Raw genomic sequence first — 144,179 nt, 5'->3', positions numbered from 1 at the left:
ATTCAGTTCACAAACACAGTTTTAGGAGAAAGCATCTTGCAGGTTGGGGAGCCCCAAATGTCTCTGTCTTTGTGACTGATACTAAAAATGGCATTTGGGGTTCATCATCTCCAGGAATGTTACTGTGTGTCAGATTTCTCGGGAACTGCTTTTAATGCTGGATAAAAATCAGAAGAAATTAGCACTTTTTATTGTAAATCAACAAGCTAAGAATGATGTTTTAGTCATTGCAATTACAAGCACTGTTGCAGAAGAAAAACATCAAGCAAGGAAATGAATTTACAGACCCTGCTTATCAGCAGGGCTCCTCCTTAGCTGATCTGGGGCTTTATTTACCTTGCAGAGACCAGGATCAAATGTCTCCTTTCTCCTAATATTTCCAGAGCCACTTAGAGCCCCCAGCTTTTTTTGTGCCTGTCTTCCTCTGTTAAAGGTGGAACTGTTCTGCCTCATTTCTTTTTTTCAGCCTTCAAATACTTTCTTGCTTTTAGTTTCTTCCCATCACTGACATCTGGGAAGAGAAGGATTATCCCTCTCACCTTGAGAGCTCCTCTGATTCTGCAATTCCTTTGGATTTTTAATTAGCATGTTTCTGACAGCCTGAGAAGGTCACAAAACCTTCAAAATCATCCTGATATTTTAGAAGTTGTTAGACACTGACAATACTGACGTATTTTAATCTCATGCCTCCCAGTTTGCTGTTAGCTTTACAGCGCCCACATATGACAAGCTAGTAATAAGGACTGCAGATAATAACTCAGTCGCAACTGAGATGGCTTTGAGAACATTTTTTCTAAATTACCTTCTTCACCGTGGGAAAGACATTAAGATACTTTGAGGGACTGGGTAATAACTCACAAATTGGCCTGTACATTGTCAGGAGAAACTTTCAAGACAAAGTCAAGGCATACAAGATAGGAACGGTCTGACTACTTCGAAAAAAAGCAGGGCTGTGTTTGCTAGCAGGTGAAGTGGGAACAGTTTCATGCCATGGAAAATGAGGCCCCAACGCTGCTGTGTTACTGGAGTAAACTGTGCTGTCGATATACTAATAAAAAAAGGGAACATTGGCTGAGTACAAGGAGTGTGCTGACCTCATGAAGTGCAATTCAGCCTGGCTGGGAGAGCTTGAAGAAATGATTAACTAAAACAAGAATGTTTTATTAGACCTTTTCTAACATCATCTGCAAAGACTGGGTGGAGAGGCATGGGGATTTATATTTCTGGGAGGCACCCGTCCTCAGCAAGCCTGGGCTCAGTCTCAGTGCTTGGTAGGTTTTCTGCTTTTTTCTTTCATGTCCCACGTTTTCTATGAAGTTTTGGTTACTGACATCATTTATTATGCTTAGCATAACTCTTTGTTCTCTAAGGAAACTATGAAAATTATCAGAAGCCTGCCTTCAGTGCTCAGAGCTATAGACTATGTATATCGGATTATTTGTGTTCAAAACACAGGCAAACTAAAGAGGCACCAAATGTAAAAGTTCAGAATAATTAAAGATGATGCTGGCAGTAACAAAAAAGTAGTAGCTTGTGGATTAAAGCTACTTTCCTGAGTTGTTTTCATGGGGTTCAGCCCCCAAAATATTACTATTCTGTTTGGAACTATAGAACCACTTGTAAAATGGCCTTAGGGCATTTTCACTGAGAAAAAATCACTACCAATGGACTGAGGTTTTGGGAAGAGGTTGGACACAGAGACCCTCCCAGATGCAGGGGTTTGAATTGCCCCATCGTTCTCTTTTTGGTTTTTAGTCACCAACATGTGGTAATGGAATTATCATATTACAGACAGCCTCAGGCAGATGAACGTTGCTTTCTGGTGGCTGAGCTGCAATCCCTGTCCCACTGACAATGTTAGGCTGTCAGGCTGGCTTGTGTCATGCCCATTACAGATAAACCAAGTTACAATAACGTTTCAGCCCCAAAAGTAATGACGAAGATCACCAAAGAGAACATCTTACAAGACTCACACACAGAAAGACCACTTAAAGTTGATACTCCAAGTTTCAATTTTAAAAGCAAGGGCTGAGGGATGCAAGCATTAGCATTTCCCTGGAGCTAGCCATATGTCTCACTTCAGACCTGCATAGATTGGGGGCTGACAAGACTCACATCTCAGACACAAAATCCTGAAGAGTACAGAAGAGGAGATATGAATATTATACTAATTAATGTTAAAATTAGAGATTTCTAGATCAGCCCAGACATTTTTTGAGGACATGTTGTTTCCCATAAATAGGAGACTGGAATATAAGAGCAGTACCAACTGTTCAGAAGAATCCACTGTAAAGGATTCCCACTGAAAATTGTTTAAACTCAGAGCAGAAGAAAGATTGCAGTCATAACTGTAACAAGTGGGAGTTCAACAACATTTGAGAATACTGTGTAAAACCCAGCTCTGCATCTGTCTTTTCTTTCATATATCTTCAGCTACAGCAAGTAGGGGAGGGTTTTGTAGTGAACCTCTGCCTGCGTGCCATGTCCCCATCTACTTCACTTTCCCCCTATACTCATATCTTCTGCAAGAAAATAGTTAGACAGAGAAGTAAAAGGAAGTGGAAATTAAGAGTGAGACATGTATCTCAACAACACAGCTCTATAAAAGGGAATTACTCAGCAGCATTGGAAATAAATCAGAAAGAAACAAATCCAGGATTTACTGCCCTTGTCAGCTATTTTGGATGAATCAGATCCAAACCCAAATCTGATCTCTCGTGTCTGGAAGAAAGAGTGGTACTTAGTCACGTAGTTAGGCACAGTAATGCTTCAAATTGGTAGTGTGTCTCAACTGTCTCCTCTTTTTGTGATCAACCCCCATGCTGGGTCTGTGTGTACTAGAGAAACACATTATCCCCAGTAATTCGTTTTGCAGGGCCCAATCTGCAGGATTGCTGACCCTGGCTGGCCATCCAGGTTCCTGCAATAGAGAGGCAGCCACGTGGCTCTGCAGGCACTGTCCTCCCTGAACACGAGGCCCTTATGAATCCCTTATGGTTCATGGACCATTTCCTGTGGCCTTGATAATCACCAGTAACCACATCTTTGGGATTTACTGCTGGGGGTGTCTGCATTTTAATACTTATTGACACATCTTCCAGGTGAGTGGCTTGAACATAAGCAGTCAGCAAGCTCATTGTCATGTTCAGCCTTTGTGCCATGCTGCAGAATAGTGATATTTCCATTTAAACGCCAGTCAGGAAAGCAGTGTACTGAGCAGAGTACAGGACACAAGTCAATCTAGTTCAGTTCAATATTCTTATTTGAGAGTTACTGTGGGCTAGGCAGAGAGCAAAATAGCCTGCAGCTTTCAGTACTGTTCTCTTCCTAAATTATCCTGAACAATTTTATTGATGTAAGCCACTCCCTCCATTTAGTTTGAGGTCTGAATTTCTTATGAACCCAGATGAGGTATCATAGTATGCATTCAAAAGTATCATGACATTTTGCAACTGTGTATGATTTGTGAAGATGAACTACTTTAACCAACCAATGTGAGCCCTTGCAGCTGCAAGCTGAGGTCTAGCTGATGCTTTCTCTGTCCTTTCACACACATCAAAGCCCCATTTCTAATTTAATGTAGATTAAATTAATCAATAAATCCATGCATCTATTTTAGGATTTAGGGAGCAAGAACATTTTCAAGATGAGTCAGCAAGGTAAGACCATGAGCAAGCACCAGCCAGGTAAAGAGGGAGGATTTGCAGCCTGGGGAAACCCAAGTGACGGACAGGGATGTTGCACACTGGGTTCTCCACACAGGTAATATGTACAGAAATGGTCACCTCTGGAGAGGAACTGAGCACCAGAGCTTACCCTTGGCATCCTGCATTACCCTCTGCAAATTTCATCTTTCTCTTTTGACTGGTCACCAAGGGGGTTAGTTCCCCCTTAAAACAGCTCTAGTCTTCAGAGGCTTAGCTGGAAATTGAAACACAGGCAGTTTGATTGCCCCTAAAGAGAACAGCAGGATCAACAGAACAGCAGAAACATACACTGATGTGCTGTGCCTGCTGCCAGGTCAGCAGGGCAAAAGGGGACTTTTCAAGGTCAGAGACAGTTCATAGGTATTTTCTGGCTCTTCTGGTTCAACTGAAGGGAAAACAGGATCAGGAAAGGTTCTGGGCAAAAGGGCAAAGGAGTTGTGTGTGGGTGGAAAAACTTGCCTCTGGTTTATAGCTTCTGATCCTGGATTCAGTGGCTTGTTGTATGTGAAAGCACCATTTTTCAAATGTGCTTTGTCATGAAAATGTTGTTAGAGGAAGCTGGGAGAAAAAAGCCCTGCAGTGAGTGGGATGCTGACTCCAGCCCAAAGATGGTCACACAGTCCCTCAGGTGCACGTGTACAAATGACCTTGTTCTGAACAGGGAGAGACAGTGGATGTGCAGCTGCCAGCGTTCCCCGCCTCCAGCTCTGCACATCCCGGGCTCCTGTTAACCACTGTTTTGGAACAGTTGCTTAGATACCACAAGAGCCTGGCTTCAACTTCAGGCAAGTTAATTTGACATTAAAACTTGACAATACCAAATGTATTCCAGGGTTGGGACACACTTACGGATGAAAACCACAACACTGGTAGACATCAGTACTAAATCTAACTGGAATGAACAAACCTCCTGTGAGAGATCTGGTTGAGTTGCCCCCTTTCTTCTCCTTAGGCTCTCAAGGATCATAGCAATAAGACCCACATCTAAAATTTCATGTGCCCTTGGCTTTCTGGAGCTGCGCATCAGTTCAGTCCATCCCAGGCCTCAGGTCCCTGAAGGTGCCCCAGGGCCAACTTTACATTTTCCAGTCCTTGTAGTGTCTAGGCCCTACAATTTAAAGGTCATGGCTGCAGACCTAAAGCCACAGCTAGAGCTTGCATATTCTTTCAGGAACCACCTGAAGTGAAAGCTTTCTGGCTCATTGTTTATTTCTGCAAGGACTTATGTTAATGAAGATACGACTTTAGACAAACACCACTTCAAGATGTTATGACTTAATTACCTAAGGAAAAACCCCCAACATACAAAAAATGGGATTGCAAGAGTAACCCTCCCTGCCACACTCTCTTCCATCCCATTTGGTGTCTGCTTGTCTCCAAGTAGTCAAGGTCCCTTGAATCTGCAGGTAGTGACCCTCTTGGCCTCAAGCAGTAAAAATGGCTGAAAGACCAAGAATTAAGTATTTCTTATTCTTTTGTAGCTTTTAGGGTTTGGTTGGTTGGGGTTTTTTGTTTGTTAGGGTTTTTTGTTTGCTTTTGTGGGTTTTTTTTTCTGACAAATTATCAACAATAATACAGACAATCACAGACCCCAATTATCCTGGATAAAAGGTCATTTATTTCCCATACTTTTTCTCTTGCATCCAGAAACACATATTCTTGCTTAGGAACTAATGGGATTTGGTTACTGCATTGTTATGAAGTGCTTTTGTGACTGATATCTCAAAAATTCTGTGATTTTTCCTTCATTACTAATACACTGCTGGTTGTGTAGGACTTTGCTGCAGCAGCATTTCCTGTTGTACCTGGTGACTTAGTGACTGTCTGAGGCAAGCACATCTGATCTTTGTAGATTCCTCTCAGAGCAGCCACATAGTACTGGGCTATTCCTCCCACAAACCGGTTACATCCATGATTTTGTACAGTCCAAAACACATTTGAGTAGATTTCACTTTCTGCAAGAGCATTCATTAAATAGAAGTTCACTGGATCAAGTCTTTCAGTCTTTATCAAATATTATTCCCAAGAAGAACAATGGAAAGGAGTCTTACATTAGTGAGCATCAGAGCACTCTTCCATCGTTTTCTTGTTAATATATCTCCATTTGGAATGTCTCTTAACTCATTGCCACAGCTGAGTAATGTGGCCCTTATTTCCCTTGGGAATAATTTTAAATGGTAACATGCCGCTCAGAACAAATAACCTACGAAAAGTGCTGTAGATAACATTTAAATAAGCTTTATCAGATGATGAAAAACATAATGTTTTCCTCTGCAGCCATGGGGGAAACCATAAATCTTGATCTTGGCGTGGTTTTTCAAGAGAATGAAGCAAAAACTGAGAAAGGATATGGGCCTTTAGTGACAGTTTTAACCTTCAAAAACCAGAATTGCTCTCCCATTTGGTCTGCACAAAAACTTTGTCTACAGATATTTCTCATACTCTTCCTTGTAATATCTAATTCCATAAGAAATTGTTTTGAGCCATACTGACAGATTGAAACAACTGTATCACAACAAGGGTTTTTATTTTTGCTACCATAAGCTCCAGAAGAAAAACACTTATAATGAAATCTTGGCCAAAAAGATCTCCTAAAAACAATTGTGAAAACAAGCAAAAAACAAAAAACCAAAACCTTGGCTATTTAAACAAAAAGGTACTTTCTCAGTTAGGCATACTCAGTTTTCTTAATCAAAAGTATGAAGGACTGAAAGGGAGATCTTAAAATGCAACTGAGAGTATTTATCACTTTTTATATCTAGGCAAAGGGCAGATCACTAAATAAGCTGGAATTAGGATGGGTTGGATCTCAGGAGGCTGCCTCAGGAGGTTCTTTGCATTTTTGGAGTTTCAGTGGCTCCAAGGAGGTGTTTTGTCCCTGTTGCAAAGGCTTTCCCTGTGTGTTTATGCTTGCTCAGTTTTACTGCCCACTAATTTTTCAAGCTACCTCTTGTGCCACTGTGAATATTGCAGTTTATGAATTCTGGAAAAACATTTACAAGATAAATTAGGTAAAGCAAATTCAGAGTTGTTATGGTTAATTAACATAATATAAAGACAAAACAAGCAAATGTCTTTCTAGATGAAAACCATATGGAAATGAAAATGAGATTTAGTGCCATTTTATCATAGAATCATAGAATGGTTTGGGTTGGAAGGGACCTTAAAGATCACCCAATTCCAAACCCCCTGCCATGTACAGGGGCACTTTCCACTAGACCAGGCTGCTTAGAATCCCATCCAGCCTGGCCTTGAACACTTCCTTGAACACAAATTCTCTGGCCAACCTACTCCAGTATGTCACCACCGAGTTAAGAATTCCTTCCTAACATCTAATCTAAACCTGCACTCATTCAGTTTAAAGCCATCTCCCCTTGTCCTGTCACTATCAGCCCATATAAAAAGTCCATCTCCCTCCTTTTTATAAGCCCCCTTTAGGTACTGGAAGGTGCTGTAAGGTCTTCCTTCTCTTCTCCAGACTGAACCACTCCAACTCTCTCAGGTGTGAGGTGTCCACCTTGCACAAGATGTGTCTCTTAACCTGTTTTCATAAGAAAAAGCACAAAGTAGTTACTGTAAAAAGAATGTAAATCACTTTAAATGGACAGCAGATTTCTCTGCTGGTAATTCCCACGTGGAATAAAGTTGTCAACAATGTTGACAGTCCTGTGGTGTTGAGGGGAAGGGAAGGGAAGGGAAGGGAAGGGAAGGGAAGGGAAGGGAAGGGAAGGGAAGGGAAGGGAAGGGAAGGGAAGGGAAGGGAAGGGAAGGGAAGGGAAGGGAAGGGAAGGGAAGGGAAGGGAAGGGAAGGGAAGGGAAGGGAAGGGAAGGGAAGGGAAGGCATACTGCTTTAATGAAATTTTTTTTCTGAAGATGTATGTTAGAGTGCCCTCAGTAAGGTAATAAAAATCAATATGCTACAAGGCAAAATAAACAGAAGTGATCATTTCTTATCTAACAACAGAACAATGGACCTCAGATAGAGGTGAAAAAAACAGGCCATTTATAAGTTACTGTAAGATTTAGAAAGACAAACTAATTTTTTATTAACTAGTAACAGTAAAGTCTGCATCTATCAGGATATCTGCTGACAGATTTATTTTTGAGTTTAATGGGAGAATATATTTTTAGAAAAGGGCAATATATTTTTCTTGTAATTTGAAAGTTCAGCAGGAAGAAATAACTCAGTCTTGCAAAAAATTCCTACTGCAGTGCTTAGTTTTATGAGCACAAGATTTTACCAAGATTAGTGCTCAGCAAATGTTAAAAAAAGAGGGGTTTTCTTTATAAAGAAAGGAATTGCTTAATAAAATTGTGATTCTATTAAAGTCCCTGCAATCAGACTAGCAAAACAAAAGGTCTTGAGGCATAATGGGAAAGGGGGTTCCCAAAATAGAGAAATTTCTTATTATCATTCAGACATTTACATTCTTCCATGATATAAAGATCCTTTATCAAAAACATGCTTCAGTTTTGTGTGATGCTTAGAAAATACGGAAGGGTCCAGAATTAAACTTTCAATCTAAAATTCTTTTTTATAGTGAGGAAATACGAATTTGACCCACGGGTACACACAGGGGCTGATTGGCTGATATCTCCACAGAAGAGTAAAGGTTGAGTGTGTTATGCCCATGGTCTACTCCATCACAGTATTTGTGCTGAGTGAATGTGGCTGGAAAAAAACAGTGGGAATATGGCAGCCTTCATTCAATCTGGGAATTAAATTTAAAATTTGAAGGCCAAATACCTCATCCTTAAATTTAACAAAGAGGACAAATGCAGTCCATAGTAAACAAATACAGCGTGGTTTGGAATTGGTCTCTCATCTTCAAAAAATTACTGACAATATTAGGGTTTTGAGTAAACAAATTTCATCACAAAGAAATAGGTGGCCACCATGGAAAATGTTCATGCCATTGAACAAGCAACAAAAACACATTTTGACCATAAATATTTTCTATTTTGAAATATCGTTACATTATTCCATTAGTTGCAGGAGCTGAAATTCAGCTGTTTTCCATCCAAGCTCCTCTGTGGTCTGGACTTCTTCATCACAGAACATCACACTAAATGCATGTGGAGCTCAGTGAAGGGAGAGGTACCACATCATGCAAGACAGGATGTGGCAAGAGATTCTGCCCAGAGGAATGGGATGGGGATGCAAGGATCCTGCTCTGCCACTGGGCTTTAAATAAAGGCAATCAAGAACTTAATATCTGGCTGAAGAGATTATGATTGACTAGTTAAGTTTTTGACACATCCCCAAGATCTCCTTCTCTTTAACAGAGTTGGTGTATACAGCCTCAAAACAAAACAGGTTTTTTCTGCTGAGACTGCACATCCTTTGGGACTTTGGGGCAAGATAGGGCTGTGCATCTGGAAAAGCACCCTGAATAACCTTCACTTTCTCTAGTGGTCTGTGTCTTGAAACAGAGCCGAGAACGAGGTCCAGAAGACAGGAAAGCTGGGACACCTGCAATATCAGGGCCTTGTGCTGCTGTTCTCAACAGAGGTTACATGTGCCATAAGATGCTTTGAAAGCTAGCAAGGATCAGGCAAAAGTGCTATTTCCTTACATTGTTGGATTCTTACTTTGTACTTCAGGCAGAGAACAGATGGAGGCAGCTGGAATTAGGAGTGGCATTACAATATTCTTTGTGTTTATGTTATGATTCAATTTTTCAACTATTTAACAAGAGGAATCATGCTTTAATCCTAAAAGCAAAGAACAAAAGTTTGTTTTGAATATTTTTATATTTTCACGTACAGTAACAAACATTTTTTTTTTTAAATTAAGACATTAAACTGTGAGGGAGGAAAGGCCTAAGTTTAGATCTAGATATAGCTAATTATTGCATAATCCTTCTCCACTTAGGCACTGTAATGCATCTCCTACCTATCCGGAACATAAACCCTATGAACTTAAAGCTATCCTGAAATAAACTTACTTCTCAGGATATTTTCATGTATATTTCTTACATGTTATAGTTTGACTGGTTTTAATTACTACCCAGTGGAAAATTCTACATTAGGAAGAAGTTCTTCACAGAAAGAGTGATTAGACACTGGAATGGGCTGCCCAGGGAAGTGGTGGAGTCACCGTCCCTAGAGATGTTAAAGAAAAGACTGGATGTGACACTTAGTGCCATGGTCTAGCTGACAAGGGGGTGTTAGGTCATAGACTGCACTTGACGATCTCAAAGACCTTTTCCAATATAGTTAATTCTGTGATTCAGTGTGAAATAACATTTTTGAGTTTTAAAAAACTGCACTCACACTCTAGTAAAAAACTTTACTCTAGCAAAAAACTCAATGTACCTGCCCAATGACATGAGATACCCAACTGCACAAAGGTCACTGATGTTGCAGAAAAGCTTACTTGTTCCTGTTCTCTTTCCCTCCATCTCCTCATTACCAGTCTTCTCCTATGTCACATTTTGATCTCCAAGCAGTGAAGGAGGTGTTCAAGGCCAGGCTGGATGGGGCTCTGAGCAACCTGTTCTAGTGAAAGGTGTCCCTGCCCACAGCAGGGGGATTGGAACGAGATGATCATTAAGGTTCTTTCCAACCCAAACCATTCTATGATTCTATGAATCTGTATTTCAGTTCTTTGAGAGCAGATTTTCTTCTTGTGCAGAGCCCATAGTTATCCGAGATTTCTGCTCAGTTTCTGAAGTTCAAAAGGCCATATATGCTTGAGAAAGGCCATTTTAAACATAACCTTTGGTTCAGTTTGATTCAGGAGCTGCAAATTTACTACAAATTAATGCTATCCCTAAAACTATGTTTTTGGTTTCTTTGTTTGGAAAAATACTCACCAAATGTCCTACTTTATACTGGTTGCCTGTGTGTGTACAATGTGTTTACACCTTACTTGTCCTGATTATGGAAATCTTCATGTTTACCACAACCAAACCATCTCTCTCACCTTCAAACAGAACTGGGAGGAAGACAGAGGGGTTGATTTGCTGAAGGGATTGCTGGTTGTACTTAGTCCTTGGAAAGACAGAAAAAATAAAAGGGGAAAGAGAGAGTGGAGCAGAAGCAGAATAAAGTGAAGGAAAATAAATGAAAGAGAAGGAAAATATCCACCCCCAGTGCTGCAGCTCTATAATCTGGCCTAAGTGCCAGCCTTTGGAGCAGCATTTGAGGATTATTTGTCCCTACTGAGAGCAGGGAGGATGATAAAACAATAGGAAAATAACAAGCAGACACTCACCAGAGAAATGTTTTCCATTTGTAGTGAGGTTAGAAACAAATAATCAAAACAAGATCCAGTGTAACTTTTGCTTTTTCCACAAAGTTTTCCCTGCCAAAAGATGTAATGTCACATGGATCTGGTAAATCTGCCAGCCTGGAGCCTCCACCAGGCTGCTGTGACAGCTCCCACCAAGGACCTGTGTTGTGAGCACACGGAGGCTGCAGCATGATGTCCTCTCCTTGGCTTTCTGCTGCTCCCCACATCTGCTGCAAAGCCACTGTCTCTGTTTATTGAGAGACCTTGCTGTCACCGCCTGCCAATGCTGTCATCGTCCCCAGGCCTTGGACCTAGGCTGTGTTCATTCCTGCACCAACCCACTGAGAGTCAGCCCACCCACAGCAACTCCCTAACACCTTCATTAAGGAACTTTACAAACCCTTGAGCTAGCACAAGACAAGCACAGACCTAGAGACTCCCTGGAGCATAGCAGGTGCCCTATCTACCTGCCACAATCTCCACATCCTCCTGAACAGAGATGGGTGTGCTCCCAACAGATAAGAGTTATCCCCAAAACTTCTGTGTAACCGCCAGATTAAAAAGCAAATATAGAACGTAACCTTTAAAACCACAGAATTTACTTTGTAAAATCATTTGTATATGTCACAAGACAAACATCTCAGAGCAAAGGCATGATCCTGATTGCAGAGTAAAAACTAAAACAGACCACAGCTCAGCTCTGGGCATCTTACAGGCTGCAGACTCCATTGTGCTTCATTGTGGAGGCAGCAAAACTTTGCAAAAGGCATAGTCTGTGACAGTCTGAATGTGGAGGTGATCATATAGTAGATCAGGGTATTTAACCACAAGAAGGACACAGCTATGGCTTAGGTTGTGCAAGGCAACCACTCCATGACAGTGGTGCTTAGAGAACACAGTATACAAAACTGCAGCCCTGATCCTACAATGCATTAAGCGCAAATCCAGGTGTTCCCAAATTTTGTGTTTCCACAATTCAGTTGCACTGTCAGAGATAAGGAGGGGGGGCAGAGAGAGAGAGAGAGAGCAAGAGAGAGAGAGGCACAGGGCACAATTACACGGTCTCTATTAGAGATTGGAGACATCTTCATCAGAAACATTATGGCAAAAAAGCTAATTATCACAATAGGATTTTTTTTAACAAGTGAGGTCAACATTTAGGGTATTTAGGTAAGCTCAGATGCTCAAAAGCTATGGTAAATGAAATGAAATGATTGCAAATGTGGTTCAATCCTATTTCAAATCAGATGAATATGCTTGCAGTGTTTTCTTGCTCAATTACTATTCTAGAAAAAAGGCAGAGATAAGCCTTCAAAAAGTGTGTGTGTATAAAGCATTTATTTTGCTATAGTTCCCCATGAAACTCCTGCAATATGAAATTATTATGAATAATCTTCAAACTTGCAGCTCTCTTAGCCTTATTAATGCCTGTCCTGAACACAAATACAAACAACCAGTTTTCAGAAGACTTTCCCATGGGGGAATATGAAAAAAGGTAGGTTGATTTGACTGATTGCTCTTGTCATTGTTCTTAAAGATGTGGAACTGAGCTTATGTATCAAATTTGATACACAAGATTTATCACAGAAAGTTTTTCTCCTTCATAACTGGTATGAACTGAGAGAGACAACAAAGATATTAATAAAATATGCAACATAATCCACACAACATTCTTTTTTGGGCTCCTGCAGGAGAGCATGGTGTGTCTCCAGCCTAGGTGTTTCTGTAAATCAAAGGATCCTTGTGACTCTGAGCAATCCTTTTGCTTAAACTGCTGTCAATGTGATGGGTAAGGTGTAGGATAGAAAGCAGAAATGTAGCTGTGCTGTATTTGCATTGCACTCCAAATTGAGAGAGAATGGAAAAATTAAGAGCAGACTGGAAAAATAGAATCCCTGTTTCTAAACAATAAGGGCTGTGAGATATCCACTGTTTTGGTTAATATTTTTTCCATGTTAAAAAAAAAAAAAAAAGCCTCTTTGTTTTAAGGTATATTTATAGAAGGAATTCTCCTATTTTGCATTTTACTATGCCTCTAAATTTAATAAGTGCACTTCTGTGGCTGCAAGCAGGGAGAAGTGGCAGTTCAGAGAGGAATTAGGGCTGAAGGGCTTCGGGTAGGTGACCAGCCTACTTCCCACACAGACGTCCAAGCCATGGCAAGACTGGAGACAAACTGTGCCTGGGTGTCTCCAGCTGTTCTGTCCTGGCACCACAGACCACTTTTCTCCCAGAAATCTGTACATTAAGGGCTGAGCTGTCAATAAGCAGGAATAGCCCCCAGCTATAGACTGAGAGAGTCTCTTGACTTTGTGAAATGTCACACATTCATTGCCTCAAGAATTTGCACCAACAGATGGAAAATGTGGGAAATCTTCCTAACCTAATGAGACTTGTCTTACTTCTTGTCCAGGAAAACTGGCTATTTCCTTGCAGGGAGGACTGAGAGTATAACACTCCAGTTATAAAAGACCATCTTTTTCCATCTTCAGAATTATTGAACTCCCATGAGGCCTCAAGATGTTTTCATAATTATTTCCAGTTTCTAAAATTTCTTGTAAATACAGTCTCCTCAGTCCCACCAGGGACTAACCAGGGCTAGCACATTGACACACCTCTGTTCCCCCTCCCCAGCTTGGCAGTCTGGCCATTTCAGCCCCAGCCATCAGATCCCCTCACGGACAGTGCCCAGGTACTTTTGTGGGATGATTCCCAGGATAACACGCATGGATAACACTGCTTCGCCTGGGGGGACACTCTGGCTGTGCCTGCCCTGCTGTGCAGCCTGCCCAGGGGCTGGAAGGACAATGCCTGTGGCTCTCACTTATCAACACAGATTCCATCGAGCCCATGTGCTTCCCAGTTACTAATTTAGCTTTTATGGACCTTTTCATTTCAGTTTAAAATGTCCAAACCCCCTCTGCTGCCGGTGGTTCAGCCCAGCACTCTGCGGAGTGTTTTTAGGGCTTCTAAAGAAGGGTAGATGCTGCATGTCCTGGGCTGCACGGGAGAGCAAGTGAGGCTGGTTGAGGGTGCAGAGGCTGCCAGGACACTGCCAGGACACTGCCAGCGGGCTATGAAAGGGGAGGTGGTCAAATTTATCCTCTGGGAGGGTCTCAGGAGGGAGGAGACACCTCCAGAACCACACGCACACTGGGTTTCATGTGGAACCAGTTTGTCCAAAAGAGGGGCTAGGGGCAAACTGGTGCCATGTGGGCAGCCAGGAAGCAGGGAGATAGATAAGAACTGCAGAGCTAAGCTCTCTGAAGTGTAGATGCCATCCTAAAGTGCAAGAAGCCACACTGCTGACTGATATTAGGAATGTTATTTAATCCACTGAATAAAATATTTAATAAAAGTGCTGAATTCATACTGATTAATTGAATGGCCTTTATAAAACTGCCTACTTACACAGCCTCTCACAACCTCTCTTTCACAACTCCATTTAAAGACAAGAAATGCTTCAATATTATTGTGTGGCAGGGAATGAATGTGATAAAAATACCTGTGTGATTGCACTATAAAAATTAGGAAAAAAGATCCAGGGAGAACTAGACATTGAGTAAGGAGGTTTCAAATAAAGGGGAAGCAATCTGAAAAAAAAACCCTAGTAAAAACCCGAGAAGCTGAGGCAAATCCGTTCTGCACAAAGCTGACCATCTGGAATGCGTTACTGAACAAGAGATGTGGGATCACATAGATTGTTTCTGGAAAGGGAGGGGCTTGAGGGGCATGGAAAGAAACCCAACATGGTTGAATTAAGAGCCAGCCACAAACACTGAGCCAGATGGCTTTTTCTCTTCTTAAAATGATGTATGTTCCCATCATTCTATATCTCTGCTAATCGCTTTAGCATAGGAGAACTACATGGAGCAAGATGTTAAGGGGGAAGCAGAGGCACCTGGGTAAGATGAAAAGAACTTTACTTCTCTTGTATGCCTCTCTGTCCTATAAACTGAAATTCAAAACAGGGATGTCTCTCTTATGCAATAGTACATCTGTTGCTGTTCTAAACTCTTTGGGCACAGAAACTCTTTCCAGACAATGCAGAACAATCATTTGGGTGTTTTGACAGGTTTCCAGCTGTAAGCCATATATTTGTTTTATAGCAAATTTTAGGTTAGTTCCTAGAACTTAAAACATATTCGGTCTGCTTTTGTTTTACAATCTGTAAACACTTTTAGAGCTCTATTCTTTATTTAATAACAGATAGGCACAACACAGCTGTTCTCCAGTGGCCTGTATTTTCAGCATAACCTTATTCTTTCCTACATCATTCAGAGTTTCAAATATGTTAGAATATGGGGCAAAATATGAGGAGACCAGAAGTGTCTGAAGTAGAGAAGATGAATGATTTTTCTTTTATATCTGTAGGACTTTACACTGACTGTCTTTCACAGTACCCAGGGCCATAGAGGATGGCTTGGATACAGCTAGTACATGAATTTGTTTCTATGGCTCAGCAGAAGATATTCAACGTAGTGCAAGGGTACAAACAAAACAGGGATGTCAACACAGAGCATCTTGAACAACTGCATGTGGTTTCTCAGAAAAGTCAAGTGTTGCATCAGCACGATTATAAATGCTCCTGGTAGACAAGGCAGCTCATTCAGGACTGGTGTCTCAGCATGGCACTGCCCCGTGCAACATAATCCCACTGTGAGAAGAGACAAGGGCACCAAGAGCCCTGGGAGCACAGTGATTGTATGGAAAACATCAGTGCCATTGCCCAGCTGAAGTTAAATGCTGCTGCCTGCACAGCCGTGTCAGAGGGCTGGACCAGTACCTCTGTTGAAGGATGCCCTCTGCTGTGCCCCATCACTCTTTCAGCAGGGTACATTATGACCTTCCCAGCAGCAATAAAAAAGCTGGTTGTTACTTTGACTTCAGTTTATACTTCAAATGCTGTGATAAAATGATCTCCCAGAAGTAAGGAATGCAATGTGCCATTATAATGAACACAATTGGGTTGGCACCCAAGCTGCATTACAAATGCTTGCATATAATTTTCCTTTTAGAGAAACTACACTGACAAACTGTAACTCTCTGGATGTGCCTGGCTCGTGTTCCCATCTTTCAACACTGCACATTCACAAATCAATCCCATGCTAAAGCAGGATAAGCAATAGCAATGAGCCCAAACTGGATGGAAACACCGTGAATTCTTTCCTTTATACCAAGTGATTCTTCAAGGAACAGAATTTGTTTCTAGAAAATCTTGCCCCCTCACTTACAAAGCTTTAAGATAGGAAATCCTGTCAGCAGGAGGCTTGACAAGCTATTTGTTTTTATACACTCACATTAATAACTCAGTCCTTCCCAGACATCAGTCTTCTGTTGCAAACAAGCTGCCCACATGCACAGGGAACCCTTGGCAGATGCTGGTTGTGGCCTTTTCCTCTGTCCTCTTGGGAATCCTGAATTCCTGTCCCCAGACCTAAATCAGGTGACTCAGCCTTTTGTGAGCTTCAGTTGGGAAAGAAATGGCCAGATACACTATTTTAGGTCATTCCCTTTCCGTTGTCCACTTTCCTTACCCCTTCAGCACCTTCCACTTAACTACTCCTTTGGGATATATGGGGCTGGAAACAACCATCCTAGAAGCTCTTTTGCAGCTGGAAACCTACCTCAGACGGTGTTACCAGAGCAGTACTGGGTGGAGGGAGTGCTGGGCAGAGTTGCAATAAACTGAGAACACCATGTTTTCATTTTTGTTATTATTGTTGTTATCCTCAGGGTGGACCAAGAGACCAGTGATTTATAACAATGGAACAAAAAAATGGTCACTTCCCCCAGAAGCTTGCACTGTAAATATAAATGTATAAAATATAAAATGTATAAAAATAAAAATATAAATATAAATATCCAGTATAAATTTGGTCTGAACAGAGAAATAGTCTCTCATAGGAGGAACAGTGAGTGAGAGTCTAATTTATAATGGAAAATAAAGCAAGCAGACTGCACAAGAGAGTGCTGCATGGTCATACAATAACTGCATTGTGGACAGGCATGAGAGTGCATTTGTTGAAAGATGGAGAGATGATTTTGCAAGAAGGTTTCAGTGCTAGAAGCAAGAGAGTTGTAACCTTCTTGACCCCAGCTGTGCTCTGGGGAATAATAGAGCTATTTACATTCTTCACAAGTAAACAGGACTGCATCAAAGAAAATACTGGCCCTACCACCACTTTCTTCTCTTCACCTCCAAGACCCCAGATTTTAGCTCAACAGGGTGACTTAATTACTCCAAGCAATCCTAGAAGAAATGAAGTAAAAAATGGCTTTGTATCAAAACGTGTCCTAGTAAATTACAAGAACTGAACACTGCTCAAGACAAGCTGGGATTTATAAAATAGCTTCCCACAGGCACTGATCCAAGGCCTGTTAGACTTAACAGGAGCCCTTCCTCTGACTTCAGTGGAATTAAGAGGAGAACTCCCACCCATCCCACTAAGGCTCTGATAAAACTGACAAGAAGTTTAAAGGATCCACCTTGCACAGATTATCAACTTGCACCATGGAGTAGGTGTGCTCATCACAAGCTCCCTTCAAAGGCCTGGAGATAAGGGCTGATGTATTGGATGTGTGGCATATGTGTATGTAAACACAGGAGGTCACCTACTAAATATAAATATAAATATAAATATAAATATAATATAAATATAAATATATTATATATATATATATAAATATAAATATAATATAATATAAATATAAATATATAATATAGATATTATATATATATATAAATATAAAACTTCAGGAGAGAAAGTTTTTAGTGCATCTAACAGAATATTTCTAGCACTCCAAGAGTTAAGTGTTTCTATACATTTGCATGAAACTCACTTTGACTCCTTGACAAAGGGCTCATCCTCATAGAAAAATCAGAAATTATAGAAGCTGCCACTTACTACACTTTTTCCTGTATGTTGCACTCAAGGCATTCACACTAATGAAAGGTGATTTCTCTCACGTTTCCTCCTGCTCCCTGCAGATATCTCTTAGCCACATAGAAATTTTTGCAGACTTTGGCACTGTCTGTGCTCTAGCAAGTCATGCTGGCAAAAAAACCCAAAACAAAACCCAGGCAGAATTAATGACAGGAGTTAATTTGCAAAACAGTACAGTGTGTCAGCAGCAACCAAGGAAGGAGAGCCACCCAGATAGTACTGCACAAGATTAATTTAGAAAAATAAAACTTTTTAGAAAAATAAAACTTTTTAGAAAAATAAAAATTGCTGGTGAAGCAAATTACCATGAAGAGTTTAACTTCTACCATGGTAATAGTCCAATTTGTAAATGAACTGGGAAAAGATCATGGTAGCAAGGAATTATTCTGGAGACTCTTGCACTGATCAATAAAGATCAAGAGCTCAAAGTAGAGGGACACAGGACTGTGCTTTCTCTGGAACATCTTCTGGTACATACTTAGGAAAAAGTGTAAATTCCCTTAAAGAAGATCAAGAAAAGCCATACATAAGTGCCTTAGGCTGGCCATAAAACACTCACATAAGGACTAAAGCAAAAGATAATCTGGCAGCTCACTCCACTGCACAGGTCAGCAAGCACACCGGAGAACATGGTGAACGCAGTCTGTCCCTTCTAAACAGTTTCCAGTCAAACTGACACAGATGCTTTGTTTTGTCTGTTTTAATGTACAACATCATTGTTTATTATATATGTGTGTGACCACTTCAGGAATGTGGATAGACCCATGTTGGGCAATGACTGGTGACATTTCTCTGGGCAGACAGGCATGGGGCAGCAATGGAGCAATGGAGATACCCCCAGAGCTAACTCGGGGTCATCACTTTCATTTTAGCAGCTGCAGGTGGGACGTGCCAGTCCTCTAGCAGGCACTTTCACAGCAGGGGAAGAGTCCTCCATGTCTTTTTTTGTCTAAATCCCCGTGGCGCATCTAAGTAAGAACTTGTAAAGAGAGAGATATCAAATATTTCCACTTCAGTTGTTCACTTACTTACCTATTAGCTGGAAAATTGTCATGCCTGAATAACAGTCACATGTTTGTTTGTTTGTTTTAATAAGTAGCAAAGACAAGTTTTATTTCTGAGAAGTATACTTGTATATTGCTAGTTATCTTTTCCGTGAGCCAGTTAAAGTTTGCATGAAAAAAAAACCAGATAAAAGGATGTCATTAAAATGGGTCCCAAGAACCTTTCAAATGATTCACAGTGGTCTTGTCCTAATTAAAATTGAATGCAAAAACAAACATGCTTGCAGCTTGCTAGGATGATTCCATGTATTTATGAATTTTGTCAGCCTAGCCCATATGTGAAAAAATGAAGCACACACAGTTGAAGTTTAAGATCCTAATCATGCAGAGTAAGCTGTTTGAACTGAATTAACTTTGTAGAGAATGATACGAGTATTTGATCTCACTTACAGCACTTCTAAGTACTGTAGCTTGTTAACTCATTGGAAAAAAAATCAATTTGAGAGTTTCACCATGCCCCCATTACTGGAATAGGAAAGCATCTAATGTACAGAACCTTCAGCCCTGAGTAAGTCATAACAATACTTAAGGGCCCACTCCACCTGCCCTTAGAGCTAGCATGCACATTTCCAAATTTATGCAAGGAAAAGGACTGGAAAGAGATATTTCTTTTTAATGCAATGCATTTTTCTCTATTTGAACATAAGGATGGACTAACTGGAGGACACTAAAAAGCTGGACATAGGTGATGGGCCATCAGGTTGGCTAGAGAAAGTGAGTCACTGCCTTCCTCGTCCAAACCCTTTGGCTTCACTTGGATTAACACTGTAAGATGTTTAGAACAGCTGTAGACTGGATCTAAAACCAACAAACAGTTTAAAATAGACAACCTGGGGAAAAAATGAAACACAAACACCCAAATCCCTGGGAAACCAGTAAAGCATTAAGGCAACACTGAACTTGTTGAGTAGAGCACAGCATTCCCTGTTACAAAATGGACACCCCATGGGATGGGGCCAGGCATCTCCGAGTGGGGGTTTCTGACTATTTCTTTGAAGATATATGACCCCATCCCATGAAACATATGGCCATCTAACTTATTTTTAAATAAAAAACAAGGTGGAGGAATGAAGCTGGATCTGGGGGGGGATTAATTCAGACTGCAGGTGGTTGCTTGCACTCCTGCAGGACCCAAAGCCAGGAATCCTTCAGAAAAACGGTACCTACCTCACTTCTTTCAAACAATGGAACAAGATTAACTGTTTTCATTTGAAGTGGCACCACTTTTGCCTCTTTGACTAGTGATGAGTACTCCTTAGGAAAGCAAGAGACCGGAGCTCAAAATATCTGCAATAACTGCTAGAGCAGGGGAGGGAAGAACAGACAGGAACACAAGCCTGTCTGTAAAAACTGCATGCCATTTCAGGGTCTTATGGGAGAGATGCGGGACTGCAGAGAGAAAGGGACTGTGAAGACTTAGAGAAAGTGCACTGGTTTTGGGTAAGGACATTTGACAAAGATGAGGGAACACTGTGGCTCCCTCTTGTGAGATTATGACTGTAGTTTATATTAAGCAGTCACAAATATGAGGCAGAAACACCTCTGCAGCAGTGAGAAGAAGGTGGTAGCCCTGACAGCATTTTTTGCTGTCATCTACTTTGCCAAAAAGATGTATCCTCTTTGTCTTCTTAGGGAACTCTGCACCACTCTGGCTAATTCCCCTAATCTGACCTGACTGTGAGGGAAACCCTGTACCTGCTGATCTGGACTGAGAATATCTCAGTAGGCAGCATAAGAGCTCAAGGGAAATATCTAGGAAAAGTAAAATTAATTCTGGACTAGAAACATCCAGTCTGTCTGAATTCATTTCTGAATACAGCCCTCAAGGACAAATCTTGCTCCAATTCTAAGGAATGAAAAACCTCCCCTGCACTCCAGTGGGCTGTGGAAGGGATGGTATCTGTTGTTCAACCCTGGCTGAGGAATCAGCTGGGCAGTAATTGTATACTACTTTATGAATCTCAGTGTGCTAACACAGGGAGGATGACTAGTGGGCACAAGGCCATCATATTAAAAAACTGCTGGAGAGCACTGGCATTGTGTTGCTGCAAGCTCATCAACACCAGCTTAGCAGCCTATCCTGGCTTTCCGGGAGTCCTCCGTATTCCTTCTGAAAGTCGCTATGGTGCAAACCAGAACCACACCACACAGCACAAAGAAGGACCTGCAGCTGACCTCTATTTGTTTTGGCACAGTGCAGACCAGTCTGTAAGAAGCACTTGCTTTTATGCTACAGGCAGCGATCTGCCAAGTTTCTCGATGTCTGGCAGTCAGATGATAAAGGTGCATCCAAAGCCCCAGAGGCTGGTGGAGAACTCACCTGGGTTCAAGACTGGGTCTCCAGCCAGTGCTTGGATGCGCCATGGTTCCTCTGCCAGGAAGATGCATGTGTCTGCACTTCTGCAGAGCTAGCATTTAACTTCACCCTGGTAAAAAGGCTGCAGAACACATATCCAGCACCTGAAACTCTACAGTAAAGACAGCTGGGGCCTTAGAGCTGAACCTGCCCAGTGATAGAGAGTGCCATGTCTGGTGAATGGAGGCCATCAAAGCCTGACATTCTCAAGGACCAAACTTCTCACAAACACTTCACTGCTCATACATAGGAATAAGATGAAAGAAAGAACAAACTACATATGACAGGCATGAATTGGTTTGCACAGGCTTAACTCCACAAGGGTTCCTAGAGCTGGTGATACTGACTGTTAGGTGCTCATTTTTACAAACTCATGGTCTAAAAAGGAGCTGTCACTGGTCCCTTTTGTATTGTATCCTTTACAGGAGGCTGAGGAACTGATTCAATTAATTTTGCGATTCATACCCTAATCTGTGGCTTCCAGTGTCAGTTGTGGAAGAAAATAACTGCATAGGTGTTCTGCAATTCAAGTTGTCACCTCAACCTGCAGCTTTTTGTGTCCTTACATAAATAAACCTATCACCTAGAAAAAAAAGGACCTATATATATATATATATATATATATATATATGAGAAGAAGTAACACTTGGATTAGCAGTAAACTGGACTAGTTGTCACTTTTTGATCTGTGTCAGCTGAAATCAGCGCTCTAGATAAAACAAGGTACTACAAAAGTCCACAGTTAGATGTCCCATTTACTGTCCCCACCACTTTTCTTAGCACCCAGTTCTGTAGCCATGAATGCTACACCAATGATGTGGCAGTAGGTTTCCTGCCGCAGAACACTTTGATATCTGAATAAATAACTTCATCAGCAAGGCTGCCGCTACTTTGATCCACCGCTATCACAGAATCTGCAGCAACCCATCAAAGAGATTCAAAACTTCTTTCCCTGTGCCGGCCAAACTTCCCGAGCGGCTGCACCCACTGCGACCACAGCGGGACTGGAGCGGGACCGGAGCGCGGCCGGAGCGGGGCCGGAGCGGGGCCGGAGCGCGGCCGGAGCGCGGCCGGAGCGGGGCCGGAGCGGGGCTCTGGATGATCAGATGCTGCCCCCTGCCTGGCTTCTCGCTTCCCGGCCCCGGCTGAGCTCTCCTCAAGGCAAAGGACACGGCTCGCAGCTTTTGCCTCTCCTGGCACAGAATCATAGAACCATAGAATCGCTAAGGTTGGAAAAGACCGGTAAGATCACCAAGTCCAGCCAGGTCCACCACTACATCATATCTCTAAGCACCATGTCTACGCATTTTTTTGAACTCTTCCAGGGATGGTGATCCCACCACTTCCCCAGGCAGCCTGTTCCAATGCCTAACTACCATTTCAGTGAATAATTTTTTCCTAATATCTAATCTAAACCTCCCCTGGTACAACTTGAAGCTGTTTGCCACTTGTTACCTGGGAGAAGAGACCAACCTTACCTGTCTACAACATCCCTTCAGGTATCTCCAGACTAAACAACCCCAGTTCCCTTGCTCACTCCATGATTACAACTCCAGCCCAAACTGGCAGGTATGCCACAGGAGGAACTCCAACAATAAGCTAGTGGTGAAAGACAGGAAAAAAATAGTTATTTCCTTGGGAAAATAATTTTTGTAGGCACCAGAAAGTCACTTTGACTGAACAGTTGTTCAAATTGCTCAGCATCATTTAAAAGGGAAAGGAAGGACCTAAGTCTATGTCATAAGACAGTGGCAGATTATCTCAGATCTTTTGGGCTGCAATATAGTGACTTTATGATACTTTATTAGGTTTTGGGTTTTTTGCATTTGCTGTTTTGAATGACAACCAAGTCTGTAGCATCCTGTTATAACTGGAGTCTGCAGCTTGTTGGAGAAATTGTACCTAAGTAGATAAGCTGCAATTACAGTCCTTCACTATTTTGCGCCTTCCAGATGTAAAAATCAACACTGCAAATCCCACTGTTTTCCTTCCAGGGTCTGCTATATTTCCAAAAGGAGATTTTTTTTCCAAAAAAACCCAGTCAAAGTCAACCTTAAATGCTGTAGACAGACCTTGGACAGTGTAGCAGCACGTTTCCCCACCCCTCCTTGCACCCATGCTTAAGCCATAACCACCAGTGAGAGTAGTGATGGCTGCATCCAGCTTATTCTGGACTTGGGGGAACAGATGCCAACATGGGAGCCAAGGGCTGTCCGGAAAGGTGACCTAGAAGCCTTGCTGCTATGCAAATGTAAGTGAATCATCTTACTTCATAAATAGTGGGCAGCCTTCTAATCCTGTGTGTGACACTCTGGATCCATTCCAACACATCCATCTTTCTTGTGCTGTGACCCCAGACCTGGATGCAGCACTGCAGGTGGGGTCTCACCAGCACAGAGCAGAGGGCCAGAATCCCCTCCCTCACCCTGCTGCACACACCTCTTTTGATGCAGCCCAGGACACAGCTGGCTTTCTGAACCCCAAGTGCACATTGCCAGGTCATGTCCAGTTTTTCATCCACCAGCACCCCCAGTCCTTCTTGGCAGGGCTTCTTGCAATCTCTTCCTCTCCAGATTGTATTGATACAGAGGGTTGCTCCAACTCAGGTGCAGTACCTTGCACTTGGGCTTGTTGAACATTATGAGATTCCCATGGGCCCACTTCTTGAGCTTCTCCAGATCCCTCTGTATCTCATCCCTCACATGTGTCAATTGCACCACTCAGCTTGGCGTCATTGGCAAACTTGCTGAGGGTGCACTGACCCCACTGTCTATATCACTGATGAAGATATTAAAGACATTGTTCCCAACATGGACTCTTGAGGGACACCACTTGTCACTGATCTCTACTGGAACACTGAGCCATTGACCACTATCCTCTGGATGTGACCATACAATTAACCCCTCATCCACCAAACAGTCCACCCATCAAATCCCTCTCTCTCCAATTTAGAGAGAAGGACATTGTGGGGGACCATGTCAAAGATCTTACAGAAATCCAGACAGATGACATCCATCACCATTCTCTTGTCCACTGATGTAGTCACCCCATCATAGAACACCACTATTCTGGTCAAGCAGGACTTACACGTGGAGAAGCTGTGCTGGTTGTCCCAAATCACCTCCCTGTCCTCCATGGGCCTTAGCACAGCTTTTGGAGGATCTGTTTCATGACATTTCCAGGCACAGAGGTGAGCCTGACTGGTCCGTAGTCCCCAGAACTCTCCTTTCTCCCCTTTTTAAAAATGGGTGCAATGTTTCACTTTTTTCTGTCACCAAGGAATTCACCTGACTGCCATGACTTTCCAATATAACTTAATGTCAAATAAGCATGCAGAATAATTTGACTGCTATCTGCAATGATCAGGAAGAAGCCAATAAGCAGCGCTGCATTGTTGATACATGAACCCACAATGCTGCCAGGTTTTTTCATGCTTACACCATACTGTGGCTTGGAAGTGCTGTTGTCACCTTGCCATGGCAGGGCAAGAATTCTCTCAAACTTATTTTTCTCATTGCACTGACAAAGCAAGAAATATCTCAGAGGAACTGAGAGAACATACATCTGTATATAATTATATATAGGCATAGAAAGATATCTTAATGGTTTAAAAACTGTAGGAAAACATTTTATTTAGAGACAGGGTAAAATTATGACACAATCAAAATGCCAGGCATTTCATCACTGCCTTCACCAACAAGTCAACATTTGATCAGCTATCTTCAGTTGAAAAAATATAATTATCTCAAGTATGCTTAAACAATGAAAACCTGCAAAGGAGTAACTTTAGATTGGACCTATAATATTTTCTTTTGATAATCAAAATACTTGTTTCAATTTGGCTTTAATTTTGCTGAAAATAAATTTAAATTTTAAATTTTTTAAAAAAAAATCTAACTGGAAAGTTGAAGTAGAGTATGTGAACAACTTCTAGGCATTTTTAAAAATGTTTTAAATTTATTGAAATTGTTATTTTACAATACAGAGTTTGATAAATTAGCACTTTCTAGTGGAAAATCATTATGCTGGTCAACTTCTCAGCAACTCTACCACTATCACATCCTGCCTCTCACTATGAGATGTTGCCAATAGGACTTGACATTAATGGTACTGCTGATGGTTTTAGCCTGTTTAGATAAGCGAAATCTCTGCCAAAATGATTGGGTAGGCAGCTTTTTCCAAGACTTATTGGTGACTGGGCAGGACTCTTACCCTACTGCAGCTGACAGGACAGATGAGTCACCTGCTGCACCTCACCGCTCATGCACTCCTGACCCAGGTAAGAACAGAGACTGCCACGTGCACACTTGGACATGCCCATTAGGTTTCATCTGAAGATAAAGAATTGTTTTCCAGTGAGAATAATCATTCACAGAACAATATTCCCAGGGTCGTGGTAGAGTCCCCATAACTGAAGGTTTTGAAGATGTGATTGAACAGGGTGGTTGCTAATCTCATCTACACTTCCTTTCCCATGAAAGGTTGGACTAGATGATCTTCTGATGTCCCTTCCACACTGGACTGTTCTATGATTCTATGATTTATATGACCACATGCCCATTAGGATATGGATAATAAGTACAACTTATTTCAGAAAATGTTGGGTCCCATAATTTTTTGGCACTTTTCTATGAAACAGCTCTTCACACAGGAATGAAGAACGTTGTTCTCCAAGACTTCAGGGATGAGGTGAGTTCCAGGAGAAACCTGGGAATTTTACTGAGTATGGCAGACGAGGGCTGTTCCTTCTGCCGTACCCAGCACAGCTTTCAGATGCTGTCAGGGGATGTGACAAGAGCAGTGTGAAAACCATGTAAAGCCCAGAGTACCCCGAGGCTCACAGAGTCTGCTCAGTACTCCTGTGTGGTGCTGAGAGCCTGTGGGGCAGTAGCTCTGTGAGAAAGGAGATGTGAGAAATGTGAGAAAGGATTCATTCTGACTCTTTAAAACAAGCCATTTCATATTCTGTTGGAAGGATCGGCCCAATTCACTAAAATGTGAATTAATGCAAATTAATGAAATTCAGTACAATAAAGGCTTCAGAAAATGACAAAACCAAACAGTGTCAACACACTGGAATAGGCCAATCCTTGTATTAGCCTTTTAACATTTTAATACTATTATCCTTAAACTTCTGGAAACAAATGCTGCTGGAAATAATAAGAAGAAAATATTCATACTTATTAAATAATGAGGGAATCCTCACTAATAGCATCTGCAGACATCCACTTCAGTAACAATTAATAATGTTTAAGTGTCAAAACAATACCCATGCTACACTGGTGAACTGAGTTCTCTTAGGGTTTGAGCCAAGTTGTGGCACACCAAGGTAGGCTAACAGTAGCTTCAGTGGACAGATATGACTGCAACTTAACATCCATTTCAAATGTATAGTTAAAAACAGAAGAAAAGAGTTCTTGAGAGGACTCTTCCCTGTATGAGAGATAATTTAAGATGATTAAGGCTATATTGGTGCCACACCAAAGGACTCTCAAGCATATTAGTGTACCAAGCAAATGGTTTTTTTTTAAGGTATAAAAATGGCCTGTTTGAAACAGATTTTCTAATTCAAAGCTTGCAGTTTTCATTTTGGCATACCTTTCATTCTTCTCCTACCTTTACTTTTTGTTATAGCTTATGTTATTCTTTTGTTCTTTATTTTATTTTGTCTCACTACATTGTTTTGTCCCTTGGAACTGCTTTAACTATAGAGCAAGAAAACATCCTAGCTGCTATATTTATTAGGATCTCCCTACTATAAATGAAAAATTAATTTAGAATTTGTTTTGAACTTACCATGTACCAAGAAGGATGGAAGAACTAACCAGAGCTATCAGACCTGCCAGCCCCTTGTGAGATCTGCTGCATGCCTAAGCTGCTAGGAGGTAGAAAACGAGAACAAAATTAAGGCCTCACTAATTAAAGACACAAGCCTTGGTCTTGTGTCTTTGCAAAATGGCCATATATACATTCAGTATTGAGTAACAAGGTTTCCAATAATTCCCTCCAAAAAGATGCTTTTAAACATAACAAAGAGTTAATCTTTTAAAGATAGTTTGTCCATTTAAGTAATGAGAGCAAAGGCCAAATAACAGAAGGAGGGACTTGAGAGGACATGGCTGCTCAGTGTGTGCCATGTGAGGAAAGACTCTGGGCACAAAATACGGTATTTGCTCCTTTGCAAAATGGAAATATTTGAGAATTCCAGTTTAAACCAAGGAAAATGCCTGGAGACAAAACCCCAACTATTTTTGCACTCTTTGATGTCAGCTGAAAAGCAAAGGCCAAGCAATCTCAATCTGTAAAGCTGAACTGAATCTGAAGAGAGGCGTTTTTGACTAATGAGTCATTTGGTTTACGCCAGCCAGAGCACATCCACACTCAGGCTTGAAGCAAGAATTATGACAGATGTAGGAAATAACAAGCAGAAATGCTCTTCAGATGGTGCTTTCCAGCATGCAGTCACATGGAGTAAATTTAAACATTGCAGACACTTTTCAAAAATTCAAAGCAGAATGTGAATGCTACAACTCCTCCCTGACTTCAGTAGCTCAGCCCCTTCCTTCCAGGAGCCAGGGACCTGGGCATCATGCAAACATCATGCAGTTTTTGTTTCAGAAAATGATGGGGGGTGTTTTGCTGTCGTTGAGAGGCCAAAGGATGTCCAGAAGGTTCACAGATACAGGACCAAAACAAAGTGCTTCTTACACAGTTGTATCTTTCTGGCCTTACATTTAGTCCCTATCAGTACATTAAACAAATTATTTGGTTTTCTTACAGGTGAACCTGATTCCATAAGGTACCAAGAGGAGGACTGACTTTTGCTAACCATATTTAGCACAATAATTTTTAGATAGCTCAGGTCAGAAGTCCATTTAGTGCAGAACACTAAGATAATGTGATTTACCAGAGGATCAACCCAGTTATAATCATCTCAATAAATTCCCTTTCCAAAGTCAGCTTTATCACAGGGGAGTAGTATTTCTTTCTAGGCTGAGATCTGGGTTACAGAAGCTCAGACAAATTTTAGCACTAACAGTTCTGTCATGTACAGGACAATGATAGAATTAATATCTCATAAATGTCAGCATCAAGTTCTCATAAAATATAGGAGTAATCATAGGGACAAAACTTAAAGAAAAAAAACCACCTTCCCATGAAGTGGCTGTTCATCTTCTACATGATGAGATGGGCAGGCAGATCATAATTCCATGCTTATCCACTCAAATACCAATCTCTCTCCTAAATCAGTTCTGTCAGTTCAAGTATTTTTCAATTATTTATCTTGTTAGTTCTTCTCAAAATGTTCAAGCTAATTTATTCTTCCTTTGAGGAACAGTATGAATATTGAATTTTAAAAGGTATCTTTCTGCCAGTCTTTCAGGAAGATAAATTTGCATTAATTACAATACAGTGACATTAGCTTCTTCAGGAAAGGCTTGTTTGGATTATTTACTGAGCCAGGAATACAACTGCCAATAAATCCATACATCTTATTTATATATTTACTAAACCATTCTTCTCACATTCCATTATCCTCTATCTTCTATACCATCTCCAAACCCAATGTAACAGTTTTTTGAGAAAGTTACAGGAAATCTATAGTTTGCAATCAAAAAGTAACTTATTACTAAAACAATGTACTTCCTAAGGTGCTCAAAATTGCTTTCACCTTAAAAGTATGGAAGTAATCCTAATTTCCAAATGCATTTATAAAATCATGCAAGTACTTCAGCTGTTTATATCATTATCTCTGTGACAATGATATAGACACAAAGATAATAAAGGTTCATTTTTTACTTTACAAGACTATCAACAGGTTGATTGTAAGAAACCCTTTCTTTTGTAGTTCTTATTTTTATTTCCTTTCATGGCTGTTAAATATACTTTTTCCATATTACAAAGAGCAAACAAATGGGCTTATTTTCTTAAATACCTGCACAGAAAAAGTTTCACCTATCTGTATAGGATTTTTTTTCTGCACTCAGTAGCATGCATAGTAGATAGTGATTCTGTCAGATCACTTAGATAGGTTTTTTAATTCTTATTTTTATAGTATATTTCTACTGTTATAACTCTAATCCAAATGGAAAATCACAACAGCACTGTGGTCATCTTCGTGTCCCAAGGACCTATGCAGTTATATCCCATGAGAATTCAACTTACTGGTTTGGTGACTCCTCTGGTTGTTCTGGTGGCACGTCAGGGCTCAGTAGGGTGAAGCTACAGGATGAGGAAAGGGACATGAGAAGTCCCTGGACTATGTTCCTGCTGCCAAGCAAGCTCATAGCAGCTGAAAACAAGGCTGCAGTGTGTGGAGCTTGCAGGCCAGAGCCAGCGCTTCTGACTGCTCACACTCCCAGGCACAGATGCGTATCTGGTCACAGCTGTAGTTTGAAAGACACAGAAATGTCATTGCTTGTGTCTATCTAGAGTGAAAAAGTGACCAAGAGCAAAGAAAAGGAGGACTGTGAAAGCTATTCCCTGTATTGGATCTTGTCTAATCATCTGCATATCCCTTTCATAGGATATTATAACAAATCCCTGATTAACATGTTCGCTAGAAAATAAAGACAATGCATAGACATACATTTTTGCTTCCCCTTGTCCTCCTGTCTTAAAAATGAACAGTACTAAAGGGAAATGAAGTTGAATGATTGCTTTTTTCTCCCCTCTTTTCCAAGCGAGTGTGGATGTTACACTTGCCATTTGCCAAAGCTGGGAGCTACACAAACACCCCTGCCAGGACCAGAACCATCCTCCACTGCTTTTCCTGCCCAGGGAATCTCAATGTACAAAGAGAAGTAGAAAGAGAAGCAAAGAGTACAAAGAGTGCTTCCTAAAGACACCATAAACCCCCCAGTTAATATAAAAGAAAGGGAGATTTTCTTCATCATTTCTGTAAAGGATGTGTCCGCTTCCTTTTAAGAGTGTTTGCCTTTCGCAAACAATCAATTTTAAATTAAATGAAAATTCAAAAATGTTATATTGAGAAAATCTCAGTTTTTATTTCAGGCAGACCTAATTTTATTTTGACTTTTCATAATTAGATGGAGAACATGTTTTGTGATTGGAAATAGATATAAGATAGAACATCAAAGAAAAGCTGCATATAAGAACTATCTATAAATTCTATTAAGGTAAAATTTGAGTTTTTCAGACTTGAGTGGACAGTTTCAACTTCAACAGGATCCTTCATTTCTGCATAACGTTCAGATATGATATTTTAAGGGTTGAAAATGCAGCTCATTATTCCAGCTTTACTAAAAGAATATTTGAGTGAAAAATCACCACGAAATAAAACTGCAGGCAGATTGGGTCAGGGCCATTTTGCATTAATTCGGGACAAAGGGAAGTGTTAATGTCGGGGTCCCTCCCCCTGCCATGTGGTCCTGGGAGAGGGGCCCTGGGGGGAGACACGGGGTTTCCCTGCCCCTGGTCAGCCTCGTTCCCCATGGGTTGTTTTGTGTTCCCCTGCACGGGCAGAAGGACCCTCGGGTCCCGTGATTGCAGCAGTTCCTCGGCAGATCCCGGCCATGCGGCTGGGGAAATAAACATCTCTGAAACATCTATCAAGAATCGGTCCATAGATATTTCTTTTCCACGGGCCTCGTTGTTTGATACATGTGTTACAGCATCTGCACTGTAACACGTTTCCTCTCGGTCCTTGCCCTTGCCAAGCCTGATGCTGTTGGCAGCAGTAGCTCCAGCTAATGTAAGATGAATTTTACATTAATGGAAGGGTGGTGGGTAAACTTGCTGGTATCAGCCATTGTGCCTTGCAGCCATTAAGACATAAGCAGCTGCTGTGAGTAAAAGGCTGGTCGGGCTCCTTCTGGAGAGCATCTTCTTCGCACCGCCTTGGCCTGGCTCTACAAAAACACCCCCAGAGCTCGTAACCATCAGCCACCCCTCACGCTTGCACATGAACCTCCGGTGTGAAGCGTTGGCACATGACTGAAGGGCTTTTTGCATATTAATCGCTAATGATTTGCTGTGCCTAAATCCAGGCAGCTGCAGGGACCGGCCCGCCCCTGCCCAGCCCTGTGCTACGAACATCACCCACAAGGAGGAGCCCCATTTACAAATAATTCATTAAGAGAAAAGATGAGAGTTCTGCCTTAGCCGTACCCAGGCTAAACAGATTAGCAAAGAACTACCTCTTGATGAAAGAAGCAGTGGCGTTTTTTACAACTAATTTCCCATCAGAGACAAGATTCACCAGATAGGGGATATTTGCCTAATTACATTATTCCAACTTTTCCCAATTACAAGGAGAACACAAGTTTTGTGAACCCAAAGGGAAGAAACATCAAAGACTAACTGCCTACAACAAGAGCCTACAAAATCAATTCTTTTTCCTTAGACTCATTTAATTACAATGCCAAGCACGTTTTGCCCAGGCAGGAGGGTGTGATTAAGTGAAACTGCTTCCCTGGGGACTACAGAATGATGCTGAAAGAAACAGTAAAAGTTAGTAGAAAGTTTTACACAGTAAAGTTACTGCATGAATATGCAACAGCAGTTTTCACTGTGAATTTATGGTGCTTATTACAGTATAACCCACAAAGCTTAGTTTCACTGAGCATTGTCTTTGTGAATAGCCTCATTACTACCTTACAGCTACAGCAGTATCGAGATGAGAGGAAGAGCAAGTGCACAAAGCCCTTGTGACGTTGTGACTTCTCTGGCTCGATTTTCAGGTGTACTGAGCCTTCTGAGAGCCACTTGAAGCCAAAAGGGTGCATGTGCACTCTGAGCCTGTATGGGCAGGGGCTTTTGAAATTGTAATCCAAAGCCTGAGCTTTGCAAATTAAGTGACTGTGTTTCAAAACTTCATCTTGAGCAACTTACCTAAGGTTACCCAGCCGTGCCTGGTAGAATAAGGAACAAAATCCATGCCTGTCAATAATCAATAAAATGCTGCCAGATACCTCAAAAGAACAAGCAAGGATTTAGCTTGATCTCACTTGAGAAAGAATTTAATTCAAGATTTCTTTCATGTAGGTGGGTTTTAGCTCAATTTTCAGCTCACTCACTTTAAAAGCGGAGTGTTTTTTCCTTCCTGCTTGTACGTTTATTTTACATACCCAGAATTCACAGTAAGGTAAGCAGTTTTCTCTCTTTCTTATCAGTCTGCTGCTATCTTGATTACTTTTCAGCATGTTTAAGTTGTTGCCTACTTTGCAAAATAAAATTACCTGACCCGTTAAGACTTCAGAAAAAAATCTCACGGCAATATATTTATTTTCTGCATTCTTCAGAAACAAGTACCTTCAACAGATTGTTTTAATAAAATGCTGAATTTTTATATTCTAACAAAATTCTGCCCTGCTATGATACTGGCTGGGAGGTCAACCCAGAAGGACCCAAGCAATCTGGGGGTTACTAGAGTGAGCAGTCACCAACAAATATGATCACAGAGCTAATGGGGGCAAGACATTCTGCTGGACCCCACACTTAAAACCAAGGAATATAACCAAGGAAGAACTCACTGGGAATGTGAAGGTCACAGGCAGCCTTTGCTGCAGTGGCCATGAAATGGTGGTGGATCCCACAAAAAGGGAACAAGCAAAATAGCAGGATTGACCCCTGGAGACCAGGAGAGCAGGTTGTGGCCTCTTAAGAAATCTACTTCGAGAAATCCTGTGCAATGCACCCATAGAGAGAAGAGGGGACCAGAAGAGTCAGTTGAGTTTCAAGTATCACCTCCTCCAGCTTCAGAATGATCCATCTCAATGTGCAGGAAATCAGTCAAAGGCAAGAGGCAGCTGCAAATATGAGCAAGGAGACCGAACAAAGCTCAAAGAGAAAAAGGAAGTGTACAAGAGGTAGAAGCAAGGACAGGTGAACTTCCAGGAATATAGAGATGCTGTCCAAGCACGTAGGGACAGGGCTGGAAAAGGCAAAACCCATCTGGAGCTGAACATGGTAAGGAACTGTGGACAGCAGCAAGGACATCTACAAATATACCAGCTGCAAAAGGAAGACAAGGGAAAACATGGGCCTGCTGCTGAATGCAGTAGGGGACCTGGTAACAAGAAAGGTGAGGTACTTGTGTTTTACTGGCAAGGCCAGCCTTCAGGAACCTCATGCCCTGAAACCTGTGAGAAAGTCTGGAGCGAGAGGAAGAAGATCAAGTTAAGGAATGTTTAATTTTAAAAAAGCCATATTAAAGTCCATGGGGCCTTATGGGATGTATCCATGCCTCCTGACAGTGCTGGCTGGTGTCATTGAGGCCACTCTCAATTAAAGATTATGGTGATCAGGGAAAGTTCCTAAACCATAGAAAAGAGTGAATGTCACTCCTCTCTTTAAGTAGGAGGACATAGGGAACTACAGGCTGGTCACCCTCATCTCTGTCCCCTGGAAGGTGATGGAGCAAGTATTCCTGGAGAGCACCTCCGAACAACTGAAGGACAAGGTTACTGGGAACAGCCAGCATGGCCTTTGCAACCACACAGCCCTGTAATACAGCGTAGGCATTGCTAGCAATGGGCCATAAGCTTCGTACTGAGTTTGCAAGGCCTCAGGATAGAGAGTCTTCAGGCTCGCTTTATCCAAACATCTCTTGACCTGCCTGAAGCTTTATTTAATTTGGTTGAGCTGAAACAGCAATTTTACTAACGGACCAGGGGGTTAAACATGAGAGTTGGACTAGATGATGCCCAGAGGTTTCTGGCAACCTCCACTATTCTGTGAAAGTAAAGTCTGATAAAATTCAACTAGAATTTGCCTCCCATTTAAGAAATATACAGAGCATTTTTTTTAAATTGCTTGACTTCTTAAATAATTTCAAACCATTATTTTCTCCTTAATCTGACCCTCTCTTTTCTTGACGCAAGTGAAGGAATGAAAAGTAAATCTGATGCAACATGTTCGGGAGAAGTTTACAGATATAAAATGTCTTATTCAAGTTGCTAATTAAAAAAAATAATGGTTTACTTTAACTTAAATTTTAAGAAAAAAATAAAACTAGCAAATAATGGATTTGTAATATTGCTCTTCACTGCTTCTTTGAAGACTAATTCAGCAAATTCATTTGTTTAAATCTTTGGAAATATATTTAAGCATATGAGAATTAATACACATTTTGAATTCATGATGTCTTTTGCAGACATTGTAACTTATGCTACTTCTTAGTTTTCTCTTACAAATACATCTGCAAAGACCTGTTTCTTGAGTAGGTCTATTGATTTTCTAAAATCAAAAGTAGATCAAAACTGGTATTTGCTCAAACATTATCTCTGTCCTTATTATTAACCACTAGCTTTTGGATTTTTACCCTTCTTTTACAAGAAAACTTTGAACTTACAATGGAAAAGATTTGTTCATTCTAGGTGTGTTAGACTTTTTGTTGGTTTTTTTGTTTGTTTTTTTTCAGCTGGAACAGGAAATTTTACTTCATATTTTACAAACTTTCATCCAGACCAATAATGCTTTTATTGTCATGGTATATATAGGATTGCCCATTAAATTACTAAGCTTAAAATCTGAGTCAAGTTTTCTATTTACTTTGGGTTTTGTTTTCCTGTTATGTTTTGCTGTCAGGTGTGGATGTATTACTGTCCCTGCTAATCAAGTGCTCTAGAATGCAATTTCTGCTTAGTTCAGTCAATAACTGATCAATTACTATTGCAAAGTTGAAATGTATGTTGCACTTATGTTCCTGGCAGGTTCTGCCCAAACAATCACACCATCAGTACAGACATAAGTCACTTCTACTAAATTTCCACCAGTGGAATATTTTGGCAACTAAATTTATCTCAGAGGAAGTTTCTGGAAATGAAACACCCCCAAAAGTCATCCTAGGATAAAAATTTTAGTTCTCTGCCTATGAAGCTGCTAGGCATCATGTGATGCTCCCAGTTTTGCAAACAATTCAGCCATCTCATTATTTACTCCCCTCTTGGTAGTAGTTGACCCAGTTGTCTTTGATGGACTGGCAGGATGTCCAAATGCCTTGAGGACATTCCATTTAAGGAATGCACATGGACATGCATTTACATGCTTGTAGCATTGTTCTTCTCTTGGGTGAGGGTGATTTAAGATAGACAAAATGAACTTTCTGTCTTCAGGATAGAAGCATTCACCTGGGGTATGGAGAACGAGAAAAACTTGTTGAACAAGGGAATGCCACAATGATTAGCATTCATTTGTGCAGCAACTGGTGGAATGCAGAAGAGCAAAACTCCCAGTTTGGCATTTTAACAACCCTGAAAATGTCAGCATGTAGTTGCTTTTAACTACATTCTAAGCCAAACTTAACTTTTCATGGTCTACAAGCATAGCCCGAGGGCTCAAAAACCTCTGAAAAAAACCACACAGGCATCATTCAAATTAGAAGACTGACAGAAAAAGAAAATAAGTGACAAGTTCTCCTCAGCTCTGATTTTCTTTCCTCTTAGTTTTTTCTGATCTTTTTTCTTTCATCCTCACTCACAGCTTTCTTTCTGTCTTCTGTACTGAGGTGACATTGCAATGTAAAAATCAGGAAAGTACTGTTTTGTAATGTGCACTGCACACATACATTTGTTTTGATGACTTGTGTCTCTGTTTTCATATTTGCACAGAAATGGTAAAGTAAACTTCATTTAAAAATCAAAACAACAGCAGCTGTACTCTGTTCAGCTTTTGTTGTTTTGGGTTTTTTTGGTCTTCAGCTTAGACATTCAGTCACTTCTGATCTCTTGATCTCCCATTTGTTGTTTTTTTTTTTTTTTTTTTTTTGCAGGACCATGTCACAAACCGTAACTGCTGCAAGACCTTTCTCTTCATAGCCATCTCTGACATCATTCTGGTTTACTGTGCTGCCTTCTGCAATTTGTTTTATGACACACACCTAAGTTTTCTTTCATGTGTGCAATTTCAGCTTTAAAGACACATCATGACAGGTTTTTTCTCTCTTACATTTTCCTACTTTATCCTGAATTGTTTTTAGATTCACACTCTTGTATTTCTGTGTACTGTTGAAATAATCCACATTCTGTTGCTTGTCTGAATTTGTCTCCTAACTTCCTATTGCCTTTCTGGTCACTGCTTCACAGCTTATGATGGGCTTTTTATGTCTCTTCTTTAGCTAGACAGATCTTGTGGTATTTTGGGGGTTTTTTTAAGAGTTAGTTGCTGCAGCAAGTGAGAGTTTCCAAGCCCTCCTCCTGTGCATACCCTGGGAACACTTGATCTCATATCAAAGGGACTTCTATGATTCTCTGACTTCTGAACTGAGCTTTTAGTATCACTGCTGTGATACATTTCAAATGCCCCTTTAAGCTGCAGCATTGAGAAGTAAGACTCATAACACTCCAATATTTCCATTTTAATACAGGTTAGCAAATACAGCAGACATCAGAATTGTCTTTTATCAATTTAGTCATGATATATTTCAACTGTTTGAACCCTTGTCATAACTCAGGCAATTTTAATCCCCAAAATTTTGTATGATACAGTGGTTTTAAAATGCAGTACTTAAATCCAGCTTGAATGCTTGCCATCTACCAACCTGGAGAGCCGATGTTATTTTTGGGCCCTAATCTCATATGACCTCCTCTCCTCACTGCATTTTTCTGCCAGTTGGATTTTCACAACAGTTCCTTACATATTCTTCACAAAGTAGCAGGAGTAGTCAGCTCCTCATTCCTCAGCTGCAAGAAGTGTCTCTTACACATTGATTCTATAGAATATAGATTCTTTTCACCTGTTTGAGCACAATTTGGCATGAAGTTACGTAAATACGGTCCAAACATAAAAAAGCCCCAAATACTAGAAAGACAAAGTGTCTGTCAAAAATCTACACATTTTTTATGCTTATCTGTCTGACATTGAGCTAGACAGCTTCTCAGACTTTTTTTGTCAGTGTTTGCTAAGCAGTGAATGGTACTTTATTGCTCATTTCTAGATCAGCCTCAGAAGACAGACACAGGACTGCCTTGCATTGCCACACTACAGTGCTGCCAAGCCACCCGCTAGAAGACTCTTCTGCCTTCTGTACTATCAACTATAAGTTCAGGCTCTGTTTGTCCTTAATTATTAATATTTCAGCCTTTTACAAGCTAGACTATTTTGGTAAAAAGACATTGTCTCTTCAGTTTAGGATATTTTAATTCTTTTTCATGTAAAGGGGGACTATGTAAAGGCCTGGATCATCCTTTCTGTAGAGCTGTTCTTAGGATTGAGCTTTGTAAAAGAATAAATAGAAGAACATAGATTCCTCTGATCAGCTGTGTTGGGAGCTTTACAGATTCCTACTTACGCAAGAAGGAATGCTGAACGCTATTCCAAGTGCAGGCTTCAGAGGTTATGCCAAGGGAACCGTATGCTGCTTGCTTAACTGTTAACACTGGCAGGGCTCTGAACAGGGCAGACAAAGGCAGTCCTTGGTGTAACAGCAACATGTCGCAGCGCACAGCAGTGACATCCTACACACCATCTGCCTAGGTCAACACAAAAGATGACACTGGCATTTGAGATGCACTTCCACATACCTTAAGAACCAAAGAGCAAGAACAAGCCCTTAGAATAGGGTTAATTACAGGTACATTAGGTACAAGACAATAAAAAACCCAAAGTAATTATGCAAAAGCGGCAGATGCAAAAACTTCAGGACTACTGTACCTTTGAAGACCCTGGAAAAAATGTTTAAGATTTGTCTCCAGAAAACACCTAAGTGGAGCTACCTATGTGTGGACAAGGTGACTAAACTTCTGTTGTGCTCAGTGGAGTTGAATGTAGGTGTGGAATGGGCTGAACAGCTGAGACTCCACAGCATGCACTGAATGCAGGGACAGCTGGACGCCACCGCCTGTAACAGGCACTTCAACACTCAGGATGCAGCACACACACAGAAGCACCCAAGTGTCTTAAGAAAAAGCTGGTAAGGGATCTGCCCATAAGCAACAGTGCTTATACATACACAGGAAAACACCAAGTTTTGCAGGGACATTTGAGCTACTTCCAGAGTAGCAGGGAGGTAGCTGCACTCATGTAGCATGCTGTACAAATGAATACACTTCGCTTCTTAGCAAGAGTAAAAAATCCCTATCAAACACTACTGTGCTATGGCTGGGTCTTCTGTACAGCACTCAGGTTTTGTTAAGAGAAAGATTTACTTTTTCCCCCTCTAGAAGAAGCTGCTCCTAGGGAAGCAACATTCATTCCTCTCCCAGTTGCCTAAACCTGGGAACACTAACGAGTTACTATTAGCCATTTTAATCACCTTGCTTAAAGTCCACAAAATCCTGGAAAATGGTATTCTCCTTATTAGCCCAGCTGTTGCACCACCACAGTGGGCAAAGTAGTACTAGGGATGAGCAACAGGAAAGACTACAGAATTAATGACTAAAGGCTTATAGCAATTTTCACAGACTCATTTCATTAATATACAGAGCTTTTGAATGAAACTATGCTTAATGCATGGCTGTGTGTCAGCTCATGGGTGCTTTCCTGCTAACATCAATGATCTCCCTATTTATTAGGCATTTTCCCTGTCTTTCAGCATGTGACATGACATCCAATTAGACAGCCCTAACTGGATTGTTTTTGCAATTAAGATGTGAGGCAATACATTAAAGGCTACCTTAGTACACATTGGATATTAAAACTGACCAGTTTGTTAATAATGCTATAAAAATAGTTTGGCATTCACAAGTTTTATTAAATAGGATTTTCTATCTAGGAAATCTAATAGAAAGTCTATAAAGCAAGCATAATTTGTGTTCAGAGAAAGATTGGCCATGAGGAGAGTGAACAGTCTGCTGTGTAAAACATCCCCTGAAATCCGTAAGACTGATTACTTACTTATCCAGACTAGGAACCATAGGAACAGATATATACTTCGCAGTTCACCTTTTTTTCCCTTCAACACAGAAAGAGATGATATAGGGAGAACAATCCTAAAATAGTCTTGTACTGGGTCACCCTGATTTTTTGAGGTAGAGAACTTTTAGTCTACTCCTTTTATTTGTTAAGTTCTAAAAAAAAAAAAATCTCTAATTTCCTCTTAATTGCCACAAACAAAATAAAGTACCTGATTATCCTGGTATACACTGAATGGTGCCTGCATTTTCTTATGCTGTTTTATGCAATTCTGGAAAGCTTCATGACTGATTAGGTGGGTCATTTGCAAGAAATGCCGTTTCAGAAGACTTGCACATTGATCAATACATGAGATAAGTTGTTTGGGGTTTTTTTACCCTCAGACCTTGCAGAACAGGTAAGAACAGACCATTTATGCATCTCAGATTGCCTTTGTTTTTGCCACCAATGCCCCGGCCAACTTATACTTCATTTGTGATCCAGTTATGAAATTCGAGTTACCCTTTCCTTCTACCCAGAAATTTATTAGTAATACTCAGGAGCAGCAAATAAAACAGAAGGTGTAACCAGGATTGTAACAACAGGCCTATCTATTGCATTGCAAATACAACCCTGGACTTGCTGCCACCACCACGTTAGTGGTGTGAACAATTAATACTGAAACCTGTCAAGGAAGCTTTTGAATACAGCCCTACCTAAGGTTCAATAAGAAACAACACTCTTTGTATAAATGACATGGGTAGTTTGTTACCATTCAGATAGATGGGATGCCAAACAGGACAAAAGTTCAAATTAGTTTGACCATTTAAAGGATTAATTACAAGATTTGCTCTGTTATTATTTTCCCCTCTGCTAAGAAGCTACTTCACCTAGTAAAAGCAACTCAGCAACTAGTTTCAAGTTTTGTTTTTTACAAGACAGCAGCTTAAACACCAAAAATTAGTCATAAATAATGTTTATTATCTAACTGTTTATAACAGGGTAAAAGTAAAGTGAACTTATGTGTTTCCTCAAAGTATTCCAACTCCACAGATTTTGTTTCTAATTATACAATACTGAAAAACAATCAGGAGCTGCACAGGTTTCTCACACAGGATCAAGCATATCCACTAAAAGATGCCAACTCCACTGGTCTCCCAAAATGCCTTGTGCTAGCACCGTTCTTGGACTGCTGTGCAGCAGCACTCATGACAGTGTTCAGCAGCCTATGCCACAAGGGCCTCTGGTGCAAATCAGACAGCAAACTTTTTTTTTGTTATGAGACCAGATAAGACTGCAACAGGGAGCTTAGGTCACCATAGATGCCTAGAGGGATAATTTCTAGTTCTATGCCAGGTAATCTCATCACAAATATGACTCCCCACTGAGGAAGAACAGAGCATCTTAGCCATTCTGCAGAGCACTTATCAGAAATAGTTACAAAACATCCTCTCATTCCAGAATTCTTCTAAGTACGGGGACTCATGTTCAAGAATTTAACTACAAACAGTACCTCATGTTGAGACTATGCTCCTAGGTGTAGGTCACGTTTTACAAGTCTGCTATACGCAAAACTCTGCCCTGCAATGAGGAAATGAGTGGAAAGTGAGAATATTTAAGTTCTGTACTCAAAGTCATACATATAGAGGGCAAATGAACATCGGAACAGAAGTCTTAGGAGAAGCAGCTGTGGGAGCTAGTGTTTAGTGGAAAGGAGGCTAAAGGGAGACCTTATTGCCCTCTACAACCACCTGAAAGGAGGCTATAGACAGGTGTGGGTCAGACTTTTCTCCCATGTAAAAAGTGATACTGCAAGAGGAAACTGCCTTAAGTTGCACCAGAGGAGGGTTAGAGTGGATACTAGAAAAAATTTATTGATGGGTGGCCAGGCATTGAGACAGGCTGCCCAAGAAAGTGGTGGAATCACCACCCATGGCAGTATTAAAAAAAGCCCATGTAGATGTGGTGCTTTGGGACATGGTTGAATGGTGGACCTGGCCATGTTAGGTTAACAGTTGGACTCAATGATCTTAGAGGTCTTTTCCAACCTTAGTAAACTGAGAATATAGAAGTTACCACAAGAGTAGTTGTAAAATACTGCCAAAGGCAAATACAATACACATACCACTGAACACAAGGGAACAGAGTTAACAGAGCCTTAAGCTGAAAGTACAGGTAACAGATGTCCCACTCCTCTCTTACCTAGTATTACTGTTAAACTGACACACTCATCTAGAACAGTTTTAAAGATTAAGGTGAAGCTTGTGCTTACTGTGAAGTTTCAGCCATCCTCCCTCGTTGAACCACATTTGCAGCTGTGAAATCCTTATTTGAAAAAGTAATCCCAGCATCCCCTCACATACACAGTAACCGTACTTTCTGCAATGCAACACTGCAGAAGACAAGGCAAATGTGTCCTCAGCATGTGGCACAAGAGCTGTTTCTGTTTAGCTCACCATCAGCTTGTTCTTATCCCAATTTAATCTGCACATATTTTAGACTGTTTATGAAATGCTGTACTGCTCTTTACAAAGTACAGTACACAGCTTTAAGGTCTGAAATGATGCTGCTTCCTCAGAAGCACTGGCCCTGAAGGTACTCATGAGGTGCTGGGAACTGAGACATGCAGCGATATTGATGGAAGCATCTGAGCATTGCTGCCTGGGGGAGGCAGCACCCTCATGCCTGATGCAGGGTGGCATTGAGCCTCACAGTGGCACTGAAAAGCTCTGAAGTTCAATTCTCAGTTTGTTTCCATTTATACTTCACTTTCACTGGCCGTCTGATATATTCGTAACAGGGGACACACAAAAGAACAAAGTCCCAGCAGAACAGATATCACATTCTACATCAACTCAATACACGTGGATTTCTGCATAATTGATCATTTTATTGGAATCTGTTAAAAGATGTTTGTTCATATCACCTGTTCAGCAGGCAATTATGCTGCTTCTGTTCACTGCATACATACTGAGCAAGTCTCCAAGCAATATATAAATATTGTCTGACCCCATATTAAGTATCTTTACTACAAAAAGCAGCTTTTCCTCAAAGTTGTATCCATGGGACCAATGTGCATTTCTTCTAGCTATGACTTGTACCAAACCTGTATCAACAACCATAGGTTAAATACATCAATGCATGTTAATAGAGCTTTAACAGTAAAAAAAAAGTAAGAAAGTTAAATACTGCAACAGCAGAGATACATACTGCATTTGAATGATAGAACATAGTCTGTTGACCTAGTTAATGACACAGTCACCAAAACACAACATACAGAAGCAATGTCAACAGCCAGTACTTGTCTAAGCATTTTAGAGTTCCCCTTTTCCCTTCAAATAAAGAAGGGTTGTGCACATCTTCAATGTGAACTTAGGTATCATTAACCTTACAGCAGTATTGAAGCTGATAAAGGTTAGGTAGAGACACACTAAAGCTGCAGGCCACTGAGTACACATAGCATTTGTGAGTTTGAGAAGTCAATGTTTACTATAGGACAGGTTCATTGTTCAAACTAAGTGCAGCCTATGTAACAGCAGCATTAATTGGCAAGACACACTTAGTAGAAAATGCCACTTTAGAAACCTAGTATATTTCAGTTAATTGAGCAAAGTGTTGATTTAGCTAGCTATAATGAGGGCTACGGAGGTATTTTAACTGAAACACCTTGGTAAAGTGAAATAAGCTGACCTTCATTGTCCTCTAGTACCCAGGAATAAAGGTAAATGTGTTCTCTCTGTCATCAAGGACTAGTATTTCAGCAGGCATTTCGGTTTTTAACCTAGGGGTAGGTTAAAATAAATCTGTATACAATGTAACATACCTAAAATAGATGCAATGATTACCAATTAGTTGTCAGTCTCTACTTTTACTATTACAAGCCCAACAATTTTGGCACACAAGTATAGCCAATCTTTTAAGTTCAAATTCAACCATTCCAAGCCAGAGAGACCCATTTCAGAGATTGCTCTGGGATAGCATTCCGGACTGTAAAAGCATGCATATACCAGCTGCCCAGAAACACACAACTAAAAGAAGTTGCTAGAAATAGCCACTGAACATACACATGCATGCCAGTGAGTTTCCCCAATTAAAACGCTATTTACAAGCCATACTTCAATTTTTTGTAATTTGTAGTTTTCAACCCAACTTACACATATGAGTTCAAGTGAAGGACAAACAATACAACCTTTTGAAATATCCAAAGTGAAAATGAGTGCAAGTTACAAAGCTACAAAGAGGTTAGCAATGATTTCCTGGTCTTTTCAGGTGAAAAATTATTTACTAGATAAGCAACGCCAGAGAGGGGTGGAGTCCATGAAGGACATAACCTTTAGGTAAGCAAACACAGCCTCAACCAACAATACTGACTTTTTGAAAAGTCTGAAAGTTTCTTTATACTGAAAACTGAAGTCCTCCACAAAGTTATCTGGTATCTTGCTGCATGTTGTAATGTTATTGCCCTACAAGTTGTGCAGAAACCCACAGCCAAGTATTAATGCACAAGAAATTTAGAAGTTACTGTGCATAAGATATGATTAAGCTGTATCAGAATCTCAGGTATTGATTATGGCTTAGACCTGCATTGAAAGTGAACACTTAGACAAATATCCTTGCGTGGATGACATTGTCCATATGAAAGTGAGACAACTTTGCTACACTGAAGACTTACATGGTTAAAGTGACCTTCTGCTTAGAAGAAACAATAGACAATATATTCACAGATAACCATTGCAAGAATTAGCCCTGTAAAAAATTCAACAATACTTTTTACTTATCTTTAAGTGTATGTATTTGCAGATATTTTATAAGCAAGCTGTTTCTTGAACAGCCAGATATTTGATAGTTAATTCTTTATCCTACTTTCTCCCTCATCCAAATTTGCCAAATTCAAGACATTGTTTTTGCAGCATTCATGAAATCAATAGTGCAAAGCTGTTACAAAAACCTCTTTTCCCAAGCTAGGACACACTTCAAGTTTTGTATTAGGTCAATAGCACTTCCCATGTATTTAGAGCTCTGGGGAAAGGCAGGAACAATAGATATGCTGAATCTAGCAAACAAACAATTGTTTGCCAAAGGCTTTTTTGTATTTTATTTTTGGGTGGATTTTTTTAAATTTGCTGCTCATACTGGCCCTTGTTACAACTTTGATAACTAGTTCACTGCATTAAATTCACAATTCCTCATTTTGATATGCACCTATAACATGTGAATTGAACTGCACCACAATAATTGTAATGTCATCTCTATACATTCGAGCCAGCTCTTCAGGAAGACTAAGCATCTTGGACAGTCGCTCATGATCCACTGTTCCAAACTCATTGTTACCCACTGCATGACGTATCAGGTGAGTTGCTGCATTCTGATCTTCGAATACTGAAGAGATTCTTGCTCTCCTTTCTGTTAAGAGACCATGCATCTGTCCCAAAGTTACCTTATAGCCACCAACAGCTATTGGCTGTTGGTGGTGAACACCAGTGAGGTACTCCCCTACAATTCTAGCTACATCTTGCCTGTGCATTGTCTCCCACAGCCCATCTGTGGCCAAAACCAGGAACTTATCCTGTGGCCGTAATTTGTGATGTATGACTTCTGGTTCAGCTGTGAGGTATGGGGGAGTGTAATAGTTTGGAGGAATAAACTTTGTATATTCATTGTCATTCAGCTGATCTGGGCCTGATTCTATTACTCTCTTTTGCAGTTCAATACTCCATTTAAACTTTACGTCACCAAAAGCTCTGAAAGGCATCAGGAGACCCAAGAGACGATCTTGTTTCACAAGACTTTTCTCTTCAGACTTTGGATGCTCCATTTTCACACGTTCCACTTCATGTTCATTTTGTGCATTGTGGTCATAGGACAAATTAACTGCAGACCAAGATCCATCTTCTTCCTGAACGCCAAGCATTGCCCTACTGTCACCTGTGTTTGCAATGTGCAAGTCAACACCATCCACATGAGCTACACAGGCAGTCGCACCAGAAAATGCTACTCGCAGTACCAGGTAGTTGAGAAAAGAATTAGGATCTCCTACTTGAGCTTCCAAAGAAATATCATTATCAAGCCTCTTAAAGGCATTAATTAAAGCTTCTCTCACATCAGTAGTCTCTCCACTGTTGAGATCAATCAGCTCCTGCCAGTAAGTTCTTAGACTGTTGAAGTAAAGCTTGGAAGCCTCTTTGCTAAAATAATCATTGGGATGCTTGTGCCACTGTAAAATGGGCAAGAGAGCTCTGCCACTCTCCACAGCATTTTCTATTTCAAGTAAAGTCTCATGAGGTAACAAAGAGACAGCAATGTAGTAAAACAGTCTTTCACTGACAGCTTGAGCACAAGCACAGCCTGCGTGGCCATCAAACACACCCAGAAGCATCCCTCTTGTCTGTAAACAAGTGGCAGCACTCCTCCGGTCCTCTATCGGAGCATTAGCAGGCAACTGGTTGCTATCGAAGCCAAGAACAGAACTTACATTTTTACCATCAAATTCTGGGACTTTGAAACTGTATTCATTTGCCTTCAGAATGCTGTTGACTTGTGGAGGGGTGAGGTAAAACCTCTGTGGTGTAGAAGCATAATCCCTTGTGTGAATAAAGTGATTAAAGTGCTCCTTTGGCCTATAAAGTGCCGCAAATTTCTTCTGCGGTGCGTATCTGAAGTGACTGTGAGCAAAATGAGATGACAAACAACACAGATGTCTATGGTGGCAGTAACACGCAGTACTGCCTATCCTGCTAATCTCACAGTTACGAATCAATGGGAACAGATGAGCTGGTGCTGGCATGGCATCAGACAACAATGGCAGCCTGGAGCTTCGGACTGGTATTGCTGAAAGACAAGAGAACAACTATGCTTAGCAGGACAGCTAACAGATTTTTTTTCCCCAGAATTCTGTTAAGATGTTTACAGCTCCTAACCGAGTTGCTTATTATATAGAGTTCATAGCTTCAAAGGACTTGACAAAAGAAAGGCATTACAAGGTGCTTGTTTATAGACACTACATTGGGCTGTAACCAAAAATCTATACCATACTTCAGCACAGGTATTTTGGCTCTTATACCCACTCAGATAGCAGGCAGGAAGTGAAAGCATCACCCAGACAGTCAATGAAGCTTCGAACAACTTAGCACAATGGTTAGCATGGAGCACTCGACATAATTGCCACAGGACTTTTACAGCTCTTTGCTTTCCTGGTGATTTCACAGCTGACAGAGACAAACATGGCACACAAGGAAGAAAACTCTTTCTGTAAGGCAGAAGAAGAGAAAGCATCTAACAGGAGGACTCAAGAAACAACTCTGAGATGACATACAGTGAAGACTGTTTAGACAACAGAAGCAAGCAGTAGGTGATAGAGAATGGATATTCTTTACACAATCAGAAGCCAGTAGCAGGTTTTGTTTCTTCTCCCCCCTTTCACATGTAAAACTTCAAACTTGTGTGACATATACAAAATAGCCACAGCAATCTATGCAGCAACTTTCTAGCTTAAGATATAAGTACAAGAGGTAGAAAGGAAATAATATATATTTCCAACAGCTACTCCATCCCAGTGAATTTTAAGATTACAAAGCACTTTAAAAAGCTACTCAATTGAAGGACTGTATGCAAATTATTTGCTTCCATGTCTAGAACACAGGCTTGCACAATACTCTAATTCAGTGTTAAGATAAACCACTAGTATCTGAAAAAATATTCTACTGCTACTTGCCACATCTAAAAGCTTTCCTTACTTTTCACTTCCCTGAAGAAAGAGTATGCTAGCATACTCCTTCTTGTCCCCATTTACATACCAAATCACAACATCAGTGAGAGTGCCTCTCAAAAGCCTTATTCACTATGCCTCATTATCAGGAAGTCTTTCACAATGTAATACTTGAGAAACAATTCCAGAGTGGAATGGAGTTGAACTGTGCCTTGTGTGAAGTACACACATTTAAGGCAAATTCAATTTTCTCTTTTATGATCAAGTTTCATCATAAAAGCTTTTTCTCAGAAAAGACCATTAGAAGGCTTACTGCAATCATAAGTACTAATCTATCAGCACTGCTAAATGTCATATTGTTTTACTGAAGAAATGGATATTGCTGTGTTATGCAAGGTGCTTCATCTACTAAATGGATTTTTCAGCCAAGCAGGCATACCAGTATTTCAGATGAGACTCAACCCCACTAAAATAGGCAGCAAGCCCAAATACTCAGTCTAAAGGATCATACAACATAGGAGAAATTGCATTTTGCAATCACCCCATTCCATAAGCTTTCCATAGCTTCAGCCATAGGATTCTGATCACCTGGACCAGCTAAGAAGTGTCTGGAAACATATGAAGCTTTACCCCATTCTCTCTGTTTCAAAAAAGGGCAGCAAGTCACATTCTTCCCTCCAAGCTTCTTTGTTCTTTTTAAGTAAACCAGATTGGAGCCCATTTCTCTGTTACATGACATGTAAGTGCTGAAAGCAGAGCAGAATTCGTGTTGCTATCACTCCACTGACTTCCCAGTATTAGTGAGTGACTGTTGTATGTTGACAAAGACTCTCCCGAATCTCCCACTGACAGCTGTGAAGACTGAAGCTTTCTGTTGTGCAGGTACCAGGAAGAGCTTGGGCTGTAGTCCAGACACCCAGCAGCAGTGAATTGGCTCAAGCTTCCAGATGCATACTGAATTTATGTTAGCCATTTACTTCTCCAGTCCAGGCTTCACACACACACACAGCATGACAGCAATAGACTGCAACTCTAAATATAGATTTTTAAATTCTATTCATTGCCTTCTAATTATATGGGAGCTATTTTGGTAACAGTTATGCATATTTCTTCACGTGACATTGACAAGCAACAATTTTGCTTACAGAACAGTAACCTTAAGGTTCTATGGATGTGCCTGGCCTACAGCAGCACTTCAGTTTCAGTACTGGTCTCCCATTAGACTCCCACTGAATCAAGTTCTCCTGACTGCTCAGCATTTGTGTTCAGTGCTGACCCACAGTGGTGCCTCAACTGCTCTGACAGTTTTGTTGGTCCATGATGTAGCAAAAACACAAATGTATTGCTGCTGTAACAGTTCTGCAGTGCCAGCAGAGAATATTTTGCTGATTTTAATCATTAGTTTATCAAATGTTAAATGAAATCCAAGAGAAGGTAGTAAAAAGTTGGCCTCCCATTTTCCCTGGCTCTTATCATTTACAGTAGATCTGTGTCAGTTTAAGAGATCAGTCTGTTTCACATACCAGATTCAATAATTCCAAGTTGATTAAGTAAATGCATAATTCCAAGTGTCCAAACCTGAATGGAAGTTAGTCTCCCCCATTCACCCCCACAACACAGATGCCCTAAATATAACCAGACACTTCAGCTAGCCTTTAAATAATTAAGATCCCAAGATTATGGCAGATCAAAAGATGGCAGAGAAGAAAAAGAAGTAGAAATTTTACAGTTCAAGCAAGATTCATTAAGATATTAGAATCAATCCAGTGTAAACACCTCCCCAAGCCCAGAGCAGGGTACAAGTGTTATTTTTCAAACTGTAAACATATTATGACCTATAATGAGTCAGATGGTCAACTTAGGGGTTTTGTAGTACTACACTAAAAAAATAGAAAAGTGTTCCACTTTTCTTTAATAAAGGCTCGTTATAGCCATTCTATAAGGGCTAATTGACACTGCACAGACAGGTTCCTCCAAAACACTGCGCCATGGCTTCAGGTAAAAACACTTACTCGGGTAAGAACCTACACCTGACAAACCTGAATGAGCCAGCTGGAGAGGACGGGGAGGTGGGGGAGGAGGAACAATAAGCATTCAACACAAGCAGCACCGTTAATCCTTCCCTTCGGCTTCGGCCCTCAGACACAGCCCAGCCTAGCAGCCCCTTCCCGGGTCCCATCCGACCCCCGAGCCCGTCGCTCCACGAAGGGAGATACATACCGATCCGCCTGGGCCCAGGACATACACACATTCTCCTGTCACAACATGAAGCCGCCAACATCCACAAAGCAGAAGCCCGGGGGGCGGGGGGAGAAGCAAGGCAGAGAGTTTGTTAGAGAAGACGTAGCGCTCCGGCACGGAGGTGGGACGGCAGACAGGAGGAGACACGCACACACAGCCCTTCTGCGGGCGCACGGCACCGCCACTGCCGCTCGCCCGGCGATGGGACCGAGCCAGCTCCGCAGGGACCGCCCGCACCCGCCGCCCGCCCGGGCACCGAGCCGGCCCCGCTCTCCCTTCCGGCAGGGCGAGGGGCAGGGCCCGCCCGCGCTGCGCGCCGCCGGGCGGACACCGCTACCCGCTCAGGCACTGCGCGGCCCCGACATGGCCGCCCCTCCCCAGCTGCCCGCCCGCCTCCGGCACGACCACCTCCTCCTCCCTCCGCCCGTCCCGGGCACAGACCTGGGCCTTTCCCGGGCGGCTCAGGGAGACGGGTAGAAGGACCGTGCGGCGCAAGAAGAGAGGCGGGTGAAAGGACCGCGCCGCCCCGAACGCAACCACTACTCCCACACCCCCCGACAGCCACCGCCTCACGCCCGCGGCCGCCGCGCCTTATAAAGGGCCCTGCAGCGCGCGGCGCGCCGCCTATTGGCTGCCGAGGAGGGCAAGGCGGGCACGTGACGCGGAGGCCGCGGGAGAGCGCGGGGGGCGGGAGGAGGAGGGGGCGCTGCGTGCGCGCGCACCGCGCAGGGGCGGGAAGGCGCGAACGCGCGAAGGCGGCGGCGGCGCGCGGTGTGCCCGCCCCCTCCCCCCGAGGTGTGCGTGAGGGGAGGGAGAGGCCCCCGGCGCGGTTTTCCGAGTGGGAAACGGGGCCGTGGGGGTTTTCCTCTGAAATGCTTGTGAAGGGTCTTTAACAGGTATGAAGCACGTTAACTCCACAAGAGACCGCTAAAGTCTGTTCCCTAAGCCGGGGACCTTTCTGCCCTGAAAAAGCCCCCAACATTCCTTCGGTCAGGAGTCAGAGTCACAAAACTGCTGACTGTTACGGAGACCGAATATGGGAAAATGTCTAAATTTTGTAGGGCGTATTGGCATTTACTCTGAATTCCTTTTAAAGAATGGTGCTCTGGTGTTTTTTTCCCCCCTTGGAATGTTCGAGTTGACTTGAACAGTCACAAAGCACGTTAACTCCGCAAGAGACCACTGAAGCTTGTACTGAAACGTCGGGGTTTGGTTTTTTTTTTTTTTTATTAATTTGCCCCGTGGAGTTTTGTCTTCTCCAGAATTCCTCCAGGCATAGCAAGCTGCTATGGAGTGCCAAAGACCAGGGACCTCTCTGCCCCGACATCGGCACCCTGCTGCCGACACTGCCAGCAATGAGTGGTCTGAGGGCAGTAGCTGCGAAGGAGGAGCAGCCCTTCCCTAGAAGGGCAGCAGCTGCCTGTCGTTCCTGCCGGCGCGGCAGCAGCAGTAGTCTCATTTCTCTCCCCTCTCTTAGTTACTGTCCTGTCCCTGTTCCACATCTCTACGGCAACACTCAATTTTGCATGTGCTTCTGAGATACTCTTATCCAGACTTGCTCGTCATGTACATTTCTGAATATGGAAAGTATACAGATTCGACAATATTTTGATTTCTTTGATCATCTCTCTGTTTATAGATGCCTGTGCTCTCACGCCTTACTATTTTTCACTATGTCCGGGATGTCCACTTTGCTGTGTGTTGTTGGCAGCAGATGTTAGCAAGCCTCGGGGTGTTGCAATTAGCATTCCCTCAGCAGCTGTAACAAAAATATAGATTTTGACTATACTTACGTCTTTACCCAGTTGGTAGGATGTGTACAGCTGTGTACCAAAACCAGGAGAAGAAACAAAGGAAAATCTGCACATAGTGCCCAGAAGACTCAAGAGCTCTACTTGAAATTAAGAGTGTGGAAAGTACTGCCCTGTGACCCTCTGTGTGAAAACCAGGTAGAAAGATAAAACGATGCCATCCTTAGAAATGCAAGTCTTTCATGGTAGGAGTTGAAAACACAGAGTATTAAAATTTTCATTTATTGGTGTTCTGGGTGACTTTTGAGACATTTATTTGTTTATCCAGAATGGTAAAACATCATCTTCTCTTTGGGGCTTATTTTAGAAGTGAAAAAAAAAAAGGCATCTGACAGACACCACTGTACATTAAAAACTTCATTAAACAGCATTGAAAACAAGTTATTTGCATGCCTTTTTAACGGTAGCACATGGTTAAAAATAGATTTCCAAAATGTGCTGAATCAACAACCATTTACATAATTTTCTATTTGCAGCAAGAATGACTGTAAAGCCCCAAAATTTAGAAAGTTTCTTATAGACTATGTAAAGGGGCACTATCACGGCACCTTCTCACCCTGTCAGAAGCAAGAAAGCTGTGGGAAGACAGACCTCTGCCTGGGTGAATTTGAGTGATGGTTGTATGAGTAGATACACAGAAATGGACTGGGATGAAGTCACCACTGATCAGCTCATATTCCTCTAAGTAAGGAGTTTGTAGAGTGGCTTCATGTATGACTTCCACAGAGAATGTTGCTGTCCAGAGTTGCCTACCTAGAGAAAAAATTCCACAAAATAGTTAGCATTTAGCACTTTTGGTCTTCAGAACATCTTGTGCCCATTAGTTCAATTCTCCGTAATTTGCTGTGAAATTGAAACGTTAGTGGTACAACTCCTTGTTTATTTATTTAATTATCCCTTTATTCCTGATTTAAGGCCAGGAGAGGAGCTACTTTTAGAGCTGGTCTTGGAAGTTGTAGCTCCCTGTCTCACAGTATCCTGTTGATATCTCTGAACTTTACAAAAAATTTGAATTTTAAAACACAGAGTGAGAAAAGATTTTGGCCTTAGCAGCCACATATAAATCCCACAAATTAAAGACAAAATGCTAAAATTTGGCTGACATTTTGCTCCTCAAGCTGTGAGTTTGCTGGTGTGCTGCCAGAAGTTGGATGTTGCAACGTAACTGGAAAGTTAGATTTTCCTTATCTTCATCTTGCTACTGCCAAGACCTTTTTGTGCACTTTGAGCAACAGTCCAATTTTGCTGATTCTAAAGAATAAAAAATGTTTTAATGAATAAAAACATATTGTTCCACATTTAACATTTTACACCAGAGATTCATGGAAAAGCAATTACTTGTAACTACTTCAAGGTATGCAATTCTCTGTTTCCCTAGATGAAAGGATTATCAACAGAGTGTAACAAGAGCCATCATTTCTTGTCTTACTGTGCCTGTTGCCAGTAGTGGCTAATTCTGCACTGCAAAACCAACAAGCAGCTATGCATTATCACTGCAGCTAAAGTGCTGCAGTACTTACCCTAACACACATTTCCAAAAAAATACATTTCCAGAGAAACTCTGTTACAAATCATCAAAATCCATTTTCATTTGAAATCAAGTGTTTGTAATAACCTTCTAGTTTAAATAGATTCTTATGCCTAATGTATAAAAATGGATTCATTTTTATTGACTAATTTTTACTGCAAGTTAGTTCGGGAGCACTGGGTAATATTTCACTTGTTTTTATATCCCCTGACTCCTTAACATTCTTCTGATATCCTTGCACACAATGTTCCAGAAATGCTGTGTTTCTCCTGTGCTTGTTGAAAAGAGCAGCTGCTCATTAAACCTGTCTTAAAACTGAGTGCATGGATCAAACACTTCCACTTGGCATGCTGCCATACCAATCTGGAGCGGGGAAAAAAAGGCAGAAGAGTCATGTAAACTTTGAGAGCAGAAAGAAAAGCCTAACAAGGGAGAAAATAAGGGAGACAAGCATGCCAGGTACTGAATAAACAGGAAGGATTGGGCAGGACTAAACTGCGTTCTTTCCTTTCCTGAGAGCACTACAGAAGCAATGACAGCAGTCTGAGTGTGCTGTTCCACAGAGAGCAATTTATTTTTAGGAGAAATCAGGAGCATTATGTGGCAAAAATAAATGTGTCGGTAGAGCTCAAAGCAGATGGAGTACCTGCAAACAGCAGTGGCCTGGGCTCTTCAGTCTGCTTCAAAGGGAGAGTTTGGTTGTGCATTCAGGTGTTCTGCTGCCCTCTCAGGGAGCATTTGCTGTGGGTGGTGTGTCTGTCCTCCCTCAACACAGCTGGGTTTCTGAGTATAATGAACATTTCGAAGTTTTACAATGAGCCCTGCAAAAGGTGATTTTTAAAGAACGTCTAAGAGTATCAACTTTAGAGTAAACCAGCCGCACTGAGCCACATGATTCATTTCTCCCCTGCCCTTTCTAAAAGCAATTCCAATGGCGAATCACAGACAAATTGCTTTCAGTGGGTATGCACAGATACCCCATTTCAGTGGGGATGCACAGATAGTTTAATTTATTTTGTCTGCCCTGGAGGCCCTTTGTATCTTCAGTCTTAATTCCTTTCCAAAATGAAGCAGTGGGTCTGACTCATTCAACAGTTCAGATTCAACTTCCTAGACTCAGAGAGTAATTGAGGTCAGACAGGACCTGCTGAAAGCAGAGCCACCTTCAAAGCTAGATCAGGTTGTTCAGGGTCTTGGTCAGTCCTGTTTTGGACATCTCTGAGGACTGAGGTGCTCCAGTCTGCCTGGGCCCCAGTTCCAGTACTTCATCACTTTCATTTTTAAGATTTTTAGTTTTTAGTTAATCAGAATTTTCCTTGTTAAGCTTGTATCTGTTGCTTCTTTCCCTTCAGGACTTCTTTGTACCATCCTATATGTTGATTCTCATCTCATAAGCAGAGAATTAAATGCATTTTTTTCATTTGGTAGTTGTTGTGCACTAATTTGCACTTTTCACCTTGATTGGTTTATCAGGGTCTGGTGTCCAGTTTGGGGAATAGAGCATTCTAACTTGATGAAGTAAAGGAAATTCTGTAGCAAAATAATTTCTTGGCCAGCTTCAGGAATGATACTTAGGACATTATCAGTGGCTGGCTTTGAGGAAGTAGTTTCAGGATATCAGGAAGTTGGATCCAGCAATTACCTCAGTTCTGAAGAGTCTGATCCCTTTTCCAGCTGTAGTTCATCATGTGCATTTTTCATATTTCTTTGTTACAGTCATTTTAAAAAGTAACTACATTTGCAGTTATAATGGCTGCCATGCAAAAGATTCAAGAGATTTCAGGGGAAATAGTGGAGATTAAAACTGGGAGGGGAATCTGCCTGCATTTTTCCATGCAGAGAATAGCTTACACTTTTCAACAGAAAAAATATTGTTTACCTAATGCTGCTGGAACAATGATATCCTGGGTTCATTTTATCAGATATGATACCCTCAAATAAAAGATTGCTCAGAGGCTGGTAACTGGATACAGCCTTTTGTCTTTACTTGAGGTCACTGGAGTCAAGAAATGGAAAGCCAGTGGATGGTCTATAGAAACAGCTGGCTTATTTGAGATCTTTCTATGCAAATGTGAATCTTAAAGACTAATAATTTCTCCAGCAATGAGGAAGAGCAACCAGTGCCAATTACTAGAAATACCGGTGTTACTGTCTTAGCATGAGGGGGTACTTTGAAGTGAAAAGTAGTTATGGAAGATAAAATTAGAAATTTTGATTTAGAACCAAGAGTAGGCTCTGAACAAATCTCTTAGATGTCTTGGGGTGCAGGGTTAGATCAGGTCACATTTCCACTTGTAACAAGGAAGTTTAGACAGAATACCAAAGTGACCTCCTCTCATTCCTATTTGCCTTTCTCAGTTTAGCCTTACCTAAATGCTGGGAAAATAAGACCTTGTATCTTTTGGGGCTTATATTTGATGAAATAAAATATAAGCATTTGTTATTTTTTTCTGTAGAAAGAAGATGAGTAAGGTTACTGGTTTCCTTGGTTGATAAATAGACATTTTCTCAAGTGACCCCATCTACATAAATATTTATTATTTGCTTTATACTATATGTTTAATTTATCTTTTTAAACAACAAACCAAACATGTATTTGTTCTAACCTCTTCCCTTTCCCTGACTAGATCCAGTATCCTGTTCTTCCAGGCAGGTATCCTAAACAGAAGGTTACAGAGCCTCATTTGCTGCCTCTGAGCCAAGGAGTGGTGGATTCCTGTGTGAGTGACCAGTCTTCACTGCACAGTAAGGCACTGCCCTTGCCTCAGCTGACCTACAGCCAGACAGCAACAGGACTCACCTGGGAAAAGAGGCAGTGGGGAATGAAGGTGACAATTATACCAGCCTTTTACATTAAAAGCTTTAGCCACTAGGCTGTTACATGCTAAAATAGGAACAAGCAGAAGGAGGACCACTGTGTCATACAAGTGGAGCTGGAGCTTTGTTTATGGTATTCAGGAACTGGAGGCAGCCAACTCCCTCTGAGAGATCTTGGCCATCTCAGCAGAACAAAGCTGTGCTTCTGTGCCAGGCTTTTAATCAAAAGAGAAGGCCTGACTGTGACCAGTTCCAGCAAGGCTGCTTTAGGGGTGTTTCTTGTCTTGGGGAATTTTTTATAATGTTGTTTAGGGATCCCCGCTCTAATTTTGCCCTGCGTTGGCACTGGGGTGCTTTCCTTGAATCTGGATTCCAGCCCAGGGCTGGATTTGGCTAGCAAGTCTGAATAACCTGCATATTCAGTTGCACAGCTCAATAATGTCCCTGTGGCAGAGGCCAGGGAGGTGGTGCAAGATCACACGTTCCCCCATGGATGGGCTGTGACTCTGAGAAACCTCCATAAAGACCTAGGAGCACTGGGAGGACATTCAGTAAGCACAAGATGACTGCTACCCTGCTGCTTCTCAGGAGCTCAGGACGCACATTTCCTGCAAACCTTTTGGGCTTGCAAGTGAGCAGTCCAGGCACCTTACTCCTTCCCCATGATCATTTTACTCAATGTGTTTCAAATGCCCTGGAGGAAATCCAGATTGCAAGCTAAGTGTTTTAGAGTAGCATTTTAAGAAGAAGGATTATTTATTCTATTAGTGTTGACTTTAAACACTGGGGCTAAACACCAGGCACATCAGGCTGTTTCTTTGACACTTCTTTGAACTTTGGATGCATCTCTGCAGCCTGCAGCCTTGTGTAACTGCAGAGTTTTGTTCAGTTTGTCTGGGTGTTATATAAGCCGTCTTTTATTTTCCTTTTGCTTGTGATCATGTTATGTAGGCTGCCTTCTTAAATTTCAGGAACCCTAAGGCAGCCTGAGTCATGTGTATGAGGCTCTTTTTTGCACTGTTGTGTAAGGTAGTGAATTGCAAAGGTCATGGGAATGAGTTATTTAAAAACTGAAACATGCTGGGCTCTATCCAGCTTAGAATAGATGAGCTCAGAAAGGCATTTGCGTTTTAAATTACAGCTTGGGTTATCAAGGACTGATTCACCTAACTCACTATTTCAGTTTCCTTAGCAAACTGCTGTAGCACACTATATTTTTGTTTCTTTTAAATGTGCTGCTGATACAATCATGGATTCACATGAGATAATGAATAAAATATTTACTTTCAATACTAGAAAACAAGTGCACTCACAAATATTGTCATCATAGGCACAATCTTCACGCTCATTTGTTTTCAGTGCTCACAGCGATTATCTCCCTTACCATGTGATGCCAATGGAAGACGTAAGATGCATGGTCGAAGTGCACAGAGTGCTTTGATCTACTCAGTGGACGACTGGGTTGTGATGTGTCACTGTGCTCTTGTGTAATTTGGCTCAGTCATACCGATGCCATGCAGGTTAAAGGCACAATAACAGATAGCTCTGGAGTCTCTAGGGCAGATCACTATATTTCTGTTCAATCTGTCTGCTGTCTGGTTTAAGCCATCCAACTGTACCCTCATTTGTAGAAAGACCTTTCTTGCTTCCTCTTCCATGTCCTCTTCCAGGCCCTCCAAGTCACCACCCATACAAGAGCGTGTCCAGCCATACGTTAAAGTGAAAGTGCTCTGAACTCTCCCAAAAGCACTTTTAAACTTGGATCATTTCACAGAGCAGTTCAGGGCACAACTCCACCAACTGCTCAGCATGCAGAGCAGGGCAGGCAGCAGTCTCTGTAAGCAGGGAAGGGCATTGAAGCGGGCCAGGGGAACAGGAGGGAATACAGAACTACACCCTGGGAGTGATTTTTGTTCTCTCCATCAGCCTGTGGAGCTATCCCAGTATCATTTTGGCCATTTGCAAAATTCATGTGTGCAATGCTAATTTACTTCCCTTTTCATGCAGCAAAATGTAATCAACTTGTGATCACATCAACTCTTGTTGAAAATAGTAAGAAAAAGCTGTGTAAAGAGAAAAAATACATTAAATTGGTTTGGCGTGAGGAAGCAGTTAAATGACTCTGATTACTGAAAACCAAACCAGTACAATCCACCTCCCCAAATATTGCACCAATATCACAAAATTAAGTAACAGCATGTCCCCATACAGGCTTGCAATGCAATGTACTGGTAAATGATATAGATAGAAAGTGGTTAAGCCAGAAGCTGTGGAGTCACACGTGCATATAGGAGACGAAAAAAAAAACTTAAAAAAAAAGTATAGAAATGCTAAGGGCACAGTAAACTGAGTTCAGGGACGACACTGAAAGGAAGGAGAACACTGGGGCAAAGGACTTCCTGGAAAGGGCTTGAATGTAAGCACAGGTGGGCTCTTGCTGTTTGCCTGCTTTTTGCTTTGTTCACAAAAACAAGAACATTTTAAATAAAGGAATTGTACATGTGAGTCTATTGCATTATACCCAGCATCATGACTCAAGGTGATTGCTAGGATTAAACAGGAACAGCTGAAGAGTTGGAATAAGGGAGAACAGGGTCTATGAAGCTGTAAGGGTTTAAAGATGTTAGCAAAAAAAAAAAAAATCCCAGTTCTTTTCCTGTGTTCAAGTCATTCTGGTTTGTATTTGCATGTATCAGTGGGTAAAATATATGAACCATGGGGTGGGGTTTTTTTCTTGCCTGTTAATAATGAAGGGTCACGTTGCCCTGAGTCAAAAGGCAGCGCCTTAGGTTAATCCAGAAAACAGTTCTTGGATCTGCCATCATGTGAAGACTGGCAACAAGCTTGCTTTCCCCAGAGAAGAGCTATAAAACCAAGCAAGAGAAATCTGCAAACAGAAAGTCTGTTCACTTCTCTAACATTGCTTTTATCCTCGTGGACTAGCTTGGGTCGAGCAGCTGGAAGACAGCATGTTCTGTAGGCAGACAGCTCCTGGCAGGCAGTCAGTACAGCTGCAAATACAACACTCTGTGCCAAACATGAGTCTGTAATTTCTACTACTCTCCAATGGTCAGCTTTTTGAGGATAGCATTTAGTCATTTCCTGGGAAGACAAAGGGTGCCCATCAGAACTAATGATAGTTTACTTGCTCACGCGTTGCCATGTGGGAGGTGGCTATAAAACACCCTTGGAAAATGAGCACAACTGATTCAAAATTACAGCAACGGTGTTGATGCAGGAATTTGCTGCCAGGCAGTTCTCAGAATCCCTGCACCCTTTGTCAGACAAGGAGGAATTTTCTTCTGACTTACTTTTCTCAGCTGTCTGAATAGAAGAGCAAATGAGCCTCAGGAGAAATAAGAAGTGTGTTAGTTTTCATTAACTTTTAATTTGAAGTCTGCATAACTGAATGAAACCACTGTAGTAATCTGGAAAGGGTGTCTGAAAACCCTGTTGAATCAGAGATAATTCCTCCCTTCTCTCTGAAAAGTACATATCAATAAGGTGCTTTGTTCAGAGGCACAGTATCCCCACCAGTACTTGCAAAAAACTCAAGCAGTGGGAGCAACTCTGGAAAGTCATTTCAGGCTGCTGCAGCATCCCCAGGGCTGTCATAAAGGTCAGTGTGTGTGTGTCCTTCAGCCATGTGGAGTTTTGATTAGCAAATCTGCCTCGCTGACAACTCTGAACTGTTTCCAGACAGTGAAATATCAGGGCTCCCATGTGCACAAGAAGTGCACTCCCCATGCTCAGCTTGTGCTCAAAGGCATGGCACTTGCTGCACAGCGTTCCGGCTGTAACACATACTGCAGCAAGGCTCCCACCCAAACATTCCAATCATGTCAGGAAAGAAGTTTAAAAATGTTGTTTTGCTGCCAGGTCTTTCTTAAAAAAAAAGTTTCAAAGAAAACGTAAGTGAAAAGGGACTATAGCATAACTGAGTCTCTTCCCACACTGTACCATTTTCCAGGATCATTCATTAAGGCCATTTTTACAGCACTCAGAATGCCAGACCATCATGTTTTCATGATTTTAGCTTGCCTGCAGCAATCATAATTCTGCCAGGTGCCTTGCCACCTTTACCTTTTGTTTTGTTCCTGTGGCCAAGCCTGTTTGGTTTTGCTACAAAGGCCGAATCACCAGGTGTAGTGTGATACTGGGAAGCCAGATGTCCCTGACCTGGTTGGGATTCAGTGATGAGTCCCACCAGAAATGTGCCCATCCCTATGAATTAGAAGTATCTTCTTTGTTGCGTCCAAGCACCACTAACCAAACTTGTGTGGCTATGGATTAGCTTAAGTGTTTGTCAAACATATATGGTGCAGTTTCTCCACATGCTGCATTGGTATAGTGAACGCTGAAACAAAGACAGCATCCAGAGCATTCTTCGGCTTCTCTTGGACATCAATAAATAGCAAGCAGAAACTTGTTCACTGGCTGTCTCAAACCAAACATCTCTATTAAGAAAGGTTTGGTTTTGATGTTTGACAATTATTATTTTTCATCCTTTTGCTTTATCTTTTGTCAGTTACAGCCACTTTCTGTACCAGAAGAGTAGAGAAAAATGCTGTATGAAAAAAACAACAACAGGCTTGTGCCACATACCAGGGAGCAGCTGGTGAGTGAACAGCCCAGAACATCAGGGCAGCTGGATGCAGAGAGGAAATGTACTATATTGATCCATTGCTTCTGTTTTGTTTTGTTTTCTGTACCACACTACTCCTTTATTGCAGCTTACGTATGGGGAGCACTGGGAACTGGGACAATGCAGCAAGCTGAGGCTGCTGATGCCAGTGAAGGTGGGAGGGAAAACACACATTTAAGGGAGAGAAAAATTTGGCCCAGTGTCCCCTTTTGACTCTATATAAACCAGGAAAAGTAAAATACTGTTGCTGTCAGTGCCATCTTTTAACAGTAACTGCACAGTAACAGGACATTGTATTAGAATTTATGTTAATACTTAATTTTGTATTTTTTTTTTTTTGCTTGTCCTCTTGAAATATATCTCCCTGAACACTTGGCTACTCTGAAAAGACAAGTCCCTGTAGTCAACATGAACAGTCAATGCAGAGGTAATGTCAAATGATTTCTGCAAATACAACCTTCTTATAAAGTTTTATTCTTGTAAAAGTTCATGTCTTTGAAATGTTTGTAAGCCAGTGATGTAGTAATTTATTCAAGCTTGCTAGGTGCACTATTTTTCTATAGTCTCAGTTAAATACTGTGAATGAAGATTGCCATAGTTACAGCTGAGTTCAGAAATTGGCACTATTGTATTGCAATTCTGGTTTCCTACCTCACTTATCTTGCTCTGGTATAGGGAGAAACACATTTCCATCTCTGTAATTAACTGTGATGTGAAAGATCTTGCACATTCATTTAAAAATGCTTGAGCAAATGTGAGGTGAGAGACATTTTCCATTGTCTTGTTTTCCCCCAAACCAGTGAGTGGCATGGTACTTCCCACACCCAGTCTGCATACCTTCTGTGCACATCTTCAGCCTAGTTCTTGAAATTCAGTTTGGCATTTTTGGCATTTTCATTCATTGCAAAAATATACACCACCAAGTAAACAGGTACACTGATGGCTTCCTTTTATATAGGATATATTGCATGTAAAGACCTGCATTACTTTGGCATTTATTTTGACAAAAAACCAAAGGTCCCAATGTGACTGGAGCTGGCAGGTCTTAACACTGACTTCTTTGTGGTCTAGATAGGTCTCAGGATGGTGGCTGGTAAGCAGGAATCGTCAAGGACTTCATGTAGTATCCTCTGAAAAGCAAATGCCTTCTCCCCTAGCTGAGTAATAACAAGGTATGTCTTACTGTCAGAACAACTTGTCTCCATGAGCCGCTTTCTAACACATCAAAAATCACACATAAATAATTGGCAATGATTCAGGAGTTTTGTCAGGCTCCTGAGTCATTACAAAGCAGACTGGGATCTGGGTCGTACGGCCCTGCAGGTGAGGACTCGGCATATCTGGCTCTGCCCAGTGCTGACCGGTGAGAGCGACGCCTCCCCTGCTCACGGGCCCGAGCGGAGCAGCGGCTCCGCGGTACAGCAGCGACAACGCATCCTCACCGCGCTCCCGCATTTCTCACCTGCAGCCCAGCCCCCTTCCTTGTGCCGGCTGTCATATTTCACAGACCCTTTGCCAGGACAACACAGCTTCCAAAGATGGAAATAGATGACTATTCTTTTTTTTTTTCCTTTCCTCACAGCATTGGATACTGCTGGTTCAGTGAATTGAATCTGCCCATAGAGGAGGCAGGAGTAACTGGGCCAGGGCGACGGGAGCCAGGTCGCAAAAAGGAGCAAGGAGAGCAGGTCTGCTTGTCCTCTTAGCTCTTTTCCATCATCAAGCTGTGGCTTTTGAGCTTAAAGGTGTGTGTGTGTTACCATAGGATTTGTTAAACAATCAGCACCTCTTACTTAATACAGTAGCGAGAATAAATATGCTTTATTCTCCTGAGATGGTGGGTGGGAGGGAACACTCACAGCACAAGATGGGATAGGGCCAATCTTTGTCCTGTGAATATTTTCCTAGATTTTTTTTCCCAGACAGGATTATGCAGGTATGTGCCGTATAGAAGGGATCTCCTGGTCGTTTGGGACGAACCACCAAAAACTGACATGAACAGAGCTTTGTTTTGAATGTTTGATACAAGCCTGGTAGAACTATAAGGAAAACCAGCATTCACCATGCTTTAGTGTTGTAATCGAGCTCTCTGAGGTTATATGCCCAGCACATCTGTATAGTGGACATAATGAAATAAGCATTTCATACCCATAGTGAAATAAATCTTCAGTTTGCTTGCTGCCTGTGATTGTGATGCCATATGCTTGGCTGAGCATTGCTCCTGATGGATCACTGTGCAAGGATGCCTTACACTGGGGGCTGAGTTCCTTGGTGAGTCACTGCAGTAGAACGCACGGTGGAAAAAGCTCATTTCCCCAGTTACTCAGAGGTAAAATATTTTTGGATCCATGCCTGGTTTGTGCTAGGATTATTAAGGATGTTTTTGTTTTTCTGATAAAGTTCTGTTATGAGAGAGAGTGATCATTGCTCCAGTTAGCACTGAATTCTCTCAAACTGTAGCTGAGTTTTCCTTTCTAAATCAGTTATGTGGCCGTGTCTGAAACATGCCTTGAAACAGTATGGTTGGCTTCTGTATTGAACACACAGGACTGCATTTACTCTTTCATCTTTGCTTTATCTTTAGTCCCCAATGGAAAACTGGCATTGAGCCCTCATCTGAAGCATGGACTGTAGCAAATCTATAATTTTTTAAGGTTTGATGCAGTAATTATAAAATGAAAAATCATGTGGTTTTTTTCTTTTTTTTAAAGCTCTGTTAAAATTATCCAAGTTCTTAAAAATTATGAGTAGAACTAAAGCTACTTTCTTAATCAACACTAAAGCAGTGGAAGGAGTGCTGTGGTGGAAATCTGATGAGGCCCAGAGTGAAGTAGTGCTGGAGTTGGAGGTCAGTCAGTAAAGGCATGTTCTGTGCACAGGTGTCTGTGCAAAGTGCTGATCATGACATGACAACTGGATGTGAGGACTGACTGCAGAACTCACTCTGCCAGCAGCAAACACAGCAAAAGCAGACAACCAACGAGAAAGTGGTGAAGGACTGAGCAGTCCTGTGTCTCTGAGTTCAGTAAACCTATGTCATCAGGATGGGAAAAGGACAGGCCATTCCCCAAATCAAAGTGTTTGTCTCTCCATTTATTGAATCCTAACCTCTTCTAAACTTTTTTTTTTTTTTTTATCTGTTCTGTTTCTGAGGGTGTGGCCACCTGGATACAGAGGGCAGCATTGTCATCTGAGCTGCCTGCAGTTCTGATGGTTTTTTGACCAAAAAAGGCACCATGCTGAGCATGGTGATGATTTCTGCTTGTTTCTGCTGAAGGCACAATACCACAACCTTGAGGCAGGTGCTTTTAATGCACAAGGTGGTCTGGTAATCAAGTAATTGTAAGGAAAATAGGGTGGTGCATCAGGCCATGATTTATTTGACATCAGAAGTCATTTCATAATCCCTGCTATAGGCACAAAGCCTTTGTGGTGACAATGGGGAAACCTTTTCTCTCCCCATCATCTTTCCTCATATTCTCTTCTGTTGCTCCCTATGTCACTCACTGCTTTTACTTCCCACAAGCAAAAGAAATGGGATGTATTTAGTGCCTTTCCTCAAAACCTTGTGGAACTATGGGACACCTTCTCTGCTCTCAGCTTGGGTCTGACACCCTTTGTAGCTGGTGCTCCTTTATGCCCTCCAGTACCATGTGAGGCTGAACCAGAGCTCTGGAGGAATGCGTGGATATCTGATATGGTTGTTAATAAGAATTTCAAGCTTAAGCAGATGGTTAGCCACAGGTAATAATCCAGAAACATCAATGGAAGCACTCCAGGTTATAAGGGAGGTTATAAATGTGTGCCTTGTCCCTTTGGGGTCTGGGAAGTGTGTCTGTCAGAGCTAGGCACCTGCATGTCTACAAAATGCCCCTGAATGTCACCTTTCATGTAAGCCCTGGAGACCAGTTTTCTCTGAGCTGTGGGTTGGGTAAGACAAACAGCTCTGCATGGGTAAGACAATGAGGGCTGTGGGCTTGTCACCTTGCATGAAAAGTCCTTGGACTGCACAGAGTAGCCTTTACTCCCTCCAGCAGCATTAAATGACCCACCCAACTGGACATCCAGTCACACTCTGGATGGTAGAAGGAAACATCTATCCAGAAGAAGAGACTATCATAGCCAGTATGCCCCTTTTTTCCCCTATCTCTGGATCTTCATACAAGCAATTTCACTCTGGCATACATAAAGGAAGCAACACCTGTTATTAAAACACCTTGGAAATCGTTGGCAAATAGCTCTTATAAACATCAAACAAAGGAGAGATAAGTGCTTGGATAAAACGACAAATTGTGTGCCCTCAATACCATGAAGGCAGCACTGAGGTAAATGTATTTTCCCATAAGAAATGTGCAGGAAAGCCTGCAGATACTGCAAGAAGTGAGAGAAAAGGATGGAGAATTAGAAAGCACAAGTATTCTCCTTTCTCAGGGCTGGGAGGACAGATGGTGGGTCTGTTCCTCACAGACAACACAGGAGATGTTTAATTTCAAAATCAGGTCTTGATAGTATGAAACATGAATGGAGATCCTGGGGTTTAAATGTAGGTCGTTTAGGGTTTGGTGTTCCTATAAACTTCCTTTAGTCCAGGAATTTAATTTTGTGCTATCCAAGTCCTCTTCAGTGTGTCCAGGCTCCTTGTTCCCTGAGCATGGGAACCTTTATGTCCTTGGTGTGACATGATATCCTCCAGGATGCCAGGCTCTGTTCTGTGCTGCAGGGATCCATAAGCCCTATTCCCGCTAGGCATTTCCAGGCTTCTCAGCCCTGGAAAATAAAAAGTCTGAGATATTAGCCACCCTGCAGAGCTGTGGATGGGTGAGTCCTTGGCAAATGTGCAGCTCAAGAAACCAGGAAGGAATGAGGCAGGTTCTGAAAAGAATCTGTTTCTTTTTTTTTTTAAGTTCATTAGAAACTGCTCTGCTGGTTCAAAGCTGGCTGAATTTGATGAACTGGCATTTTCTGATAAAAACCTGTTGTTTTGAAGACAATTCCTGCCAGCTGTAGGACATCCATTATTGCCTGGTGGGGCTGCAGTGACCAGTGGGAGCCAGGCCAACAAACTCTGAGCCACCATACCCAGGGAGCATAGCCCTGCTCAGTCTGCACCTCACCAGGCTCCACGAACCAGGTCCTGCGTTCACACCAGGCCAGCAGCAGAGAGGAGCAGCGTTACAGGCAGCCAGGTCCTTCATATCCCTGCAGCCGGTGGCCTTTCGCTGTTGACGCAATGGGGCTACCAAAGCTCTGTCTCTCCAGAGCAGTTTCTAATTTGTTTATTGATGTTGACAGAAGCCCATTTTTACTTCTGTCAGCAGAGGTGATGCGGCTGTAAATGAACTGGCTGCTCTGCCTCCCTCATTATCAGCAAAATTGCCAGCTAAGCACTAACTTCTGGACCCTCTGTGGCTGATACACGGAGCAGAGCAGCAAAACACGTGGCCTATTTACATTTCACTACACTGGGGGTGAGAAAAAATGTGGTTTTTAACCCCTGAATTGACTGAGTTCATGACCAGGGAATGTACGTGTATGCAGGTGGCTATATGGCCCCATGGAAGTGTATTCTGATCATAATTGATCTAAAATAACTGAGGCTTTGTTAAGGTCTAGCTATTTTGCCTCAATTCATACTTTCAGAATTAGATTCATAAGATATAGATGGGGATGACAAGAAGCTGATAACCCTGAAGTGATTTGCAGGTTGTTCTTTATAACAATATATATAACATATACATAAAAGGACATTAGCTCAGATTATTGTAGGCATGACATTACAAAATGACCATTAACTTCAGATGATTACAGGGAGATTGGCTTTAATTAAGACTATATTTTCATGTTTATGTCTCTCCCTCACTGAGATCCTATTCCAAGCATGTTGTTTTGAAGTTCCTTTAATATACATTTTATGTTTTTGCTGGGCACTTAATAACTCGACTGGAGTTCAGTGGAGAGATTGTCACAAGCAGAAGTGGAAGGCTGTTCCTTTGGCTTTGGCCCCTCGGCAGCCAGCAGAAGCAGAGTCTGATACACAGCCAATGGATGGGATGGTCAGAGAAGGTCATGGTTTTGTTCACTTTGAAGAAGCCTTAGCATTGAAACCCTGCTGGCAGTGTTGGGATCACTGCTGGAAAGGCAGTATTTGGGCTAGAACTTGTCCTTGTGCAAGAGCAGGCTGCACAGAGAAGGTTTGGGCCAGGGACCTCCAAGTGCTGGGCAGATACTCAATGGCAAAGAGGTGATACAACATTTTGCAACGTATCTGGGAGTATTCCGGCGTGTTTCAACCACCATTCTCTGTGGGCATCCCCAGCTCTCTGTGCTGCAGTTGCATCACATAAATTAAATTGCCACACCAAAGCTTTCAGCAATCAGCCCAGTTATTTTTTGAAAACAATAGCTAATTTCATCAAAAGGCATTTCTCCTATGTTCCCAGATGTTTTTACCCTCTTCGTCCCAGTGCTCTCTATCCAAGAAAACAAGATAAAATCCTGTATTGGTCATGGATGGAGAATTTTGCTGGGCCAAGGGTGGTCCTGTAATTCCTTTATGTCCAAGAAAATGCTTGGCTTTGTCTGGCCTGACTTCTGTCAGCAGTTGAGTGTAACTGGACAGGATGGTGGTAGCCAGAGCTGCCCAGCAGCACCCGTTCTCAGTGGTCCGCCCTGTCCTTGCAAAGAGACTGCAAGACAGTGGGACTGTCTGCTGTGGGACACAGGGACAGGGAGACGCTCTGAGCCTTGTAGTATGGGATTTAGGATAGGCAGGTGCATAAAGTGAGGAAGTGTCCTTAGAGAGGCTGAACGAGTGGACTTGGGAGCTTAGGAGGGAAGAGGAGTTTGGGGCGATAGACAAGCAACCCCCAGCAACATGTCTAAGACCAGCGTGACAGCTGCTCCTTGTCCCTTGGGCGCTGCCCAGAGCCTCTGCGGCTCCTCGTTCTGCAGCTGTGAGGAGTTTCCTGCTGAGCAGAGCTCGGCCTGACAGCAGAGCTGCTGCTGCGCAATGGCTTTGATCCTAACGCGGCGCTTCCCTGTCAAAAGGGCCCTTTTCGAGGCAGGTGGGTGGCGCACGGGTGTGCGAGCGCTGCTGCGGCTGCGCTGGAAGCAGCAGCTGGAGAGAGGAAAGGACGGCAGAAAACACCCTTCCTGCTTCAGCCTCCACGAGTGTGGAGTTCAGCTTACACGAGTGTGCCTTTTGTCCCACAGTTTTACAGGCTCCCAAAGATGCCCCTGCATACATCGCCGCGTTCAGCTCTCTTCCGTGATTTGGGAGTGCAGTCCCCTGACCCAGGAGACAGCCCAACCCGAGCAGGGCTCCAGCACTGGCCCAGCCTTCCAAAAGCACTGCTCTGAAGCTGTATCTCATTTAAACGTGCATGCTCAGGTATAGGTAATTCTACCTGCTACTTTAATTTGTGCTTTTCCAGAGCCCTCCATTTTTTTCCTATGATGAGTCAGTGCAGCCTTCCAGGAGAATTAATGGGCACAGCTGGCTGCCTGGGGAGTGCCAACCTCTGCCACTGCTGGGACTGAGAGGTAGAGAGAGGCCTTCACCGAGAGGCCCCCTTTTCTCTCCAGGTTGTGAAAGAAATTTAAACTTTTCCATCAGGTCACCATCAAGACAATATTCTTAAATCAATACTGCTCTGGGACTGAGCAAATAAGAGGGAGGTTGTTTGAAACATTTATGTTCCAGGTTTGGCTTGAGTACAGCCTTTTTTATGCGTGTATAAACCCAGAGGAAAATTGTGTTTAACAGTGTAGTCTGTTGGGAGCATGAATACTGTCCTCTGCTCAGTAATTAACCCTAAAAATAAATACCTTGGGAGCAAACTGTGCAAGAGCCTGTGCTATGACACAGCAAGGGGGATCAGACCACCAGTGGGGTTTCAGCATGTGCTTGGTGCATTTCTTTGAGAAAAACATTTCCAGCCAAAGTAAATGGGGTGGTTTCTCATTTCCTTTAGTTAAATCACTCCTTGGCAACAAAGGAGACACAGACCTGCAGCATCCCCAGATTTTGGACAGCAATATGAGCTTTGGAGCATTTTATATTGCTTGCAGCCCTCCTTTAAACTCTTAAGCAATGCCTTGGGGCCAGGAAGGTCACTGGTCCCTGCTGGCTCTTGGGCTAATGATAACAGACACGTAGGGGCCAGGTACCTTTTACCTGCCAGCATGGCCACCCTGCTGGGAAACATCAGGTTTGTTTGCAGAGGTGGTTTGCAGGAGGAAAGTGCAATTTGGGGTTACCCAGACCCACTGCTGGGAGCCCCACAAGACGCTTCTCTCCACTCCCCACCTTGCTGAGGACTCCAGTCCTCCCACAGAATTTAATTTGGTGCATATACCCTTCTGCACCGTGGGTCTCCTGTGCCTTTGTCACGTGGAAAATCTTGAAGATGGTAACTTCCTGGACTGTAGGCACCTTTCTCAAGAAATGCCTTTCTCATGTACTTGCTGGGACAATGGAATCTGGTAATTCTTGGCTAAGGTCTGAATACAAAACCATGTGAGAAGGTGTCATCACTGGGTGATTGTCCCTGCTGCATTGGCTTGGGACCCTCACTGTAGTCCCAGCTTGCCCACGTTGGGTGTGCGGATTGTCGGCAGCCAGGGATGGGGCGGTACCGTGTGTTCAGCATTCACATTTACTGCACGCTCTCCTCGTGACAAAGGGGCTGAAGAGATGGAGCACACAAGAATGGGCTGCCTTATATTTCCTGTGCAATGCCAAAAAACAGCTGAAAGAGCTCATGATTCTAGGCTGATCCTGTGCTTTGCTCCAGTGTCTCTGGGTAAAACTGAGGCCTGCTGTCCCAGGCACCTCTTCCCAGGCCTGGCTCCTCCACTTTTTCCTCCCCTCACCTGGTGCCACCAGTATCATCCTAGCCCTGCAGGACAGCAAACCCTGCTGGGATTCTTTGCTCACAAACAACCCTCTGAGCCACTTGCCCAGTTAGATCCATTTCAGTGCCACTGCACAGATAATATCAGGGGCTGAGGCTTGTTCCCAGCTGTGAGCTGAGTTCTAGCTCATGCTCCTTGCAGATGTCTATTATGCCATCCTTGAGCTGAGAGACTGAAAAGGGGTGTGAAGAGTAACCAGGATTTTACACTCCTGCATACACACAGAGAATGTGAAAACATACAACCCCTCTAATTATACACTGTGGTTTCCAGTACAGCTTTTGTAACTGTGGATGGCATGGCAATGACTGGCGGGAAGTGAAGCTTCCTGAATTCTCTTAACTTCTGCCCTTACCTACTGCACCCAATTCAAGCTCTCCCAGGTAAAGCAGCTGCAACCAAACAGTGCTGGAGAGAAAGGGGAAGCAGAGAAAGCTAGAAGCCTCAGGAAACCTAAGTCATTCCCCAGAGCAGACCAACTCCTTTCTGTTCCCTCATCTAGATACATTTAAATGTCTCCTACTTAATTGCATTGAAAAGAATCCCAGCCCTTCCCTGGCAATGGTTGCTGAGAAGGCAGCGTTTCCCTCGATGACACGGGATGGGAAATCAGTGTGACCGTGCCAGGGGAGCCAAGAGCCCTGAGTGGCCACCAGGGGAAGCTCCATTACCTCATGGTCTCTTCTGGCTTCTCGTCTGGTGAGCATGGGCAATGAATATTATTATTTCCAAGAAGCATGTCATCAAAGCACTGCTCTGCATTTATTCAGACAGTCAGAAATAAACCACTGGAGAGCAATGCTAAACAGCTAAAGAGATTGAGGAAATTGTGGTTTGGCCACAGTATTTGGGGTGAGGAAGCAAAACTTCCTCACTGACAGCAGCCAACCCTTCCTTACAACCTGTATAACAGGGGTGTCACAGCTGCATATCTGCAGCTGCAAACCAGACAGCATCACTTTAGGATCCTGCTCTTGCTGTTGACAGACCAGATGGTCCTGATCCACAGGTCTCAGACTCAATGCTTTCCCATCACCATGCTCACAAATCCCTGAGACTTATCACAGCATCTGCAGCCTTCAAAGGAATTCAGTTGTGTTGCCTTCCCAACAGCACGGTGCTGGCTTTTCTGCACAAGCAAAGGCATGGTGTCACCTAAGAGAAATAATAGGCAGTAAGATCAGCGTTAGCTGGCAGTGAGAGCTGCAGCTGCCTGTGCAAGCTGGGCAGCCATATTCCTTCTCTGTCTTTTTTTTTTTTTTAAGAACTGTAACCATGTCTACACAGATGAATTTGTCAGGCTTTGCCTCCATCCTTATGAAAAGATATACTTCCCTGTCCCTGTGGGTTTAGGTTGATGTGGGGAGAACCCAGAATCTCATCAAGTTCTGCACTGAGCTTTGGGTGCCCCATGTCACAACACCCTCTGCATTGTAATCTCCACAGAAAGCCATCTGCATATCCTGTCATGTGCCTGGCCATGCAGTATTATTTTCCAGTGTTTGTAGAGAGAATAACTTCCACTACAAGGTACAGGAGAGCAATTTTGGTCTTTTCAATAGTGAAGCTCATCACTTAGTATCTACATACACAAAAAAAAGAAAATTTTGCAAATGAGAAATGCAGCCTTTTCCTTCCCTGTCTCAAACTGTTGAAAAAACAGAAACTAGTTTCTGACTGTATGCTTTTAGGAGAAGTGAACACCTGACGGGTCCCTCTCTCAGCACCATTGCTGCTCTGACCTTCCAGGATAGTGCAATAAATACTGAGCTTTCAGCACAGCTGTTGCTAAACATAAATACTTCAGCTTAACTCCTGCAATCCCTTTGACAAGGTTTCTGGGGCTTGGCTCTCTTGCAGGCCCAGGTGAACCTGAAAAGGAAGAGGTGAGGAGAAGGGCTGGTGCAGGTAGGGCAGCAGCCTGGGGATGTGCCCTAAAGCCAGTGCCCAGATCCATCCTCTGAGAGGCTGCAGAGGGAGGGATGCTGCCCCAACAGCTCCATGGAGTGTGTAGAGGATTCAGGGGGAACTATAGCACATGAAAGTGCAAAATTTATTCATCCCAGGTTGGCTGCTGGTGGCAGGGCATGGATAGGAAAGGGGATCAGGCTCTGGGATGTACTGAGCTGTCTGCTTGGAAGGTCAGTTGGTACAACTCTTCTTGTCCCAGAGATCAGCAAAGCCAAAAGCAAATATCTCCATTCGGCATTTGCAGGAAGAACTGGAGATGTATTTCTTGTGCGGTTTGAAGGGGATTATTTTCCTGCAGCTGTAAACCAGGGTGAGAAGATTATGGAGACCATGGGGTTACAGGTCATTTTATCCATTCCCGTTTCCTCCATAGTGCCTGAGCCTTTCTGCCACCCTGACACACAGACCTGTAAAATGGAAATTCAATAATTCTGTAATAAAAGGCACGTATGTAAAAAACCCCAAATCTAAACCCAACCACTAAAAGAAAGCATCTAGATCTGTCTCTTACTTGCTGCATGTTTTCTAGGAGTAACAGCTTTAGTACTATGGCAAGTATATTTCCTTCTCTCTGCTCAGATTCAGCCTCTGGTTTGATTCCATGGACACCACAGGTTGTGAGGAGATTGACAGGTGTGGGCTCAGCTTTTGCAGATTAACAAAAGAACAATTCTGAACATTCAAAGGGAAATTCTCCATGTCAGCTAACGCAGTGCTGCCTCCTGATCTCTGTCTCCACAGACAAGCTTTGAACATCAAGTATTTCCTCATTAACCTCAAGGGCCGCCTTACCTCTCCCCAGCTCCCGGGCTTGGAGCTACTCCTGCTGTGACTGAAGTGACAGGGGAAAACTAAAGGGGTGGCAAGTCTTGAGTAGCACCAGTGGTTTGGTAAAGCAGTCTGTGACAGAGAGGGATAAAACTGGTCAGGGCTCTGGACCATCACAGCTTACTGAAGCTCTACCAGGGTAAAATGTAACTCAGCCTGTGGAGAGGCAAATGCATCTCCCATGGAGTTTCCTGGGGGTTGTTCCACAGGCTCCAGGATCCCCAGCCCAACCTGTGGATCCAGGTCGTCCCCATGGGCACTGGAGCCCAGATCTGCCCGCACACTTCTGCCCATGGAGGCTGGCACAGCTCAGCCACCTGCAGGATGTCATCCACAGCCCCCGCTCCCTTTGGCAGCCAGTGGTGGGCCAGCAAGGACTGTGACTTTCTCAAGCCCCCTATGGCGGGGGTCATCTGTCTGCTGTGTCATGGTAAGAGGCTGGGAAGGAAGGAAAGCGGTGTTCTGGGATGGAGATGGTATGTAGGCAATAGAAGAGGCAAAGCTGGAGGAAGCCAGTGCTCAACGAGCAGGTTTTTTGGAGGCATCTTGGTTTCATACCTTCTTCCTTTCAGACATAGAAACCTGGGACTTCATACTTTTAAACTGACTTTTAAGGCTATGTTTGGATTTTCATTCTTCTCACCAAAGAACCTGTGCTGCAACCCTAAGGCACACCTTGGCGCACAGTGCTGCCCAGCTCGGCAGCAACTGCCCCGGCAGAGCCTGGCTGCCAGACCTGCAGGAAGGGAGGGGCAGGATCTGCATCTCAGCTGACAGTGATGGGGTGAAGAAGGCTGTGTCAGGCACTGCCTGAAGGCAGTGGCTTGGGGCGCAGGAGAGTTGAACAGGGGATTAGGGCTTTTAATCAGTGAAAAGATACAGGAGAAACAGGCATGGTACTGGATAGAGAAGAAAAGTTAGGGGAAAGCAGGTAGTGTTGAGGGAGACCAGTTTTGAGAGGTTTGGTAGTTACCTCCTTCCACCATCTGTTTACTTGTGATTTTCTTAGGAGTGTGTCACAATGCCATTGTCCCCTTTACCCACTGCTCAAACGCTCCTGCTGAGCCTGAAAACAAACCAAAATCCCTGGAGCTCGGCTTGGCTGGCATCACTGTGCTGCCCACGCTGCAGCAGCTGATGGGAGAGTGGAAGCTGAGCACCCTGCCAGCTCCCCTTCTCACCTCTGGTACGGTTTGCCTCAGTCACACATCTGCCCCTACCATTCAAGTGAATGTTGCAGTAAAATGGCAAGTCCTCACTAGTAAATGAAACTTGTAAATTTTAACATATTTTTGAAGTTACTGTGCCTTTGGTATCTAGCTTGGCAAAAACCATCCATCTCATTCCATTAGTTTTGGCTATCCAAAATCATATCCTTTGTTGTTGCACTGACTGCAAAACCCATTTCTCACTCTTGTTCTGACAGAGCTTTTCTGGACTGCAGAGCCAGCAGCAGCCTCTGGCCATACTCTCGTGCATGGAAGGAGAAACACGTTGTAGGTTTGGGTCAACTCAATTAACAAGTGGAAAAAACCCATCTCCAATATTTGACTTTTTTTTTATTGCTCAGAGAAACAGACAGGAGAGACTGAAATACCATGTGGGCAAACAGAACATTTAAAAACCTGAAAGACACTCATCACATGAACAATACATTGTAGATGCATATTAATTAAAAAAACCCAAAACCATTAAGCTGGAAATACAATCACAAGAGATATTTATTGAACAAATACTGAGCTTGGTATTTCCTGAAAAAATATCACGGAATAGGGGAACAAAGCTCAGTCAACCCGTTCCAAGTGTTCACTGGACAGCAAGAAGGAAGAAAAGCTTCTATGAATTCCTGGAGCTTTTGACTCCTGTAATTATTTCCTAAATCATGTAGAGTGCCTATGTTAGCTATATTAACATATTAACAAATGATCTGGAAAAATAAAACAGAGTAGTGTGTACACTGAGGAGAAAGAGAGGGCCAAGTGACTGAACTGTTTTGACAGGATGTTTTTAGATTAATTTATCATTTTTCTGTAAGAAGACTTGCTTTTAGCAGTAGTTCTTGCAAAATTCAAGGTCATTAAAGCTTTCACGTGCCTTTCTGTGCAGCAGATAATTAAAGGCATATCTAAAGCAAACTCAAAGCAGGAGTTTTGTATGGACAAGTGTACCTGGTTAGCACAAGCATTGAGAACAGAGCCCAGAGTGAGAGCCCACATGGTGAAATGTCTCCATTTCTGCTGGTACCGAACTGATAAAAACCGAATGAATTAAAACCACACATCTACAGATGGCACAACTACATCTTCATTCTGCTTTCAGACATTCTCTGATTCACCCAAGTCTAGTTAGTTTAGTTATTCTGACTGCAGTTGGTCATAAATCTGACCACTCTGGAGAACGTATGGTTGAGGTGTGGTTCTGTTCCCTGGAAAAACTGCATAATCATGAATACATCATCAGAATTCACAGAGAACAAGCCTGTGCCTGTGACCACTGACAGTGACGCACAGTTCTGCTGGTCTAAAGACCAGTGTTAGGACACTTCATCAGGGTCACCCTCGCTCATTAATGCACCACAGCAATGCCCTACACCCCTTCAGTCACATCTGTTAGCTTGAGTAAATACGGTCACATGACAAAGATTTTATTTTCTCTCGTTCACTGACTTTGCAGTAGAACTTGTAAGGACTTAAGTTTAGTGAAGCTGTGCAAAGATATCCACCAAAGAAATACCTGGACACCACATGAGGCTAACTTTGCTTTGTGAATGTCCTACTGCAGACTCTTTTTCAGATGGCTCCTTAGCTTAATTGTTTTGGCTCTCAGTAGTAATTTTTGGCTCTCAGCAGATCACTGACAAGAAACCTCACAACTAATGAGGTCATACAGTCATGGTTCCCAGTGGAAATACGATTTTTGGCTGTTTAAACAGATCCAGAACCTAATGGACACTTCAATTACTACATTCACCATAAATGCAACAACCTTATCTTTATTTATCTTGGACAATCCACTCCATTAGAAGCTTTGTATTCACACCTTTTCTGAGGCATAGGATGCACCAACAAATTAAGAATTGTGTCCTTAAGCAGACAAAAGCATGACATGGAAATGCCCATGCTAAACTGCACATTAATAAATGGATGTCCCACTGGAAATCAACTTTTCAGTTATCTCTCTGGTCACAGCCTTACTGGCAGGCACATTCTATCAGTCAATAGCAACTGTATAGGACTAGGAAGCGACACAGGCTTTGCAATACCAAAAGCAAATGAAGTGCAGCAATAGCGACTGTGAGATTTACGTCCATGTTACTCTAAGTTTCATATGATATGACATGGTACCAACATGAGAACATGTTCCTCTTTATGAAGCCAAAAACCATCTGAAATGCAATACTGCTTCAACTCAGATAAGCACGTCTGAACTGGAAATCTGCTAAGTTAAACTAACCATGTCCTCAGTCTCTGTTTCAGAATAAACATGAGATGGTGTTGACTTATATTTTTCTGGTATTTTTGCTCGTGTAAGTCTCTTGTTGAATCATCTAAAGACAAGTAACAGCTATAAACCCAGCAAACACTATTCACGTTTAACCATTTACTGAAAAAACATTAAGTATAAAAAGGTAGGGAGACTTTTCAGTGATAAATATGGGAGGTAGAAATCTCAGTTTAAGGTGATTTGAAGGCCATTCATAACCTCCCTTAACACTTAGTAGGTGGCACTTCAGTAATTATTAACTTGCCTAAATTACAAAAATATGATGATGGTAAAATGATTATGGTCTCTGTTATATCTAAAGATAATAAAGTCAGAAAATTAAGAGACCAAAGGTACATGAGCACCTGTGAAAACAATTCTAAAAAGATTTAAAAAAATTGCTTCCATTTCACTTGTGTGGAAAAAGTGAACAGAATAATTACTGCTGTTTCCCTGAGCATCTTGCATCACATGACAGAAGATCAGGAAAAAATCCGAAATGCTGATGACCATCTCCTCTGCTCCTCTTTTTCTACATCACTGTAACACCACTGTACCTCAAACACATGGGACATCATGTGTAGGCCACACCCAAGAAAAACAATGATAAACTCCAAGAGAAGAGACATAATCATACAATACTGTATGACACAAGAAAGAGAAGTAAATTTTCAAGTGGGAGTCGCTGCAAATAAGTGATCTTTAAAAAGTCCTCCTAAAATACTAGCTTAATTCAGAACAAAAGCCATGCTGTGTAAAACTCGATATATATTTGGTAAACATCACACCTCAAAATTACTTAGAGAAAAAAGATTGAAGGTATTTTCACAGAACTTCAGAGTTGGCAACCTCTCCTGTCAATCAGATGCTCAAATTGTTGCCTCAAAGTCAGTGGTCCATATCTTATCAAAAGCCATAAAATAATTTTTATCTTTTTTTAATAAAAACAGTAGTAAGTTTACTTCTGTCTTGTTCACATGTACCTTTCTTTTTAAAGGCCTATGGCTTAGTGTTCACAAATTAAAAAAAAACCCCTATAAATACAGAAAAATAAAGCTTAATAGCACACAACATGTTATTGTTGAAAAGTGCACTACAATTAATCTGCAGGTCAGAGACGCTTCGATCATGTTCATGTTTTCCATGATTAAATCCTTAACAGTTCTTCATCTTCTTAATTAAATGAGAAATCTTTGATCCACCAAGGTTTTGGATGCCAAATTCTTCTGCCCAAGTGTATTACGAATAAACCTAAATATCTAAGAGCATTTTAGAAAACATGTATTAATGAAGAAATACTTACATCAGTATGTTTCAGTATCTAAGATAAAACAGTAACTTCAGATTATCTTTAAATTGTGAATAATATGAATGTATTAGGTGCTTAACTTCCTTTAGCATTTTTAAAAAGTTTCCACTACCTTTCCACCCTAAATTACGATAGAATTACGTGTGATTAATTTTAACAGGTATTTGTGTTTTCTACTACAAATTATTTGTAACCTCTTCATTCAGGATCACCATGTGAACAAAATTAATTTCTCACAAGTCTATTTGACAAAATAAATAAAAAAACTATTTTATAAGTTCTCAGTATAATCTTCTGTCACTTCATACTGCTAACTCTATTATCTAGTTAACTATTTAAACTGCCATACTGACTCCCATTTAAAAAATATTACTGTGCTCTTAAATTGAAATTTACCTCTTGTTGCAAGTATGTTAGAATAGCTGCTAAAACAAAACTTTGGGAAGCTAAATCCACAACGGAGAAAAACAGGATATCAAAGATGAGCAGTGTTGTTTCATTGCCATAATAGAGAACATCACTGAAAGAGTGTCCTTCATCTGTGGAAAGAGAATATTCTTTTACAAATTATTATTTTTAAGTTGCAAGTTTGTGGAGTTTCATCAGTCTATGCTGAGAGAGCTGATAAGAAAAAGGAAAATCAGAGATATAGCAATTTATGGCATTCTATGGCAACATAGAGATAGTCCTGTCATTCTATTGAAAAATAACACAAACTTTTCACTTATAAAATGGCATCATACTGATGAACACAACAGGTAAAACCCATGTGTCACACACAACTCTATTCACTCCTGAAATCTCAATTAGGTTATTTTAAAAAGTTGTTTTAAACCGAGAAGCAGATGTAACTTCCTCGTCACTGAAATTTTTAGTAACTATTAGCTCTGGCCCCAAGTCAACAAGATCATAAAAACATATACTTAATGCCTTACTATGGAGGAGGTTCAGAGCAATATTTTTGTTTAATGGTTAACAGTGCCCCAAAAAATGGGTCTTTTAAGGTGAAAGTACGTTTTTGATAGGCAAAGTACTCTAGACCATTTATCTACTTCTTTATTTTATCAAAAAGCACCACTTTTAAAAGAGAAAAGAAAATGTAAACAATTAAAGGAAACCTACTCTTTTCCCTCTTCCTACTTTTTCAAAAAATGTCCAATACAAGTTTGATTTGAAACAGTGTATTTTCATTACAAATTGTGTATTTCAGTGCCATGAAATCCTGATTTGTATCTAAACTTCTGGGAACTATGGCAGTCCAGACTATCAAACAATGTATTTCTATCAGTGCTTATGATTATGAACTTCATAAACATGTGCACATCTGTATATCCTTTCAGCTGCCTTAAATAAAAAACATCACAGTCAAACGACAAATTATAAATAGGATTTCTGTAACCTAAAGAACTTCTCTTAAATACCTCCCTCACAAGCAGTCACTGAATGATCCCTCCTGCTGTAAAGTCCATTTTAGATTGTAAATCCTGGGAAAGGAATCTACACAGAAACTGGGATACTTAAAATAATACAAACACCACACGTCTTTTTACCATTATAAAAAATACTTTTGTCTATTGGTTCCATGAACTCCATGCCAAGGATTCGTTCAAGCAGCAACTTATCTTTGACAATATAATCCATTTCTTTGTGAACCTGTAAGAAAAGGCAAAACAACACTTCTTGTTTTATGATTTCAAAATTGCTACGAAGTGAAGTACAGATACTTATATCTTTATGAATGAAACAAAACCCACTGGTCTATTCCAAGATGAAAATAAGTACATAACAAAAAGGATTTGTCATTTTTAAGTGCAGTCTGCACTGCTGGACAGCATTCCAATTGTTGCTTTTTTTTTGAATGAAGCACTGTTCTGGTTGCCATAGAACAACAAATCTTAAAGCACATATGCTTGAAGAGGAATTACAGTTCCTTTGGATTTACAGTTTTTAGTATCTACTTAGAATAAGTATATTTTCCTTAATACAGAAATGTCAACATACATACGTGATCAATAAAAGAACTGAGAAATTTGTTCATGGCATTGTAGGCCCTTGTGCTTTGTTCGAAAGTATTTGCAAACGAGTCCAAAAGTCTGGCAGGACCACGTTTCTGAAATAGAACAAGACCAAGACTTCAGCAGAAAAAAATCGTATTTTAAATAACATTTAAAGAATACCAATATCTCACTTACTCTTGTTAAGGTTTCATGAATCCAGTCATAGTGCAGCCGCATTTTTCTTGAAATGGAAATGTGAAATGTCTGGCCATCTGTGTTTGGTAACAAACCTCTCTGACTACACAGATTTTCCTATACAATTAAAGCAATTGTAAATTAACATTACTAATGCCATTCATAGACCCAAAAATAGTCAAAAAAGCTTTTCATTTCCTCTTTTTCATGTATACATAGTATTTAATATCTCTAAATATTTGAACCCACTGCACTCTTGTTCTATTGCAGCAAGGTTTCCATAGGACATGAAATCCTGACCCCTGCTGTCACAAAGTCATAGTTCTCTTTTCACCTGTGTTCAGTTCATTACCTTCTAATAATACATATTCCGATATTCATTCTCAAGACCTTACTTTTAGGTCTATAATTTATTCTAGACTTGTCTTGCTTTTTTTTGTTTCTTTGTTTTGGATTCCTGACTTTTTCCATATGTTTTTCAGGTCACATTTTAGAAATCTGAGAAACCCCAAGAAAATAAAAAATTTGACATCTTCATAGGGAAAACCCCCTGCTTTTCCCAAAATTATATGAAAATAAGAAATTAGGAAAAAAATTGTAGGAACACACAACTCAAAAACATTATTAATAAAATTCCTCTATATTTCAGTGTTTGAGATTTAATTTTCACATGGTTATGGCTTTTTTCTGTCCACTTAACATTGAAATAGCAATGTCCTTATTTAAGGTACTTTCATAGTTGTCCCTAAAAAGATACAAGATGTCATGAAATTTAGTGCAGTTTCTGATCTTGTATTAGACCTTTTATATTTGCCTGATCTTGAAGCAAAGATACAACATATGACAAACTAGAAAAAATACTTATGCAAATTAATTTATATAAAGAATGGGTTGTATCACCGTAGTAGAAGAGATGGACTAACAGAATTAATTGGAAGGTTACGTGTTTCTGCATTAGTTTTTCAGATCTGTCTCTTTACAAAAGCTTTTTGGTATGCACCATTTTGAATGTGGCTGTGACCTTATGAAAAGCTTAAATATTGAAAAGAAGGTTCTTAAATACGTGAAAAAATCTTTCTACAGAAACAGGAATTTTATATCCTTGAAATCTGAAGAAGTAACAAGAAGAAATAGTGAAGAAAAAGAAAGATAAAGAGCTAGTTAAAAGAACTACTGAGTCATATATTTACATACTAACAGCTGCTATCTTTAGGTAACATGGTTCAATGCAGTGCACAACTGCAGATCCATAATGCAAAGGTGCAGGGTCTTTATATAAAATAAATAATTGAGCAGGTATAAACTTGAATACTTTTACTTACTGCTTCTCTCTTCAGGTTCATATTCATTTCTTCCATATTGGTATCTGCATGTCCATGCACTGAGCGACCATGGATATAATGACCAAAGCAGTTGTGTGACAAGAGAAACACTGAAATCTAAGAGATGGGGGAAGAAAAGAACACTTTAATCAACAATTATCATTTTACTTTTGATATTCTGAATTCACAGTGAAGATCAATCAAACCAGCCAGCCCTGCTACAAATACGCAGTAGGCAGGTACCAAAATAAACATGGGAGAAAAATATTTACCAACTCTTTTACTAATGAGTTTTATCTATATGTAACTGGAAACACATACCACCTTCAAGTTTAGTTTATCACAGCAAGGATCCCTGCTTAATTCCATTGAGCCAAGAAGTTAAAGCTCTTAGATTTTATTTTGATTCAAAGGTTATTTCTGTGCTCCATAATACATAGGCATGATTCCAGCTGAACTCCTAAAAGATTGTACTTAACAGAGCTTCATTCAGCATGATACTATGCTTATCATTCAGTATGATACAATCTTACATCACATGAACTCCAAAACTAACTCTCTACAACCCAGGTGCTACATGCTTCCACAGAAGAGGAATAACTAAGGCTGGAAAGATTGATAAAAGGGGCGAATCGGTATTTTTAAGAAGTTCTGGACAAATGAGGTAATCCAGTCTGCTCTGACTGCACTCTTCTTTGGTTAAAAGGGAATTTCTGCAGTACAAAGCTTCAAGACCCATATGTAAAGAAGAGAAAGGGAAGTAGTTCAGATATGAGTAAATGAAAATGCATGCAAAAGGTGATAACTGTTAAGAGGGACAAAATGAAGTTCAGCAGTTGAGGGACAAACACAAGGTAGGAGCAGAAAGTGAACACAAGCGTATTAAATAAAACCAAGACAACCTGCAAGTCAGAAGGATTAAAACACAAACCAATATACAGAATGGCAGCAAATGCTTCCACACCTAATTTCTGTTATAAAGGGTTATTTTTGAATTCTGTATCAGCACATGCAACCAATTTAAATAAAAAAAAGAAAAACAACCCCTAAAAATCAGAGGTATAAAAGAACATATCGACACCTATGCTTCCGGAATCTTTTTGCAATTAAAGTTTAACTGAAATCTTACAGCGTTCACCAATAAAATGAGCTGTAAGAAACATCAGCTTTGGCTGTCAGCTAGTAATCTAAATTAAATGAATAAATATTATTTATTATTCTTAAAACTATCTTATGTACTATTCTATTTAAAATGCCACTCTACAAATGAGACTAAGAAATACTTACATTGCTCACGCAACACAAATCAACAAATTGGCTTATCTTATCCTCAACAAATCTTTCATAAAACACAGCAAAAAATGTAACCTGAAATAAATCAACCAAATTTTCTTTTATTAGCTCATCAGATTTGACATTATTAAGTAATTAATTTCACCACTTAACACCCACAAATAATAGACTTCTGTAGTGGCCACTGTTGCACTGGACTTAATGAAACAGGATTGACATAATACTTCCTTTGAGAAGGAAAAGTTGTAGCAAGAACCTGCTTTTCATTTTGAACTTGTCAGATGCTTCAGAGTAATTTAAAATAAAACAAAGTATTGCATAAATTCACATCTTCAAGAGGATCAAAATTCTGATTCCAAACTAAGATGTCTCATATCTCAGAAGATTAATTTTGAGTCCCAAAGGTGTACTACACTAAAACAACTAAACGTAACAGTTAAGAACATACCCAGTGCTATGATAAGCAGTTTGGACAGCCTAGTGACTTATTCTAGCTTCCAAGAACCAGCCTGAAAATGATAATTCAGGATGTCATGTGTTTGACATACTTGTAAGAGGGCAATGGCTACCCAGAGTGCAGCAGACACACCAAATCTTAAAATGCGGCTCCAAGGAGCTACATAGCTCTCACTGCTTCTTGTAAGACTGGAAGAAGCATCCATTAAAGCCAGGTTAGAAAATCCCACCACCTGAAGAGACAAGAAGGTCAATATAACAACAGCAGACAATGAATAGTATTAATTAGGATCCTGTTGTTTCCATCACAACAGGAACTAAGAAAAAATAATGAAAAATGGACCTGGGAGTAGTAGCATGCTCACTATAACACAGCTCAATTGTGTGATCCAGTGTTGTTACTGAGAAACATAATTAAAACATAACCTGTACATATATGGGTTGATACATAAATTAAAAAACATGCAGCTAAATCTCACAGAAAGACAATATTGGTTTTTACTGAAAAACTCCAGAAGATTCTACTGCTGTATTGCATAGGGATATAATTTCTGCAAAATTTTAGCTCTTTAGTCCTATATATTCCAGTGTTAAAGCACTTTAGTAACGTATTTTGCAACTCTTAAAAGACTTTTTTTTTTTTTGCTTTTATTTAATAGAAAAATATTTTCCTCCACCATCTGTATGGTTGAATCTATTTTAAACAAAAAATCTAGAAAAAGTTCCGAACTAAAAAAGATGAGAGGAACACTATGTGTTGAAACACTTAAGAGGAGAAAAATGAGTGAAAATCTTTCAGAACAGAAGTTGCACCAAAATATACTGGTGGTGGGTTGACCATTTCCTCATGTCCTAGTGCTTATTACTTCGGAGAAGAGACACCCACCTCACTACACCCTCCTTTCAGGTAGCTGCAGAATGCAGTAAGAACAGGTGCTCTCTTTTCTCCCATTCCTCTTATGTAACATGGCACTAAGTTGGTCCTGCCTGGTATTTACCAACAGCAAAAATGCTCACGTAGTGAATGAGGAAAGTTTCAGGACTTTCATTATTTAATTTAAAGGACAAATTTAAAAATTGACTATAAAATTGAATAAGAGTATTAAAATATGTACACGAACCTCACAAAAACAACTATATGCTAAACACTAAGAATACTTCCCAAGATACAAAAAATTACTAAACTATAAAAGAAACAAACCAAAACATTTTTTAAAAGCTAAAGCACAGTTTCTCACATATCCTGAAGCTGTAACTGAAGGCATACTGCCATCAGGAACAGAACTGGCACATTTTATTTCCTGCATTAGAAAAGGGCACTGCAGCAAATTAGCAGGAAGGAATTAGCAAATTCTGCAGCAAATTAGCAGTTCAGACAGATATGAAATCAGAAATAAAGCAATAGACTGTGGCAGGAATGGGCTAGTAGGCAAATAAAGAATTGAGTGTGTACACAGATTTATCAGTCTCTTAAGCCCTTTAAAGTAACTCATTACCTCAAAAGAAACCCCAAACAAAACTAACAAAGGTCTCTAAGGTATTTAAAGGTTGGATTTTTTTTTTTAAGTCTTCCTTAATGAAATATTGCAATGACTTGTAAAATAATTATTTTGATTTTACATGATTTCAAGTGAATTTAAAGGTGATTCCCTATTACCACATAGAATGCAAGAATTAAAAACCAGACCCTTATGTTACACTCTGGTTATGAATTATAAATAATAATAGTAATAATAATAATAATAATAGTAATATTACCTCCAGGAAAAAAAGAACTGCAAGCACTTGAAAGAGAGGATTTATTTTTCTCATTGTCTGAATTTCATTCCATTCATTTGCTATAAAGTATGTCCTCCATATGCTCACAGGCGCAGCTGCACTTTTAATAACACCTTCACCTAAAAAGAGTACATACAGTAAAGCTCTAAAATTAAGTATCTGAGAATAATATCTGAATTTCAGCAAAGCTGCTTATACAAACAAGCGTAGTTTGAGTTACCTTCAACTGCTTTAAGAACTTTGCCTTTAGGTCTTTCCCAGTCAATAAAGAAAATATCAATAGTAAGCTGTGAAACCAGCAAGTGTAAAAATTGTAGAGCCTAAGAGAGAAAATGGAGAAACACAAGAATTAAGGACAGAAATAGCATATACACAGTGATGAACGAATAGTCATTGCATAGATTATTCATTAAACATAACAAGCAATATCTTGACTATACATGAGACTGCAACTTTATTACCAGCTTTTGATAATTTTTATGTTTGTTTAAAAGCTTAGAATAATGGTAAGTCATGTGATGATGTCTAAAATTACGAAGAAAATACAGCAAAGTAACAAATTAAAAAAACTGACTAAATATTTCCCCATAACATACTAACCTGCACTACGAATTCCAAATCAATATAATACCCATAATTTATACAATATTTTTATGTGCCATGAAGGCAGAACAGTGATCTCAGAATTCTACATATTTGAACATAATTATTTAAATCTGTCTTCTTTCTAATCAGGAACTCACAGCACTTCCATTCTGCTTTAAACGAAAGTACTTGCTTTCTTGACACGATGCTATTTTATTTGGGTTTCTTTATACCTTTATCCTTGAAAGAATGATTTTTCAGTCTTTCTTTTGTAACCATCTTGAGATACTTATTTTCCTATAGGGACTCCACAAAATAAACTTCTATGGAAAAATGACTTAATTCTTAGAAGAATATAACTATTAGGACATAACATCTACACACTAACAACTAATAACTATACAAGATACTTAAAAACAAGCCTACTGAAAATATACAGAAGCATGTTGACATACATTTTATGGTGAGGAAAAAATTATTTACCTTTAAACTAAACGCACACGCTATGTATGTAACAAAATCTTCTTCTTGAGATGGAAGAGGTAAAAGGACAGATACAAACTGCTGAGCCTATAATCGAGAAGTTACATTGAAACAGTTCACCTGGCATATGTGACAACTGTAATAAATGCTTAAGTGTGAATAAGCTTTTCCAAAAAAAGATCAATATTTAATGTGCAATCATTTTGAATGTGTAAATTATTTTAAGTGACTATTAAGCAGACTGAAAGTACAATGAATCCTAAGGAAAAGAAACAGGTGAACACAAAATTTAAGCACACAAAACAGAGTATTATATAGAACTTGCCTCAATAGTCTGACAAGAAAAAAAAAAAGAACAGAAGAAAAAAGAAAATTAGTGTTAATGTAAAAACAGATGTAATATTACTAAGTTTTTATACATCCAAATCTGGAAAAACACTTACTTTGAAGAACACAAGCCAATAAATCCCTGTGCCCAAGGTGATGATAAAGAAAACGTTGGCAAGGTCTCCAGCATAGAACAGTAAGAACTTGAAAACCGTCTGCAATTAGAAAAACAGCTGCAGACATCTGTAAAGCTAATTAAGTAATGCATATGCTCATAATGCATTCATATAAAATGTTATGCAGCTCACATAGGAAACTCTAGTACTGAAAAGTAGCCCTGAACAAAAGTTTTCCACTCTGGTTATATATTTATTGTATATTGACTAGCTGAAACTCCTACATGCTGGTCTTTGTTCAAAAAAGAATTAATCTGAAAACTAAGTCCACTCAACTGATCAGAATAGCTCTGTAAATACCTTTTTTTTTTAGAGCAGCATTTCCTGAATGACAATATCAGAATCAAAAAGAATGCAAAAACCTACTTTCTCAAGTGAGCCTAACTCTGGGGCACAGTTCTATGCAGCTAGGCTAGTAATTATTTCAGTTACCTTAAGAAGATGAATAGTTATAATCACAGAGAACAACAGCAAAGGTGTCCTTAAAGAGAGGAAGAGATATCCCATCTCAGTTTGCCAGCTGTTCATACCTGCAAGTCAATTATGGAGCTTCCTGTCCGCCTCTTCCAGCCTGCAGTCTTGAGAAGGGACCATAACACTGCCAGTCCACCCAACACACCCAATGCAATCTGAAAATAACAAAAAATTATTTGCAGACATTTTTAAAAAAACACAAAATAGAAGTAAATCATTATATTAACAAATTAAATGGAATTACAACTTACATCAGTCTGAATCTGAGCCTCTGACTGATTCATCTCATAGCTGACTGCGAAAGAAACCTGAATATTAAAGTACAAAAAGTAAACAGGCATAAAACTCTGAAGTGCTACAACCATTACAGACAGTGATAGCTGTCACAGTTTCAGTTGGTGGGAATTCCCATCTAGGGCTACTATACAAGTATCACATACATCTTCTTTTACTGCATATGACCTGGTGTGCTCTGGTGCCAGGCTTAGTACTGGCATGTGCTATGCTACTCTTACTGCAGATCTTACCAGCAGTAATGCTGGGGATGGGTGCCTGCCATCTGCAAGTTACCAGCTATACCTATTTGGCATTCTTTCAAATGTGCATGATTTTTTTCCTCCTGAAAGGAGACACTGAATGTTTTATACTTTCCCTTTCATCAGTGATTAAAGGCAACCTTGATGTAATTACACCAATATGCAAAATCATATGGTAAGCTTGCATAGCTCAGATACTGGGGTTTTTTCAGCTTGAATGAAATAAAAATTGTCATGCAGCATCGAAACTGCTTAAATTTAACCCAAGACCTCTTTTGACTTTGGTCTGAAAAATTTGTACATGGAAGAGAAAATGTTTGGCTTGGTTTTATAATATTCTGGCCTGAGTCTTTGTCACTACACAGCTAAATTTAACACAAATATGATAATAAATAGTATTTTTAATTAAGTTTAAAAGAACTATCAACCCTCCCTGCCCCCCAAAACAATCCCTCCTTCCCTACACCTTGTCTTCCCCAAACACTTGTTCCTGTCAGACCTCCTTCTATCACTGCACTTGGACTTAAGTCTAGATATCCTCAGTTACTAGAAGCTCAGTGTTTACAGAAACTGGTAACAAAATTCAGTGTCTCTCTTTAGTTGAGTAAAATTTGTTAAATGCAACAAGACATCCAAAATTGACAATACCCAAATAGATCTCACATAGATGTAAGGATGAAATCATATGACAGAAAGCTGAGGAACTGAAAACAATTGTTCCTACCATCACTATTTGAATGAATTACTTTGTAGATACAGTGCTGTTTCAGTGGTTAAACAAAGATATCACTTAAGCATGCAAAAACTGTCTTGATTTTTCTACTTTCTAATTCTCTTGCTTTCATGCAACTAATATGGAACTCACGGAATGCTTCTAGCACCACAAATTTCTTCTAGCTAGATATCTCTTTGTACTGGAAGTCTGAACTGTTGAAAGTTGACAAGCAGAAAATGCTAATATTAATTTTTTTTTTAATAGGTGAATGATTATTCTACCATCCTAAGATCAACATTTTTACTTTTTAAAGCAGTGTGATCTAACACACAAACAAGGCAGAAGAATGGGACATCTGAGCTGCTGCCCATGAAGGCAGGTGAAAGGGCAAGTAGGAAATGCCCCTTCTGCATCTGCTACAGCAGAATTTGGTGGTTTTCAGTACAGAAAGACAAAACACTACAGGATGTTTTAAATACATTACCAATATTTTAACCTAAACTACAGGTGACCTGAAATGTTTGTGTCGTAACAACCTCCCCTTAATGCATTGTTTAAATAAAAATAATAATTCCTTGCATAAATTGTTTGCAGTGTTTTATAGAGTCCTTTATCTGTTATTTTCCTATTACTGTGTGTATAATTTTATTTGAACTGTAGCCTATTTTAGCATTATAAAACCAACTTCAAATTCTAAGTATTTTAAGTTAAAAAAGACTGAAGAAAAATTGAAAAGAGAATTCTTTTAACTGATTTGTCTTAAAAGGTGTTAGTGAAAACTTGTAACTTCAAAACTGATCAGAACGAGAAACTGCTTATTAGATTTTTATAACCCACTACCAAAAACCAGAATTTCAACAGAACTGAAAATATAATTAAGGTAGCACAAAGATCTCACCATGACACTCTGGGTTTCAGGGTTTTGGATAAGCACATCTGTGTAAGCAACAGTAACTAGAGGAGGGTAGATAGTTCCTCTCTGTGTATGGGATACCAGACGAATACTGCAGAAATACAGAGTATAACTTTTAATACAAAAAAATGGATGAGTGCTTGGAAAGCAATCATTGAAACTTGTACTTGTAAGAAAATACTAAATGAACAGAACAACCTGATCAATAAAATGTGAATTTCTAACCCAATGACATGGCACTTCACATTTTAAAAGCAACTGGAGTGTACAAAGGCATGTACACAAATATATAAAAAGAAAAACATGGGAAGGGTTGTTTACTTGTAAGAAAATACCTGAATCAATCTTCACCTGTCTGCATCTCACAGGAGGACATCACAAAAAGAAGGAGAAAAAAAGTTTCTTCCAAAATATATTCCAGCTGAGATGAGCAATTAGTATTGACTCTAACAGGTAGTCTCACAATTTCAGTTAAATGACTACAAGCCTACTCTGGATTGTGTAATAGAATAAGCAACAGGTTGTAAAAATACTGCAAAAAATAGTATGGAGTATGAAATAACACCCTTGTATAGTCAGCAACACACACATTGAAAAAGAATGAACAGAGGAGTTTTTAGGCCTTTCCAGACAACACCTGCTTCTATGAGGTGACTGAACACCTGCTAAATTGCATTATGCAAACACGGTCTGATCCTTGTACCTGGAAGGGAATCACGGTGATTTTAACTCCCACAAGTCAATGTTGTTTTCTTTCACTCATCAGAACAACCTATGGAAATTCATGCCATTTCAAAATATGCAATGGAAAAAGCAGCATATATTACATATTAGACATATTAGAAAATACATAATAAAACCACCTTAAGACAATAAAATGCAGACTGTGCAACACTGGCTTTATTTTCTATGTACTATATATTATATGAGTTAATCACCTTATTGTTATTTTGCTAGCAATCCGAATTACCCTTGGTGGTTTTCCCAAGTCATTCTCTTTTCCACTAAGTGTATCCACCAAAAAAAATCGACGAGTCAAAAGCCAGTTGTTCATATTACTGCCTATGAAAAAACATAACAGTTTCACACACATTATTCAACACACAAAAAGAATGAAATGTGTTTGAAACAACACATATGATTGTATAACACATAGTAACTACTTAGGATATAAAACTGTTTATTTTCAATTTATACAAATGCATAATGAAATAAGATTATTCTACTTGTGCATATTACTGATTGGAACAGTGTATGCAACAAAAGCTTGCACTTAAACTATCAGAACTTGCCCTGCCCACAAAATACTAAATTTTTTAAATGGAAACAAGTTATGGCGCGTTGTGGTATCTTTAAAAACAACACAGTAACAGTAATTAATATAGATTATTTCTACTTGAAGTTTTCAGCTTGTTTAATTTCAGATGTGTTACTAGCATCATCTTACCTTGATTAACAAACTTTTCATTGTATTGAAGATTCAAATTTAAAACTGGCACGGCCCAAATATGTCGTTGTCCATCGCCACCATTATATTCAAGGAACAGGTCATAAAAGACTGGATTAGCAAAATCCAATAAAATCTTAGAAACTGAAATTTTGCACTACAGGAAAAAATGTGAAAATAAAAAGATCACTTTAACTGTTTAATTATTTTGTCAAGCTGTGGATTCCTTCCCTACAAAATTATTGTGGAATCTGTCCCACTTCTTCACAAAAGAGACTATCACAGAATCATCAAGGTCCCACATGAGCCTCCTTTTCTCCAGGCTAAACACTCTCAGCTCCCTCACAGGACTTTGCTCCAGACCTTTCACCAGCTCTGTTGCCCTTCTCTCCATGCTCCAGCACCTCAATGTCCTTTTTCAGTGAGGGGCCCAGAACTGGACACAGCACTTGAGGTGTGGCCTCACCAGTGCCCAGTACAGGGGAACAATCACTGCCCTGGTCCAGCTGCACAATCCCTTGTACAGGCCAGGATGCCATTGGCGTTCTTGGCCACCTGGGCACATGCTGGCTCATGTTTGACCAGCTGGCTGTCAACCAGCAACCTCAGGTCTTCTTCTGCTGGGTAGCTTCCCAGCCACTCTTCCTCAAGTCTGAGCACTGCGGGTTGTTGTGACCCAAGTGCAGGACCTGGCACTAGGCCTTGTTGAACCTCATGCAACTGGCCTTGGCCCATCAATCCTGCCTGTCCAGATCCCTCTGCAGAGCCTTCCTGCCCTCCAGCACATCAACATCCCATCCAACCTGGTGTCATCTGCAAACTTGCTGAGGGGTGCCCTTGATCCCCTTGTCGAGGTCATTCATAAAGATGTTAAACAGGACCAGACCCACTACTGAGCCCTGGGAAACACCACCAGTGACCAGCTACCAACTGGATTTAGTTTCATTCACCACTCTCTGGGCCTGACATCCAGTCATTTTTTCATCCAGTGAAGAGTGCACCTGTCAAAGCCACGAGCAGCCAGTTTCTTGAGAATGCTGTGGGAAACGGTGTCAAAATGCTTTAGTGAAGTACTGATAGACAAGGCATTCCAGCTATCTGCAAACAATTACAAAGTACTAATGATTTTATGCAAACTTCTCAGAAATGGTTGCAATTTACTGGAATGACTAATGTGGAGAATGAAGCTCTTAACATTTTTCAACAGATTTGGAAAAAATATCCTAGCGAACCTCACAGACATAAAATTTGGAACAGTGTAAACATTAAAGTCAAGAAACATAAATGCTGAAGTCATGGAGTACTGAATCTGGTTCTGGGCCCACCAGCACAGGAGAGAAAATAAGCTACTTGATACAGTCCAGCACAGGCCACTATGGTGAGGAAGGGACTGAAGCATCTCTGCTATGAAGAAAAGCTGAGACTCTTTTACCTGGAGATAAGAAGGCTCAGGGGGATCCTATCAATGTGTACAAATATTGTGCAAGGGAGGGTGTACAAGACAGAGCCAGGCTCTTTTCAACAGCACCCAGTGACAAGACCAGAGGCAATGGGCATAAACTGAAACAGGAGGCTCCCTCTGAGCATCAGAAGACAGAGGTTTCCACTGTCACAGTGACCAAGCACTAACACAAGCTGTCCAGGGAGGCTGTGGAGTCTCTCTCCCTGGAGATAAAGACCTATGTGGATATGGTCCTAGGCAACCTGCTCTATATGGCCCTGCTTGAGCATGGGTGTGGACAAGACAGCCTCCTGAGGTCCCCAACTACCTCAACCACTCTATGATTGTGTGAAGAAATTAGATGTGAAAGTAGGTAACTTTTTGCATATGTGAACAACCATGCATCTTTTAATACTCATATATAATTTGTCAACCATGTTTTCTCCAAAGCCACATGGAAAAAAAAAAAGTAATGTATACAACGGATGAAAATAATTATACTAAAAAATACTCAGTAAGTTATTGATGTATCTATTCAAACCCAACCATATTAACTGTTATTAATACTGAATAACAGGTAATACAGACTCAAGACCAAATACTCAAGATTTTAAAAAGAAAAAAAACCCCATACTTGACTAGTTCAGTGATCCTAAATAGAACATGTTTTCATTCTGTCTGAAACACTGAAATATGGATTAAACAACATTAAACAATATGGAAGAATAAAAATATTTAACAAAGATTTGTCAATGTTATTTGGTAAACACTTTAAATTTCCCAGACTAAGCTTTGACAGCCTTCCAAGACTTTCACACCACCTAAACAGCATCCAGAGTTTATATATTTTTACACTTCAACACATAATGTGGGGAATGGTTTTCAATGTTAGATGGTAATTAATAAACAATATTCATATAGAGATATGAGATGCTGTGCACACATATGGAGTTTTATAAAGATGCTTCTTTCTCCACTTCCTTGCCAAAGAGAGTACCACCTTCCCATTTAACATCTTAAGTGACAAAAATTGAAACTTTATCACTGGCAGAACCATTTCTGCAGCTGACATGATTTAGTGTTCTATCCCCTCTTCCTTTCCTGGTGTTTAGTAAAGTAGGAAAACCCCAATGGTTTTTTTTTCATAGTTAAGACAGCTAAAGAATCTCTTTCCTCTGATGAGTCACCTATTCTATTAAAATAAATTTTCAATCTCTTTACTGAATTCACTAAAATCAGGGCATACAATAAAAAGTAAATGGGAACAATATACAGGCACCACATGACTGGATTTGCCTTCTTTCCCTATGAAAACTGACCAAAGATGGTGGTAGGAAAATTAGGAGATATAATACAAAGCATACGGCGTCATTATTTAGGCACTGTGTTCTTCAACTGCTAAGTCAGCAACCTCACAAATACAAATGCCAGTTTAACTTACTGTGATTATGCTATGTAGTAAACAAGTTTTGTGATATAGTTAAATAATTAAAAAAACCCCACACTTACTTTACTCAATTTCACAACAAGGAACTCCATGTTGCAGCTTATGCCTAAACTCCAAACATTCTTCAATATGCACTGAATAACTAATGACATATAAGGCAGCTTAATTCAAAATTCAAAATAGCATTTTATATATTACTTACACTTTGTTGGTAAGTTGTTCCAAAAGCAAAAGCTGCATTCAATTTAGTTTGGGTATCAGGACAAAGCTGAATAAAACATGGTTATAATTAGGTTAATTCAAAGGTCTCATTTTCTCATGCAAAAAATATTTACAGGCACCTCAAGCACTTATGCATTCAGAGTTCTCACAAAAGATATTTTGTTCTATTTTTTAATAAGAGAAGGATTGATTTTGGAGTAAATACAGTTATTTATTTCACTAATATTGATGTTCTTAAAACGCTGGTTTAGTTTATTCATACTTGCATAGCATTTTTCAGTTCCATTGCAGAAATCTGTGGACAGCAGCATCCAAAACCAGGCAAGAACAATCTTTCTGTGGACTGAATATTAAATGCACTGTGCTGCCTCAAGCTCAATCAGTGGCTTCTGCTAAATTCAAGAATCCCATACGAAAAGAAGTCCACATTCACACAGCCCTGTTTCTCTTAAGCTGGCATTCTCAGAGGATCAAAGTTATAGCAAATAACAGATTTTTTTTCCTTTTTTTAATACAACATTTATACTTTCAGCAAAGAACAGCAGATTCAGCTGAATCTGGAAAAAAATGGGCCAAAGTCTAACTAAATGAGTATGGCATTTCGTGGAGGGCACAGCCATTTCCCCGAAATGAAAATCAAGTCTAAATTTTCATAAAACACAATTCTGTTAGTGTGAAACTGAAATTCTGGGAATTGCTACAATTATGCATTGAGACCACTTTAGCACTGTAATGTCTTACCATCATGCACAACCTACTACATTAAAAGAGGCTTTGAATGGGAAAGCTATTCCTTTCCCATTTGCTCTGGATAGCTGTTAAAAGCTTTGCCCTAGAAAATGTGCCCCAATAAACCTAAACTTCTATGTCAATATATAATTTTCTAGGCATAGGAACTATCTTAGTAACCTGTTCTGTCAGACACTACTTTTCCTTAAAACTGGAGATGCAGATGCAAGATGGCTCATCCTGAGGCAACAACAAAATAAATCCTGAATGTCAGCTGCTCTTCTGTAGACACTGGAGTGTCTGAAGTGACGTGCTCCAATAGAAAAGAGACAGACAATTCCCAATTGTTCTTGCTAGTGTTCTTATTGTTGTCTGCCTAGAGAACTACTGAGTGCCTAGATCACCACTGGACTGCTAAACAAATTCTATTCTGCAACATGTTGCAGCTGCCAATTGTTCTCTCTGATAGACTAATTACTATTGCACTTTCTAATTGCTGCTAACCTGCATTTTTCACCGCCTAACTATGCAGCATGGTACTGCTGAAGTAGAATGTCCGTGTCCCTGAAATCTGAGGGCGTAGTGTCCAAGGGTACTTCTACCCAGTAGTCCCCCTTCTTATGTAAAGTCTCCCACCAAGTATTTATAACTTTCTGTTATGAAAAAGACAGGCACATGCTGGTCAAAGTGTACATTTTATACTTAAAACCAAAAGAAATAAGAAAGCAAAAAATTCCAAGACGACACAAAGAAAATAGTGTAGATCAGCTTTCCTACCTGCCTTGACAGTGACATAACCACTGATTTGGTTGTCACCCCCATGACGTGTGCAAATAGGTGACAGCATCTAATAGGGACATACTCATAGAATCATCTATAAACACAAGTGGACAAAGAGCTAAAGAATACACTTTTCTCAACAAGAAAAATAGGTTTAATAAGAAACTACCCACGTGAGCAACTATGCTGAATGGAAGACAGAGATAGTTGGTTCTAAATTACTAACACTATTTTTCAGAGCTTTCCAATATGCCAGATTTATGCTGGTCCAAAGGATGAAGGCAGTGTTGATGAATTTATACTTTTGATTTTGCAGAGATCATTGTGAGCGAGAATAAAGGGCTATTTTCCCTAACCTAGCTCTACAGTTATGAACTGTCATTAGTGTAGTAACCAAACTCTTGGCCTTTGCCTTAATTGGGCTAAAGACACTCAGAACGTTGTGTTATCAAGAAAAGATAATTAAAATCAAACATACCTGTAAGATGCCTCCTTCCAAACTCTGCCACTTTAGAAAGTTTCCTGCAGCATCAAATGAGGCTGCAATAAATTGCAGCTTTACATCCTGATGATGAAAAAAAGATTAAGAACAATGAAACTGCCCTGAAGTGGACATTCACATTTTAGAGACTGCTCTCCAATTGTTTGACATTTCCTAAAACTTCCAGCACAATCCTTCATTTTTTTCCCCTTTCTGATTTTGTTTTTAATCTTGGGTTTTGTAGTTGACTTTTTAAAATAAAACATACCATTCTTCTGCAGCTTCACTGGTGAATGGAAAAAGTTCCAGAGGAACTTCTACACAGGTAGACATGCCCTAAACTAATTCAAAATCTATGCAGATTTCTGATGTACACTATGCTGGAATCTTGAGGGCTTCCAGGACCTTCAGTGTTAGAAGGAATAACAAGTATTTTAGTAATTAAAACAACTGCTTCATTGCAACATTGTTCAATTTAAAACACAGCCTTGTAGAATATGGCTGAAAAAGGCTATCATTTTATTTCTGAGACAGGAAGAAAACTCTAGATAAATTGGCAGTACAACTGCCAAACAGGTTATCACTAATACTACTTTCTGTGATTACCTGAACTTGAATAACCTATTCCAGCTCTCTATTTTTACAGTGAATTTGGAAAAATAAATCACTTTACTGTTTATTTACTCTCCGATTTCTTCATAAAACTGTGCCAGTTAACAAGCTACTTAAGCAGTTCGTTCCTCCCAGGGATGGGTATCTGGCTTTGATAACATTAAAATTATTTTCCTCACCTCTTTTTTTTTCTCTAATTGACTGCAGTAAGAGGTTCTAATGCACTGACTCCACCTCTGATACAATCAGCTTGTAGAGATTTGTAACAGAAATATTACAAGTGGTATAAATCAAATAGGGAGAGAAAAGTGTGTGTGAGCAATAGAAAGGGTTAAACACCACAAGATAGTGATGAAGAACACTGTTCCCAGCTACAGAGATGATAAATGGGTTGTGATAAAACCTGGCATAGACAACTTGTCAGCAAAAGACCCTGCACTTTGGCACACCAGAAGGGTGGCAGCAAAGATACAGCATGTCACATTTACCCCTCATTTTCACATTAGTTCACCACAAAATCTGACAAAAGGATGCACATATTTCAAACATGGTAAAAAGACAAAGATAACTTTGCCTCAGATTTATGAAGAGAGAAGTAAACAAGACTCTGAAACAAAAGACAGTGTCAAAACAACTATGAATTCCTAAGGTGCCTAAAAGGTTTGTCTAATTACAAGTTTACCACTGCCAATCCAGATCCTTGGGGACACACTGAACACTTAAAAGCTGGCATCCTGTGCTCCTTGTGCCCTGGTCAGACCACTCAGGCAAGCACACCTTGGCCTTATGAGAATGTGGCTATGAGAGTGTAAGCAGGGGAAGCGACTAGACATTATTTTATGTAAATAACACCTTCCTCTTCCATAAGATCTCACACTGAGTTTTGTTACATTCACTGCCTAAAATTTACCTTCAGTAGAGTCACATCTATAATAAATCTAAACCTTTTTATGTGATTATGTCCTCTTCCTAACGTATGCTTCCCTATGTCTACTACCCAACACCTACCTTATCTGTTCCCTTAAAACTGAAGGCTGTAGGAAAATGATTTTTCTCAAGCACTTGGGATGCTAATCCGGGTTGGTCACCGTAATACAGCCATGGAAGATTATGCCTCCTGAAAAGAATAACAATGTTTTCTCTAAAGAAACATAATCTTTTTCATCAAAGAACATTTAGAATAATAATTTCCATACAAAGCTATTAAAGACCAAAACTTACGGAAAAGGCAACTTACCAGTAGGGTATTGAATGAACGATGCCTACCCTGGCTGTACTGACAAAAATATACTGAAACAAACCACAGGCATCAGTACTTGAAGAACTCAATGAGTTCATATTCATCACACACATATTTCCAAGAGCTTGGCATGCTGTTAGATTAGAGTACAACTGCAGTGGAGAAACACAAGAACACAGAAAAAAGTATTTAATCACCTCTCCTTTTTGTGAGGCAGCCAGAAAATTAATGTTATTTTTAAGAAGCCACTCCTAAACCCTTGTTTTCACTTGAAAGTAATTTCATTTTGTCAACACCTAATATTTTCTCCCAGGTATTCAGGTACCATATTTTTATAGATCTGCAGATGGCAGCATGAAATCAATATTCTCACTTTTTCAGCTTATTTTAGTTGCATCAGCTGGATGGTAAAAAGTGACAGAAATGTCAAAATCTGCACTTAGAAAACAAGGTAAAAATCAAAATGTTTAATACCACTTAGGCTGTATAGCAAAGATGACTCCATCAAAGACCTCAGACTGACAACTACAGATACATGTAGTCTAAGTATTTTCTCTTCAGTTTTATGTTCAATTTTGTTAAACACAGCAGTGCCAAGTGATATGCAGAGGTGACACCTGGCATCTGTGTGCAGTGGTCATTGCACTGGTATTAACTTGCCACCTCCTTAACCCCATTTGTGTGGTCAGACCAGCAGCTGCTCATCACATTGAGGCAGCACCTCTGAATTGCTGAGCAGGGTGAGGCAGACAAACAGGATAAACTGATGTCAGTGGTAAAGAATGGGACCAGTGGGGAAATACACCTCAGAGCTGTGTTTATGAGATGGTGATGGGAGCAGCCACAAAGGTGATCTGGGAAAATTCTGAACAGAAGTCTGCTGAAACACTGACTGAGAGGACACCTGCCAGCCTGTGAACATGGCCTGGGAGTCTGAAACATCCTTGAGAAGTGCAGCTGGGCACTCGAACTTCAGAGACCTTCTGAGATACCATCAATAAGCACAAACCCAAGGAATAGTAACGGCAACCTATCATCTGGAAAGATGAAAAAGAGTCTAGAACAGGCTTAGGGTTTAGAAGGGGGAAAACATTCCAAAGGAGTAGAAATAGGCAACTGCTGTTGATTGTTGTACATGAAAGAGTAGAAAAAGAGTCTGGAAAAAAACAAAATGTAGCCTGAGAGAATTTAAAACATTGTCATCTATTGGCTGCTCCAGGTGGTGCTGTCCTACACCACCTTATGTCTCTCTGATATAAAAATTACTTTTTACCCAAAATGGGGAGTGAATCCATCCCTGTCTCTCTCTCTCAATCTCTACACACAGAGAAGGTCCCCTACACAAATTTTTCTATGAGCTCTCCTAGGCCAGTTATCAGACTGGGGCTAGGGATGCCTGACTGACTCCAGATTCTGCAGTGTTGATCATCTTTGAAGTGAAACTTCATCTGTCATCAGTTTTGAGGCCCCACTGCTGGCAGTGTAGTACCTGCACTGATACTATTGGAATAATATACACGCATGGGGTAATTCATCATAAGCACATTTGCTGCTTTCCTAGTGATCATTCTGTAGCAACCTGTAATATTGAAATGTATGTCAGCTGCTACTATTGACTGCTGCTACCAGTGCAGTACATACACACTTGCTTTACTAATCATAACTATACTCACTTTACCAGGAATAATTTGTAATAATTTCTAATAAACAAATGCAGGAAATAAAGACTCCATGTGCTTGTGTATTACAGAATCCTGCAAATCTATACTGTGATCTTTAGAGATGTCTAGGCCAAGTAACCCTTTGGGTTGTGACCCACAGGGACAAAATGTAGAACCTGGGAAGTATAAAATCTGATTTCAAGAGAGCAGTACAGAAGGAAAATGAGCATGTGTGATAACAGAGTTGGTAAAAGGGAGGCAGAGGCACATGCCCTTCACAAGTGTCTGTGATTCTGTTGCTGCAGCCACTTTTTCACCCATGGTTACTGTGACCCAGAGCAACATAATGGTAAATAACACTTGCATAACATAAAGCAAAGCTAAAAAGGGTGGTTCTGTGGTTATGAATAACTGAAAATCAACTAAGAGGTAAAGAGCAGGTGCCAATAAATACTGAATATATAAGAAATTAATTTTCAGAGTGATCCCTTTATAGCCACATATATGGATAGTAGGTCACATGCTACTGAATATTGAAGGATTTTTTCTTTAACACCATTCATCTTGTGAAAATTCCAGCCCTGTAGACTTGCAGTAACATTGACTAGCCCTCAATATTTCTAAGCACTCTGTATATATAATTATTTCTTTTCTATTCTCACCTCAAAATAAAATTCTTTAAAACTAAGCAAGGTAACTTCCAAAAATAAAAAAGACATGCTTTTATAGAATACCATTCTGTATAAAAAAGCAAACTGCAAACATTAATGAAACTCACCCAACAGGCAAAGGCTGAGGACTGCAGGTTTTTCAGAAACCATGCTGATGTCAATGTTATACCCTGTAAATAAGGAACTTTTTCACTGTCTTTGTTCACAACAACTCATCCATAAGGTAACAGTCTGGAAAACTGTGTCTGCTAGAAGATGCTACTTATTTTTTTCTAAGAGCTTTCTGTCCTTCGTAAATATCTCAGTCTAACAGTATCAGTTCAAAACACAATCAAAATGCAATAATTTCTTTCACTTCACTAAATTAGACAAAGTATACAGAACAAGAGCTGAAATATTTAAGCTTTGAACATGGATTCTGTGACACAGAAGTCTTCTTTACTGCATAAGGGAAGTACTAACAGTTTCAAGGGTAAGAAGTAGACTTGATGGTAAATCTAATTCAGGACCAAATTTGCCAAATTAATTATTTCACAACCTCCTTTCTACAACTACTCACATTCGAACAACACATAGCATTCATACATACTGTAAGCAAATGAAAAGACATATTTTCAATAAAATGTTACTTAGAAGATGGCATTTTCAGGGAGCAAAACAATGTTTGATATCAGAAAAACTGAAGACTGCTTTTTACTTTCTTTCAAGCAGTAGCTTTTAACATTAATTCATTTAGGAACAAAATACATTTCTTAGCCACATAGCATTTCCTAAATTCAGAACTACTTGGCAAATGGTCCTAACTTTGAGCAGATTTCATAACTAATGAAAGTTCATGAGATAAAACAATGAAAACCCCTTCGTTCTTCTCAATAGAACATATTTTCATTCATTAGCTAACTCAAGGAGTTCAGCAATTTCATACACAATCTCATTTTCTTCTATAAGCTCTAAGATCAAGCAGTAAGCTCAACCCTTACATCTTTTTTCAAATATTTTACACAAATACGAATTTTATAGTAAAAAAGTCCAGAGGCACTCATGGACTCTTCAGTATATTTTTGTGATACAAGGGTATGCTTCAAATGCACACAGTTAATACAAAAGGCCACATGCTACTTGTTTTGATACTAAAGTAATGTAAATTACTTCCCTTTTTCAGTTTCCAAGAGGGCATGAATTTTTAGAAGTTTATTCCATTAGAACAATGCTTGCTTGGTGTCCATACCTACACTCCATCTTGATGTAAATTACCTGACAATCACCGTGATCACACAAAAAGTTCCACCTTTGTTTTCCAAGAACGGGAATTTGAAATACATACTAAAAGTAAGTAATGAGAAAGCTTAGAAGCGTTTTACAATAAATGCACTTACTAGCTGTGCAAAACGAACAGTTGCAGCTCCCTTTGGTGGTAAGCCTTCACGAGCCATAAAACACAATCCCCCGGTCTGAAAGAAATAAAAGAATAAAAAAATACTGATATGATACTGATACACTTGTAAAAATCACTTTGCTTTTTCTGAACTTCAATACAATAACCATTCTTCTACTTACTAAAATGTTTGGGCTGTTGCAGTCACAAGACTTGCTTACTTGGATGAATGTCTTTTCACATCTTACACACCTATGGATCACAAACATGAAGAATGCACTTAAAACGTAGCTAAGTATGAGATTTAGTACTCAGTGACAGTTGATTACATAGTATGCCTGGGAACAGTGTCAGCAACTTCACTAGTTTGAACTGAAATTCAAAAGTTATTATTGATTTGTTTCTACTATCAGTGAAGTAGAAAATAAATCAAATAATTAATTATCAAAATAAGAATTCTGTTCTGCTTCCAATCCAAAGCATGCTTTTTAGTCACACAAAAGCAAGACAAAAAACCAAGCTGATGGCCTTTTAAGGACTTCAGTCCGCACAAAACACGGTGGGTTTGATATGGGTTGAGAATTTCCAATTCCCTGCCTTCAAAACTGTCATCCCAAAGATACAGTCTGTTCCTCAGCAATATTCCATTTGAATGGTAGCATGACACGTTCAAATTTATCATCACAAAAGGCAAAGAGCACCCACCTACTTCCTGATGCATCTGAGGCAGAGAATGACTGCTCACTTCCATTACAATGTAAGCACAATGCTTCATTAAGCAAAATGCCATCGATGCTTCTTTCCACTAAGTAGAAAAGAAAAGCAACTGTGATAAAATTGCCTGATGCAAAGTGTCACACAGGTTAAGGTAAGTGAAAAAATTCAGCATCTGTGCAGATCTAAAATAAATTCAAAGAGTTTATTTTGAAAAAATCAAGAGCAAAACTTGCAAATAACATCCACTATTAAATGCACATTCATGTATGTATGTGTGCACTGCTTGTAGCTCTGCACATGCAGTTTAGTTTTAATGAGTAATGCAACATTTCCTGTCTAGTTTGGCTGTTCCTCTGTTATTTATTCTGAGTCAAATTTCAAACAAAGGCCTCACTGCAAAGCAAAAATTCAAAACAACAAGTTTGCAAATTACTGGGGAAAAAAAATTAAATTTCATCTGAAATGATTCACGGAAATGTCACAATTTCCGAGTTTCAAAATGGCATCTTCCACCAACTGTATAATCTGGCAAGAGATTTCAAATCTAATTATTAAAAAAAAAAAATCCAAATCAAAGAGAATCAAAAAAATACAATACTAATGTTCTTCCTGCATGTCAAATTATGGATTCAGCTTTCCTCTCAGTATTTTACCATAAAGGCCTAGAAAACATTTTGTAACTCTCATAATGTTTAAGGTAGAAGACTGGTATTCACTGTTTTCCAGATTCCTAGGAAAATTAAAAATTATTGATCTGGAAAACAGTGATTCTCCAATATACCCTCTTGGAAATGTAACCAAAGTGGACATTTATAATACTTATTCAGAGAATTATAGGCATTCCATGTCTTTGAAAAAAAGGAAAAGTAGAGGTCACAAGAGCTTTTATGTTTTACACCAGTGATGTGACTTTGCTCTCAGGTCTGTACTATGCAATATAAGCAGAAATCCATTTAATACAAACACTAAAATTTTTTTTCTATCTACTGGAAATCATCTGCAACTACTAGAGAGCATCAAGTAAGAAGCACAGACATAGGGAAGCACAGGTATAGGGAAGCACATCTCAGAAAGCCACAGGTACAGGTGTCTCAGGGAGGCATGAAATGCACTGACACTAATGCACAGCCATTGCTTGACTTGCTCAGGCTGTTCTCTTCCACCGACTCACGTAGGTATAATTCCTTTACTGCTTTTTATACTTCAAAACACTGTAATATTTTTACAGTCTATATTGACATTGTTTTTATTCCAACTCCATCTGCTGCCAAGGAGCTTGAAGTATTCATTGAGCAATATTCATTTATGGAATGTTTGCATAATAGTTTTTATTGAAATGAGCAATGGTGAAGATTTATCCATCGTCTTTCAGAAATTACAATTAAGATCAAGAAGAATGTTGAATTTTTACATTAGATATGTAAACATATGCAAAATTTTCTTTCTTATTTAACGGAAAAGCATAACTTAGTAAACTCAAATATCTAAAACAAGTGCTATCATCTCATAATTGGCACATATTTTTTACCTAGTATTTCGTTATTGGGGCATTTACAATTTCCTTTCGAAGTCAGGCCTTTGGGGCAAGTAATACAATTCCACCCATCTTGAGTAACTCCGCTCTAAAATAAAACACAAAACTATCAGGATTTTCAAAAATATAGACATCACCCAGTATCTGTGAAAAATGCCTTATCCAGCCATTAGTTACTAGAAAATGTGTTCAGATAAAACATTGATAACATTCATGAAGCTTTTAAAGATTAAAAAAGGCTAAACAATCTGGCAAAAGTAGTTCCTATGCAGACACAGAAAAAAATGTTAAGATCTTCTGAACCTGTTAGCTTACACCCTTCAATAAAAATTCAAAGTGGAATGTTTAAAAAGAGATATAGAAGTCCTACACTGAATAAACATAATAATGCATACATAGACAATTACATATAAATATACAGAAGTAATGGAAATGGAGGAGTTCTAAGTGAAGCAGCTTATATAACTGCTTGGAATTTTGTACCTACCCAGACAGTTCACATCCACACTTATTATATACTACGAAGTAACTGCACAACAGATAAAAAACACTGAGGAAAATGAAGATAATTGCTTATCCTCAAGTGCTACTGCTGTTTCTCTCTTCCCCACTATCATCATTTTATCTTTGCAAAAGCCTTGGCAGTAGACCAAAGGCAAATGCCACCATTGCAGGAAAGAGGAAGAAACAGTAAAATATCACAACACAAAGGAATGTGTGCCAAAGTCTTTGTCTAACACAGCAAGAAGATGAGAAGAAAAGGGAAATTACCTACATTGCCCATTAGCCACTAAACACATAACTCAGGCAACTAAGCTGCTCCCCTGAGAGTTATTCTAGAGTTATTGAAGGGAAAGAAGTATTCAGGAAGGCTTCACCCTCAAAAGTTGGTTTGCTGGAAAAATACATTCCTTTGTTTACTACAGTGGGAAAAATCTGGTTAAGCCTGGTGTCTCTGGCTCAATGCTGTGATTATGACACAAAATTTAACTTAATTTGTCAAGGAAGGTTAAAAGAACTGACCAAACTATATTTATAATTAAAGTAACATCGCAGGAGCAGCTCATTTTGAAGTAAGAAGATGAAATATCAGGGATTATAAAGATACAGCCTAAATATTACAATAATAGTATTTATATAAGTAATCAGTTAAGATACCTATGAGCTGAAAAGCATCTTTAACACTGTACAGAGTTGTGCTGTCTGGGCAAGGACAAAGAAGAGAAGAAAAGCAGTGGAAGGAACTGAAACACTTTAAAAAATTCTTATTTTGTCTGTGGAGTCAAACTCGTAATGAAAAAATGCCTGCAAAATAACAGTAATAGACAATTCTAAGTTGAAAAAAATAATAGCTATAAGCACGGTCTTAAAAATTCCCAAGCAAAGACTATTATGTAAAAATATTTTAAATTAATGAAAAATAACTTGCAATCAGGATAAATTTTAAAATTAAAAAACCATAATGATTATGGTTTGTATGATTATGATTTGTATAATTATGATTAGTATTATATCATTATGGCAAACATGAAAAGTTCAATACTTACCATATTTTCTGGGCATTTTTCACAAGTAGCAGAGAACCCACCATTACTAGAAATCATCCTGTATCCTGGCTCACATACACAGGAACTACCTTAAAAAAACCAAAACAGATGCACTTTTAATCTATATAAAACTGACTGGTTGTAACAGAATACTAAGAACAACTGCTATTGTTCTCAAGAGATGAAGATGAGATAGACACATAAAAATACACGAGATGTGCACGAAAATCATCTTGCTTTTTAAAAAAACTTACCTTCAGTAGAGTGTTACAGTTTGCACACAGACGTTTGAGGAGAATGTTACAAGGCTGACTGATCTACCAGGGTGAAACAGGGACCTGGAGCTTGTATTTTGTGGCCTTTTTTAATTAAACCAAACTTTACCAGTTGGTCTGTAATAGATATAATCTCCCAATCTAAATCTTGCCACAGCCTTCCCTCTCTACAACACCAGCATTATATGTTTGTATACAGGTTTTATTTTTTCAATATGAAGTCAGTCCTAAAACCAAAATGTGTTCCTATGAAAAGGTTTTTCAAAATATAACTGTTGTATGGAAAGCTGTTTTAAACTCGAGGCTTTTAAAACTGTGCATGGGGATCAAGGTTTATATTGAATGGTTTTCAGTGAGTGAACAGAACACAGTTAACATTTTATATGAAATTAAACACTACTTTCATGGCACAGTACAATGCCCATCTGCTAGTGCTCAACAACTTTTTTTTAGGAACTTTTCCAGTCTCACTCTCATGAATTTCTCTCTGTACTTTTAAACACATACTACAAACCAAAATAGATTACATATACTGATAAACTCTTTTTATCATTTAAGCTTATTGAACTGTGCGGGTAAAAATAATGTCAAATTGTGTGAAAAGTTTTATAACCTTAAAGTACATTCTAATGAGACCAGTTGTACAGAAACATTTGTCAAAACGATCAACCATTTATACTTAATTCTAAAGAAGAAAAAGCCCAATTAGATTAGATCAATGTAAAGTTTGAGTTGCGACACTCACGGTGACAATACCTAGATTTTTAGGCATGTCACTTGAAAGCAGAATCCACAGTGATGAGCTAGCCAGGGAGTATATGGGCAATCAAAAGTGGAATTCAGTCAAGATGCGAAGTGCACCAGGTGGCACCTACCTACACTGCTCCAGACAGATCTGCAGGAAAAATAAACCCCTGACCTCTCCTTGGAATTTTCCTCTCCTTGAAGCCCTTGATTTAGAGGAAGATTCAGCCTAAAAGGGAGTTATGGATCTAGATACCCATGTCATCAGGAGATCTGAAATAAAATAATGTGTTTTTTTTCAGTAAGTGCACTATGGGATTACTCTTTAGGGTACCATGGTGGCGGTGGAAAAGGTGACCAGCTTTTATGCAGCAGTTGTGAACATAGCCATTCACATCACTGCTTCTGACTGAAGTACCAGTTCTGAAGAGAGATGCTGCTGGGTCTTAGTCTCAAATTTGTGTCTGTACAAACAACAGGGAACCCCCACTCTTGTTGGACTGTGTATTTATAAAAGATAAGACCCTTTAATACCTCCTTATGCCCTAAAGAAAGCAACCAACTATCTGTATTTTCCATTTAGTACTGTCCAGCTGCGCTGTATCTACTCCAAGTTCCCGCGTGGGACTCGGACGAGCATGGGCACAGCCTGAGGATCTCAAGACACTTGGTATCTCAGACCAATTCAGATTTTGACAATGAGTTTCAAGTTACGGAAGTGTTCGAGAACATAAATTCAGGGTCCTGTGTAGTTTTACAGATGAAAATGCAAATACCTATAATGTTTGAGGAAAAAAAGATTATTAAAAAAGGTGTACAGTCATTTCTCTGAGCTGTATCTCAGATACATCACAGCTGTGCTGGGGGCTCTTACGTCTTTGCGGGACCCTGGCCCTTTCGCGGCTTTCCCAGACGTGCCCGAGGGCTGCTGTTTTACCGCCACAGCCTGAGCCCCGACAGTGCATCTCCCGCTGCTTGCGAGCGGATTCAGCGCGGAGCCGCCCGAGTCCCGCCTGCCCCGAGGCGCCGGCGGCGCCGCCTCCCCCATCGCTCACCGCCGGCGCTCTGCCGCTGGTGGGCCCCGCAGGGCGCGCAGGCCAGGCGGGAGCTGTCGAAGTAGCGGTCGGCGCCGCAGTCGGCGGGGCGCTGGAGCGGGACGGAGAAGCCGCGGGCGGGAGGCAGCGCCGCCGACAGCGCCATGAGCAGCGCGGCAGCAGCGCTCCCGCGGCCCTGCGTCGCCATGGCCACCGCACGCCCCCCCGCGCACGCCGATTGGCCAGAGCCGCGCGGTACGGCGGGCGCCCAGGGCCCGTCGCCGCAGCACGCAAAGCGTCCGCTTTGCACAAGCCCGGGTTTATCTATGCGGTCTGCAGAGGGTTTTGTTCGTCTTGTGCGAGAGCGGGAGCAAGAACCGAGAGGACTCCGAGCCCCGTGCATGTTCCGGTAGCTCGTCTCTAGAACTGGTGCACAGTATATCATACAAATGTAAAACGTGTTTGTAATTTCTCCCCAGAACGGAAAGTTGTAACAAGGTGAAAACAGAGAATATGCTTAGAGCAATGGATGCACAACCAAAGTTACTCCCCTTTACCTTTTACACCTTTGTCAGCACACTTCTGTTCACATTCCACAGAATCACAGAATGTGTCAGGTTGGAAGGGAGCACAGTGGCTCATCTGGTCCAACCTCCCTCCTCAAGCAGGGCCCTCCCAGAGCACATGGCACAGGACTGGGACCAGACAGTTCTTGAATCAGTGAGCAACCTGTTCTTGAGCAGCCGCGCAGTAAAGTTCTTCATGCTCAGGTGGAAATTTCTGTGCATGTTTCTGCGTCTTGCCTCTTGTCCTATTCCCTCAGATGTTACCAAAACTTGGCAAGACACCGTGTCCTGGATTTTAATTACTTCTCATTGTCCCTCTCCTGCGTGCTAATTCCCTATTATGATTTTCGACATTAGCATGGTTTATTTATCACTGAATATATTTTGCTGGCTCAACAAATGTTTAAAAGTTGAGTTGATGTTTTCAAGTCAAAATACCTGTCTCCAGGCTCAAGTTAATGTAAATTTGACTGTGTAAAAATGTAACTTTTTACCGCTTGGTGTGCTTGATTTGTGGAAGCCTCCACCTTGTACCCTGCACAGAATAAACAATGTCTTTTTTCTAAACAAGACTCTGCCTGTGTTGAGAAAGCTCCTAAAATCGGCAACATTGCTAAGTGAATCTATCATAAATAGTACAGATTTTTTTTTTTCTATGTAAAATGGAGCAGACAAGTACTGATAAGCATAGGAAGACAGGGGAGAACAAGCAAAGACAGGGAAAGGCAGGTAGGATAAACATCAGGATAAAATACCTTGCTTGCACACCAAAGTACTCTGCCTCTGCCCTTCCCTTTCCTCCACCTTGAACCTTTCCTTCTCCTCTTCCATTCCTCCATCCCTGCCTTCCTTTCCTCTCACAACTCAAGACTTGAGCTAGCCCCGAGATGTGTCAGAAACCGTGTCTGTAGGTCCTGGAGGAGCAGCGCTGAGGGGCGCCTGAGGCTCGGCACGCGCCGGCACGAACGGGAACGAGCCTGAGGACAGCGCACAGCACGGCAGCGGCACTCGGCCACCGCGTGATCGACGTCTATATGCAGATCTATCATCGTACAGGTCTATCACTATACAAATCTATAATCATACAGATCTATTATTATACAGCTCCATCAGACCTACTTAGACAGGGAGCGCAGACGCACGTCCGGGGCAGAGAGCGCATGCGCACTACCTGCAGCGCCTCGCCCCTCGCCGACGGGGGCGCGCGGCCCGCGCAGGCGCGGCCGCACGGAGGGGGCGGGGTCGCGGCGTTGTGCGCTCCGCCCGGAGGGTGCGCGCGCAGGCCCGCGCTCGCGGGCCGGAAGCGCTCGCGCAGCGCAGCTTCTCCTCAGCGTTGGGGGGGGGGTAGTGGAGGCGGCGCCATCTTGGCGGAGCCGTGCCGGGAGCTGCGGGCCCCGTCCGAGCGGCGTGTCCGGTGGGTGCGTGGATGGATGGCGTGAGGGACAGAGCACGCGGGCGGCGCGGAGTTTGCCGGTTCTCAGTTGCCCGACCCCCGCGGAACCGCTGCGCGGCCGCTCCGTGTGCCCCGGCCCCCTCCTGTCCCTGGGCTTCCCACCCCCCTTTCCCGCTCCCGGTGCGTCCCTCAGCCCTGTCCCGGTGTCGGGCAGCAGACGGGCTTCTTCGTGGGGACGGAGCACCGGCGGCTCTGGCGGGCCGAAGCGCGTGTGGCGCGGGGCGGCCTCCCCTCGCCCCGTCCCCTCGCCCGTTCCCTGCCCTGCCGCCCGCGGCCGGGCCCTCCAGCAGCTCTGGTGCCGGCAGGGCCACTTGCTCGGAAGCGGTTCCGTGCTGCATTCGACCGTGTAGCGGGCCCAGCTGCAGAGCTCACTCACGTTTTCCCTCTGCACTGTGGAAACTGCTATTAGTAGCAGGCTGCTTCCTCTATTTAAGGCTTATTTTGAGGAACAGAGTAAGAAACCTTTCCCTGTTCCGCTGGTTATTCTATACTGCTCCAGTTTCGTAGTCGGGGTGTTTCTGTGGGTGTTCTTTCTAGCTTGCATACAGTCTGTGTAATCTTTCAGTGTTATGATAAAAATATTAGTCTAGTGCAGACTTAGTTTCCTACTGTGTTACAAGATGTGGATTACTTAAACGGTTTTAATGATGTTTGGGATTTCCCGAGGCCGTGGAAGAATAGGTATTGTACTGTTTTCTAGCCAATTTTGCTTATATATAAAATTTCATGAAACTGTATGTACTTCTGTGCTTTTAACTTGTGGCATGAAGTTGTCTGTTCTCCAAATCCCTGTTCTCTGAAGTCCTTGCTTAGTTAATGAATTACTCTTACTTTTCATGACAAGTCAACTTTTTTTGATTATGCACTTTAAATTGTTGGATGGCTTGTCTATGCTTTCTACCCATGCTTGATTGTTTATTATACAGTCAGTAAGAGCTGATTATTTGAACTTGTATTTGTTTGTGGACTTCTTAGAGATGACATTATGATCTGGAATCAGTGTGTCTGGTTTTCACCACTGAAGGTTGTGTATTGTATCCCTGGTGCATCGTGGAGAACTTGCTGTTTATCACCGAAGAATTATGGAGGAGAGCTGTTGTGAATGATGTTTAAAAATTGGGATAAGAAAACGGAGTTGTGAATCCAGAAGTACTACAGATTAAATACGTCATGAAGTAGCAGGGCAGCGGATTTGCTTTTTCAAGACACGAAGGTGCCGTATGAAAATTCTTCCCTTGAATTCTCCATGCTTTTTGGCACTGCCATTGCATCTGTTGAGAAGACACGTTGTAAAGTGTTCTGGGTCTGGCTGGGATGGAGTTAACGTTCTTCACAGCAGCCCATACAGTTCAGTTTGGATTTGTGGCTAAAAGAATGTTGACAACACATCGGTGTTTTGGCTGTGGCTGAACAGCACTTGCACAGTATCAAGGCTTTATCTATTTTCCCTACTCTGTTCCTCGAGTGAGTGTGCTCAGAGTAGGTGAGAAGCTGGGAGGGAATATGGCTGGGACAGCTGACCAAACTCATCAAAGCAATATTCTGTGACATGTAACGTCGTGCTTGGCAACAAAAACTGAGGTAGAGGAAGAAGTATTTTGTTTGATGGTTTTGGTTTCTTTGGGGGGATTTTTTTCTTGGCTCCCAAGGCAGTTATTTGGAGGAAGGCTGGACATCAGTCAGCTTGTGGGAGGTGGTGAGAGATTTCCTTTGTTTTGCATTTTTCGTTCCACTGATGAAACTGTCTCTATCTTGACCCACAAGTTTTCTTGACTTTGTTCTTTCCCATCCTGCTGATGGGGATGAGGAGTGAACAATCAGCTGTGTGGGTGCTTGGCTGCTGGCTGGGGTCGACTCACCACAAAAGTACAGAGAACAGATGGTCTTTAGTGAAGTTTCTAAATGGGCAGTTGTTTTCGGTTTGTTGTGCTTACAGAGTACTGGTGCAGAAGTGAGACACAGTCCATTAGTTACAGAATTTGGATTTTGGTCTTGTTTTGCTAAGTTCAGGTGGAGTGACAGTTATGGTTATTGACCGATAACTCGTCATCAGGATCTAGTGCTTTATAGAGCAAGGTTTGTAGGGGAGTGTTCTCAAATGATCAGAGTGTTGGGCTGTTGTGTTTGTTTTAAAGGGATGCAGTAATCTGCTACAGAGGCTTGTGTTTGTTCTGAGAATATTGTGCTATTTATTGTGTGATGTTAGAAAATGTTGAAAATCAGGGTATGTTTAAGTCAGTGTTTTCAAGCTTTTCTTGTTCTTATGTTTGAAAGGCAGTAATGATATAAGGAAAATACTGAAGTTGGCTTTGTAAATTCAGGTACTTTCTGAAGTTTCTCCTTGTTGGATATTTTTGCTCTTTCATTTGATGGTCTTCACTGTGTATGTTAAGTGCCGTGCTGGACTGGTCAGTAGCATACTCTTGTTGTGAACTTTGAAACCAGGTGGATTTGAGAAGAATGGACATGTCCTGTAATCCTGAGATGGACCTAAGCAACTTTGAAGAGCTCAGTTGAGAACTGTTCCCTCGATACACTGTCAGTCTGTTTCATTGCAACAGTTCAGTGGCACAATTGATGACCAAGTAATCTCATCGTATTTTCATCGTTTCCAGAAGTCAACTTAAATTTTGAATTTCTTTTGCTTCTAAAATGGAAACAGAAAGATGCAGTGCATGGCATCTTGGAACATGGAAGGAATTCTTCACATGGGTTTATAACATACTTGGTTTTAGTATTAGCCACTGCTATGGATGGGCTGCAGCAGTGTAGCACAGTGTGTAAAGCAAAGTACAGGTATCAGCCATTAATTATGTTTCGTTTTCTTTCCACAGTTAAGTTGATTTTACAGAATTTATCAGGTCTCCAAAGCAGAAACAGGTAAGCTGCCAAAAGCTTAACACTTCTCACTGAGTATTGTGACAAGATCATACACAGCCTTTTTTCCTCACAGACTTGTGGCTGGCAAGTAGGATATGCTTGTGGCCGCTGCAGTTAATACCCTGACTACGTCAAAGAGACAACATTTTTGAATGCTGAGAAAACATACATTATTGAACAGAACTGATCATTGGGTAGCGGAAGTTGTCAAAGCAGTAAAGTCATCACTCTTTCTGAATTACTTCATTTTCCAGTGACATAGTTACTCTTTTTCCTTTGTCCTTTTATCAGCTAGTGTCCTGTTCAAAAGTAAACTGGATTTCTTTTGTTCCTTAGGACTGGGCAGAGATCGCTGGCATGTAGTAACTATGCCGTGAAAGACTTGAGGTGTTCTTTAGGTATTGTGGATGGTGCGGAGTGACTTAGGTTGATTTTGTTGCCCTTAGGGCAGGGAATAGTGATAGATTTGTGCACGTGTGCTGGTGGAGTAGCTAATTGTTCTGACTAATCAACGTTCAGTGAATTGTGTTTTAATCTTGTTCTTGTGAACTTGTGGGTTTTTTGATACTTTCTCTCTTGATGAGACAAGGGCATTCATTAAAAAGGCTCTAGCTTCTTAAGTGATAAGATACTGTAATAGCTGAGTACTAAAGACGTGCTATCATGTGTACCTTTTTGTCTGCAGGTGATTTTTGCTGTGGGTTGAGCTCAGCATGGCTGTAGTCATCCGTTTACAGGGGCTTCCTGTTGTTGCGGGTCCTCCAGATATTCGTCGTTTCTTCTTGGGATTGAATATTCCTGATGGAGGTGTGCATATTATTGGAGGAGAGATTGGGGAGGCTTTTATTATATTTGCAACAGATGAAGATGCACGGCGTGCCATGAGCTGTTCGGGAGGGTTTATCAAGGACTCGCGCATAGAGCTCTTTCTCAGCAGCAAGGCAGAGATGCAGAATACCATAGAAATGAGCCGGAAACGATTTGACCGTGGGGGACGAGAAACTATGTCTGGCTCTAGAAGAACAGGTACTAATGGTTCTAGTACATCAAGTGTTGGAGATATACCACATTTAGTTACAGCTTCTCCAAAAGGAATAAGAAAACCTAGTTACGGACCACCAAGTCGCCTGGAGGCTGGTTTCCATACCAACGGCACAAGATACGGTGATATGGGTATACCTAAGTCAAACTACCAGTTAAGAAAGGATTCTCACCCATTTAACCCAGATGATCGTTACCTATTTCTACGTGGTATACCTTACTCTGCAACGGAAGTTGAAGTACGTGCTTTCCTTTCGGGGATACGTGTGGATGGGGTGATTCTGATAAAGCACCGCAATGGTTTAAACAATGGTGATTGCTTGGTAAAATGTGCTACACCTGGTGATGCCTTAGAAGGACTTAAGCGTCATAGACAATACATGGATCAGAGGTTTATAGAAATTAGTCCAACTACAGAGGAACGGTGGATTGAATGTGGTGGGAGGATAGACATGCCAGATGAAATGGATCACTTTTTGTGCGAAGACCATTCTCCAAAAAGTTCAGGCTACATGCATTCAAGGAAGCATTCTCGTTCAAGGTCACCAAGGAGACAAAGAACACATTCTCGTTCATCTCCCAGCCAGGAATATTACATACACTTAAGAAATCTATCTTTTAATGTGGAGAAGAGAGATTTGAGAGATTTTTTTCCTGATCTGGATATACACAGCAAACAGATCAAGATTCTAACAGATAAGCATCAGAAAAGGACTAGAGATGCCTTTGTAGTGTTAAGGAGTGAGAGAGAATATCAGGCTGCTTTGGAATGTCATAGAAAGGTTCTTCTCAATCGTCCTGTGTACATTTTCCCAATTTCAAGAAAGTCAATGTTGAAAATAATTGACTCTTGTGAGAGGAAAAGATCACCGGACAGAGATCATTTTGGACAGGCCATATCAGAAAAGAGTTACCGGGAAGGTCATTCCAGCCCTAAGACGTGTGTTTATGTAAGGAATTTTCCATTTGATGTGTCAAAAATTGAAGTGCAAAAGTTCTTTGCAAGATTTGATATTGATGAAGATGATATCTACTTGCTCTATGATGAAAAAGGAGTTGGACTGGGAGAAGCACTAGTGAAATTTAAATCTGAAGAACAAGCCATGAAAGCAGAAAATTTAAATCGTCAGACATTTCTGGGAACAGAAGTATTAATAAGACTTATATCTCAAGACCAGATGCAGAAATTTGGTGTAGCAGCACCATTATCTGCACCAAATGAAATGCACGGTCGTTCACATCTGTATGATAGAGGTGACCTCTCCCGTCCAGTTGGTTCACCATCTGGGCCACCACAAGGGCCACCCATGCATTCGTTTGGTCCCCCTGGGAACTTTAGGCATCATTCTGAATTTAGAAATCCTCCTGAGGACTTCATGTGCCCTCCTAAGAATTTTAGGGGTCCACCACCCCTCATGGATTTTGGTGGTGACAATGAACCTTTTGGCAGAATGGAGTTTGGGAATAATAAAATGGGAAATTTTCCTGAAGGAAGATTTATGCCAGATCCAAATTTCAGTGGTGGTTCTGAGCGTGTTGTTCCTATTCTATTGAAAAATTTACCTTTTAAAGCTACTCCTAATGAGATTCTGGATTTTTTCTATGGCTACAGAGTGATACCGGAGTCAGTTTCTGTGCAGTACAATGAACAAGGATTACCTTCTGGTGATGCCATCGTTGCTATGACAAACTATGAGGAAGCTATGGCTGCTATTAATGAACTGAATGATAGGCCCATTGGTCCACGGAAAGTTAAGTTGAGTTTGTTGTAAAGGAGGACAAGATGCTCTAATAACACATTCTAGGTTTGACAGTATTGACAGTTATTTTAACTTCTTATTACTGGAAAATGCAAAAGAAACAGTTTCCATCAATAGTTGTAAATAATACGCAGTTCAGTTGTTTAGCTCTTGGTTGAAATATCTGTAGGATACTGAATGTCATACATCAAGGTGTAAAGGGATGGAGCTGTATTGCTTTGGGTTTTTTTTTTGGTTTTTTCTTGGTTTTTTTTTTTAAGATTAATTCCAGTTTTGTGTCTTTGCATCAAATGAAAACTAAGTGCTGGTTGACTGACCACACAAACGGTTCAAATAGAAGATTTTCAGTGCTATCTGCATTAGTAAACGACAGTTCTTACTGATGTTAGCTTAATAAAATTTTAAAAATTACTGAGGATTTTTTTTGGTTGTTTCCTTTTGTGTAAACTCTTCAGGTTTTATTCGGTTTCATGTGTTTGCAGGCATTCCTGTTAAAGAGCTTCCTGTTCTCATTAGCTGGCTTTGCAACTTTTTTAAAATAAAAAGGAAATTGCCATTTAAATGTGTGTCTTATATTTAAAACTTGTATACTTAATGATCTCAACTATTATGCTCAGCAGATCTGGGTCCTGGTGAGAATGATGGTGGCTGCTTCCTCTGGGAAGAGTGAACTGGTAGTTTGTCAACACAGCAAAGGATGGGTAGTTTACAGAGATTGCAGAGGCTGTATTAATCAGTTAGGCTTTTTTCTTGTTCTCTGTAGTACCTTGAGGCAGAAGATGAATGCTGGAATCAGATCAAGAATTCTGACTTCAGTGGTCTTTGTTTTATCTTCACATGCTGCATAATATGAATACTAACTTGCTAATGATGTCTGGATGCATTCCAGGTCAATCTCTGATTAGTTTTAAGTAACATCTGTCACTGGCAACCAAGCTGACAGCCAACTATGTTATTTTCTTACGTAATAAATGCTTGTGTCAGCATTTAGAACGGGTTGTTTTCATTGGTTTTGTACCAGCATATTTAAATTTTAGGAAGAAAAAAAAGGTAGTTTGGAAAAGCTGTGTCTTCAAAATTTAGGCTTAGTAGGAAGCTTCCATTGTGTGGGTGAGGAGTTTCCTTGACATTGCAACTGTGCAAGATAGTATCTGTAGTATTAAAGAATTAAGTCTCAGTCCCCTCAAACAAAGTTGCAACTTGGCAGTGAAAACTTTTAATCTTTGCTTGGGCAATTCCAAAAAATTCTAAATTCATGGAGAAGTCTCTATTCCAATCCCCTCATCAAAGCAGTTTAAGTTAGAATGGGCTACTCAAGGCCTTGTCCATTGCATCTTTAATAGCTTTAAGGCTAGAGCTGTCTGGGCAGCCTTTCCAGTGAATGATCTCCCCTCACTGGTGGGTCAAATCTTAATTACTTTATGTAAAGTCATCAATATGAATGCAAGCAAGACTTCCATGCCAACTGTTTGGTACAAGCAAACAAAATGAGTGGAATTTTTTGTTCTGTAATTTTCAGAAGGTTAGTGTAGCTTTATTTCTTCTGCATATTATTTGTTCTGTGTTTTAAGTGTCAGGAAAAAAGCTTTTTGAATGATAATGCAAGGTCTGTATATGTAGAGTCCTCTGAGCAAAGAAATGTAATGGCAAAGTTTTCAAATTCTGAACACGTGGCATACTGGTTTTTGCTCTCCAGTAGGAATTAGCTTCAGAATCATACAGTTTTGAATCCTCTGAACTTAAAAGGAATTAAAACCCAACAATTTTGTGCTTTATTAAATAGCTACTGTAAAAGAGATGAAGAAGCCAGAAGATGTTGCAGGGAAAATAAAGACATGAGAATCCTCAAACTTCACATACGTTATCATCATGTTGAAAACTTCATTGTGACTGTTTTTGTAAGCTAGTATCTTTACTACTAAGGTGAGTTGAAAATGTGGATACAACTAACTTCTCCAGTTAAACATTTTTGATGATATGTTGATTTTAAAGCTCTTCTAGCTACAACACAACAGGAGATTTCAAACTTGCAGGGTGGAAAGGTAAGGGTGTTTAGTAGGTTGTTTTGCCAATAAAGTGAGATTTTCTTTTAGAAAAACCATTGTCTGTTCTCAGAAAAGGTTAAGAGTAATTGCTGATAAGATAGCATTAGTTTTTGGGATGGTAAACATTTTTTCCCCCTTAGTGAACCATATAAAAAGTATCATAAAGCTTGTAATAGCAGAGGTCATAATTAAGGCATTTAAAAATGGTCTTCTGTTTGCCCTGTAGCTGATTTGTATTTCATTTAAAGCCAGATTAGAGTTTATGAATACTTTAGGTTAATCTGAAATGTTTGATTGGTAGGCCAAAAAAAATTATTTTTTCAAGGTCTATACAGAGAAGAGCTGTACCCTGAAGTATGTACAGATGCACTGAAGCATAGGAAAATTGGGAGGGGATGCCAGTACATCAGTTAAATAATACGGTTAATAGAACTGTTGATTCTTAGTTTACAGCTGTTACCTGGTTGCTGTTTTGGGTCTATGTGTGTCCATCTCTCTCTGTTCCCCCTGCCTCTCTAGACTGGGCATTATATTCTGCTTCTGCCTGAATAGGTGGTACAGGTGCATGGTGTGGTGACAGCATTTCCTGATAATTGGGTTTTATAATATCAGATGTTTAGTAATTTGGAGGCACTGTATTTCCAGTACAAAGGACAAATCAGAGACTGTCTATAATTAACATGGCTTGAAATACTGTTCTTCCTTTTTAAGTACCATCCATATAGTAAAGAGTAACAAATGAAATGCTACAGTTTGTGATGTTGATATAAAACATAGCAAGTTTCCTTAGTTATGCCTTCTCTGAAGTTGCTTTTGCTACTACTGTCCAAAAATTCTGATGTAACGGAGAACAGTTTCTGTTGTCAAAAACTAGAAATAGTGATCGCTATGAAAGCACCTTGAGGCATTTAGGGAAGGTCTAACTGGACAGTCTGATGACCATGCTTAATCCCAGAGGAATGTGCCAGTGTGTTGAACAGAGCGGCAAAATAGTTTAGGCGAGAATGGATACAAACCTGCCTCACCTAGGTGCCAGTAATAAAAAATACAAATGAGTGAATGGAATAACTGCAAGTCAGTCTTGCAGCATGCACCATAAGAAAATTCTTTGCAGAAGTATCTTTAGGTAATATTTAACTGTTTAGTAACATTCTAAATTATTCTGGCTGTGAAGTATTTTAATCAGGGACTTTTCATATATAGTTTTGAGGTCACAATTTCTGTGCACGTGCAAACTTAAGACATCACGCATGCAGGACAAAATTGCCCAACACTGTACTTCTTTTCTGTAAGTTTTTCTGTAATTCTTAAAGTTGACTTTTTTTTGTGACGTAGGGAGAATGAATTTGATGCTGCTGGGGAAAACAAAAATCTCTTTCTGTACCCTAGCTGCCAATCTTATTTAGAGGGCAATTAATCTAAACACATCTGCCTTTTTTTTCAGAATTGCTTTCTCAAGACATAGTACACAAATAATTGCTATTTGCATATGTGTATATGAAAACCTGAAATTGTTATGAAGTTAGCCATCTGTTTTGGAGACTGACTACTTCATTCTGTATGAAATGGTAAAGTGGTGATCACCAGAATACTGATGTGATACAACTATTTATTGAAGTGCCTTAGTTGCTGAAATAGATGGGAATAAATTACCTAGATACTTTTAAAATTTTGCTCATTGGTATTTACTGCAACAATAATTCAGTGTCAATAGTATGTAATGCTGGTGTAAAATTATTTTCTGGGTTTAAAACAACCCTATATTGTGAACTTTTCACTTTCATCACATTAATTTTTGGCAAAACCTTTTTTTTCATATGTCAAAACAGGTATGCATTGCATATTTCACATCAGTGGAGAAAAGTAGCATCAATATTACAAATGAACTTCCTGATTTAGTTCTGTAACTGAAAGAATATTTCATTGTAATTTAAAATTGTTTTTCCAGTGACGAATTTGAATTCTTCTGCATTCGTTCTTTAGCAGATACTAAAGCTGGAGGTGAACAGTGTGGTATCTATCAGCTTTCTGGCAGACAACCATACACTGTTAAAAAATGAAAACACATAACCACCATCTCCAAACAGGGTAAGAAATTACACTCAAAATGTGTAATTTCTTGTCTATTTGATGGCATCAGTAACTGAATAATGTAGCTAAACACATGAAATTTGAACTATTTATAGCATGTCAACTAATATAATAAACATCAACTACATAAAATATCCACTAGTTTTATCATGAAGGCACTTTTATTTAAAAGCAAAGCAGCATTAAACATAGATACTGGGCCAGGTCCTTATTTGTGACTGTTCATTCTGTATGTGTAAAGGAATCAAGTCATTTGAGCCTGATGAAAGCCTGAGGAAAATGAAAAGTAAGAAAAAAGTACACCTCACCCTGCCTTCTGCCATCCAGGGTGGATAGCAAAATGAAATCTTAACAGGTTGTTGCTGCAAACAGTTTCTTGATTACTACAGTTACTTTAGGATGGATAAACCCAATTATAACAGGTACAGCTAGAGTGCTTAATAAATTCAAGAGGTGTGTAGCTAGAGAGGTAATGGCGAAGTAACAAGAAAACAATGTTCATAACTGCTTGAAAGTTTAGTGCAGTGTTTGGACACTGTTCATCATGTAAGCTTAAGCAAATGTGATTACAATATAACATCTATGCAAATATTATACAGGCATCTATTTAAATATTTAATTTTCTAGCTACTGAAATTCTCCACTTTCAGCAGATTTTTTTCCATTCTTTGAAATGGGTCATTTGTTATCTGGCACTCCAGAATCAGTGCTGATTCCTGCTCCTGTTGGAATTTTAAATATATAGCCCTGGTGAAATTTTAGATCCAACACACAAAAGCCTTTAGGTAAAGGTTTTTTTTTTTTCCCCCATAAAAGAACTCCCCTCTTAGAACAGCTTTGTTATCTCACTTCCTTAGTAGCACCAGATTCATCCTCCTCATCTTCTTCTACCTCATCTTCATCATCTTCGTCCTCTTCTTCTTCATCTTTTCTTAGCATTCTGCGGGAAATCTGCTAAAACAAAAATCAAAAAAAGGGATATCAACTGTTTGTTCTCTGCAAACAAAAACCAATTATCCATTGGCATTTTCAGTCTAAATGTTTGTAGGGTTTTCATTTGCAGGAGGCGGTAAGTTGCTTATTTATTAACCCTTTCTAATGTGCACGCCACTGGAAAGATACATGACACAGAATAAAAATACTGTAATGATTTTTAAAAGCTAAAAAAACCCCTGTAAGTCCTTGATAACTATTACAGGATAGGGAAAATGGTCTTTTGATCCAATTAATGCTAGAAATCGAGATACAAATCAGTTTTTTCTTGGGTTGGCTGTTGAAACAGCAGGCTGAAGATGAGTATTAAGTAATTTTATCTTGAAGACATCAGACCTCTTACATTAAAAGCTCAAAACTATGCTGCTCTAAGCTTTTTATTTTTGTTTTCAAGAATGAATTAGACAAACTGATTAAAAGAGTCTTGATTCATAGATGAATTCTTTGCCTGCCCTGCTTGCCTTCAGAGTGACTCCTCTTTTTGGTTCATCAAACATTTAAAAACAAGTGCCAGCTGCCAAGCTTTCATCTCATTTGACAGATTTTGCAGTCTGTACTTTCTTCTAATGAGGGCTCAATCTAATTCCTATTGAAGATAGATTCTTCACAGACAATGCAACATTTACAATTTAAAGAAAGATATATGGGTTTTTTTTTCTTTCCCCATGAGAAAGAGAATGTTGAAGACAGTTATCCAAGTCATCTGGAATGCTTTTGAAAAATTATTTCAGGTTCAGTAGTTCTCTAAGGGCATCTGCAGTTCTAACTGTGGTTGTATTTTCTGTGTCTTCTCACATACAGTGATATAATAAAACTTCTGTACTGAAGAAAAATCTTGCCCTGTTTTTTAAGCAGCCCCCTATTTTAAAAGTCCTTACATGCTCATTATTAAACTGACTTCTGAGATGTTATAATTCATATTGCCATGAATATAATGTAAGTTTTTTTGTGTGTGCATAAAACAAACTGTAGCATTGAACTTCTGAAAGCAGTAAAGTTCTTAAATCTTGTTGATGCTCACAAAATACATAATTTAGCTTGAAGCAAATGCTTGCTTACAAGTTCCTGAACACAACAGAAAATTGAGTTAGTCATTGGATGAAGCTGGGTTAACTTGAGTTGAAATGTCTGAAGTAGCAGTCTCTCTTTCTGTGAAAGAAGAAAAACACAAATGGCACTGATTTGTAATTGGAGATAAAGGAATGCTGCAGATTGAGCCTGTTAAGGTAGCTTCATTTCAATGGGATAGACTAATTTTCTACAGTTTTTTTCTAGTTCAGAGCATCTGAAATTCTTCAGCTGAACTTGTATCATGTTTCTGAAGAAAAGCTCCCCCTTACCTTTTCCTCAAACAAGAAGTGTTTTGGCTTTACATCTTTTTTCTGCTCACTACTCAAATACCTCTGACCATGCAGCAATTAACTGAATAGTATATTAAATATTATCACTAGTGGTGCTAAGATGGCTATCCCTAAGAACCCACCTGGATCAGGGAAGGAAAGTGAGAAAAGAAATTACACAGTTAAACCAAGTTACTGTGCCAAAGAATTAAAACACACCAGTACTGAAATTTAATTTTTTGTAACTTAATGCAAAAAAAAAAAAAAAAAAAATTGTTGATCATAAATAATTTTATGTAAAAATTAATTCTATGAGTTGCATGTAGGTGATGACTGTCCTTGCTTAAGCAGTTCAGCGCTATGTTTCACTGCAGATGCTACTACAGAAGCATGGCAATTCTCTCCTCATGTCTTAGTGTTGGAACATTCGGATGTGGACATTTTCAGTAATGGTTAAAATGATCCTGTGCTGTCCTACAGAGTCAGTGCAAAAGTTTGTTGATATACCAAGCTGAATCAGTAAACCAAAATGCTGAGGATAAATTGCCAAGTAAAGTGTAAAATGAAGGATGTAGGTCTTTGTGAAAAAATGAATCAAGCTCAAGGAGTACTTTAGATTTTTAACATACAGGTAATACAGAAAGTTAGTCCACAGAACCAGAAATACATTCAAGGATGGTATGTGTTATATCCTCTGAAAAGACCTGAATTGTGTTACTGGCACGCTTCATTCCATCTGGTATGCAGTGACTTCCAACACTGTCCCTCACCTACAGGTTAGTGTTTGTGTGTGTGTCTGTCCTCCCCTGCCCCACAGACTTAGGCCGTGTGATTGTGTGAACTGCTTAGCACATTATTTATACCACTTTACATTGGAAATCGCCAAGTACTGCATTACAGTCAGTAAGGGATTACTGTGTAGCAGGAAACTAGATTTTTGAGAAACTCCAGAGTGAAAGATCCACACAAAAGATAGAACAAGTCCCCTGAAGGTTTTTCTGAATACAGCATTTTTTTCTCATGATATGTTTGGTGGTTCCAGAGATTAGAGCGCTTAGTGTAACTCAGCACCATGCTATTTGCACAATCAGGAAGGGCAACATGGGGGGTATGTGGAACAGGCTGCCCTTTCTTCACTGCCCTATGGTGACTGCATTAGTAGGGTGTTCCACCCCTTTTTTCTGCCACATGATCCTCCTCTGCAGATACACTGCACAGCCAAGTAAGATGACATTATTTTGAATTGCATTGCAGTTTCCCTCTAGGTCTAGGTGACTTTCTGTTCTTTTTAGGTAAGTGAGAGGTTATGAGAACACTAACACCCAAAGCTATAATTAAGACAGCAGTCTAAGAAAAGAGAAAGCTTAACTTGCAATTTAGTCAAAATGGAGTCCCACTCCATCTCTGGGAGAAATCACAGTGTACATACACTCAGTTTTCTGTTGTTTTTTGTTTTTTCTCTCTTATATTTTCTGAAGTAGCCTGAACATGAAATTGGCTTGAGTGAGAGAGAGGACTGGTAAGTTACTCAGTCAAGGTAGTACTTCATGCACTGCCTCACTAAGTTATATCTCTTCAGATGACACAATTCGTACTTTCAACAACAGAACAGCTCAGCTGTAGTAACTGATCCATTCTGTGTTGAGAGCAGAGGTGTAAAGTGTGTATTAAGTCAAGAAAAGTTTTCCTTACTACTATATCAATGCATTATTCTATTCAAAGAAGAAAAGTAACATGCATACATTTTAAACGTGGCTTTGTCTTTAACTTCAACACTGGTAAGAATCATTGTAGTTGATACTACGCCATTTTGCAATGTCTGCAAGTTTACTGCTGTAAACAAGTGGCAAAGATATTTGCAAGGTAGCTGATCCAAAAAGTGTGGCACTGTCTTCAACTGTTTCACTCATTTTCAGAGTATAAAAGGAGAAGTCTGTTGGTCATAGGTTTGTTCTGCTGCTAAGAAGGTATCACTACTCTGAATTAGGATCTGGTAGTCCACACTCTAGAATCTGAATACTAAGAATATACAAGTGTATTTAAAGAATGTTTCTACTCTTTCAAATAAGCTCCCAGATGTCTTCTCTGCAAGATGCCACAGTTTGTTAATGGAAGACAAAGTATCACTGGAAATGGCATTTGTCAAAAGTAAGCAACACAGCTTTAAAAGCTGAGGTTTTTTTTCCTTCAATGATAAAGCTGGTATTTATACCCTTGAAAGTTTCTTCACCCTTCTGATGGTCCTGAACTGAGTAAAGACAGTGGATCCATGTGCATTAGTGTGTTGCAACAATTAGCTAAAAGATTATCTTAAGTAGAGCTTTAATACAGTGATTTAGTATGTAATTTTTCTGTCTTACCTGTACTGTTCTCAATGAAGATTTTGAGGAGCCAGTTCTTTGCAGGGGGGACTTGGAATTTGCACGAACTATGTCTAAGCGAGACTGATAGTCTGGTGGATAAAGTGAGCTCCGAAAAACCTAATCAAATGGAGAAAGCTGTGACTTGGATGCTTGCAAGCTAAGAATCACCAAGACTTGAAGCTAGCAGAAATGCAGCATTGGACAATGAAACCTGATCTAAAGATGTGCATCAGCTGTAGTTTGGATTGATCACTTTTAGCTGAAACAATGTCCTTGCTTAACCTGAGACACATCACCATACTTATGTGCTCAAAGTACACATTCTTCAGAGATTTGAGGGCATTTACACAGGGAAAACTGCAGTGGTTTCCCACCAATATATGTAGCTGAGTTTCAGGCTGAGCTAGAAGTATGAACCCCAGCAACTCCTTCAGGGGCTCTCTATTTCTTGCAAAGATGAACTCTTGGCCTCTTCACAAGCAAATCCTTGCTGTCGGTCACAACTGCATCAGGAAAATTTTACTTGAAATGTACAGGAGATGTACAACTCAAGAAAAATTTGGGAAACCTCTTAGAATACAGGGGAGACCATAACATCCATTATATAGTCAAGTTATTTCAATAACCAATAAAGTTATTTGTGCAAGACTTTAAGTCAAGAAGATGGTAAATTATGGTCAGTATTTTTATGAAAAGTAAATAATTGTCCAAGTAACAGGAAATCTAAAATTATATTAGAAATTTGGTTGTGAAAGACCAAGTATTGACTTAAAGGAGATTTCTGAATCTGGTGACATCATAATTGTGAAATTAGAATAGTACAAAATTGCCATGGCATAGTTTATATTATGTAAAATTACCAAGTAGTCTCAAATATGACTGTCACTGAAGAATTGTGGTTTTTAAAGTCTTGTGCTAACTTGGTTCTGAGCTATATCATAGACAAAATTATGACTGGGAGGATTTACAAAAAAAGACTGAAAATGATCCAACTTTTTTGACAAACATACATGCACAACACACATTTCAATGATACTAAGTTTAAAGGCCCAATATCCAGAAGAACTGCAATAATGAATAAAGGACTGAAAAGCATGTCTTGGGAAAGAGAAACTATAATTCAAGTAGAAAAGAAAGTGTGACTTGAAGCAGTTAACTGCCACAGGGCAAAAAACCCCAATGTAGTAAATAAAAAATGTCTCTTAATTCTAGAACAGCCTAATAAAAAATGACTAGAAGATGAAAACAAGCAAACAGAATTTAGGTTAGAGAGAGATCTTTAATGCAGTAATTAGTCTTTACATCATCTTATAGCAGTGTAAGATTTTTTCTTTGTGCATCTTTAGAACAAGATTCACTGGAGAAGTGTTCTTTAAAAACTGTGATTAGCTGAGCTTGGAGTGGCAGGTAATTTTATGAGTCTCTTTTCTGTATTTTATGGAAAAGATTAGATTGCCACTGCAGTTGCTTTCTCTGTTCTGAGATTATAAACATGTATGCTCTTACTGAAAAAGTGCTAAAAAAAGGCTTGGTATACATGCGGTTGTTCTGGGAGCCTGAAATATTTGTTGCATTTTTCTGCATTGGACATGTGTAGCCCAACTCTGAAAACTGTTTTTTATATAGGAAGTAAACAGAAAAGCAGATCTTAATCACTCTTACCTCCAAATCTTCATTTTCATCAATATTTTGGATATTTTGGTAGGCAGCAGTATATATCTCTAAAGCCTTCCCATGGAACAACATTTCAATAGTTATAAATTCAGAAAATATGTTCTGAAAGCAAAAGAAAGATTTTCTTAATGCAATAAAGTACATTTCCACTTAAAAAAATTACTGTATTCTGTGTTTGGTATTTATATGATATAAATAACTGCATGATACTTAGTACTTTTAAATAGTCAGACCTGAATTTTAAAAATTAAACATATATCCTGGCTGGGCTATCACTTATGCAGTTATTATTTCATAATAAATTTTAAATAAATACTTTGAAAAGGAAAGAGGAAATGTATTAGGAATGACATGTCTTATGGAAAAGTCACTTGATAATCTCCAATACGTATTCACAAGACGTAGTCAGTCAGAAGTTTTGCTGTTTTGAAGACAGTCTTTTATAACAGGTTAGGGATAAGTTATCTGTAAATTCTATACATATCTATAATTTACAAATCTGTGAAATATTCATGAATACCATGAGATTTGCATTTCAGTGAATACTGAATGTTGCTAATCTTGACCCTGACTAACTATAGTAATTTTATTATGCAAGATGAAATGAGAGCACACATACTTTGATGTCCTTTATTTTCTTTTTCTCAAAATTATCAATGGTTTCCTCTAAGTGCCGAGTTGTTCGAGTAGTCTCCAGTGTTGCTCTGTGCAGTTCATTTTCAGCCTGGTAAAGTAACACAAAGGCGAAATTAGTCTTGTATTTGATACAAAGCTATTTGCTGTAATTTCCATGAAAACATTTAAGTCTGAGTTTTCAAACCAGTATCTGTGTTACAGTATTTGAAATCTGTAGCTTAATGAACATATAAAGATGCTTTCTACATTGTTGTGACTTTGATGTGAAACATGAAAAATGACCAGCTGCAGCCAGTCAGGAAAGTCCCTCTGCCCTGATTCATTTTCTGTAATAATTGTGATAGTTTTACTGAGCCAGCCCTGACGCCCTGCTGACAACACAGTGACTGGGTTTAGGTACTTAACCCAGCACAGGCCAGAGCGGTGGGTGAATAGGAAAGATCACCCTTTGTTTTCTAGTGCAGATCAACCTGCTGGGTCCAGAAAGAATCTTTTCCAGTATCATGTGCCGAACCTCATCTTAGTAAGTATTTATAAATTATTTAAATAGACAATTATAGCAGCAGCTGTAATTAATGTGCTTATCCTGTAAATATCTCAATCTGCAGGCTAGAGTTACTGTAAGTTTTAGATTCAAAGGCATTTCAGGTATTTTATATTTTTAATATTTTTGTATTATTAAAATAACTTGTAAAAAACATCTTCAACGGGGCACTGGGGACACATCAACCAATTCCTAACACATAACTACACAGAATTTCTTATTTTGTTACTACAGAAAGCATTTTAGATAGCTATTTTAATTAGATATAATTATGAATTTTATAGAAAGTTCACTACCATTTAATGAAACATATTGAAACTGTTCTCAGTAAGTCAAGTCTGAGAATTGTGTACTATTACAAATTAACAACGTATAGTTGTAAAAGCTTGCACTTGAAGTCTACAAAATTTGGGTCTAAACTTCTGTTATTTTCCGTGCATTATTGGTCAAGCACCATATACTAGTGGTAATTACAGGCTCAGTCAGTAAGTATCATCACAAATCTATTTTGTTGTGAGATTCAAAAGTAGTATATGGATCAAGTATTGTATCCTATGATCAGGTTGTAGGGTTCTTTCCATTTCTACAAAACTGCAGCGTAAGAGAGGATTTTTTTTAATGGAAAAAGGCACCACAGGTTCATTTCATGTGATCTAGCTTTTAGTGTTACATATATAGAAACCTAAGGCATAAGGGATGCTCTGTTCACTTCTTTGATTATAATCTGCTAATTTTATATTGCAGGATAATCAACTTGGAACAATCTCCTTTCAAAAGCAGCCTAAAGTCACAGACACAATTCTGCAATTACTGGGCAAACAAAATTGATAATGATTTTTAGTAGTACGTAAGGTCACATGTTCATTTCTCTTTATTGATTTTGCCCAAAACACAGGAGGGAAGGACAGAAAGAAAAGAGATTTTGTGTATTTTCAATTAGTTCAATCAGTCACTCTCTGTAAGTGAAGGCAGCTATTATGCATAAGCAGCCCTTACATATACAAATACACTATGTTATTTCTATGATAATCAAATAGGTCTTCTCAATACATCTTAAATAGATTGGACATAATTTGTGCACAGATGCTTTGGGAGAGGAATTGTTTGTTGTAGAGTGAAGTGTCTGAAGTTGCAGAGCCTGCATAGTTTGCACAACAGCAGTTTGGTATTTTCTCTTCTGAACGCTCACCTGTGACTGGAAATATGAGTAAAGGAAAAAATGGCAACGTAACAATCAATATTCATGGCAGTATCAATTTTCACTTCCACTTTTAATATACTGTGAACTATTTACCTCAGTTATTTCAAAACATCTATGTATTTAGTGCTATTATTATGTTGTCTGAAGCTTCTGGCTGTAAGATGTACAGTTTGTTAGAGCTTTGCTAGAATTCAAGTATCCAGCCCAAAACATTTCAGGACAGCTGTATGTATTGGATGAGGGTTTAGTAATTTATTTTTGAGAGATTAAAATAAAAAGCAGGCAACCTAGGCAGACTACTTAAAAAAAAAAATCGATTTTGATTAATAAAAATATGTTTTTGTATTTTTAAAAATCTGGCAATGTTTTCTTTCCAAAGCTGTGCTAACGTCCCATTTGTAAGATGGGAGTGAGTACAGATCCTTTGCTATCTGTGGCCAAAGTCGTTCACTGCTGCAACATCACAGTTGCTCAAGAAACAGTATGAAAATCCCGCAGGAGCCCAGCTGATGTGCTCTAATGTGGTAAAGCCTCTCTCAGAGCTCAAAGTTAACCTGCAAAAACCTTCAAAAGCAAATGAACACATTCCTGCTCCTAATACCTTTTTATGCGCTTTGTGTCAAATCACTTTAAAATGCAAATATGCAGCATTTGGTGCCTTTGTCCATGTGCAGAATCAGACTACTGAGATTTTATAACTCTTCAGGCAAAGCCTTAAGAACAGAAAACAGGTGTTACAAGAAGCTAAGTCACAGAAGGGTATTTGGGAGAAGCTTAGAAAAGAAATTAGAAGAAATGAATTAGGTGCTGGTGACACACCCATGAAATGAAATGGCAATTAGCTTGAGGGAGAAAAATGGGACCGGTCTCCCTCTGGGGAAAACAGCTTACGGTTATAATTTACTCCCTTAATTCCAACAAAAGAGAACTTTGCAACACAGCTCAAGTTCTAACCCTGTTGCTGACATGCATCTGTCTTTGTTATATGAGGAATTCTAATTAGTCATCACTTGATTTAACTGATTTGATTAATATTAAATGGAAATTCTCTAGCAGAGACAAAAATAAAATGTAGTTCTCCTGTGTTGGATTTGACCAACACAGTCATTTTCACTCTTTCTACAGTCTCATGCCCCAGTCACTATAAAGATCCTGAAGATTCTGAAATAGAGTTGATAAAATCCAACAACAAACAGGATTGCTTAATGCCCAAGTCCAATACTAAAATGTAATAAAAAGTAAACAGCACATCATGAACCTAGTATCTGTATCATAATATGTAAGCATAAAGGGACTGAAGTAGGATTGCCTTGATCCCGTTTATTCTGGCATTCCTTAGATTCTGATTGCTTCAAAATTTGAAACTTCAATGAGATTTCAATGGAAATTCTAATTCAGTTTGATGGAGGCTTAATTTTTACCGCTGTGGTACAAAATAGTATACTGGGGAGGGTGACTAGTCTTTGGAAAGGAAGAGTAGTCTAGTTGAATATTCTACTATCAGAAAAACAACTTTTCCTTTCATGCAGCTGGAGGAAACTCATATCCCATCTAGGTACCAGGAAGCACAATTACCGAAATGGCAGGGAGAAAAACAATAAACCAAAAAATCCACAGAAATAAAAAAGAAATTGATTACACTTACTTTCAAAAACTTCCAAATTCCTAGATGTAATCTATGCCTACCTCTCTTGAATAAACGTAACAAATAATACATAGTTTCTTTTCAATTCAAAAGTGAGTAACAAAGCAGCTGTAACTCATCATAAAGTTTAAGAAAAGATTCAAACATTGGAAACAGTTCCTCTAAGGAGCATTATTGTTACTACTACTTCTTAAATACAACAGTTTAATTCCGAAGAATTTTAAAAACTATTTCTCATAGTGACTAGAAATGCAGGATACGATAATGTGTAGATCTGATGGATTCCGCTGACGGGTCTTTTCCAGTTGAGATAATTGCTTGGCTTCTCGGTGCTTTGCTGTTAAAGTTGCTTTAAGATCATCCTGGAAATAAAATGTTTTAGACATGTTTGAAATACATCTAGGATAATACAAAATATGCTCTCCTTCATACATGCATTGCCTAGAAAACATGGACAAAACTTCTGCTTTGAACAAAATCAGATTTTACTGATCTTATTCTGTTAATTAATCCTCTGAAAGAGAAGTTAATGGGCATTGATAAAGCTTGTGCAGCTCCCTATAGCACACACTATAATTTAAAATGTGGGAAGGAAAGAAAAAGATATTCACAGCTTTTCGTGAAAAGTACAGTAGGTGGTCACAAGCTGAGATCCCCAAAGCATTAAGAAGGCAGACTCATTCCTGACTTAGCAACAGAATAAATGTGGTACTTAGAAATAAAAAGCAGCATCAAATAAAGTGGCATCAGTAAGAAAAAACCCAAAGCAGGCAGCAGTCTGCTGCCTGACACGGTCTGACATAACTGCTGTCACCTGTCCACTGCCAACTGCTGTCACTGCTGGCAGTGGAGCTGCTGAAGGGGCTGGAGCAGAAGTCTGATGAGGAGTGGCTGAGAGAGCTGGGGGTGCTTAGCCTGGGGGAGGCTCAGGGGGAACCTTAGCACTCTCTACAACTCCCTGAAAGGAGGCTGTAGCCAGGTGGCTACAGGTGGTGGGGTCAGCCTCTTCTCCCAGGCAACCAGTGACAGATGAGGTCATATAAGCTGCACCAGGGAAGGTTTAGATGAAATATCAGGAAATTTTTTTCCACTGGAGGGGTGGTCAGGCATTGGAATAGGCTGCCCAGGGAACTGGTAGAATCACCATTCTGGAAGTGTTCAAAAAAGGTGTGGATATGGCACTTAGGGACATTGTTTACTGGTGAACGTGGTGGTGCTGGGCTAATGGTTGGACTCAATGATCACAGAGGTCTTTTTCAACCTAAACAATTCTATAGTTCTGTGCTACACAGATTTTAAGGTACCACAGGAATTCTATGGTTGAAAGGGTTAAACTGGCTATTTATATATATGCATTTAGTAAAGTGTTTAAAACCATTTGAAACAAAATACATCCAAGTAATGATGTAGCTGGAGAAGATAAAACTTAACTGATCTAGAAAAAGCAGAAACTGTTGAAAACCATTTTTGCCCCTCATTTCTAAAGGAGTAATAGTATGTACTTCTAGGAAGACTTGTGACAATTTAAGAATGTTTATCTATCAGTCTTCTCAAATTATTGTTCATAGTATAAAACTGTGTTTTGCAAATTGCTTGACATTCCTGGAATGTAAGGTTATCAGTCAAGTATTTATCACTCCATTGACACTGGTATGGAAAAGGACATTAATTTTATGGCTCCAGTTTAAAGGAGTAGTAGTTTAGAACAAGCAGAAATACAGTCTAAAGTGTAACAAAATCTGAGGCAGGATTTGGCCTGCACTTCAAATGACCTTTTACTCTAAAAATGCCATTTCCATTTACTACTCCAGAATGGAGGGAGTTAGAGCTATTAGAAACTATCATATTGTGAAGTTGTCTGTGCCCCGTCCGTGAATTTCAGAATTTTAATGCGTGTATATCTCCATCACTCAGAAGGACATGCAACTAAGAATGTGTCTTTCAGCAAGTTTTGTGATCCTGTGACCAGATCACTAGTCAGTGACAAGCCCAAGACTGCCAAGTTTCACAGTGCTGTGTGTTCCTTCAATAATGAGGCTGTACATGAAGTTGGGGTCAAAACATGCAGTTTCTTCCCTGTTTCTATCCTTACTACCTGTATGTCCTTGTATATAACTGTCATTTTGCTTCATCACTACAGAGACAGAGCTGTTTTCTGATAATAAAAACTACTTAATCTTCAGCCCATCAAAACTAGTTTTACTGCTCGGCTTTCAGAAGGGCATCTACGCTACCTCTAAGGTCAAAGACTGCTGAAAAGGCCTTTTGCCTTTATGAAAACCATGTGGCTGCAAGAAAAGCAATAACAGAATTTTTAAAAATTGTTTTGCATTTTAAATTTTAAAGGTAGACAAAAGAATGTATTTATTTTTGAAACAGAATGAAGTTTTCTATCTAATGGTCACAGCTGCATGTTTAGTGCTATTCAATGACTGAGCCCTGTTAACAGCACTGACTTTCTAGGCCTATTTAAAACAATCAGATTTAACACTGTGGCTTGAAAGGTTTCTGACTTTCATGCAAAGTGTACTTGAGGATGCAAAGTTCTAGAGTTGCCATTATTAAATTCAGTAATTTCTTTCTAGCACAGTGACTTTGGAAATACCTACAGGGACTGGACTGTTCCCTCCTCTACCTCGTTTTCTGTAGCAACAGCCACCATGAAACATACATCTCTTCTAGCCAAAGTGTGACAAAGAATTAGTGCTACTGTGGCTGTAGTGGTGAAGCTGTGTACAAGTTTTGGATGTACAAAAGTAGGGCCCAGTTACATACATATTTTGTCTAAGATGTTGAAAAACTGAAAAGGGTGCAGAAAAAAACCCAATAAAAATACTAAAAATCTGGGGAAAATGCAATTTATGGTGAAAAAATCAAGGTATACATTATTACCTAACAGAAAAAAAAAAAAGAAAAATTCATTTTACTAACATCTAAATACCTTCATCCAGAAAAAACTCAGAGCATTACAGAGCTCTTTCATCTCAGTGGAGCATATAACAAGAACCAAAGATTAGGTGAAGTCTTTCACTTAAAACAAAACATCACAAATATCAACTAACCACTAACTACCACAAACAGTCCTACATTCACCTCCACTGTTTTTAGACCAAGTTTTGACATGTTTTTGGAAAATATGCTTTAATGACACTCAAGAAAAAATGGAATGGAAAGGAATAGGCAATGAGATAAAAGCTACAGAGAATATAAAATTATTCACAATCCTTCTAGGTTTTACCTATGAATTCAAGTCACATGTAAGAACTCTGGTCACCCATCTAATTTCAAATAATACAGAAATACAGCTACAGTTCATCCACCAAACAATGAGCTGGCAGAGCCTCATCACTGTACTGTTACCTGCTTTAGTCACTGAAGTTATTAAAGCAAATCAATCCTTTCTTCTGCACGTGGATCACCTTGGTTTTATGATGTCCTGTTTTACATGAAGAAAAGGAACCAGGAACAGAGTTGCCAAAAAGCAGAAAAGCGAAGATTGATATACAGAACAATGAAACAGAAAGAAATCCTCATATCCTACATTTAAGCTGTGTTACAGGACAAGAATATTGTATTCGCTTCCATTGAAGCTATTCAGCATCCTGAACCAGAACGAGTGAATGAAACAATTTTATTGCATTAGCAGATAAAGGACAGCACTACCCTGATTGACCTGAGCCTCTTCAAAGCATTTAGTAGTCATATATATTTCCTTTCAGCGGGGATACTGCAACATAGTAGCACAGGACATTGATGGCTTACACCACAGAAAAAGCAACAGTTGTATTTAGACAAAGCACAGAAATACTCCTGTGTAGATCCTGGAACAGATCCAGTAAGTAAGCAGCAGTGAGAACATCCCCTTTATAGAAAGTGCTGTAATGACATACCCTGCCTGGTTTTACTTAGCTAATGTAGGTACAGGTAAAGCAGTCCTAGAACTAGCAGCTTGTGCTAGATTTACATGAGTGACAGAATTTCCTTTGTCACTCAATATGTCCCAGTGATTAGAGATGATAACTGAAGACCATACAGTTGAAGTTTTAACCAAGGTTTATAGTCAACGTGCAGTGGGAAAAAAATAACCATTTAATGGCCTACATCTTTAGTGAACTCTCTTAGTTCAGAGGTAAACTAGTAAAATAGTTAATCCCATCTACAGTTTAAGAATGCTCTTGTACTCCTCACTGTAGCTAAAATAAACATGCAATGCTTTCTGACATTCTGAAAGGCAAAGACCACAGGAAATTCCTTCCATTCACTGTTGCAAGCAATGACTTGGTTTCAGTTGCTTCTGTCCTCAGCATTACTGGCTATCAGTGGCAATGCACCTCAAGACAGGCTCTTCAATGCTTTGGAAGCCCCAGGCACTGCTGTAACATTTTGTGTCTCCTCAGCAACCCTACTGCCACAAACACATGAAACTTGTCTCCCACCCTCAACATGTATATCCTACAGCATATTCAGTTCTCACAAACTGGGTTTCAGAGTGACCATTAGGATACCAGGTTTTAGGCTCTGTAGTCTACAGCTCTGCTGAGGACTACCATGGGTAGTCCTACTCAAGAGCAGGATACATTTCCTTCACAATTGTTTCTCTGACCACCAACTAAGGTAGGCTTCTCTAACCACCAAGTGAGGTTGCAGAAGGTTCCAAACACTCTACTTGGCTCTTCACCATATGGAAAGAAAACAGGAAAAAAAATATGAAAACTGCTTGCTTGAGATGCAGTGCCACAATCTACTCAAATTAACCATGATGAACACATCTCAAGATTTTTGTACATAAAATACCATCAGATAATAATAATAATAATTTAATATTTTGATTTATATAGATTATGGTACAGACTTATACATCAATTGCAGATTTGAGTTTGCAGGATTAAGGTATTCTCTGTAGAAAATCCAAGTATTATGAATACTACTTTCATCTTATAAACTAGTATGTGCTTATTAAAAATTACTTGCTCAAGCTTATTCTTTCTGGAGGAAAGAAACTCACAGATATTTTAAGGGAATACTTCAAACCCCTATAAACACTGTTTCTAAAATATAGTGAATGAAGAGACCTCAGATTTTTGTATATCTTGAGGTCATCATGACGACTTAGCAGAGAGGGATTTAGGCCACTGCCTACTTATCAGGTTCAAATGTGTTTTCTAAATTATGAACTTTAATGTAGAATGTAATCTGAGTTAGAAAAGCTGTTAAAGGCAGCATATTGATGACTAAGAGTCAAAGTAGTAGTAGTAATAACAATAACAGTAATAATAATATCACCATCATCATCAAAATCAAACAATAATAAATGACATTATTTATAAATAAAAAAGTCTTGAATTTACACTATCCAGGAAGTTTCATACTAATGCCTTTTCTGAGCATTTGCTTGTGTTTAAAGAGCTTGAATATCCTTGTCTTCACATCAAAGCTTTTTCCTCCAATATATATAGAGCTTCAGTTCAGATGTCTAACTACATAATTAAGTTAAACTGATTACTGAAATATGAAAAATCAGAACCATTTTCCCCACAAATTAGAAGTTTTCAACTGAGTGGCCAGGACACTGAAATGTACCTTGTGAGAAAACAGGTTTTTAACCTACCCTTTTAAGTTTCACTATGGTCCCATAACATTTCAGAGGTTCAACAACCTTTGCTTCCAGCCTGTCAACCTAAAAAAGAAATCACAAGATTGCTAAAATAAGCTATATCCATGGTGTGCAGAAATGGGAAACAATTAATTTAATAGTGACTCATCTTATTAGGAATTAAGTCCATATATGCTGAAAAAATATTAGGATAAAAGTTTTTAAAAATTCTGTAAAAACTACCGTCAAGCACATTAACCAAGAAGTAATTTGTTTTCTGAAGAGCTCAACCTGATTTCTAGTAGAATTCCTTTTTTCTTAATTAGATCAGGATAAATGAAACATGGAAAATTCTGAATACATCAAACTGAGTACTAAAAACATCCAACATTGCATCTTGGAGTTCTGTAGCCTTCTATCTAAAGACCAGTGTATTTGCTCTACACTTACTGATAGGTTACAGACTAAACCATCTTTGCTATCAAATATACTGTATAAAATGGAACACTTCTTAAAAATAATGGAAACAGCATCACTGGTACTGAGTGCACTAAAAATACCAATAACAGGGTGTGTAAAATGCATAAATGCTCTCACAGATGAATGGTTGTGAATTTTTGTTTCAGTTCTCCTAGTCAGAAAAACAGCTACATATGGTCAGACAGGCAATAGGATAAGATCTGCTTGTCAAATCTGACAAAACTGTCTGAGTGGCCCCAGCGTAATCTGCCAATGACTTATGGACCATGAGTGAGTCCTGTGGCCCATCGCTGCTACATCCTGATTAGGACAAGATGCATACCTCTACAAGGAAGGGACAGCTCCCTCTATACTGGTAGTCACCAGTCAGCCAAAATCTATGCCAGCAGAGCAAACATTTCTCCTTGGTACCATCTACCAGTGTGCTGTCAAACAATTTCACTTGAACTGCCAATTGAATAGAAAGGAATAGGGCAGGAAGGCTCTAAACAACACACACGTTACAGATGTACCAAATAACCTGCCCATCTTGCTTACTTAACCTTCCACATGTTGTGGTACCTCACACCTCAGTACTTATATATCAAGCACTGCAGCTAAAGACCAGAAATTGATAATCCTTATAAGCTAATCTTCTCTGGTCCACTTTGTCAGCAAACAGGAAAACTGTTAAGTGACTTGATGCCCAGAAGAAACAAAGCTGAGATCATGTATTTTGTTTTCAGGAGCAAAGGAGAACTTGATTTAAAAACTAAAAGCTTCTCTTTTCCTTTGCTGCTTCTGCCTTTTTTCCTTCACAGGGCAGTGTTGGTTTGCAGACAGGCATGGTAGGTGAATGTAGGCCAAATGTCAGTTTTTAAAGACACATTTAAAATCAAAAGAAGCAAAATTCAAGTTGTTACATATGTACCTCAGAATTACATTGTTTAATGACAAAAACAGAGAGCTCATACAGTCTGAGTTCACATTCACCTTTGGCCACAATATAAACTTAATCTTTTAGCAGAGGATTATTTGCTATTACATCAATTGAAGCATAAGGACCTATGTGTGGCTCAGCTGGAGCCAGATGTAGAAGAGCATATGGAAAAAATAAAAATCACACACACCTTAAAGTTTCTTTTTACTTCTTAAAAATCCCTCCCTAAATAGGTTGTTAAAAATCCTCACATATTTCTTGTATTTGAAACTCTGCTTCCCATATTAACTGCTTTTAAAAGGTTTTCTTTTTCCACTTTGTTATTATGGAGAGATGACTTGCAATGCTCTCCAAAATAAGAAAGTCCTGTCTGAAAACATAAAGAATGTCAACTACTTCAGTCTCTTTTGTGAATTATAGTGGGTCTTGGCTGTTCAAAACTATAAATGGGAATTTTCTACGTTCTACTAAAAGAATAGACACATACTCCAAAAACTAGTTTGAGTACATGTGAATGAATTTTTTTTTTAACCTCAGTATTTGGAATTCTGCATTGTAAGTTACAGTTTGACTGGCACCACACATAAATGTGTAAGTGGCATAAACACCTTTCTTTACACTCTCACTCATCTAGCAGAAATGTGACTATATAGTCACATATGGTCCAGATCAAGTTTGTACTTTTAGTGTTGAACTACAAACTTATGAAATTGACAGTGGTCCCTGACAGCACCTCTTCAATACTATTTCTGATAATCTCACCAAAAGGAAAATGACTGACTTTACCTCAGCTGCTGCTAGACAACTCAAGTCAAACTAAAAAAGAACACTTTGTTAACCATAAATCATAACCCAAAGTCTAAGACAATAAAAAAAAACGTGCTCTCTCTCAAATACTTTGAGTGTTCATAGGGATAGTCTTGCCGACTTCAACAGGACTAATTTTAGGTAGTTTTTCTATGAAGTTATTAGGAGGGTAAATGAAGAATGCTTTGGCAGCCTGCTCAGACACTAATATATTTAGACATGTTTTCTCCTATGTTTCTCTTTCAATTGCAGAGTATATGATTTCCCTTTTAATCACAGATAAGTAACTGAAAAGTTCAGATGGCAAACACAACATGTACAGTTTTAATTTTGTACCTCTGCCTGGCGATAATCCTGAAGTCTGGAAAATTCATCTGCAAAGTTTTTCAGTCCAACTTTTAAGTTTGGTGTCTCTGTAGCTGCATATGCATATATTTCATTTACTAGAAGATCTGCTTTGTCTCGTAGTCTGGCAGTTTTACGTACGTATCCAGCAAATATTTGGCACAATTCACCAAAATGTTTTTCCACATTTGAAACAGCATCTTGTATTTGTCTAGTCTGATTGTCCCTGGATACCAAAGAAAAGTAAATGAAAAATAAGAAGGGCACAAATGTTTACAACGCATACAGAAGAAAAACTATATAATTATACTATTAATAATTTGGATATCTCGTTTCAGTGCAAAGCAGAAATTTATTCTTAAAAAGAGAATGTTGTAAGTGATGTAATATGTGATTATTTATGAATGAATAACAAACAAACAAAAAAGCAGATTTACACTTAAAGATCCAATAGATGAAAACCCAAATCACAAAAATCTGCTTGGAAGTCTTCCTCCTGCAGTTAAGCCAAAGCTCACTATTACTACTGGTATTAGTTACTAACACAGTGGTAACACCTGCAGTCTCAAACAATACTCCTGCAAGACCACCCCTTCCTGCAACAGTTTACAATCTAAACAGGCAAGTCAGTGGCTGGAGAAATTAGGCAGTAGAGGAAAAATTGGTAAAGGTATTACATGTTTTTTAAATTGTGAACAGTTACCAAACTGCTCCTGATCAGTACTACAGAGGATAAATACCATTGAGAATTAAAGAAGAAAAGTGCATGAACACAAGAGGTGAAAACTCTAATACCACTGAAAGGATATTAAGCACAAAAATTATTATCTTTTAAACTACATAAACGTAATTAATTAATGTAGTTTAAAAGATAATAATTTACAATGCCTGTATGTTTCATTATTAATGATTTAGGTAAGTCATTCCAGTAACTCACATATTTAATTTTGTACTTTGCTTTCATATTCCTATATTATTTGATGGTCATGTGAACTCATGCCAGTTGTTTTTGATCTGACTGAATCAGCTGTAAGACAATTCAGCTAACAGTACCTGCCAGATACTGGGTCCTAGGAAGTCTCTGCAGTCTAACACAAGTTACTGGTGTGAAGTGCTAGAATTCTCAGCAAGAGAATTCACTCCTACCACTATCTTGGCAAAGGACAGAAAGAAACACTTCCGTCATATCCTACTATCCCAATACTTAAATACCAATATTTAAACACTGACTTCGTATTGGGATACATGATGATCAGAAAAATTTGAAGTATTCTGGTACTTTGAGACTAAACAACAATGCTATCAATTCAAATGAGGAACACCTTTACTTCAGGAAAAGTATTTCATGCCGAAGTTCTGCCTTGGGCAAAAACCCAGCTGAGTTGCTTCATGGCAAGCTGTCTGGAAGACTGTTCAAAATAGATTCTGTTAAGGTTAAAAAAAATCCAAGGAAGTTTTCAGTCCTCCAGGACATTCTGGAGCACAGAACCACTTGAATAGGGAAGGTTTCATCTGGTGGGTAGGCAAGTAAGAATTTCATTAAGTACTAATAAAGCTGTTTTTCAAAATTAATACTACCTGATAAGATCTTCAGTAAAAGGTATATCTTTCCTATTTTCTTGAAAGGTCTTCATGTCAGAAAGTGTTTCCCTCCAGGCGGAAGCCATAATCACCCACTTTACAATTCAGATCTCACAGTACACCCATGCAACTAGTATTTAATTTTGGGACACGAAACACTACATTTTCTTATATGGGGGTGGAAGTTTTTATTCCCCCCCATTATCGCGACCGCTTAGAATTCTCTACAGAATTATTCGCGAGAGGTCCAAATAAATACCGGCACACATCTTTACGCCATCTCTGCATAGCACACTAGGCCTGGAAAAGTTTTGCGGCCATTACCAGAAGAAGGCAGAGGCGGCCCCCATCCCCTAAGGAAGGCAGATGCGCTGAGACGGACCGGGCCTGCATCGCTCCCCGACCCCCGCGCCACCCCCGGGCACGCTGCCCGAAGCGGGGCCTCCTCCCCCGCAGCACCGCGGGGCTCCCCCGGCCCTCCGCGCCCCCGTACCTGGCGTCCAGCCCGCGGCCCAGGAGCATCATGGTGGCGACTGCGGCGGCGGCCCGGCGGGAAGCAGGGAAGGAGGGCGGCGCTCCGCGTGCGCTCGGTTTCCATGGACACCGCCCGCCCGCCCGCGACCCGGGCCGGTCCCGCCCCTCGGCCTGCGGGACGGGCTGCGGCAGCTCCGCGGCCGGGGGGCGGCGCGGGGGGAGCGCACAGTCCCCGAATCTGACAATCCCAGGATCACTGCGGTTCGAAAGGAACGCTGAGATCATCCAGTCCAGCCTCTGACCGAACACCACCGTGTCAGCTAGACCATGGCACTGAGTGCCACGTCCTGTCCTTCCTTAAGCACTTCCAGGCACAGTTACTCCACCAGCTCCCTGAGCAGCCCATTCTAGTATCTAATCAGCCTTTCTGTGAAAAAAGTCTTCTTATGTCCGACCTAAACCTCCTCTGGTGCATCTTAAGACTATGTCTTCTTGTCCTATCACTTGTTACCCGGGAGAAGAGGCCGACCCTCCCCTGGCTACAACCTCCTTTCAGGGAGCTGTCCAGAGCAGTAAGGTCCCCCGTGAGCCTCCCTTTCTCCAGGCTAAACACCCGGCTCCCTCAGCCGCTCCTCACAGGACTTGTGCTCCAGACCCTTTACCAGCTCCACTGCCCTCCTCTGGACTCGCTCCAGCACCTCAATGTCTTTCCTGTACTGGGCGGCCCAGAACCGGACAGAGCACTCGAGGTGTGGCCTCGCAAGTGCCTGGTATAGGGGGATGATCACTGTCCTGGTCTTGCTGGACACACTATTGCTGATACAGGCCAGGATGCCATTGACCCTCTTGGCCACCTGGGTGCACGGTGGCTCATATTCAGCCACTGTCAACCAGCACCCCCAGGTCCTTTGCCACTGGGCAGCTTTCCAGACACTCTTCCCCCAGCCTGTAGCACTGCAGGGGGTTGTTGTGACCCAAGTGTGGCACCTGGCACTTGGCCCTGTTCAATCTCATACAGTTGGTCTTGGCCTGTGGATCCAGCCTGTCCGGGTCTCTTTGCAGATCCTTTCAACACTCCTGCCCAACTTACTGTCATCTGCAAGTTTATTGCGGGTGCATTTGATTCCATCATCCAGATCATCAGTAAAGATACTGACTAGGACTGGGCCTAATGCTGATCCCTGGGGGACACCACTTAGTGACTGGAGTCATCCAGATGCTCCCCACACCGAGCATGCCCAAGGGCAGGGGCTGGGTCTGTTCAAGGACAAGCACAGTGTCAAGGCCTGGGCTGGTAGAGGAGCAGAAAAAAAATAGGGAACTTTTTTTGGTAAAGTCCATTTTTTTGCATGTCCAGCCTTGGCAAGTGGCAAGGAGTACCGGGGGAACTGGCCAACCTGACTTCACCTAAGGGAGAGCTCTCGAGGTTGAGCAGCCGTGGGAAAAATTCCATGGAGCACCAGGAAATGTCTTGAAAAAAAAGAAGAACAAAACCAAACCAAACCAAAACCATTTAAAAAGCCCAACCCTCTCTGTAGTGGTAATGTATTGGGAATGTGACTTCAGGACTTTGTGGCCATGGTCATGTCTCAGAGCTCAGAGTCCCTGCACTTGCTTGTATGAGATCAATGTGAAAAAGACTCTTAAACAGGGAAGGTGGGAACTATGCTGTGTCCAACACAAACCCCTCTGATATTACAGCAGTCTGTGGGAGCTAAGGACTCAGACAGTTGTCAGCATGCTGGCTGTACAGAAGTACATGGCAACAACTTCATGCAGATAACAAACTTTAATTTGCAACCAAAACCAATGGCCAAAAGTAATGAACAAAGTGGGTAGGGGTGATGCTCCCATGGCATTTAACAGGTTACAGGTTTGGTATACCCACTGGGATTATGTTACTACACAAAATGTACATGTGCACACACACACACACACAAAAAAAAAAGAAGAGGCTTCTCACTCTTCTGGGTACCCAGAAGATCTAAGGGTCAAAGGATCACTCAGGGATACCCAGTAGGAAAATAGTCACTGCCCTGGGAGAGAGTGGTGAGGGGCACTCAGTCTGGGAAGTCTCCTTGGGTACCTGACTTCCCCTCACAGACCCTCTGCTCCAAGGAAAACCACACCTGGGGGTGTCTAGCAGGGCCTGGTCTGGTCATACCTGGTCATGGTGCAGAAATGTCTCTGCCCTGTTGGCTGGGGACCCTGTCTGTGGGCCAAGGGTTCTGCTCTTCCCATTCTCACCTTGGGTCATGAAAGGTTGGTTGTCCCCATGTGTCAGCCAGGGAGAAAGTGAGTGCTACTGCCACACATGCATGAAAATAATTTATAGGCTTGCATGAGTATGTGAATAGAGATTGGTTTAGTTAAAATTTTGTTTTTAACTTTTCATCTTGGTTTTTCTGTTGAAAGTAGATAAGTTAGATCACTTCAACAAAAACTTTAATTTGCATAAAGCAAAATATTCTTCTGTAGCAGGTTCAGTTTGTAACCGGGCAGAAACACCAATCTAGTGTAGTGGTTTGGTCCAAAATACTCATTACTGTTTATCTGCTGTGAGATAAGAATTAGGAGAAATGCAAAACAGGCACCAAACTTGAAAGAATGTAAAGAAGTTTATTAACAGACCTAAAAGAGGGAAAAAGAAATCATACTACACCTTCTGAACTCTCCTCCTCCCCCCACCTTCCTCCCTTCTCCCACTGGCAATGTAAAAAGACAACCCCTAAGATGTTCAGTCTGTTTACCACTTCCATAATAACCTTGTTCAGTCCATTTAGAAAGAGAAGTCTCTTCTTGCTCGTGCTATGAAATCATTATCACAACGAGACAGCCGCCCACTTCCAAATAACTTTGTTCAGTCCATTTAGGAAGAGGAGTCTCTCTGCCTGCATGTGAGTCTCTTCCCTCGACTTGCAGCTTTTCCCACAACTGCTTTTGAAGGTCCACTCTTGAAGTTTTTTGGGGTACAATTTTAAGGTTGAGCCCTTCAGAAACACAAGTTCTCTTCACCCATCTCTGGGAGCATTTCATCTCTAAGAACAGAGGCCCTTCTCCTTCCCTGAGAGCAAAGGGTCTTCCTCATCTTCATCTTTAGGACTATCTCTGGGAGCATCTCTAGGAACTGAGGTTTTCTCCTTTCCCATTTGGAGCAAAAGTCCTCATCGCTTCCGTCTCTCCCTGTCCAAACTTCTCATGAAATTACAGCTGCGTCAGCATCTGCCTATCTCAGTGCAGGTGCTTTTGCCACCCCCCATATCTTCATGAAATTACAACGGGATACTCTGCTATATCATAGCTTCACAACAGAATTTCAGCTTTAAGCATCTCCTCTTTCTCTTCCCTCAGGTTTTCAGCTCTTCATAGCAATAAAAGGGTTAATCTCACCTCAGCCTTGCAGCTGGAATGTGGCTTATCGAAGTGGAGAGGGGGGGAGCCGAGCTGCTCGAGCTGCTCCGGCTGCCCACAGCAGGGCAGTGGGGGAAGGTGGGGGGGTTCCGCCCGTGGAACAGGTCCATGGCTCCAGGATGGCCGTGGCCTGGCTGGGCCTGGCCTGAGCAGGGCCTGGCTGGGCCCACTGGCCCCCACATGGGGCCCACAGCCACCTGTCCCAGTGACGGAAATGAGAGAGAGCTTGGGGGGGAGTTTGTCTATTCTTAAGTGTGTATCACAGAGGCAGTCACAATTTTAAGTGAATTGTCCATATTCAAACTGGCCAGCTGATAGGTTCTGTCAGGTCATGGGGAAAACCGTAAGCACTCCTTTGCGAGGACATCACTTCGGAGACCAGGCTAGCTAACCCATGACATCTTCAAATAATGAGGATCTAATTAGTGGTTTGCACCAACTAAAGCTAAAACAAAACCAAAATGTTGCCAGTTTTTCTTAAGGCAAATTTGTGAAATCAGTGGTAAAACTCACTCCAAAGGCTTGCAGCCCTTAAGGACTTGGCAGACTAATACATCTAAACCAAAAATATCTTTCAGAGGATGCAAGGGTGAGAGGGCAGCTGTTACCTGGAGATCTTAATTTGTCTCAACTGCAGGCCTGAGAGGAGAGGCTTCAATGTTTATTGTTAAATCCACCCACTACTAATAATCTAATAAACAGCTAAATGACCTAGCAAATAATGACGTCACTATTATTACTGTGCAATCTTGTAATTCCCCACAATGTAGCAAGATCCAAGTTTATCACTCTTAGATCTTATTCATTATAGACAACTACCACTGAATTACAGCTCTATCACCCCTCTCTTGACTGCGTCACAGTGCTTGTTATCAGGGTGCAGTACAGTCTGTCTCTGGATAGATTTTTTGAGGGAGATTTTTTCCCCAGATTCCCGTTCAGTAATGTAGTTTCTACTGTCTGCATGTTGTTTATGTAGCACACTTTCTGAGACATACCATTCCATTTTATTCTTTTCTTCACCTAACTCCACTTACATCTAAGCACTTTATCCTATAAGCAGGAAATTGACATACCAGAGCAAGGCTTATCCTGTTAATTTATTTTTTTCCCCACCGTTTTTGTGCTCAGATAGCATCCTGCTCTCAAGTGCTTAATTACAAGTCATTGCCCTTGACATGTTCTTTGGACAGCCTCCTGGTCTCTTGAGGTATTTTTGTCTCTTCACAAGGACCTGTACTCCAGCAGGACCTCTCACTCACAAATTCCAAGAGCTCTGAAAGTTGAAAACATCTATTCTGCTCCTTAGAGCATGTTTGGACTTCATTACCCAGGAAAGGTCAAGCAAAGCAAGTTCCAGAATACCCAGAAATTCTTAATAAACAGCAGAGTGGTGCTGTATGAGGTGCTATACAAACAGTAAAAAGAAGTACAATTCTATTTACTTCAAATTATGGGTCAATGAGAAACAGAGACTGCCACTTAATGAGAGGCTAAAGGACTGAAAATAAGAAAAAGTTACTTGTGATTAAAGTTCAAGAAGTACTTGTCATTGGAGTAAGACATGAAAGAAGAATGACAGCTCATCTTCGGTTATTGCAAACTAATTCTGCTTCAGTCCTGAAGTATGGTACTTGGCATAGACATTAAAAAACTTAATTTGTATATGCTGATTTCACACATGGTTTGACTTAATAGTTCTTAATATGATGCTGTAGATAGTCCTGGAATATATGGCCCACCAGCTCCAGCTGCACATAGAAAGTTGAAAATAATGTCATGAGGGCCTGTTGAAATTTTGAGTCATCAGAGTGTACAAGAGCACAAGCTGCATAAATCATGGAGTGGAAAAATATTTTTGTACTATGATTTAGAAATAATTATGGAGAATTATGTTGAAAGTAATGCCAAATTTCCTGCTCATTACCTCTAAGTAAGTTTCCAGAATAACATACTAAAGATGATGACATCTTATAAATGACAAATTCTGCAGATAAGAAAGTTCTGAAATATCCAATTGACAGTGTTTTCCAATATTCCTCCAGAGGATAAGCAACAGACTCCTCCTGACTTAAATCAGCTTGAGTAAATTCTCTGTACTGTTTTATTGAACAACAGTATGTAACTCCAGCAGTGTTCAGCAGTAGTGAAGAATTGCTTGCCATTGCTGGGTAGAAAAAACAGGGTATGCCTAAGGCTGTGGAAACTTCAGGAACACAAATTGGGATAGAATTTCTTCCATCATATTTAGGGAATGCCTTAGCCATTTGTAAGGTAAAGCCATATTTCTGGGTTGGAATTTCATCAATGAGTGTGTCCTAGATATATGTAAAATATCAAGAGAATGTTCAGACAACTTCTGTTTTATTTAACTGACATTAATTTACGTGGTATAGTAATTACTGAGTGATCCATACAGGTCCAGAGGGTCATCTGTGCACTGCAGTTTATGTCATTAAGTCTGCATGTAGTTGATGAGCTGCCTATATATTCATGTTACTACTTCTTTTCTCACACTGTGTTTGTAAGTTTAGAATATCTTTTTTGCAATCTTTAAACTTTTTATATAACATTCCATTTTCATGTTCACCTATGCTATCAAATCTTATTGTATGTATTGAAAGGCAATCACTGTAGACCTTGGATGTCAAACGACACTAATTTTAGCAGAGAGGTTTAGCTCCTAGCAGATTGGGCATTATAGACTTTTAATAATTCAAGTGTTTTCTCCTTCTGCAACAGTTTCCCTCTTCCTGCTATTTCACTTCTTT

At 40.2% G+C, this 144,179-nt stretch overlaps 4 protein-coding genes across 6 annotated transcripts; 1 reads left to right on the top strand and 3 right to left on the bottom strand.

Moving 5' to 3' along the window:
- Positions 1–36,698: 36,698 nt before the first annotated feature.
- On the bottom strand, positions 36,699–49,619 carry PDP1 (pyruvate dehydrogenase phosphatase catalytic subunit 1). Its single transcript, XM_082285025.1, has 2 exons — positions 49,492–49,619; positions 36,699–45,932 (listed from the first exon to the last, which is right to left on the bottom strand). The coding sequence occupies exon 2, from the start codon at positions 45,886–45,888 to the stop codon at positions 44,281–44,283; it is 1,608 nt and encodes a 535-aa protein (XP_082141151.1). The 5' UTR covers positions 45,889–45,932; positions 49,492–49,619; the 3' UTR covers positions 36,699–44,280.
- Positions 49,620–76,169: 26,550 nt separating this feature from the next.
- On the bottom strand, positions 76,170–105,774 carry TMEM67 (transmembrane protein 67; the record flags this gene model as incomplete). The annotated part of the gene is made up of 28 exons (XM_082297418.1): positions 76,170–76,308; positions 76,755–76,897; positions 77,909–78,011; positions 78,364–78,468; positions 78,551–78,667; positions 79,873–79,989; positions 81,160–81,240; positions 81,714–81,854; positions 83,380–83,519; positions 83,621–83,720; positions 84,469–84,555; positions 84,912–85,010; positions 85,502–85,600; positions 85,697–85,753; positions 87,595–87,700; positions 88,548–88,671; positions 89,057–89,213; positions 92,147–92,212; positions 94,154–94,240; positions 95,777–95,885; positions 96,006–96,160; positions 98,448–98,510; positions 99,717–99,791; positions 99,898–99,967; positions 100,421–100,520; positions 101,961–102,054; positions 103,514–103,602; positions 105,588–105,774. 28 exons carry the CDS (start codon positions 105,772–105,774, stop codon positions 76,228–76,230), a joined length of 2,952 nt encoding a protein of 983 aa, XP_082153544.1. The 3' UTR covers positions 76,170–76,227.
- Positions 105,775–107,441: 1,667 nt separating this feature from the next.
- Positions 107,442–113,939, top strand: RBM12B (RNA binding motif protein 12B). Of its 3 annotated transcripts, XM_082280446.1 has the most exons (3): positions 107,442–107,546; positions 110,420–110,465; positions 111,151–113,939. In XM_082280446.1, exon 3 carries the CDS (start codon positions 111,179–111,181, stop codon positions 113,276–113,278), a length of 2,100 nt encoding a protein of 699 aa, XP_082136572.1. In that variant the 5' UTR covers positions 107,442–107,546; positions 110,420–110,465; positions 111,151–111,178; the 3' UTR covers positions 113,279–113,939. The 3 variants fall into 3 exon arrangements, with proteins under 3 accessions (XP_082136572.1, XP_082136570.1, XP_082136571.1); XM_082280444.1 differs by having other exon boundaries at positions 107,462–108,798; positions 110,420–113,939; XM_082280445.1 differs by lacking the exon at positions 110,420–110,465 and having other exon boundaries at positions 107,462–109,166.
- A 3,673-nt stretch (positions 113,940–117,612) lies between these two features.
- Positions 117,613–138,113, bottom strand: CIBAR1 (CBY1 interacting BAR domain containing 1). Its single transcript, XM_082280920.1, has 8 exons — positions 138,017–138,113; positions 135,934–136,168; positions 133,407–133,475; positions 128,059–128,160; positions 124,392–124,496; positions 123,761–123,874; positions 122,096–122,215; positions 117,613–118,356 (listed from the first exon to the last, which is right to left on the bottom strand). Exons 1-8 carry the CDS (start codon positions 138,046–138,048, stop codon positions 118,243–118,245), a joined length of 891 nt encoding a protein of 296 aa, XP_082137046.1. The 5' UTR covers positions 138,049–138,113; the 3' UTR covers positions 117,613–118,242.
- Between the last annotated feature and the right edge of the window lie 6,066 nt (positions 138,114–144,179).

This window comes from Coloeus monedula (genome assembly GCF_965178545.1).
Source record: "Coloeus monedula genome assembly, chromosome: 1".
Lineage (NCBI taxonomy): Eukaryota > Metazoa > Chordata > Aves > Passeriformes > Corvidae > Coloeus > Coloeus monedula.
Note: the sequence above shows the minus strand (reverse complement) of the source record. Positions and strands in the feature narration are given on the sequence as shown.

Excerpts from the sequence above, each read along its gene's own strand:
- CIBAR1 (XM_082280920.1), bottom strand. The coding sequence starts at position 138,048 with ATGATGCTCCTGGGCCGCGGGCTGGACGCCAG. Across the intron at positions 123,875-124,391 it reads AGAAAATAAAGGACATCAAA|AACATATTTTCTGAATTTAT; the intron begins GTATGTGTGCTC and ends TTTTGCTTTCAG. Across the intron at positions 122,216-123,760 it reads ATGAAAATGAAGATTTGGAG|GTTTTTCGGAGCTCACTTTA; the intron begins GTAAGAGTGATT and ends CCATTTGATTAG.
- PDP1 (XM_082285025.1), bottom strand. The coding sequence starts at position 45,888 with ATGCCAGCACCAGCTCATCTGTTCCCATTGATTCGTAACTGTGAGATT.
- RBM12B (XM_082280446.1), top strand. The coding sequence starts at position 111,179 with ATGGCTGTAGTCATCCGTTTACAGGGGCTTCCTGTTGTTGCGGGTCCT.